The sequence below is a fragment of the Nuphar pumila genome, chromosome 12, assembly GCF_984573655.1.
Source record: "Nuphar pumila chromosome 12, dmNupPumi1.hap1.1, whole genome shotgun sequence".
Lineage (NCBI taxonomy): Eukaryota > Viridiplantae > Streptophyta > Magnoliopsida > Nymphaeales > Nymphaeaceae > Nuphar > Nuphar pumila.
Genome location: NC_143260.1, coordinates 95,704,564 through 95,848,742, shown reverse-complemented (window position 1 = coordinate 95,848,742; position 144,179 = coordinate 95,704,564). Strand labels below are relative to the sequence as shown.

The following is a 144,179-nucleotide window of genomic DNA, read 5'->3' as shown; positions in this document are numbered from 1 at the left end:
TTTTTCCTCAGTTTGGGATCTAAACTCGATCTTTACTCAAAATCTCTAATCCAGATCCATCTTTAAATTCGATTTTTAAAATCAATTCTTCTATTTTAAAAGCTCTCCTTTGCAAAATCCTCAAATTTCAAAATCAGTATTTTGCAAAATCTTTCAATACTTCATCTTAACATAAGCATATGCATTTCAGTTTTAACATAAGCATATGCATTTCAGTTTAGCATATGCATATGCATTTCATTTTAACATAAAAATATGCATTTCAATTTTACTATATGCATCTCATTTCCAGTATTTCATTTTAGCATATGCTTATATATTTCATTCCCTTTCAACTTCATAATACAACTTTCATTACCATTTAGTTGATGTCCATTTAAATTTCATATTTATTTTCTTTTCTTTGCATCTTTTACTTTGCAATTTCTTTTGTATTTCGTATCTTTGTTGCTTTGTGCTATTTTGTGTTTTGCAGGGAAGCATGGAAGACCTTGGCTTTGCTTCTATATTAGAAAATTTTTATGTTCAATTTAAACTTGAAGATTATAATACTTTCATTTAATGATAATTTCTATTTTTTGTCTAGCTTAGAGTGGTTGAGCATGTAGTTGCATTTTAAATTCTCGTAATTGATTGCGGCACTTTATTTATATTTTCTTTCAAAAAGGATATGATGGAAAAACACGAATGGCACGTGCACCCTTTAATAGAGGATAAAAAAAACTAAGTAAAGTTTGTATTTATGGCCATAGTCAGAATATGAATAATACTTAGGATTATTATTCTTTATTAAAATATAATTCATTTTCAAAATCATCATATTTTCAAAACTTATTTTCCTCCTTTAAAAGAATTCAAAGTAAAGATTAAATCAAGATATATTTGTGGCCATAGTCATGAATATATAAAAATTTAATCTTTCTTTAATTCTATAAAGGTACAAAAATTAATTTTATTCTTTATTGGAATTTAAAAAAAGATTAAATTAAAATATGTTTACAACCATAGTCATGAATATATCAAAATTTAATATTATTTCAATTCTATTAAAGAATGAAATTTGATTTTGAGTCCAACTTCAAATAAACTCTTTTTAAATGCCTTCAACATTTAAGATAGAATTGCATTATGTTTTTAATTATTGCAAGTTATTTTTAAATTTTCAAGTGATTTTTGAAATGATTTAAAAATAATAATTTCCATTTAAAATTTCAAAGTCATCTTTTATTTCCAATTTCACAAATTCAAAGCTATTTTTCAATTCTTATTTTTTATTCAATTTCAAAATTTATTTCAAATATTCATCTTCAATTTCCAATTTTCGGTTTTTATTTCTAATATTCTATTTTTCAAATCCCAAATTTCAAATTTCAATTTCGATTTCAAATTTTGATTTCAATTTCAATTTCAATTTTCTATTTTCCTTTAAATTTCCAATTGTAAATTTCAAATTTCATTTTCAATTTCAATTTCAAATCTTCTATTTCATTCAAATTTTAAATTCTAAATTTCGAATTTCATTTTCAAATTCAAAAGTCAATTTCAGAATTTCCTATTTTTCAAAATTTCAATTCTTAATTTCATTTCAATTCTCGAATTTTATTTCAAACTAAAATTCAAATTTTATTTTTGAATTTTCGATTCTAAATTCCAATTTTTCAATTTCAATTTCTGATTCCCAACTTAATTTTCAAATTCAATTACATTTTCAATTTCAGATTTCAACTCTTTAATTTTAAATTCAAAGTTCAATTTTGGACTTCAAATTTGATTTTGATCTTTAATTTCAATTCTAAAAAGCAATTTCAAAATTCCAAGTTTGATTCTGAATTTAATTCTAAATTCAAAAATCAACTCCAAATTCGATTTTTCATCAATTCAAATTTCAAATTTCTTAACTTTGAATTTAATTTCAAAACCTTCAATTTCAAACTTTTAAATGCATTTCAAATTTCAATTTCTCAAGGCAAAATCAATTTCTGAACTTCGAAGTCATTTCCAAAAGGATATTTTCAAATCCATTTCAAAATCACTTGGAAAAATCTAAATTTCTGAAACATTTCTAAAAAGCATACACATTTTTCAAGTTCAAAATCATAGAACAAGCCTGATTCAATATACATTTAGGACTTAGAATAATCACTTAGATAAATTTTAGTCAAAGTAAAGGCATAAAATCGATTATTGGTTTGATTACCCCTGGTAAAGGCGCCAAGAATGGTTGAACCTCGTACCGACGAGCGAATCCCGTTTTTTTATTTTCTCGCAAAATCTAAGAATGAAGGTGAGTAAAATTTCAAAATCTTTTTTAAAAGGTCAAGTGGACCTTGCAAAGAGTTTTCTTCTCTTTTTCCCTCAAAAGGAAAAGAAAGGGATTTTTTTTTTAACGATCACAGGTTTGGCGACTGTGATGGGACTCATCTTTTATTCGATTGAATTAATGTCAGCTTCATTTTAGGGATTGAATGCTTTATCTAAATTTAACTGAGTTATTACTCTTCAAATGTCAGCTTTATTTTTATACAGCCTTAGAAACCAAGAATTAAACTCAGCTGACATTGATGCATATAAGCTTAAGTATGGTTTGGTAGGACCATATTGAGGAGATTTATTCATGTTCACTTAGACTTAAGTCTGAAATACAACCCTCCTCATTCTAGAGATTGAATGCAAACAATGTAGGCAAGTGTATGCTTCTTTATGATTTTTAAAATTCTATCTCTTTATGACTTTGCATTAGAGTCATCTGATTTTTCTAGCATGTTTGATCATATTTTCAAAACATCCTCACCTATATGGTTTCGGTCTTCACGTTGTTGGGCTTTTTCACTAAACCATAGTTCGGCAAAGAGCCTCACAACTGGGCCACTTATTTGGGCTACCCCCCCCCTGCCACTTACTAAGGACTATAGTCCAAAATATATCGGCAGGCGCTCAAGGATGTTGGAAAACCATTACCTTAGAACCGGAGATATTTTTATGCCATGTACTTTGAGCTTCGGCTTGAGTATATTGACGTATCTTGATTGGATTCAGATGATCTAGGCCTTAAAGTTAGGATCAGGATCCTACATCCATTTCAAAATTTATGCATTTAGAGTCAGCTTTTAGGGAGTGTTGTTTGCGCATCCTTGTTTGTACAACTTTGACTCTATAATACTTGTGCATTTTCTTACCTTTTTCAGAATATTTTTTTCTCAAACCTTGGGTAATTCTTTCAAAATTTCCTCTTTATTTTCAAAACCCAAGTGTATATTTCATCTTTCCTCATTTCTTTAGATCAATTTTCTAAAAACTCTGAAAATTCTTTTCTAAATTATCCTCTATTTTCCAAAACTCCCGGTGAATTTTCTTTTCTTCCTTTCTTCTGGATCTCGAATTTCCAACCTTATTTTGATCTTGCCTGATATTTCCCTCAAAATTGTGTATTCTCCTCTTTTCTTTTTCTTCTGAATTTTGATCCCTATATTTCAATCCTACTATCTAATTTTCAAATCTCTTCACCTTATTTTCCTCAAGTCTCCAATAAATCCCTTGATCATTTCAGTGGGAACTTGTCAGCCCAAAACTTCTATTGTCTTACTCACTCTTTCATCTAGGTAAAAAGGCAAGCAATAATGACACATGACAAAAACCTAAATCATTAAAAAAACAAAAACAAAATTCAAACATTGTGCCCAACATACCATGTTTATTATACAAGATCCATAATATATAAACAACAAAACTAGAGGATGTAATAGAAGCATATGAATCGTCAAAACAAATGGAAAAAAATTATGTTTCATCAAATAAAACCAGTTCAACCATTAAATAAGTGCTTACAAAAAAAAAATCACCGTTGATAATTCCAAAATACTCAAGGCTGAAGTCCCGCCAAAATAGTTGCTGGAAAAGTCATTGTCGAGAAGCAGGTTGGGGACCACAAAGAACCCTAAAAATTTATGTGAAAAGAGACTGCGGTGCGGTGTTTCAATTTTTATACTAAATTATTTCACACATAATTTTATGCAAACTTCATGGCATATATGCAAACTTCGTCAAGTATGTGTGATGTTTCAAAATTTGAGAGTAACACAAGGTTTGTGCATAATTTTATGTGAACTTTATGACATATGTGCAAACTTTGTCAAGTATGTGTGATATTTCAAAGTTCGAGATTAACATGAAGTTCACAAATAATTTTATATGACCTTCAAGATGTCTAAAAAAATGTGCAAAACTCCTTTTAAACTGGGAGTTTGCATTACCCGAGGAATGGATCGATATATCACATGAACTTCACCAATTATGCACATGTGAGGGTTAAAAAGGTCATAATGAAGTTGGGTATTTGCGATTTTGGACATGGGGAGAATAGCAAAAATTTTGAGGCATTTTAGGAAATGCATCATATTTATCATACAATACAGTCATTTTTTGTTTTTTTATTTGGCTTCGAAATGGGCCCATAGAAACAATGTTTGAGAAATGTGCTTGCATTTAAAAATTGATTGATTTTAAATTGTTACACAGAGAGGATATGTGAGTATGGTCAGAAGTCAATTTCTCAAAAACTTTATCGTTTGCCATCCATATTACTTCTTCAGTATATATAGTGCATATATTTTAAATTTATCGATGATAACAAATTTATAAGGAAAAGAGCAAGTGTAGGCCAATAAATTCTCCTAGCTAGCAGCATAGTGCTTCAAGGGCCCTAACAGAATATGGCACAAACAAAAACACAAATTTAACATAGTTTGATTCCTGAAGGAATCTACGCCCACCACCAAAACTCTCTCACTCCACACCTATAGACTGTGCAACTCTTTTTTTTTATAATCCAAGGAAAAATCATCCTGATGAAAAAAAATCACCAACAAGAAAATTTTGATTTTAGAAGATTTTTGAAAAGATTTTTTTTATAAAGATTTTTGTTAAAACTCACCTCTATTTCAAAGTGATGGGGTACACTGGCTTGGTATGAGATCGAAATGTTCCTTTTTTAATAGTAGGTTGTAATCAGATCATGGTTGAGATCTTTACTCAAAAAAATCCTTTTTTAAACATTCTTGAATGCCTTGATGTATTTGTGAGTTAAGCTTGGATGGTGGACACACTCAAGGAAGACCCAAGAAACAAGAATATATGTATGGGTTAGAAAGATAGTATGCACAAGATCAAGATTCTCAAGAAAATAAAAGAAATAAACCAAGAAAGATGAGAAAAAAGTACTTACTCAGCTTTCTTGAGAAACCCTAGCCCCTTTGGTGAAGATCCAACAATGTAACTGCATCCCAGACTCGATCAAGTGAAGATTCGATAGAGTTTCTAGACTCGTATTGAGTAGATTCTTATAAGAAAATGAACTTTTACACAAGAAAGATGGATCTTCAAATAAAGATTCCAAGAAAAGAGGTTTCTTGGAATAAAGATTATAAGAAAACCAAAATATTAAAAACTGAACCAAAAAAAAGCAAAATCTTGGAAAAAAGATATCCAAGAAAACAAGAAATTTAATAAAAAGGTAAATAAAAATTCACAATAATTTAGTGTTTACAACGAGTCCCCCTCCTCTAATGTGAAGGATGCATAAGTTGGTTTTTAATCTGAGCTTAGGTGGCACTTTGGTATATAAAATAAAAAAAAGAATGAGTGGAAGAATGAGAGATAGGCGAGAAGATGCGGTTTGAGAATCCAAGAGATAAAAATCCTCCCAAAGCCTCTAAAACTTACTAGATAAGTTTGCAAGAAGAAATAACTTGAGATGGAGTAGATGGGGAGGTATAAAAGGGAAATTATAAACTTATGTGCCCCCCCCCCCCCCTCAACTCTTTAAAATGTGAAAGAGGTATACACAGGGCACTTGCCGCCAACCCCAAAGGGAGGGTTGGCGGTGATAATGCATTCATATTTATTAGTAAATTCATGCATCTATGTATCTTTTATTTTTTTGATGCCCATGTTTCTAATTTTTCAGGTGTCAAGGAGCCACGGTTCGAATTTCATTCAAATCAGAGCTAAAATGATAAAATTATAGTCATTTTATGGTTTTGGATAGAATGTCAAGGAGAACCGGTTCCAGATCCTGCCCAAAATGCCTTCTTATGGATCTTGGTGCTGATCTACACGTGTTTAGTAGTCCACTCAACCCAAATCCATTGTGAAAATTTCTAAAATGTCCCTCCTCCTAGACGCCACCCTTGTTTGTGCAAATTAAAATAGATTTAGGTATTAGTTTGAATTAACTTTTAATTTAAGTTGTTTTTTATAATTTTTGTTTTAACCTAGAAAGCTATTATAAATAATAGCAAGAGAGGGGCGTGAGAGCAGCTTGGCCCTCTCAATAGACCGCCTCCCTCTTCTTTTTCAACTCTTTCTTCCTCATGTGAATCCCATTCTCTTCTTTCTCTTCTTTCTCTTCTTTCTCTTCTTATTCTTCCCAACGTCATATTCTTCTTCTTTTTTCTTCTTTTCTTTTCTTTTTCTCCTTCTTCTTCTCTATTTTCTTCTCCATTTTCTGCAAGATTACCATGAGAAACACCTCCATAGGGTGGCTGCATGCTTTACGAGGCCAAAGCACACTCTCTCCTCAACCCAAATCGTCGAGAGACGTCAGATCGGACGGTTCAGTATCTTCTTCCTCTTCCTCTCTATGGTTGGATCTAGGATTTTAATTTTTTTAATTTTTCTGATTTTTCTTTATTGATTAGACTAGGTTTATTTAATTTTATTCTTCCAGCATATATTCTGAATTTTTTGTTCTTCGTGATTCTTTTTAGAAAAAAAAAAGAGAAGAGTTTGATGGCTAGAGTTGGCCATCGTCCAACCCAAACTGCCGGTTAGATTGTAGTGTCTCTCTTTTTATTTTCTGTATTTTATTTTTTTTGTTTTTATTTTTATTTTTATTTTTATTTTCTCTATTATTTAGGAAATTAATTCATTTATTTTTCTTTTAATTTTATTAGTTAGAGTTTATTTCATAAAAATAAATAATTAGAATAGTTGTCGAATTGTTGCAAGATCGTTACTTTTGAATTTATGGTTATATTTTTTTATATTGTTTTGCATATATCTGAAGATTTCGGAAGTGTTTTTCAATTCCGTCAATTGGGTTAGGTTTTTGGATGAATCTAGTATATTTTTGCAAATTTTTGTTATAATTTGAACCCATTTGGCTGTATGTCGCGCTATTTTTCCAAAATCTGTCCAAAAATATTTTGTTTATTGGTTGTGTTTTTCACTTTGTCATCGTCATTTTATTTAACTTTTTATGGAGTTTTTTTATTCCATAAATTGTGTTATATTTCTGAGCGTGTCATGAACATTTTTGCAAAATTTTATTAGAATTCGATGACGTTTATTTGTCTGACTTTCTATTTTATGGGTATCTATTCAGAATAGGTGATTCTCTAATTACGTAGAGCAAAATTGTAATTTTTGCAGTTTCTAAGTGACATTTTGTGAAATTTTCAGTTGGTGTCGTGTCTTGGAATAGAGGACACTCTATTTTAGATGAGAAACCAACAAGGTCACGTTCGGATTTGTGTCTAGATTCTTTTAGTTCTTTTATTTTATGTTTAATGCTCTCATTTCTTCATTTTTCACTAACATAGTCGTGTGTAGTATGTTATTTTGTTTATATGTCTTAGTTTATGAAGGTGGATGCCGTGAGCTAGAAGTGAGGTTAGGTGGTTAGCATTGAGGTGGACACACCAAGATTCCTGACACCTGCATATAAGGAGTGTGGTTCCCAAGCAGAGGCATTTTCCTTTACGTTTTTCTTTTTTTTAGTTAAGTAGGGCCTTTGACCAATTGTTAATTGGGTTGTATTAAAATTTTTTTTTGCTCGAACATCTTGTAATAGGTTTTCACATTTTTTTGCTATATTTTATTTTTATTTTTAAGGCAATAAAGGTATGATTTTGTGTGGAATACTTAGATTTTGTTCCTATCCCATGAGTTCAACCCAGACTTCACCATTAGTGTGAACCGATTTTTATTATTTGGTGTTCGATTTGCATAAAAATTTTATTGAAAATATCCTTTTAAAAATAATCTTTTATAAAACTTACACCAAAATTTTTGCGCTGTTGTCGGGGAACGGTGCTCGAGAACTAAGTATTCACTTTATTGCCTAGTGTTTATTCACGTGTTTTTAGGATTGCTAGTTTGATTTTTTGTACTTATTTAGAATTGTTTAGTTTATTTCCTTGCTATTTTTATCTAGGACTATTTAGTTTGCTTTTGCAAGTTATTTAGGATTGTTAGGACCGCTTTGTTTAACATCCTAAGAGCTATCTTACTTTTCTTGCACGACCCACCTAATAGGGTACCCATTTCATAGGTGACTGTGCATCTAGCTTGAATTCTATAAGATAATTGTTTGGGTGCAAGTGAGTGCTTGTTTGTTTATTTATTTGCTTTCACTTGCTTGTGTGGTGTGATTTGCATGCTTGTACGTTAGGATAGTTAGGCAAATCACCCCTTAGGACGATTGCTACACTGGTCTCTACATAAGGTGTATGCAAGGGTGACACTCATAAGACCCAAAACTCATCGAACCTTTAGAGGACCCAGAGTTCATCCTTAGGTGAGCCCGTAGAATTGGCCACATGGCTGACGATCAACAAATTACTCGTCCTCTTAGGGAGTATTTCATCCCTACCGAATATACTCTCACCTCCTGTATCGCAAGACCTGATGTAGGAGCAAATCAGTATGAAATAAAGGCCAATGTGATCCAAATGCTCCCATCATTTTATGGCCTTAGCAATGAGGATCCTTACTGTCATCTCGATGAATTCTTAGAGATCTACTCCACTGTGCGGATCAACAACTTTGAAGATGATGCACTTAGGTTGACCCTCTTTTTATTCTCACTTAAGGACAAAGCAAAGCATTGGTTAAAGTCCTTAGATACAGTAAGGATTTCTATATGGGAATAATTACAAAAATAATTTTTTAAAAAGTACTTTCCCATTGGTAAGACAAACCAGTATCGAAAGGCCATTACCAACTTTAGTTAGATAGAGGAAGAACAATTTCACGAGATCTGGGATAGGCTCAAAGGCCTACTCAAAAAGTGTCTCCACCACCATGTGCCCAAATGGCAGTTGATGCAGTATTTCTACGATGGCCTAACTAAGAAAGATAAGCAAATGGTTGATTCCTCGTGTGGGGGCACATTCATGCGCAAGAGCGAGGACGAGGCATGAGCCTGTTTGAGACATTGAGTGAAAATTCAATGCACCATGTCGCGGCCTCAAGGGCAGATAGGGCAATATCTGCAACTAGGGGACCCAAAAAAGGAGGGAAGAATGAGGTAGGGGCATGCCTAGAGCTTCATCACAAGGTTGATATGGTAACCCAAAAATTAGATCAGCTTCTTTCTCGCTCTTTCCCAGCTCAGCAGGTATGTGCATTGTGTGTTAGACTAGCACACCAAATCATACACTATCCCGCAATGCCCCAGAACCTTGAATTTTTTCTGAAACAAGTTTAGGTGATGCAAGGTTTCGTTGAGCCTGCTAATAATCCCTTCTCATAGACCTATAATCCAGGATGGCGAAACCATCTCAACTTTTCATAGAGAAATCCACAAGGCCTACCCCCTGTTCCTGCCCAGACACAGGCTAGACCGATTAACTACCAACAAAGTTACTTAAGACCCACATTCCCACAGGCTCCACCCCAGTTTAGCCATCCTTCTCCCCAAGAACCTACATCGAGCCAGTCTTTTTAGGAGAAACTCCTTGAGGCTGCAGGCGCAGTGAGGGGAGCTTTGCTAGTCAGCCTATTGTCAACCTGAGGGGCAAGGAGCCCATGCACTCTGGCCTGCACATGACAGAGTCACATCAAAAGTAGGTCAGGTCAGTTATGACCCTTTAGAGTGGGAAGAAAATTCACCCAGTTTAGGAGATGAGTGAAGAATACATGGATAGGGCTATAGACCAGTCAAGTTCTTTTGTTAGGCCCAAGCAAAGCAGTCAGGGCCCATAACTTGAGCCATCTACTTCCTATATACCTAGATCCCCCTTTTTTCAGGCCTTAGAGAAGCCTAAACCCTTTGGCAAGCAAAGAGTTAAGAAGAACGAGATGCTTGAGTTATTCAAGTAGGTCCATATAAACCTCCCATTTCTAGTTGTCATACAGTAGGTTCCTACCTATGCGAAGTTTCTCAAGGAGCTTTGCACTCATAAGCGAAAGTCGATGTCCAGTGTACCCAAGCGAGTATACATACTGAGTAGGTGAGTTCAGTGCTTTTGCATCAGACCCCATCAAAGCTCAAGGACCCAGGGCACCGATTATTTCATGTGTCATAGAAAACATTACCATTGAGTGTACTTTGCTCGATCTTGAGGCAAGTGTCAATATCTTGCCGGATTTCTTTTATGATACATCTGAGCTTAAAGATATAAAGCCTACACCGATGACCCTGCAGTTAGCAGATAGATCCATCAAGGTCTGGTGAGATATCCTTAAGGACATCTTGGTCAAGGTGGAGGACTTCTTCTTCCCCGTAGACTTCATTATTCTGGACATGGAAGGTGTGGATCATGTCCAGCAAACGCCCATTATTTTGGGACGGCCTTTCTTGGCAACAACGAATGCTTGCATAAACTGTTACACTGGAGCTATGGATGTATCATTCGGCAACACGAAGATGAGACTGAACATCTTTAATGCTGTCATGGAGCCTGCAGGTGAGGATGCTTGTTTTCAAGTAGACATTGTCTAGGACCTGGTTGAAGCAGAGCCGTTATGAATGTCGAGTGACCACTCTCAGGATAAGGATGATGTGTTGCTCCAAGCGGATGAGTTTGAGTTGAGTGATATGATGGTGGTCTCACCATGTGAGAGACGATTGGCTTGGACTTTTGAGCCCCTCCCAAACTTGGCAGAGTTACCTGTCAAACCCTCAGTGGAGTGTCCGCCAGTCCTTGAGCTGAAGGCCTTACCGGCCTCGCTCAAGTATGCCTTTTTAGGTGACCAGCAAACACTCTCAGTCATCATTGCATCAGACCTGGCAAGCGATCAAGAATATCAATTGATTTAGGTCCTTCTAGAGCATAAGAAGGCTATAGGGTGGTCTGTAGCTGATTTGAAGGGGATAGACCCCTTCTTTTGCATGCATAGGATCATAGTGGATGAGGGTGCTAAACCCTTCAGAGAGATTCAAAGGAGGATAAACCCGAATATGAAGAAGGTGGTGAAGTGACTGGATGCAGGGATTATTTATCCCATCTCTGATAGTTAGTGGGTAAGTCCTATGCAGGTTGTTCTCAAGAAATCGGGGTTCACCGTGATGATGAATGAGAAAGGAGAGAGCATCCCCATGAGAACCACCATAGGGTGGCGATTCTGCATAGATTACAGGCGGTTGAGCAACGCGACGAGGAAGAACCACTTCTCGTTGTCATTTATAGACCAGAGCCTTGAGCGACTCGTAGGCCAGAGTTACTTTTGTTTCCTTGATGGATATTCAGGATATAATCAAGTGGTTGTTCACCCAGAGGATCAGGAGAAGACCACTTTCACCTATCCTTATGACACCTTCAAATTTAGCCGTATGTTGTTTGTGCTATGCAATGCCCCAACTACTTTTCAAAGGTGCATGATGGCTATCTTTTCGGACATGATGGACGATGTCATAAATATTTTCATAGACGACTTCTCTGTCTATGGCTCATATTTTGAGGATTGTCTCCAAAAGTTGACTCGAGTGTTATAATGATGTATGGAGATAAATCTGGTGCTTAGTTGGGAGAAGAGTCATTTTATGGTGAAACAAAGGATAGTTTTGGGCCATATCGTGTCCTAGAGGGGCATTGAGGTAGATAAGGCTAAGGTGGAGACCATTGCCAAACTCACTCCACCTACCACGGTGCGCCAGGTTCGTTCATTCTTAGGGCATGCTGGATTCTATAGAAGATTCATTAAGGATTTCAGCAAAATCTCTCAGCTTTAATGTGCATTACTTTCAAAGGAGATGCCCTTTCACTTTGATGTGGATTGCATGAAGGCTTTTCTTATGCTTAAGTAAGCCTTAAGTTCGGTCAAATTTTGTGATCTCTAGATTGGGCATTACTCTTTGAGATAATGTGTGACACATCCAATTACGGAGTAGGAGTCATTCTTGGCTAGAGGATTGACCGAAAACCACATGTGATCTATTATGCCAGTGGACCCTTTTTGACGCACAACTAAATTATACCACTATAGAGAAGGAATTGCTGGTAGTAGTGTTCGCATTGGAGAAGTTCCGATCATATTTGTTGGGCTCTAAGGTGGTCGTCTACTTGGATCATGCCGCTTTGCGGTACTTGATGAGTAAGAAAGACATCAAGCCGCAACTCATCCGATGGGTCTTGCTACTACAGGAGTTCGATCTTGAGATTCGAGATAAAAGTGGTAGTGAGAACGTAGTAGCAGATCACCTGTTGAGACTGACAGTGGAGTCATCCCCTCAGCTGGGGCCAATCAATGACTCATTTTTGGATGAGTAGATCTTGAATGTTCAACGTCTTCCCTGGTTTGCAGATATTGTCAATTATCTGGTGATTGAAAAGCTCCTTGCGCATTGGAGCAAGACTGATAGAGATCGGTTTATGGTGCAGGTAAAGCATTTTTTTTGGGAGGATCCAGAACTTTTTAGATTGGGTGCATATCAGGTGATTCAGAGGTGTGTGCTTGTAGAGGAGGTTCACTCTATTCTGACCTTTTGCCATTCTCTGGCCTATGGATGTCATTTTTCCAACAAAAAGACCGCAGCTAAGGTCTTACAGTCTGAATTTTGGTGGCCTACACTGCATAAAGACTCGCACAAGTTTTGTTACAGATGTTTGTGTTGCCAGCAGATAGAGAACATGTACAAGAGGGACATTGTGATCATCGCAAAAATTTTCCTCTCAGAATATTCTCTCTCTTCCTTCTCTTTTCCTTTCCAACCTCTATTTTCTCCTTTTTAAAGGGAGAAAAATAAAAGGCAGAAAGAAAAAAGAGAAGAGAAAAGAAAGAAAAGAAGAGAAGAGAAGAGAAACTCTTTTGCGGGGTCTCACTTGACCTTAATTTTGAAAATATTCGAAATAACTCGCCTCCGTTTTTAAAATATTTACGGGAAAACTGAGAGACGGGATCCGCTCGTCGGTACGAGCGTTCCTCGCGCCTTTACTAGGGGTAATCGAACCAAGGGTCGAATTTATGCCTTTTGCTTTGCTAAGAAATTATCTAGAAAATTATCCTAAGTCTAAATGCACAAAGAATCATGCTTGTGCAAATGCAAAGATGTATGCTCTTTTTGAAAATGTTTTGAAGAATTCCAAGTGTTTCTGAGATGAATCTGATAAAGTGAAGAAATGATTTCTAACTTAGAACTTAAGATTAAAGTTCTAAGTTTTTAGAATAATCAAGAGCTTTGGGAAAATAAATCTGGGTTTGAAAAATGATCTTGAAACTGAGATGAGAGAAGAAAGGAAATTCCAAAGTCATAAATGGACTTTGAATTGGAAAACTTGGATGAATATTTGGAATGGAATTGAATTCTGACTTTGAAGTTTTGAATTTAGAAGGAAATATGGGAAATCTAAAGGAATTGAGAAATGGGATTGATTTGGAATTCAAGATAGAATTTGAACCCAAAGTTTTGAATCCTAAATAAAGTTCAAAATTGAATTCTAGATTTAGAACCTAAAAATAGAAGTTGGTTTTGAAATCTGAAATGAAAAATGGAATTGGATTTTAAGAATTGGAATCAAGATGAAATTTGGATCTGAAATTTTGAATGGAATTGGATTCAAAATTTGGAATCAAGATGAAATTTGGATCTGAAGTCTAAGATCCAAAGTAAAGTTGGATTCTGGATCCTAAATGGATTTCGGATCTTCAATTTGAGATCCAAGATGAAGTTGGATTTTTGGATCCTAAAATGGAATTGGATCTGAAGTCTGGGATCCAAAATAGAATGGGGATCTAGATCCTAAGTGGGATTTGGATCTGTAATCTGACATCCAAAGTGGAATTGGTTCTGGATCCTAGAATGAATTTGGATCTGAAGTCTGAGATCCAAAGTAGAGTTGATTCTGGATCCTAAATAGAATTTGGGATCTGTAATCTGAGATCCAAAGTGGAATGAGGATCTGGATCCTAAATGGAATTTGGATCTGTAATTGGAGATCCAAAGTGGAATGAGGATCTGGATCCTAAATGGGATTTGGATCTGTAATTTGAGATCCAAAGTAGAATAAGGATCTGGATCCTAAATGGAATTTGGATCTGTAATTTGAGATCCAAAGTAGAATGAGGATCTGGATCCTCAATGGAATTTGGATCTATAATTTGAGATCCAAAGTGGAATGAGGATTTGGATCCTAGAAGGGATTGGGTTTAAAGTCTGAAATTCATGATGCAATTTGGGTCTGAAGTCTAAGATCCAAAAAAAATAGAATTGTATTTAGAAGACTGGATCCAAGTTGGTCTAACTTTGGATTTGGGTCTTGAAAGTCCAAGTGGGACTTTTGAAGCTGGATCTGGGTTTTGAAAGCCCAGATTGAATTTAAAATTTAAGAAGAGTCAAGATTCAAAATCAATCTCAAACTTGTGATTTTGATTTTGAAGATAAGAAGATAAACTTGATTTTTGAATTTGAAGATAAATCAGAAACTTCAAAGTCAAATTGAACTTTGAAATTGAATTTTGAATTGAGTTGGAAATTTGAAGTTTGAATATAAAATGATTTTGGAATTTCAAAGTCAAATTGGACTTTGAAATTGAATTTTTGAATCTTGAAATGAGATAGAATTGGATTTGATGAAGAAGAAGAAAAATCACTTAGAATTTTGAAAAGGGAAATTTTGAAAATATGATGCAATTCTATCCTATATGATGAATGAATTTGAATAAGTTTAAAATTGGATTTGAAAATCATATTTCATTCTTCAAATGAATTTAAATAAGATTAATAATATAATACACTCCTGACTATGGTCATTGAATGTATTTTATAATAGTCATATCTAAATTCAAATGAGGAATAAAATACCTTTTTGGTGTTTTTATAGAATTTAAAACGAAATTAACCCTCAATATACCCTGACTATGGCCATTGGTATATATTTTGAGTTAATTTTAAGTTAAATTCTAATAAAAGGAGAAAATATTTAAGGAAAATATGATGAATTTTGAAAATGGATCCAGTTTTATTTTGTAAAAGATAAAAATGCTAAGTTTTGTCCACACCCTGACTATGGCCATTGATGTGGATCATCAACTTAGTATCAATTACCTCTTACGAAATAGTGCACGTGCCATTCGTGTTTCACCATTGTGAGAATTTGAGGAATGAAGGGGAAAATGCATGAAAACAAGCAATTTATGATGTTTATAATGCTCATCCATTCTACCTAAAGCAGGAAATGTAAATTCTCATTCCAATCTAACTATTAAAATAGATGAAATCAGATGTACAACCCCAAGTAATGATATCTTTTCCATATTTCCTGCAAAACAACTGGGTTAATATGAGAAAGGAAGAAAATTTTACACATATTATGTGGATATCTACAAAATGTTCATATGAATAATGACAAGACAGAGAGAATCATACATATACTCATACATATATATATATATATACATGTATATGTTATATAGGTATATATATGCATCTATATATATGGATACATATGGCTTGAGAAATGAGATGAGTTAACGGTTTGCAAATGGTGGAGCTGGATGATAGTAGTAGTGGAACATCACAGCAATGCTAAGCACTGCTATGAACCAGTGAAAATTCTTACTACAGTGACCACTATTGTAAGTATGTGGAAATTACAGCAATGTTTAAGCACTGCTGTGGGTGAGTGGGCTGAGGTAATGAGTTGGGTAAAAATTACCACAGCAGGAGGGTACACCGATGACAAGCTGGAACAGGGAGCACCACTGCAAGTATTGCAATAATGGTATGAAGGTGAAGACAGTACTAAGATAGCAGTACAGGGGTGGCTGAACAAGATATGCAGTGCCATAAACATTGAGGTATGCAGCTGGTAGGCAAGATGGAATTTAAGCTGGAAGGTAAGGTGCTTGTGTATACAAAGGGATGATGGTCATGGGTTACTATTGGTAACAGCAAAGTGCTATTTGGGATGCTTACAGCAGACAACGTAAAGGGGGGGTGAGATGGAAGATGACAAGACAAGGACATGCTAATGATGAGGCCGATGCCTAATAGATGATATATGACACATCATTCAGCAATGTTGTTGAACCTAATACATTATGTGGACTGATGTAATGACATTCACAGACATAGGTTGATACAAAGATACATATCAGTCCTGAATCAAAACGCTGAAATATTCATAATCACAAACAGAAATATGACATTCTAAAAGGAAAAGAAAAGAAAAAAAAAGAAACGTTTGCAGCTAAGAAATGAAAAGAATTTATACTGAGACACCTCTAATCTTCCCTTCCCTTTTCAGCTTTTGTCATAAGGGCTTTTTCCTGCAATATCTTTACAACTGGATTATTTTGGAGGACCTATGATAAAGAGTGAACAGAATATTTTCCAAAAAAAAAATCTATATATATTGTATTCACAAAGAATTAATCCTAAAGTGCAGACACCAAGTTATAGTTCCATCAATCCTCTTGTGACCTCTCTAACCTTCATTCATATTCTTTGCTTCAGCTGGTTGAGAGAAGGGAAAAGACCCTCATTATACTTGAGCAGAGGTTAGTATAGGCCTGAGTGGACGAACACATGGAAGAGCATTATTGTTCCAATTTTAATCAGCATGCTAACCTTGTCATTCTCCTTTTGGAGGGATATTCATACTGATGATCAATCGACAAATCTGATGCTTGGAGAGATTTTTTTTATCAGGGCTAATGGGAATTGAGTCCCAAAACCATTTTTTAATTATATTGACATAACCATTCTAAGAAACTTTATTGAAAGAAGTGGATCATGGCTGAATTTCATTCATGATCTGAACCAGGGGAAATGGCCCTTCCCTTCTGATTCTGGACTGAACCAGGGAAATTTTTTTTTTAAATTTCTTCCCCTCAACATGTGGAAATCACAACGTGATACTTGGATCTGAAAGAGTACTAAATTATTGTGAAATCAGAGTTTGATTGAGCTGCAACAACAGCTTCATTCCATTATATGAATGACCTAATATGGTTGAGGTTTGATTGGAGTATAATTACAATGTGATACAAAATTAGAGTGAAGGCGTAGTGGTATAAAAGATTAACAGGGTGCCTATTGTCTTAAGCATTTTATCTCAAACTGAATCAACACCTAAGTCCTTCACTGAAAACATAGATCGAGCAATACAAATTAACTGAAACCCATGGTCTGGGACATATGTGCTGGAAGAAGGGCATATATACATTATGACAAGATTCAAGGAAGATATACGTGCATGCAGAGAGTAATCCTGGGACTTATGGAATGGGAATGTACAGTTATGCTATACCAAAGCATAACCACGTATTGTAATAAGCTTTCAAAGGCTGAGCATATATTCACTTTATAACTAAGTATAAACATACATTTGTAATGAGATTTCAGGGGAGCAGGTGATGATTTAGCATTATGTAGATGTTACGGACGAATAGAAGAAGCAAATCTGATGCATGGGGTGGTGGGAAACATGAGATTGAATGTAATTTTTGAAAACCAACATTGACATGGGAGATTGATAACGAGAATGAAAATTTACTTATATCGGCCAATCAAACTGAAAGGAAGAAGAAAAAAAAAACGATGCAGGAAAGCAAACAAAAGGAATAAGATAATCGACTCTCTCTCTCTCTCTCTGAGCAACATAAACCGATAAAAGGAATTGGACACAATATCTTATTTTCTAAAAACCCCCTAAAACCCATACTCAGAAAGACTTTTCCCATCCGTTAACCATTGCTAACGATCCATCTACCATTCAACCAACACTTGAGGAAAAAAAATCCACAAAGTCAAAATAGATAAAAGCAGATGGGATGCTGAATTGCAATGACTGTAATTGATTTATCTGATAAAGAATAAAATGTATGCTGCAGGTAAAATCAAATGTAATATGAAAAAAAAATGCAAACGAATAATGAATCAAACAGAGGCAAGACAGACATATGTACTTACGTAAACTGAAGAATTAACAAGATGGATGAAAGACCAGAATTCGATCAAAGGATTGGTATGTATTATAATGAACACAGGTAATGATATCCGAACAAACTTATAGCAAGAAGAAACCGAAACTAGCATGAACATAAAAAAAAATGAATTACCGAAACTTGAGAGCAAAAACAAAAAAAAAAAATTTGTTGGAATGCACGATTCCTTTGATATTGCTTTATCTATAACTCGATTTGCTATATGCAAATTGAGATTATAGAGAGTGCGTTAATTGGGGTAATGAGAATCAAATCAAAACCCAAAGAAAAAGAGAAGATTCTTACCTGTCTTGCGAGGAGTCGAAGCTTCGTATTTACCCTGGAGGGCTTTTACTGCTGAAAGAAGAGGCAAGTTGATTGAAGAAGGGAGATGCGAGAACTCCAGTCGATCGTCGGATGGTGCTTCGAGATGGTCGATATGGAAAAGGGATATTTGATGAGGAAAACGGATGGATGCCAGTAAAGAGTCGATGGAAAAAGAAATCGATCCCCCCCCTTCCTCTGTGTGTGCCCTCTTTAAAGAGGAAGAGGGGAAAGTTCCAGAGAGAAATCCGTTCAGGATTGAGGGTGGAGATAAGAGGGATCTGTTGAGGATGGAAGGTGGAGAGAGGAGGGGAAAACGCGCGGGAAGGGGTCGTTGGAATTTTTCCCTATTTCAAAAAGGTTGCTTCTCCATCCACGGAGACTGACTGTGAATGTTAATTTTCATGAATGTGAATGTTAACTTTCGTGTGAATGTTAATTTCGTGAATGTGAATTTTTCCCTATTTTAAAGAATGTGAATGTTAATTTTCGTGTGACTGACAATGAGAGAGTAAGTGGTATGTATGGCTTCATGGGGTATTGTAAAGCACGAAAGGTTGCTTCTCCATCCACGGAGATAGGGGATAGCTACCACCAGTGCTGTGTGGTGGTAGTGAATAAGGCTTTAGCTGAAGAAAAAATTGGTATATAAATTTGAGGGTGTTGGGGTTTCTCTCTTGATAAGTTTTGTCCCTCATCCAGGGCTGAAAAGGATGTACATAACCAAGGTAATAAGACACCAAATTGCTTGAACGTACCCCTTGGTTGTGGCTCCAATTCAGATTTTATCTGTGTTGTACCCACAAAGACTATTAACAAGAGGAATAAGAGTGTATTGTGTATTATGATAAAAGCATTGCATGAATCATTTAAGAAAGAACACCTAAATGAAAGAACGTTAAAGCACTCATGTTGTATATGTATACTTTGTTGCACTGTTAAGTCATGCATAACATCCTCGATCATGCATACCTATCAAAATATTTTTAGTGGTTTATGATTTTCACTATGCCTGTTTGAATACGATGTTTTCTACATGCTTATTGTTGTATACATATGCTTTGTCATTGTATTCCTACTGGAATATTGTTCTAACCCCTGACACAAATACAAGAATTGAATGAATTACCGCAGCGATGACGGGGACCTGTGGTGGAGTTTGGGAGCCATTCCATTTTTCTTCTCTAAAAATAGGTTTTTTGAATTATGGTCATTTTGTTATCTTGTTTTATAAACTTTTATATTTGGATCCCATATTTTGAGAAATGTTTTTGCTGACGAAAAAAAAATTACTGAATTTTTTGGGTTCAAAATCTTGGGGTATTACAATTGGTGTAACTAATACATGCCTAATATGACATCATATTTCATCATATCAAGTAGGATTGCATCAGCAGGTAGGTTTCATTCTTCTATTTCAACACTCAGGTTTGGTACATATGTTACACGAAGAGAAGTGTATCCTACAAGATTGTATACTTCTAATATGTTGTGCAGAGGTTCAACAGGTATATTCAATCTTTTAGCAAAATCTACCAAACTAAATGAATGTGATGCACCACAGTCAAATAAAACAAATGCATCTTAACCTAAGATCAGTATGGTACCTTGCACTAGGTCTCCCTCAGTGAGCTGCTCAACAGTAGCAGTATAAACGTGACTTGTTGTTGTTGTCTTCTATGGTTGCTGCTGAGGTTGAGGTTGCAGGGATGATTGTCCTCCTGAGGCTCGCCTCTTATCATTTGTCACCATCTTATGGCAATTTTTGATGTAGTTGTCCATCTTGCTAAAATATAAGCAACCTCATGTGTCCTTGGGGCAAGGTTGTCCCAGATGTTGTCTATTACACATAGGGCAAGAGGTGTTGGATTATTGTTGGGGAGTGGATTTTTCTTGCTGTAATGGTTTATGGGTTAGTATAGTAGAGTTTTTTCCTCTGAAATTCTTCTTTCTGAATGGTAGTCACGGTGTTTGGCCACCAAGATACATCCTCTTGCCATTTCCTCCTTGTTTTGTTGTCTTTTTCTTGTTTAAACTTTCCTTCAACCGCTCATATTCAACATTTAGCAAGGTGACCACAGCCACTACTCAAGAAACATTTCTGGCATACTTATCAAGATTTTGAAGTGAAACCCTTCCTTAAGTCCCCTGACATATTTGTTTGCCTTCTCACGATCATCGATGAATAGGTTGGGACAATACCTTTCTAAATTTTGAAACCTAGTGGCCTAATCAACTAAGTTCATGTTTTCTTGGCTTAACTCAAAAAAGTTTACCTTCTTATACCTTGCATGTAGAGAAAATTAGTTCTCTAAACAGATCCATCAAAAATCTTCTCAGGCAATCATGTCGTATCCAGAGAAATGAATTCTCTTGATGGTGTCCCACCATTTTCGAGTATTATTTTTCAACCTATATTTGTCAAAGTCTGTCTTCTTGTTTTCTGGCATGGACAATACTGAGAAAACTCGTTCAATTTCCTCAACCTAGCTTTCTGCCATTTTTGGTTCAGCCTTTCCAGTGAATGTCAGAGGTTCTAACTTTAGAAAATTTTTGTATGTAATCCCTCGTAGGTTACAATTCATGGTAACGGACTCCTGGCATTGTCTATCACGGGCCTGATCTCGGATAACTATGGCAAGAGTATTAAGGGTTTTGATACCATGACTGCGATGCTTCGAAACCCTAGACCCAAGATTTTTGTATAAAATTTTTAAAAAAATTGTTTCAAACTTTCAAACAGCGGAAAACGGGGTTTTATGACTTGAAGTTCAGGTCGAACGATTTTGGCGAGTCACAAGTCAAGGAAAAATATTTCTCAAAGATTGAAGTACAATTAAAGTTTTATAACAAAATTTGCACATTCATATATATATATATATATATATATATATATATATATATATATATATATATATATATATATATCAGGGTTTCAAAAATTATTTTACAACTTCAAGAAGACTTAGGATTCAAAATAATAATATAAAAAGTATCCTAAGCTGGTCTTAGGATCCTGAAAGTTGTTGGTTCATAATGTTGCCCTTGCCTCGCACCATCTCTTGTTCATTACTCACTTGAAATTTTATAATAATAATGTCATACTTGTGACAATCTGGTAGGTATCTTATCAATTCCATGTAAAAAGCATAACATTTAATATTTATAATTCAGTGATCATAAATCTAGAGAGTTTGACTTGTTTTACATTAGGTATGTCATAGTATGTTTATGTTAAACTTATGTTTTGTTATTTAACTCTCTATGTGGTTACTCATAGGAAAAACTTTGAGTCAGTTGAGACCATACAGTGGTTTATTATGATATGTATTATAATACTATGTATGACTAACTGGCTATGTGACTCCATAGGGGGCGGTTCAATAATCGAAAGAGAAGTCCACCTTGATCCATAAATAAAGATGCACCATAACCTTCTGTAGAAGTATGAAAACTACCCACCTAAGATTCATCTGCGGTAGATCCTGTCTTGTATCTCTGATGGCCAAGGACGTTGAGTCATTACCACTTGAGGGCATAATAACAATAGTATCCATCAGAGTTTGTACCTTCTACCTTCTCCAAGCTAAGCTTAGATCTGAATGGAAAACATGGAGTTTTTCTTTCTTAGTAAGTGTTTTATTATTGTGTCTACTTCTGATGAGCATTTTAGGGCTCTGATGGCCTGCATACCCAAATTGAGTAACCAATGTTTTATGATACAATTATATATTTTCTCCCCTTCAGTGAAAGCTTTGTATATACGAGCATGCGCCTGTGAAGGCGAATGCTACTTTAGATATATGTGTATGAATTATCTTATTTTTCAAGTGTTGCTCTAGCACTCTTGGCCTCTATGAGCACTCTGCCAATCTAGACAGATCCATACGAGTCTGTGCCTGTGAAGGCGGATGACACTTTAGGTGTGTGATTATTTGATCTTTCACGGTTGCTCTGGCACTCTTGGCACTTTGAGCACTATGCCTATTTAGGCGAATCCTGACTATCACATTTTTCATATACTTCAAGTATTTTAGGTTGAATCTCTGAGGTTTCTTGAACCTTGTCTCTATTCTTGGAGCTGACTGTATATTTATAAATATAGATCACTACGACCATTAGGGTTTCATAAATCTTTAGAACTATTGGTTATCCAGAAAGTCTTTTTGCAAATCAAGGTTAGTTCTAAGGGATATTCGCCAAATATCCGCTTCCTTGATACCTCTATAAGATATTTATGAAATATTTTCTTCTGAAGAAGTCATTTATTCTTCTTAAGGTGAATGCATTAAAAAGTATTTATCTTTTGAAAGTGCTTCACTTTTCTTTGAGAATATTTATTTTCTTGAGAAGCATACTTCATATGTGTGTGTATGTGTTTGAAACATGAACTATTATTTTCTTGTTGATTCATGTACGTGTGAAACATGTTGTTAGGATAACTAGTTTGATTCTTGTAGTTTAATTTATAATATATATATATATATATGTGTGTGTGTGTGTGTGTGTGTGTGTGTGTGTGTGTGAAGCATGAACTATTATTTTCTCATTGATTCATGTATGTGTAAAACATGTTGTTAGGATAACTAGTTTGATTCATGTTGTTTAATGTGTAAAATGTCATATGTGTGAGTATGTGTGAATCATGAACTATTATTTTCTCGTTGATTCATGTTTGTGTAAAACATGTTGAAATATCCTACATGCACTAGTTTGATTCTTGCAGTTCAATGTAATTGATTGATTCATTTGATTGATTCCAATAAAATTAATTGTGATGGTAGGATCCGCAACCAAAGGATTCAAAAGATCCAACATCCTACATGCACTGATTCTACCGGTTCCAAGCACACTAGTGATTTGTAAGAGTAATGGAGGAAGCAAAGGAGTTACTGTATGGGATGCATTTTTTATAATTCTTCAAGATCGCAACATAGAACATTAGTCGCCCCCTATTAGAGGTCATTGTGTAGTTTTGAAATTTGGCAACCAACACATTCCATTTCAAAGATTTTGAGATGACCATCATATTGGAGGACGTTGCATGAATCATCAAATTGAAGTGCTATTGGAAGCCAGTGAGTAAATATTGGTGGAAAGATTTAAGCAGTTGTGTGACTTTTATTTTGGAATGAAGGAGAATGCATTCGACGGAGAAGGAATTAAGTTGTCATGGTTGAAGGACCTGTTTTACTCGAAGGGGGGGGGGGGGGGGGACTAATGAGGGGAGCTACCGTGTGTTATAGGGAAAGCCAATAGTAGGTGAAGAAAGACGTGAGAGCATTCATGCTCTACTTTTTTGGAGATATGCCTATTTATCGACGCTAGTAGAAAGTTGATTCACGCATTGTATATTCAATTTTTGCAAGACCTGGATTGTATCGATCAATATACATGGAGCGCATCCTCACTTGCACACTGTATGCAAGTTTGAGTTGCATGAGGAATGAAAGAAAAAACATGGTTGGTATGTTGGTATTTTTAGAGGTATTTAATTCTTCATTGTACAATAGGACTTATGATTTATTCTTTAGCATTATTTAACATTACTGATATACTATACTATGTATTAATCCTTGTTAATTCTTTGAACTTTTATAGGTTTGAATATGAGAGTACATATCTACTACAAGACATTGAATATGTGACTGTCTACATGAATTTTCACGTGTTGCAATATTTTGTCGGTCACACAACAAAGAGATGATAGGTGAAAGATTGACGGGTAGTCACATGGGATGCGCCTAATTTACAAAATTGTTGTGTAAGCCGAGCATGGCAAATATAAGTTTTGTTGATGATTTTTCTTATATTTTGAAACATAATTTGATATATGACTAGCCATGAATTATTTGAGCTTCTATAAGTAAAGTGGTGCCCCTATAAAGACACGACGACAGAGAAGTTGAATGCCAATATTGTTGAGGGGGCGAAGGACATCACAATGATAGATATTTAGTTGCACAACATGAATGAAGTTGAGCGCCAAATAACCAGTTGGGTCATGCAACACTTTGGGTTTGTTCAACAACCCCATCTTCTTTGCACCGTATCCAAATCCATCTCGTTGCAAACAAAGGATTAGATGAAAGATTACCCCACTTTATTTCTCTTCAAAGTTGAAGAGTAATGTAACAACAATGAAGCCATCAACTTGTCATCTATGGTACGTGCCACTGATGATGATAATGTAGTTGTCCCTTCTTAAAGAGGGTCATTGAGGAGGTGCAAGAAGTTGGGGCGAAGCTGAGAAATATTGATTTCATTGCGGATACTAAGTTAGTTATTGTCTAAACGAAATTTGTATGGTGAAGGATATGTTACAGACTCAAGATGACTTTTTTGAAAACACAAATAAGGTCAACGAGGAGTTACAAGCGCATATAAGGCATCTACAACATCAGTAAATTTGTTTAATGTTCTATAATTCTAAATCTATTATATTTTAGGAGTGTAACTAAAATTCATTGTATATTTGTAAATGATTTTGTAATTTTCAATTGATCCGGTTTTGATTTTGTAAATGATGTGTACTTCATGAACTGAGCAGATTTTGATTCTAAATTAATGAAGTTTGCAATAAATATATGTGAAAACACAGTATGCAACAAATATATGTGAAAAAAAAAGTTCACACAACAAATATATATAAAAAATGAAGTCACAATAAATATATATAGAAAAAAGAAGTCTACAATAAATATATGTAAAAAAAGGAAGTCCACAACAAATATATGCAAAAAAGAAAGTATATGCAATAAATATATGCAAAAAAACGTATGCAACAAATATATGTGAAAAGAAAAGTTATCATCATTATTATTCGTTTCAGATTTCTTTTTGTCACATATATTTGTTATGGACTTTCTTTTTTTGCATATATTTATTACAGATTTTCTTTTTTTAGCATATATTTATTGTAGAATCATATCAAACTGTGAATTTACAAAATTCATACAGAATTCATACAAAATCAGAGGAACGAAGTGATATATCGACTTCACTACTTCTGCACATGTGAGGGTTAAAAATGTCATAATGAAGTTGGGTATTTACGATTTTAGACATGGAAAGAATAACAAAATTTTTGAGAAACAGGTTATACTTGTCATACATTAAGATAATTTTTAGATAAACTTTTGTTATTTTGTAATAACTAAGTAGTGTTTCCAAGGTGCTAATTTGAAAATAGAATTTCCTTGTGCCTCATAAAGATGCAGGTAGGAGGATTACAACCTGGATTATGCAGTCAACTCTCTCTCTTGAATATTGTTTTATTTATATTATCAAAAAAATGTGTAATTTTTAATTTTAAAGGCAAACTGGGGTTAAGCGTCTCCCTTCCAGTTATACAACTATACCATTGGGTTTTGAACATGCAACGTTCCAACACAAGGTGATGTGCACTAGCTGCTCCTGCCAGACAAGCGGAGCCATGCCGGACATATGGGCGGGCACTGTAACTATTCTAATTTCGTATAATGATGGCAAGGGCAAAACAAATATAAATGTTCTTAAAAAGGCTTTTCAAATGCCACGTAACTTAAAAAGATATTTTAAAAAAAGAATATATTTTTTTTTGTCATAGACGACCCTTCTTCTACTCTTATAACTTCTACCCGTCCTAATCTCATTGCCTTGCCCTACTCTAGTAATCTTATGGACCTTCGATATTCTTAATGTTAAAAAATTAAGTTTGTTACGGTAAAAAAACCAGGATATGTCAAAAATATTTTTTATAAGGGTAGTATGATAATTTTAGCCTTGTAGTCAGCGTTAATAGAAGATTAAACTGTTGATGCCAGAGTAGGGGTGGCAATTTCTGACACGACCCGCCAACCCGCCTCTTAGGCGGGTTCGGGTTGGGCTTAAGCCAACCCGTTTAATAAACGGGTCGACCCGCGTAACCCGTTTATTAAACAGGTCGGGTTCGGGTTGGGGGTATGCCAACCCGCCAACCCGGCTGACCCGTTTAATAAACGGGTTAGGCGGGTGGGTCAATCCACCAACCCGACCCGCCAACCCGTCTGCCCGACCCGTCAACCAGTCAACCCGACCCGCCAACCCGATCTGTCAACCCACCAACCCGACCCGCCAACCTGACCCGTGAACCTGAAAACCCGTTTACCCGACCCAACCCATTTATTAAATGGGTTGGCGGGTCGTGTCGGGTTACCCGTTTATTAAACGGGTTGGGTTCGTGTTTGCCACAGCCGACCCGTTTAATAAACGGGTCGGGTTCGGGTTGAGGTATGCTGACCCGCCAACCCGACCCGCCAACCCGACCCGATTGCCACCCCTATGCCAGAGACATGGGGGGGTTATTTGCTAAAGATGAATTGACAAGTGTGAAAAACTACGGTGGATGTATTAATTTTGCCAAGTATATGCAGATATTTAGATAATGTTTTTATGAATATATATATATATATATATATATATATATATATATATATATATATAAACATTTTAGAACATTGATTTTCAAACTTTATCAAAACCTTTTTTTAAACCTTTTTATTTTTTTAAAAGAGAAACCATATCAAAACTTACTCATGTATTGAGATGGGACTATGCAAGAGTTGATTTTTTATCAACGCAGGTCGATTCGGACTGACGAATCAGATAATTCCTTTTGCATGCATTGTCGACATTGCGTTTTTCATATACATGTTGCCGATGAATTTTTGTCAGCTGGCGAGGGTTTCTGGTGATAATCTGATCCTTTTTGTCCAAGCTTTGTCATATGATCCTAAATTTTGGGTTTCTAAATGTGCTTAACTATTCTAAACTAGTTTTTGAGTGATTTGTGCCTAAAAATCTGTCTTTGTGTGGATTTAACCCAAAATGAATTTGAGATTTTTTTTAGAAAACTGAAGGGTCACTTTTTGATTCCCAGCAATTTTTAGTGTTTCAAACTATCAGCATTGTCTGAATACAACACATCTTTTCCCAAGAATTGCATTAGTAGGCGCAGAATTGTCCTTAACTGTTCTTCATTTGCCGTTAGTGTCTTTTCATTTCTAAGGTCTCTGGACCACTTTCAAGGCCCCAAGAACGTGAATTTTCATGCATTTCATGTCTTTCCAATGTTTTTTCATGCATTTAGGCATTGTCTAAATGTATCGGCTCATGCATTATTTCATGCATTTTGCATATTCTAACTTGCTTTCTTGAAGGAACTTAGTCAAAACCCTTAGAAAAGCCTACCCACATCCTAATTTTAGGACCATCCTATAGATAGATGGGCATTATGTCCTTAGAATATCCTGCGGATTGATGGAGCAATATGAAGCCCTCGATGAGTGGATAAGCCTTCCTAAACCTAATCCTTGTATTGAAGGCGCAATTTTGAAACAGAATCATACCATGTTTTTAAAAAAAAAATCCAAAATTTCTCAAGGCCTTTTTTCGATATTTTTGCCCTAAAAGTTTGTCTTTGTCTTTTAAAAAATAAGTCTTTGTCTTTGTCAAAATCAACAGTCGTCTTTCATAAGGTTTCAAGTGAAAAGACACTTGTTTCATTTTTGTCTAATCTTGTTCAAAAAAGACTTCTCGCTTAAAATCATTGAGTTCAAAGGAAAGCCCTAATGTAAAATAAGGTACTAGCTTAGCCTGCAGACCAACCTCGTTTGTCTAGACCTCTTTGCTTATAAGGCAAACATTATAGGGTGACCCTCGTGTTAAGCTACATAAGCACCTTTAGCTGTCATCTTGCACCATCAAGCCATCTTTGTCTTTGACAAGATTTTTTTTTAAATACTTTGACAAAACCAACATTTCCCTCTTTTTAAGCCAGTGTATCTACTTCTTTGTTATTGATCGAATTTCACACACTCAACAACAAAAAGGGGCATTCTATAGACCCCCATTTTGGATCAAGATTTTTTATGTCAAAATCTTCAAATTCTATCCTCAATGCTTACTTTGATATAATTTTGGAGCATCAAAATGACCTCTTTAAGGTTATGAATCAAAAGAAAAGTTAAAGATGAGGTTTTCTTTGCAACACACCAAAAAACTGACTCCAAGATTAAAAGTTATGACCAAAATGAGTTTCTTGTTGATAATGAGACATTTAATTGTTGTTATCATACCTTTAATTGTCATCACCCCTTTTGAATTGTCGTTTGAAGTAGTCTTTTTTTGGGTCGTGATGTCAACCCCCATTGATGATATATTCTATTATTGTCAAGAGCTAACCATCCCTATGATTTGTCGTTATTCAATCTAATAACAACATTTTAATTTGTTGTTATAATAAAAAATTGACGTTAACATGAACTGTCGTCACTAAATTCCAAATATTTTCAAAAAAGTGTGTCTTATCGCCATCCATGCATTAGTCAATTATTCATGTGACTCCCCAAGACCTCCTTATATAGATGAAACTTAGGTTGAGTTCTACTTGCATAAAGAAACCAACTAGACTAGGACTCTTTCTTAGCAAAAGACTCCTCAAAAGAGCAAACCAACTAAAAAACTATTCCATAATCAATTAAATAACTTAATTAACTCTAGTTAAACTTTTAGAACTTGGAGGCATCCCCTAGGACTCTCCAGCATCACACGCCCCCTAGGTGGACCCCACTCTTAATTGTCATGTCTTCGGGTCTTGACACGTGTATGATTTGTCCTACTCTTAATTGAGACTCTGGATCTTTGACTTACTAACCACTAGGAAAGTCTGAGACCTACACAATGTTGGTCGGCCCTCATAAGGCTCTAGAAGTGGCATATGGATCCTGGAGCTTAGGCCTGCACTATCTTCTTAAATTTGAGTTGTAATAGTATGCGACCACCATCAGTCGCTTTGGGTGCCTCCTCACTTACAAGTTCGATCTCCTCATTCACCTAGAATACCATGAATTGATTGCCCCGAAGGCTGTGGGTTCGCTTCTTTGGTCCTCTGATTTCGGTGAGAGATTCTCACCTAAGATCACCCTTGCTATGAATCTTCCTCCTTGTTAGACATTAGAGAAAGTTCTGAGCCATAACGGTCTGCTAACTGCATGATTGCCCCACATCTTGAGCAGAACTTGATGCTATGCTCATATACAACTTTCTGCCTCTAAGTGCCTCCTCCTTTAACTTTGCTTTCCACCGTTGGTTGCGGCATGAAATTGAGTGGGACCTCCATTTTAACCTTGACATAGTGCATTCTCTTTCATTCGGGTATAGATGTCAAACCCCACATATTCACTCCAATCATTATCACGATGCTCTCAAAGATATCCTCTTACCATAACTTTGGTGATAGGTCAGTAAGCTGGATCCATAATGGCAATGTAGTGTTTACCTCTAGGCAAATCAGTGCTCCCGACCTCCACCTCTAGCTGGATCCATACACCATGCTCCTTTCCAAGAAACAATTCTGTAAGGTTCTTCAGACTTCACAAGTATAAGGAAAAGACCATCTTTTAGTGTTGACAAGGCCAACCCTGACATTGAAGGTCATTGCACTTGCAAAGTTTTGAACATGTACCGATAAGAGATTTCTTTGTCTCCCAGTCCTCCAGGGAACCTAACAATGGTAGTCCACCTGAGTGGCTGAAGAAGTTGTTCACAATAGCCATTCAAGACCGAGATTTGAGGTTTCTCATTGTTAAACCTGCTTCAGAAAGCCAAAACAAGGTTGGAGTTATCTCCTTTCCACTTCTACATTGTTCGCTCAAGACTTGACATGCAGGGTGTGGGGTGTAGGTGGGGTTGTATTAATGCCACCATTACTGATCTTTGTGTTCATAGGCCTCAGTTCATTGAGTGCAGTGGGGGCTCCTAGCAGAGGCTATTCACAGATGTTTGTCCCTGAACCTCCATCACCTTCTATTTCGCCCTCTTCCATCACTTTACTTCTTCTAGAGCTAAGGATAAACAGATGCACTTTGTGCAATCAAGGGAAAGGTAGACTTGTAGTTGCATTCTAATGGGCCTAGGTTCAAGGTTTAGGGCTTAGGTGGGCTGGGTTAGGTTAGAATTTGGTTCAAAGTCAAAATCTGATAATAGGTTAGGTTGGGTTTGGTAAAAAATAGGGTACACCCAAATGGTATGACATAAAAATCCTTAAAATTAGAATATTAATATAGACACTTTAATGAATGTAAGGACCAAATTTCAAAGTCAAAGTCTTTGTAGATTGAGAGAAATAATTCATACAAGTTTTAGGTTGGGATATGATTTTTTGAAGGATGGAATTATAAGTTTAGGGAAAATAAACCCGGTTTGCAAAATTTATATCTCTGTATAGAGATATGATAAAATTGAGATTTTTGAAGGGTCTGAACTAGGGATCTTAAGGAAGCTTGGGTCAAAATTTGAGACCAGGGTAATTTACGGTTTGGGTTGGGCGATTTCTGCAAGTCTGACAACATTTCAGCTCTGTTAGAAAGTAGATTCTGGATAAACTTGGGTTGAAGGGTTCTATGAAATTCCACTAGAGGGGGGGGGGGGAGGGGTGAATAGTGGATTTAAATGAGAATCGAAAATTAAAAATAATTGCAGTCAACACACAGAGAACACAAGATTTATACTAGTTCGGTCAAGCCCCTGACCTACGTTCAGTCTTCAAGTCTTACCACTTGAGTATTTCACTATTTCCTTGTCAAACCCAACAAGGATAAATATTACAACACACTCATACAGACAACCCTGTAGAGGTCTTCTTCTCATAACCGAGAAGAATCAATACTAAAAAGCTGAAAGATTACACACTTTCCCTATAGAACCTTCAAAACAATATGTAACAGATGAATGCACTTTTAGAATATCTCAATTTTGAAGATTCACTTAGAATGTTCTTTTTTCAAAAGTAGAAAGAATAACTACTCAAGAGAATGAACTTTTCTTTTTTATTTTTCTTAATACAAATTCATGTTTTTGTCAATAAGCTCTCTTGCTTTTTTGACATCTTTTTGTTTGTATATATAGGTTTACAGAAAGACGTGTCTTTTTTAAACACTATTTCAAATGAGTGTACTTTTTGATATAAGACACCTTGTCTCTTCAAGACATCATTTCTTTTATGAAAAAGTTGTGTACTTTAGAATATAAAAATTTTTGTACCATTTTACTTTTTCATAAGTTGTCATTTCTTGAATAAATGCTTTGTTTAAACAATAAATGTTTGTGTAATATAAAAACAAGGCTTTTACTATAAATCGTCATTTCTCAATTAAATGATTTAAAGTATAATAAATGCTTCAACATTTAAAATAATGATTATTTTATAAATCGTCATTTCTTGAATAAATGCTTTGTTTAAACAATAAAATAAAAATAATGCTTTTACTACAAATCTTCATTTCTCAAATAAATGATTTGAAGTACAATAAATGCTTGAGTAATACTTAAATTATAAATCACCATTTGAGTAAATGTTCTTATATCATGAGCTATTATATCTTTTTAATAGTTGTCTTTTACATAAATGCTTTTGAAATCATGAGTTATTATATCTTGTCAATAGTTGTCTTTTTCATAAATGCTTGTAGGAAGTACAATGATTGTTCTAAAAGGTTTGATTTAACCTTTTTAAAATAATTCAAAAACATACTTAATGGGTATATTTAAAAATTGTCTTTTTGAATTTATGACTCATACGTTAATGTATAGTTTTTTAAACATATATAAAAATATGAATTATGCATGCTTTTTGAAGGTTCTGTTACATATGACTCTAAGAAGGAAAAATGACATTCTTGAAGTGTCCGATCATCTCCATCTTGAAGAGAGACTTTTGAAGCTTGAGCCAATCAAGCTTTCGTTCAGATATCCGAGTATGATTGCTTCAAATGTTGCACATGATCAAATAATGTTCACTATTCTTTAGTGAAAGAACCTTGCATCAAATACACGTTAGATACACAACAAATTATATCATATCAAATCATAATATAACATTTCACATATCATCATGTTAAGCATAAGCATATCATATTATCTCATATTACATATTCATCATCAAAATATTGTTTCTCAACATTCTAGGCTTGTGAAATGCTTAAGGATGGGGTTCTAATAACTTACAAGACTTGGTTCAGGTATGCTAAGGCTTGCTGAAGGTCTTGGTCAATCGGGGTTGGCTAGAGTTTCACCTTTAGGCTTGGAAGGGTCAAACCCTCTAAGTTGTTGGTGCATTCCATATAAACCGATTGGTGTTGGATGCTTGAACTTAGTCCTTAGGCAAATCAGACCCAATGAATATCTTATCACTTTTAATGGGCATAAAGCCGATTTTGAGAGAGAAGATTTTATTTCATTTTTTCATTCGTGATTTTAAATACACCAAATTGAGCCTCTTTTATAGACTAAGAAAGCTCTTATAAAAGCTTTACAATAAACAAAACAAATTAAATTAGAAAATACCTAATTCTAGATAAACCTACTCCTTAGCTGAAACCTCCCTTAACTCATTATTTTAGAGCCCAATGCACAAGGATCACTTGGGCATCCCAAGATCCATTAATGAGAGACCCCAAGAGGCTGCAAGAGTCCCCTAGAAGACTTAAATACCTTAGAGCGCCAAGGGGAGTGGAGGCCACACATCCTTCCATGAAGTCTTTTGGAGGGGACGCTCCATGTGGGTTTCACTTGCATTCAATATTTGCATTAATTGAGAAGGTGTTCAAGGGTGGTTCCCACACTACTGTGCGGCTGCTGGCTGAGATAGTTTGCAAGGCTGATGTGGCTGAGATACTTGACATGGGTCTCATTTGGCTGAGGTAGCTTGCAACAATTGAAGCTTGGATAACAGATCTGTCATATTTGGACCCTTGAAGCTGGGTCGGGCTCTTTCACCACTTGGTTCGTACCAAGGACTTGGGCAATGGATCTGGAATAGGGTCTTTAAAATTTGGATTCACATTATCTGTGTGGGTGAACAATAAGATAATTGTCTGGTTGCTCAATTTTGATCAAGTGCATTGTCAACTGATAACTTAATTGCTCGTGGCCTTGAGAGCATGGCAGTTCTTTCAAAGGGAGCAAAATTTTGGTTAGGATAGTAGATAGGTTGGTTGGGTATGGCCTGAATTTTAGGACATTTCACAATTTATGGCTAGACTTATAAAGGCCTTGCATAGCCATACCTGGCTGTCTTGCACATATAACTCCTAAATTATCTTGATCTTCAAGGGTAACTTAAAAACTAAGCAACCAAGAGAAAAAGGAGAAGATAACGGTTTTATAAAACGCAAAGTTTTTTATACTTATTAATTAATTAGGGTGTATATGTTTTCAAACAAAAAGTGTGGGTTCCTTGGAAAGTGAAAAAAAAAGAAATAAAAAGGAGGGCTTGTTAACAAGTCCAACCTCCAATAGGTTGAAAACGGGCTGTGCTTGGGACCCAACTTCATTTTAAACTGAAACTGACCCATTCTAAAATGTAGATCGGATCAAAAGATTGGCCCATGAATATTTGACATCCCCTCTATGCGGTAATCTCCTTTCTTATTGGGTAAGATGAGGCAAAAAGGGTAGCGATAAAAAAAAAGACGAGATCTGCCTACTGCTCACACACGAGGGGAGCCAAAAATTTGGAAGTTGCAAAAATTTATAAAGTATGGAAAAGAAAAGCCCAACACTGAATCGTGTGCCACGTTCTAAGAGAAGAGATCCCTGTACAAATGGCACTATCCGATGCTCGCTTAACTTATAGACATAACGGGGAGTCACCCGGACTCTGACCCAAAGTAGGAAATTTAAAAGCCCGAAAAAGCCTCGCAATAAACATTCGGTGGAGGGAGGGAGGGAGGGAGGGAGAGATCATTTTATGATTTCCTTCGCCACGCCCATCGCACCCTCAGCCTGCCGATCCCTTCCACCCTCTCTCTCTCTCTTTTTGATTTTCAAACGACGGAACGGAAGCACGAGACGACGAGGAGCAAAAAACGAAGAAAAGAGAGAGAGAGAGAGAGGTTTTCTCTTGACGAACCCCATCGCACCCTCCGATCCGTCCTCTCCCACTTCCCCTTTTCGGGCGCCTCCTTTCTCCCTCTCCCGCTCAATTCCCGCTCCGATCCGTCCCTCCTTTGCCCTAATTCACTCTTCTCTCCTCCGATCGTCCTTCCCTCCAATCTTAGTAATTTCCGGTGGCTTTCCTGGTAGGGTCGTCACCGGAACCCAAGGGATCCCGATCCGGATCTCCTCTTCCCGGTAGTCATTCAGTCAGGGGCTTGCGATCGACGGCCGCTGTAGTTTCTAGGGATTGAATTGTTTCTCCAACGGCGAGATCTCGTTGCTGATCGGCAGATCTTGTCATGGAGGCCATGGAGGAGTTGGTCCAGCTCTCGGACTCGATGTTACAGGCGGCCGCGGTGCTCGATGACGAGGACGCCCCTGATGAGGCGTCGAGGAGGAGGACGTCCACTTTCACGAACATCGTCGCTCTCGGCAATGTTGTGAGTGGTCCTTGTGCCCTATTTCCTTTTCCATCATTCTCGGTGAAGAACTGGATTCCGTGCATTCGACCTTTGGTTTCGTGTTCAGAAACCTGTTGTTGCGTATCGATCTGGTTCCCGAGCCCTTAGGTGCTCGGCTTGGCAGCCGTTTCTTTCCTTCATAATTTTTCATATTTTGATTGCATTTTTCTTGTTTATATTCATAGGATTCTTGATTAGTCGGTTGCGTTCTATTGGTTAATTATGAAGAATCGTTTCATCGATTTCCGATTCATGATGTTTTAAAGAGAAATGATGCGTGCGTGAAACATCACACCACTCTTGGCATGCAAAACCTGGTCGGATCGTTGATTTTGGCGCCATTATCATCCCATATCCCATTCAGGATAGGTGCCGCTTACCCAGGTGAGGTTGGATAATGAAGCATCCAATACGCCTCACGATTACCAGAGCAATGTGGAGCTTCATGTTAGAGCGTTGCCTCTTACGGCATATGTTGCGGTGTGCTTGCCCCGTTTGGTCTCGGTTAGGATGATGATTATGTAAACATTTGTTTAGAATAAACTGATAAAACGTATGGTGCTAAATGCATCGTTGGATCAGTCAATAAAATGATATACCGAACCTAAGTGGGTCTCTATTTAAGCTTTCCTTTTGAATATGTGATGCATACCAAAAATCGTGTACTGGGTATTACACGGAGTTTATGCCAAATTTTGTAGCATTGGAATCAAATTTAGGATTTTTATTTTTTTTGTTAAACACATACAGTAAAATGGATTCCGAAGTTCTGATATTCTTGTTCCCCTTGACAGGGAGCTGGAAAATCAGCTGTATTGAACAGTCTGATTGGGCATCCTGTTCTGGTAAGTGACTTACTTTGTAATCTAACTTGTTTTGACAATAGTTAATATTGAATTGATGGAGCCATATTCAATCCCCCCTTCTGCTCATAGTTCTTACTTGGTCTTAAGTAGTCTCACAGCTGTTTCTTGATCTGCAGCCGACTGGGGAAAACGGTGCTACGCGTGCACCTATCTGTATTGATTTGCAGAGGGATGGTTCTTTGAGCAGCAAAGTTCTTGTTTTGCAGATTGACAGTAGATCGCAGCAGGTTTCTGCAAGTGAGTCCTCTCTTTTGTTGCTCAGTTTTCTTGAGTAACTTGCTTTATTATCTTCTTACTATATTGGTTTTCTTGATTGCGATTCTAGTTTGGATGTTGCTTGTTGCTGCACATATTAGCACATGCTTTTGTTTTTCTTTACTTGAATTCAATGTCACATACTAATTGGTAGGCTTCCATTTCATAAATTATACTTGACATATTAACTGATCGGTCTGGGACATCTATTAGATGTGTGCTAATCTTGCACAATTGAAGATAAAATGATGGTTCTGGGCCTCTTCCAGCAAGGAGTAGCACATTTTATTTTATTTTATTTTATTTGTTTTTTTGTTTTGTCCTGTGTGTATATGGTCCCTTTTAGTCTGGTGGATTTCACATGCTAAGCATGAATGTGGCAGGTGCTCTTCGTCATTCCCTTCAGGATAGACTAAGCAAAGGAGCTGCATCTCAGAGCTCTGGAAAGAACCGTCCAGAGGAAATATATATGAAACTACGCACAAGCACAGGTTGGTTGCATATCTTATTCACCATGCTTTTCAATGTTTATGTTCATCCTCCATCTGGAGGCTTATATGTTGTCTGTTGATATTTAGAAGTTGTGAATAACTTGTATAGTTCACACACTTATCGATTATGTGTTTCCATTCCAATATGACTCTGAAATGTATGTTCTTATTTCAAATCCCTTTGTCTTTTACTATCTTCCGTAGTTCATACAGGTACTCTTCATATGCTGTACTATTATTATGAATCAACATGTTGACTTGAATTGTTATATGTCTGTGTGTGATGTTTGTTGATTGATTCTTCTCAGCAAAGACCCATCTTGACATATGGTTTAGTTCCACACACTTTTAGAACTTTGACAATTTTTTGTTCTAAGTTGTGGCAAGGAATTCCAGGTGGAACTTATGCCATATGGACTCCTCTTTCTTCTTTCTGCACCTGCACTATGTGTGTATGATGCTAAACATGGTGCAGAGCACTTGATGAATACTTAGCATACATTATGGTATCAGCCATAAAAACTTGTGTTGTTCTAGTGGTAATATTTAGAACTATAATCAAGAAAACTCAGCTCTTTCACTTAATGGGCGAACAACCCATCCATTGAATGTACTACTTCCCAGCTGCCATGGTTTTAAGACGGAAAGTTCTAGGCCTGTTTTTTGAATTTCAGATTATGACTTGGTGTTTCTGCAGTATTATTTTTGATGTATATGATTCACTATTATAAAACTTATAATATATATGTTTACGCAAATAATGTAACCATATAACATAACTATATTCTTAAAAAAAGACCTTTTTTTGATGACGAGGAACCAGAGTTACCGGAAGTGCCTAGGTAAGTGGGGAAGCGTGGAACGTAATGCTTCCGAAACACGCGGGTAAGCGCCATTTTTTAATGGGAAGCGTGCTTCCCCTTTATGGGAAGCGTGCTTCCCTTTTATGGGAAGCACGCTTCCCTTTAATGGGAAGCACACTTCCCTTTTATGGGAAGCATGCTTCCCATCACACTTCCCCTGCGCTTCCCCTATTTTTTCAATTTTTTTTGTATTTTTTTTGTATTTTTATTTATTTTTTCGCTTCCCCCTCGCTTCCTAGGTCGCTTCCGGTTCGCTTCCTAGGTCGCTTCCGAGACGATTCCCGATTCGCTCCTAAGTGGTCCCACGCTTCCCGCTTCCTAAAAGTTTGAAAGTGCCTCGCTTCCCTCTCCCCGTATCGCTTCCCGCTCCCGCTTCCCGCTCCCGCTTCCTCAACTGACAACCATGCGAGGAACCCTCACTGATTTATTTGGATGATGGTTAGATGGGCATGTGTTAAAGCTTTAGCCTCAAGTATTGAATCATATGGTATTTTTCTACGTTGGGAAGGGGACACAATGCGGATATGCTTGATATATATTATAACAATTCTCAAAAATTAGGACACGTGGCATGGTGCACACACATAAATGTATGTGTGCATGTGTATAACAACAATTCTAAAACACTATAATTAAGAACATCAAATAATGAAACTAAGTTGACATTAAAATACAATGTAATTGATGACAAATTTTAATTGAAAAAGAATGCAAGTGAACACAAAATCCGTAAATAAGATCATAAAAGTAAATAAGATCACAGAATCAGTGAACACAAGTGAATGCAACTAAGTTAATGAAACATTGCTGACTGTATGGGATGCTGGTTTGACTGTGTCCATGAAGTGTCCTAGAGTGGCATGTTGTGTTCATATGGGGTATGCGTTTTATGTGAAGTGTCCATGTGACACAGGTGTTGTTGGAAATTTTAATTGACATTCAAATACATTTGTTGTTATAGATTGCTCAATAGTGCAAATGTCTAGTTTAATATGAGTATCTAGGTCAGGCAACCATTCTCTCACTTGACATTCTGTTCGTAGAAAATACTTTGCCGTAGACAATTGCTTTATGAGTTGATTTGGATGATCCACATCTCTATGTGATTATTAAACCACTTCATTATTATCCTTGACTTGGTTTATTCATTTTTTGCAGCTCCTCCCCTGAAGTTGATTGATCTGCCTGGATTGGATCAGCGGGTTATGGATGATTCCGTGGTTAGTGTCTGTAATCTATTTTCCTTGTCTCTTTATTTGTAGTTTTCATTGTTGCCATCGTAGTTACCTTTTAATTTTTCTAAAGTCATGTCAAATTTTGTATTTTTTCCCTCTGTAACTTTCAGCTTGGGGTTTAGGTGTTGTTTTATCATTTGACATATGATATTCTTTTTGCCAGATCAGTGAGTTTGTGGGACATAATGATGCCATCATGTTGGTCATTGTACCTGCTTCCCAGGCACCAGAAATTTCTTCCTCTAGAGCCCTTAAAATGGCAAAGGAGTATGATGCTGATGGTGGGTGTTAATTTCATGTTTGTTGGCACATATTGTTAATGCAATCCATTTTTATCGTCTGGATATAACCTTTGCTGGGCAGAGTTTGATATGTAAACATGTCCTTTCTCTGCTTCTTGTCCATCATTGAGTTATTTCATGGTAATGTGAAATTTCTGTTGTTTTAATCGTAGGTATGAGAACCATTGGCGTTATTAGTAAAATTGATCACGCAGCTACAGATCAAAAATCTCTTGCTGCTGTTCAGGCTCTTCTTCTAGGTCAGGGCCCACGTAATGCAAGTGATATTGAATGGGTTGCTTTAATTGGTCAATCTGTTTCTATTGCATCAGCACAATCAGGATCTGTAGGCTCTGAGAGCTCACTGGAAACTGCTTGGAGAGCTGAAAGTGAAAGTCTGAGATCCATACTTACTGGTGCTCCACAGAATAAGCTTGGTAGAATAGCTCTGGTTGATACTCTTGCTCATCAGATTCGTAGTCGGATGAAAGTGAAGCTTCCAAGCCTTATGACAAGGTTTCTTCTTTAGATTGCTTATAGATCTATGTGTTTCTTAGGCTTAAAAATGGTCAATGCTTCACTGCATTTACAAAGTTTACATGGTTGTTTATGTAATGAAATAGTGGAAAATACAAAAACAATGCCACTAAGGGCTTTACAAGACAAGCACAAGTCCGCTATAGGACAAACTTATAGCCAACAAGGGGCAGCAACACAAGCACTAAGTGCAAATAAAACATTAAGGAATTAAATAGAAAAACAAAAAATATAAAAAATATTCATCTTTATTGAGCATAAATGCTTAAGAGAAACATTAACAATTGAGGGGGAACAAAGTCCCTTTATATACATACTACAAGGGAGAGAGACCAAATGGAAGCTCCCAACGGTCATATTTATGACTGTTGGAGAGCCTCCAACGACCATAGAGCCCTTGCTTAAAAGGGCAAATTACAAAAAAGGAAAAATTAATAAAAAAGGAAAAAACTGTTCCTAATGAACTGTCCCTATTACATGAGTAAAATGATGAAAATACCCCTAGAGGATATTTAGCTATTACATTATATATATATACATCTTAACAGTTTATATATTATCTTTGAAATGTGTTTGTATTTACTTCACCAAGGAAGGGAAATGAAGAAGTAATGCCGGACACACAAGCGAGATGAAGGATTTTTTACATCCAAGTGAAGCAGGAAACAAGAAGTGTTTAAGAAGTGAACTATGAAATCTTTCAGATTTAAAAGTAACTAATCATATTATAGTATGTAATTTTTCCATTATCAATCCAAGACCTATTGCATTCTTCATCCACAAAAAGTGTAACTATCTAATTGTAAGAGAACTTAATGAAGGTTTCCTGCCTACGCAACAAGAAATTGTAAGAGATGCAACAAGCAAGTTTGCAATTATACAGTCAATTATTCTGTGTATTAGTGGATGCATAACGAAGAAGCAGTTTTTGCATGTTCAGTTGACAAAAAGATGCCAACTAGGTAGCAAGTATGCATGAACTTTAGCGTAACCTTTGGCGACAATTCCAGAATTACATGCATATGTGTGTAATCCTGTAAATATTTTTCTTATGAACAGGGAAAATGCTGAATGCTTTCATCCTGTCTTATATTTTCATGTGAATTATCTAAAAGGATTTTTATCTTTATAAAACTGGAGTTATCCTGTTTTTTATTTTAACTTTTAAGAGATTAGAGAAAATCGATAACTGTTTGCCCTTAAAGTAAAACTGCTCTCCATAGGAATCATGGCTTCTAATCTGCAATATGTTGCCTATTTAATGTAAGGCATCCATGTGTGAAATTATATGCTTCCCATGTCCTAAGAAGCTGGCTCCAAAATGCCTAGATTTCTGCTTCTGAGATGAATTCAAGTGAGAAGGCTTCAGCAGATTCTTTAGTGCTTTTAGAAACAATAAGCGGATTGCATGCATAGCATGGTTCACCTTTCTCAACCTCTGTCAAGGATGGGGAGTTGCGACGGTCTTGTTACCAAACTCCTGGAAGGGGACCTCATACATAACGCACTGTTCCAGCTCTTACAAGCACAGTGGCTTTGAATCCATTCATTTCCTGTTAGTGAACCAGGGCTGGGAACTTTAAGCTACCTGTGTGGGGTCAAACCATTGTTTCCTGCTATTGTATGGTTGCCTACTCGAAATGAACGTTGCTAGGGATTATTGAGGAATAGAAGCATCCTCTGTTGCTATTTCTTGCAAGCCCAAGTTCCTTACAAAATTAGATGATAATGTGATAGACCAATCCAGTTAGGTTGCGTTAAGATACATATATATATGTATGTAGGTACTGGTTCATTGTTTTTTATTAGTTTACTTGGTTTGAAATAGTGTTTGTTCTTTTGGGATTTCTAGGTTGCAAGGGAGGTCCCAAATGGTGGAGGATGAGTTGGTGAGGCTTGGTGAACAGATGGTAACTACTGCTGAAGGAACAAGGGCCATTGCGTTGCAGCTTTGCCGTGAATTTGAGGACAAGTTTCTCCAGCATATTGCCACAGGCGAGGTGGGCATCTTACTGTAATCTATTCATGTCCTCCATATATTTGTTGCTTATTTCTTTTCTTTAAATTGATTTGCCTTAATTTTTGATGGACAATTCTAAAAGCTTCGAACTCTATCCTGGATTTTTTTTTACTTTATTTAGTGTTTGCAGTTATTCACTAAGTTTGACATGGGCTTGAATATTACCAAGGTTGCTGGCCATGAAAACTTATGTTGCCTACACAAGTTAAAGGATGGAGATTGGTGTTGTGGACTTTGTTGGAGGCTTGAAGTTTGTTTGATAGTCTAAAGTTAATGCTAGTTTTAGCTGTTGGAATTCCTTTGGATGGGATTTTATTGGGTTTCTGTTAGCAGAGTCAGCTACAGCAGATTTCTTGAGGCCTTCTTGATATGCACAACCACCACAAAGGGAGAGGTGCACAAAGGCACAAGAACACTTAGAACAATGTACACAAAGGTACAAAGAGATAACCCCAAATGCAAAATATAAAGAGTTTTATTGAGCAAGTTGGAGGACAATGCTCCCAATAATGAATGAAAATACAATAGGGGTTCAACCCCTTTTATAGAAGAGAGGAAGCCTTGTAGGGGCTCCCACTAGTCGTTGGAGCCCCTCCAACGGATAGAAATCTAACCGTTGGAGGGGTCCAACGACTAGTGTTGGACCCCCCTCCAAGGTTGACTAAGTAAACTTTAATATAAAAAAAAAGAGAAAAAGAAAAAAGGAAAAGAAGAAAATAAAAAGAAATAAATTACAAACATATTTACAGGTGTAAATATGCGTAAAATAGAACAAAAGACAGAAATACCCCTGGGGTTACATGAAGGGAATATATATATATAACAATAGACATACATATATGTATATGTATCTTTCATCATGTACATATAAAAATATATGTACATAGGAGATACAATTTAACATACTCCCTCAAACTTAGGGCAAAATGACCGAGATTTTGCCAAGAAGAAAATTAAATCTAGGAGAGCATAGAGCCTTGGTGAAGAAATCTCTCAACTGATATTCTTAAGTCACGTATGAAAGATCTATAATTCTTTGCAAGTATGCTTCTCTAACGTAGTAGCAATCCATCTAAATATGCTTTGTGCGTTCATGAAATGTGTGATTTTTGGCAATGTACATTACACTCTTATTATCACAGCACAACTTAGTGGGTCCTTGAACCTGAATCCCCATATCATGTAACAGTTGATGAATCCACACAATTTCCATAGTTGTAGAAGCCATGGCTTGATATTCTGCTTCTGTGGATGACAGAGACACCTTTTGTTGTTTCTTGCATCTCCATGAGATTAAGGATTCATCTAAAAAATACAAAAGCCTGTAGTGGAGTGACGATTATTTAGGTCACCTCCCCAATCAAAGTCAGTATATGCAATCAAATTTAATTCAGAGGATGGGGAAAGAAAACCTCCCTTGTTGATAGTTCCTTTTATGTATCTGACAACTCGGAGAACAACGCCCATATGAACGGATGTAGGAGCATGCTGGAACTGGCTTGCAGTGTGCACGACGTGTGAGATGTCTGACCTTGTGATGCTAAGATACATTAGAGACCCCACAAGTTGCCGGTAGGGGGTAGGATCCTTCAACAGAATCCCATCATCGATTTTCATCTTTGATCCTACAATTTCAGGAGTTTCACAATTTTTTTCATCAGTAATACAAGATCTGTCAAGAATCTCACATGCAAGTTTGGTTTGAGACAAAAAATAGCCTCTATGAGAATAGGCTATCTTAATACCAAGAAAATAAGTTAGATACCCCAAATCTGACATTTCAAACCTTTCTTTCAAAGTGTTTTTAATATCTTTGATACCCTTTATGTCACTATCTGTTATCAACATAAAGCAGTAAAATCACAATACCTGCATTAGACCTTTTGACAAACAGAGTAGTGTCAGTGTAGCATGAAACAAAACCATTTTGAACCATTACTTCATTAAATCGATTATACCAAGCCTTAAGAGCTTGTTTTAAACCATAAAGAGCTTTTTGCAAACGAAGGACTTTTCCCTTTTGAACATCCAAGCTGGGAGGAGCATCCATATATACTTCTTTATTAAGGTCCCTGTTTAAAAAAGCATTTTTGACATCCATTTGATAAATGTTCCAGTTTTTAATAGAGGCAATGGTGATCAGACATCTAACAGTGACCATTCGTGCAACGTTGCTTTCTTCGTAATCAATGTCGTATTCTTGACTATATCCCTTAGCGACAAGACATGCTTTATATTTCTCAAGAGTGCCATCACTCTTGGTTTTGATTTTATAAACCCATCTACATCCTATTGATTTCTTTCCTTTTGGGAGATCTTGAAAAACCCAAGTTTTAGCTTTGTTGAGGGCTTTAAGCTCGTTATCCATGGCGTCCCTCCACTCTATTCTTTCCTTGGCTTCTCCAAAATTTCTAGGTTCTTGGTAGGAGTGAATAGCACTAAGACATGCCCTATGCTTTGGAGAGAAGGACTCATAGGATATAAATCTAGAAGGATTTTTCCTAGATCTTTTGGTTCTTCGAGATTGGTTAGAAAAGATTCACTAGGGTCACTATATTTTTCTATTGCACTTCTAAAGGTACTTTTATCTTTATGTGTATAGGTGATTGGCTCAACTATCATTTCTTCTTCATGTTGGATGGGTTGTGGAGTACTTTCACTTCTACCCACATCCTCATTTACTTCATCATCACTTAAAAAATCTTCATTTCTAGATAATAGTTCAAACAAAAAAGAGTAATCAACATTATCTTCATGAGCTTTGTGTTCTTCAAAACCACTTATGTTCTCTAAAAAGGTCACGTTTCTTGAAACATATAGTTTGTCATTTTTAATATCATAACATCGAAAACCTTTTTGTGTTTCCGAATAACCCAAAAATGCACAAGGAATAGCTTTAGGAGACGATTTATCATTTTTGTCGGTGAGGACAATACACTTACAACAAAAAATTCTTAGTCTATTGTAGTCGGGTTCCTTTTTATATAAGATTTCAAAAGGGGTTATTTGGTTCAAATTTTTGGATGAAAGTCGATTTATGAGGTAAACTGATGCAAGAGCCGCTTCGGCCCAAAATCTTTTTGGATTTTTTTGAGAAATGAGTAATGTTCTTGTAGTTTCTATTATATGTCTATGTTTTCGTTCGGCTAATCCATTTTGTTGATGAGTTTTGGGACAAGACCTTTGATGAATAATTCTATTATTTTCAATATAACTTTTGAAATCATTTGAAAGATATTCTCCCCCGGAATCGATTCTAAAAATTTGTAATTTACTATTAAATTGGTTTTGTATCATCATATGGAAAACCTTAAAGGTAGAGAACAACTCATGTTTATGCTTGAGGAAGTAGATCCAACTATATCTTGAAAAATCATCAACATAAATAACATAATATGAAAACCCTCCTTTAGACACAACGGGTGTCGGTCCCCATACATCCGAATGCACAATTTCAAAAGGCTTAGTTGAAAACGTAGTTCTTTGTCCAAAAGATAAGCTTCTCATTTTACCAAGAATACAATCATTACAATTGAAGTTGTCTTTACATAAAGTTTTGGTAAAATATAAATAAGAAAGCTTGACAATATTTGGGTGCCCAAGGCGTTTATGCTAAACATTTATATCCTTATGTTGGGCAATATTACAAAAAGAATGTTTTGAAACTTGAAGAAATTCCATAAAGTATAAATCTCCCTTCCTAGAGCCTTCTCCAATCAACTTCTCGAACCGGCGATCCTGTATCCAACATTGATTTGATGAGAATTTGATATCACACCCATGATCCGATAGTTGAGAGACGAAAAACAAATTTAAATTCAATTTTGGGATAAATCTAACTTTAGGAACAAAAAAAACATTGACTTTCAAAATCTCCAATTCCCTTTATTTCAAGAGAAGCCCCATCCGCTGTAGAAACAAAAGAGTGACAAATTTTTTGAGTATTTAGAAAGTGCAAAAACATTTGGAGTCATATGAAAGGATGCACCCGTGTCTAAGAGCCAAAGAATCTTACCGGGAGGAGAGAAGATGGACATGGCGACTCTGAAAACGGATCCCTTGAGGAGAGGTTGAAGAGCTTCCATTATTTGATTTAGAGATAATGTGACATTGTTGGAAGTTGATGATCCTTCCTCCTTGTATTGTTGGAACGTTGTAGACATAGCCACCATCTTTTTGCATTTAGGACATCTAGGTTTAATGTGACCCGGTTCTTTGCAAAAGTGGCATATGATTTTGCTATAATCTCTTCTTCCATATTGTCCACAATTTTCTCTTCCTCTTTGATTTTTGTTGAAGTGAGGGGGTTTATATGTTTTGACATTATTTCCTGGTCTAGAGACGGCATACGCACCCTCATCTTCATCTTTAGAGGGAACGGCCAACACACTTTGATTGGTTTTTTTCATCCCCAATCGAGTTTTTTCTCCACTTAGCTTGGTAAGTAAATCTTCCAACGGAGGAGAAGAGAAAGAAGAGAAGAGAGAGGACCTGGTTTGCTCGAATTCGGGTTGAAGCCCGTTTAAAAAGTTGAAGAAGTGATCCTCTTCAAGTTGTTTGGCCCTTAATTCAATAGCCTCTCCACTCCATTTAGGTTCTTGAAGAGCAAGTTCATCCCAAATGGTGGATAGCTCGGCAAAATATTCTCTAACGGACATTTTCCCTTGTTGAAGGGTCAATGCCTTCTTTTGAAGGTAATATTTATGCGACAAATCTCTTGAAGTATACATTCTTTCGAGATATTTTCATACTTGAAATGCTTTCTTGAACTTCAAAATATTGGCATTTATCTTCGTTTCAACGTAAGAAAAGAACCATGAGAGAATTTTGTAGTTTTTCATCTCCCATTCTTCATGTCTTTTGTTATATTCTTCAAAATCTTTTTCTCTTTCTTCGCCATCAAGAACCTTTATTTCACCTTTATCAATAATGGTGATCTCAGGTTCGTGTTCGGGAATGGTTCCTTTAACATATCCCCAAAGACCTTTCGGGGATTACATGAAGGGAAAATATATTATATATATATATATAACAATAGATACATATACATATATGTATGATACATATATGTGTATGTATCTTTCGTCATATACATATAAAAATATATGTACATAGGAGATACAATTTAACACCATGTTCAACATGGAAGGTCGATGGAGGTTGTGTTTGATCCACAACCTAGCAGAAGATTGAAGAGATACAGAAAACACATAGTATATGACAGATTTGCGTAATGGAAGAAGATCTAAATAATCTTTTGACTGTGCTGTTCATATGTTTGAGGCAGTCATGGGTTTTTCTTCCGTGCAAGCTGTGGTCATGAAAATTGTGATGGCTAGACGAACATTGACCTAATGGATGAGATATTGTTTCTTATGCATGTGCATGACTGCCCATGGAGGTATATGTGCATGTCTAGAAAAGTTTAAGATTATATTCTATACATGTATCCAAAATAAACATGTTACTCTGGAAATCATTTTGAAATTGTAGGATCAACTTGGTTTTAGGGGCACATGCATGGTCATCTTCAGTATGCAATTGAAGTTCACATCCAAAGTGGCATTTCAACCCCAGCAAACAAGACTTTTTAATTAAGCCATATCAAATGATGATTTGGGAATCAAGTTGCATATCAGAGATGTCGATGAGACGTGTAAGTACAATTTGTGTCATCCTTGCTGCAGAACTTAGGCTACACGATGCGATCCATGAAACTTAGATGAAACCAAGTTTGTGTGAGCATCCTGTAAAGAACTGTCAAAATGGATTTTGTTTGTGGATCGGCCTACCAAGTATTCCCTCTTTCACTCATTTATTGTTTGCAGATGACATATTATCTGAAGAGGCATCTCTTCATAATTTTGGGGGGTACTAACTTCTGCTGAGAATCTTTGCTATGATGCTGAGTTTGAAAATTAGCGAGGATAAATATAATTTAATTTTTTACAGTGTGGGGGTGACTTAACAATGATGACAAGTTAAATTTTTGATTGTCAAATTGGTGATCAACCAATAAAACATCTTGGACTTTCAATGCCCACAGGCATGTCCAGATGAGACACTGGCGAATATAGAAGATAAGTGGATAAAAAAAGTAGAGTTTTTGGGCATAGTGTGCGTGTGTGTGTGATTAATTGGGAAGATTACTTTGATTGTACCAAATTCTATCCTGGTGCATTTTTTATTTTTACAGTGCCTGAAAAAACCAAGAAAAAGGTTGGTAAAAAAAACTAGTTTTTTCCTTGTTACAGGGGTTAATCGGATAGGATGCAGTAATGAATTGGAAAAAGGACTCTCAACCCTTAAATCTTGGTGAACTTGGCATTAGAGATCTCAGCCTGATGAATAAAGACTTTTAACAAAATGGATAAGATACATATGCTCCTAGTGGCTAAGATCATGGATAAATAAATCACAGATTGAGCTAGATTATCAAAAGAGTAGTCCTTGATGTGAAGCGGGCACATGCAAGATCTGTGTGTATCTTCCGGATGACTCTAATTGTTGATATCTTGGTATCAAGGCTTCAAGGGAATATACTAGTGTAGTGTAAACAACCAATGGACAGGTATAGAAGGGATGACATGCTGTGCGTATTGTTTAAACTAAACAAGGTATGTGTAGTTGCTGTACATTCGATGACTTTATGTTGCCTCAGATCTCTCGTTCATTACTAATATTTTAGTCATCCTCCCTCTCATTGCTAGATCCATCTCCAAGTTATCTTTCTTCCAGTCATAGAATTTTTTGTTTGTTGGGGGCTTAACCTTTCCCTGATATTTCGGCTATAGTACCTTTCATTGATGTTAAAAGAGGAAAACATGAGAGGAAAGAAGAAAAAATAATGAATAGAAAAAGAACCCACCAATAAATCAACTTACCCATGTGAATCTGGTTTAGCTTGACACTGGACCCAAGTTTTAGGAACCTACACAAAACATTGAAATTAAATTTAAAGAAGATTGTGACCAGAGTAGATCATGTTTACTAAATTCCCTTCTATGGGTCTCTAATTGCCTATATAATTGCGATTCAGTGCCCTACATTTGACGACCGCTAATAACCAAGATAGGCAGACTATGGTGTACATTTTATTCCTAGTTGGATTTTAAGGTTCAGTTCTTTCTTACATCTTGATGATGATGACAGATAGCTCTGGTATATAGATTATTTGTATGTAACTATATCTTGTATGTATGTATATAAAGGCTCGAAAAAACTGGCGGATAAAAATGTGGAATTAGAATTAGTTTGGATCCAACCAATGACTGGTTCACGCATTTTCACATGATTATATCACATAATCTATCTCTTGGTGGTGACTCTTGATATCAATTCCATGGAAATAAAGAAAATTCATTTGTGCGTTATAAGGGTTTGAATATAAGCTATGTCACATGCTTGTGGTTGCAGCAGGTATGACACAAGAATTTCTGAAAATATGGGTGTGGGGTTGCACTATGCATGCTTGACCAAATCAGGTCCGATTGCACTGATCAAACTATGATACGACCCCATTCTGAGCAGATCCTCTGAGAGAGAGAGAGAGAGAGAGAGAGAGAGAGAGAGAGAGAGAGAGAGAGAGAGAGAGAGAGAGAGAGCAAAGCACTTGACCTCTTTTGACTGCACCAGGTGCCATATCCACACTATGTCGATACAGGTGCATTGGGTCTTCAGAACCCATGTTATATAGGATGGAACTTGCTTTGAGTACACCATAAAGTAGGTCAAATAGAAAATTAGGATTTAGTTTGGTTCATATTAGCATTAATTTTATGTATATTAACAAATATCGCTGATATTTTTAATTTTTCACGTTTTCATCGTGTTAATAAATAAAACAAAAAATGCAATATATTCAATACTTCGCCATAATTAAATTTATCGTGTTTTTGAAAAATTGTGATAGAATTGTTTTTTCTCCAAAAGCTCCCACTTAACAATTAAGAGTAGGGCAATTGTGTCATTAAACAACTTATATTAGTATGCAATGCCAAGACAGGTAACGGCTACATGGGCTGCTAGAAAGGCACACAAGCATAAAAGGTGAATTTGAGAAGGCCAAGTGAGGTCATTATATAAAAAAGGGAGAGAGCTCCTCCTCTTCACCCCCCTTGGATATGAGATTAATTGTCCCTTGTTTTAAAAAATGCACGGATAGGACTGCACTTTTCCTTATCAAATAGAACTGTTTTTTATTATCCATTTTTTTAAGAAACATGTATGGTTCATTTGTCCTTTTTTCCTATGTTTTGAATCATTTCACTTAATATTAGAAATAATATACATTTTAAAAGAATAATGTTTGTAATTTTAATATTTTTTAATTTGCTTGAGATTTTCCAGAGATTTTTCTGAGAAAAAAATTAAATATCCTGATATTCTCTCATGCCGAGAAAATTCGGTGAATGAGATTTGTGACTGATTTTATATTCATGAAGTAATTAATCTTCTTTTGTGGAGTTACTACGTTCAACTTATGGTTTGTTTTTTCCACTACGTTCAACTTATGGTTTGTTTTTTCCCCTTTTTCCTTTGTCCTTTTCAATACATGCGAGTGAGCACTGGAAGCCTGTATCATTTACCGCCTCTTGCCTGTTGTGATTTGGAATCAATCATTCACATTTGATTGATCAAAGATGTTTACTGATTCTTTTTTTGACACCATAGGTCTTATTATGTGCATGCTCTTCATATTTGGCAGTTTGAAATGTCAGTTTCAGGATGTTGTGCGAACACTATGTCATGGCTTACATTGATTCACAAGCCCTTTGTGCAACAACTTGTTATTTCTGTTGTAGTTGTGGTTAAGGATGTATTTTCTGTTGCTTATGGAAGCAAGATATGTATTTTTTGGGCTAGTTTGCCTGGTTAGTGGCAGTTCTAATGTGCTTGTTTATATTAATTCTCAATTGTTATTAACCATATTCTGTTTAAGTTGGAAGTTGATCTCCATTCTACAACGATCTATGCTTAGGCTGTCAACTACACTTGCAAGATGGTCATTGTCAATTATCTGGCCATAGTATTTGCTTCTGATAATATCTAATTGTTCGCCTTCTAATGTGACCTCTTTTTTAGGGTGGAGGTTGGAAGGTGGTTGCAAGCTTTGAGGGAAATTTCCCCAATAGGATTAAGCAGCTTCCCTTGGACAGACATTTTGATATCAACAATGTTAAAAGGGTATTAGGAGGTTTACCTTAAGAGTTTTTTGTGCCACTTGGACTTATTTTTGGTTGCTTATCTCCTTCAATATTCACTTTTTAACATTTTCTAGGTTGTATTGGAAGCGGATGGTTATCAACCTTACCTTATATCTCCTGAAAAGGGATTGAGGTCTCTGATAAAAGGGGTCCTTGAGCTGGCCAAAGAATCATCTCGTCTCTGCGTTGATGAGGTGATTTTGTGGATACATTGGTTGTTTAAAACATTTTTATCCTTTGCATTTTTTCCCTTCTAGAAAGGATAACTAAAAATGGTTTATTTTAGTATGATTCCCAATTATATACAAGATTAATAAAAATGTTTCATTAACAAGAAAAATAATTACACCATCATTTCATGAAAGCAATCAACTTGATGTCAGTCGTCATGTTTTAATTGTATATTTTGCCTCAAGCATTGGTTATCTTTTCTTAGATCTTCTTAGGACTGTTTATGTTTCTTCTTAACATGTTCATCTAGTTTTAATTCCTTTGGAAAACATGAGTTTTGGCTGTTTATTGATATATGATCCTCCCTTAACTAGTAAAAAGTCATAAGCTTTTGTTTTATTTATTTATTTATTGGGGTTTTCTCGTTAGCACTTATATAAATGGAATCTTGCATATTTTCTTGTAGCTTGTTGGCTTGCTTGGGATGAGAGTACGGGGTATAGTCGGATAACTATGGAAACACTTAGGATACCTGCAGATTCACAATAGCTCATGGTTAGGAAGTGTATTGTAAGGGATATTGGAATGGTCTACGGTTCAAGTTGTAACGCATGCCGGAATGGTCTAAAGTTTCAAGTTATATGTTTTACAGAAGATACAGGAAAAAAGATTTTTACATCAATTTTTTTTTAAAATTGAATAGAAATAAAAAGGTTTGTACTTTAAGAGAGCTGCTCACAAACAGTTTAAGAAAAGAACCCCTAAACAATAAAACTATCATATCAGATCAGCTTAATTATGAAAAAGAAAGAACATGACATTATGCAAGAATTAGCAATTAGTAAATGACACCAATAATAAAACCAACCATAATTTTGGAATATTATAAGTGCCCTCGTAACATGTATCAAAAAGGTCTAAAATTAATACATTTAAAAAATGAAAAATATTAAAGAGAACAGTATGTCATTGCATTGTCAAAACATCGACCATCAAATGTTAACTTCAAGAGTATATATTATATAAGAGGTCTTGAAAAATATTAAGCACACTACATTAAGTTTTTCAATCTTTCTCATCAATCACTTTCAGACAGTCATTGTGAAACCCAATACCAAAAATAAAAGGTACATTTGACTTGACCTCCATCAGGCAAACTGGCCTGAAGTGATATCGAATTCTTTCTCAATCTAGGTGGTTACATATCATGAATGTTGGGGATGACTTATCATAACTATAAAAATAAATTAATTGATCTCTTCTTGTTCTAGAATAATTTTCTTCCGTCCTGACTTTCTCTTTTATGTTTGGTCTTGCACAATGTTGTGAATAGCATTGAGACGTAGTGAGGCATAAGCCTCGAGGTGTAAAGTGTATGGTTCACAAAAAATATTAACAATTATGCCAAATAAAAAATTAAAACAAACAATGCATCATTTATGAGCCAATAATGAATATTGAATATCAAATAGACAATCTAAAATAAATTACAAAATGAATTTCGAGCAACGACTATAATGCAATAATTTAATTCATCCAACAAAGAAGATGTGATCATTTAACCAAAGAACAAGAGACAACTAATACTAATACAACATAAACAAATAAAAGTGTGAACTGTGAAGTAAAAACTAATAAGATATCAACAACTGAAGTTATTAATCATAATAAGTAATGTACTTTTACAAATCGAAAGTGCGAAAAAAATTCACACGCTTTAAGTTACTGGGGTCATGGGCTCGACATCCTGAAGGAATATAAAAAACAGTTACATATTTCTTTAGAGGACAGCATGCTTTTTGTTATAAAAAAAGTGTTAGATGTAATATATATGAACAAAAAACATGCTATATATATGATATTAAAAACAGTGATATATGAACCAAAAGAAAAACCAAAAAAGCATGCTATATATGATACATGGACAATGTATCATATATCATTTGGGCAGCATATCCTATATGTCGTACATATAAAAATAGAGTTACATATTTCTTTAGAGGACAGCATGCTATAAAAAACAGAGATACAGAAATTACATGCACACACAAACACACACTGCACACAAGACGCAGTACACACGCACACATACCACTACACTCAACTACATTCACATATACACTATATATTACACACTCATTCACATAGAAACACACACAATGCACACACACAGAGCACGCATACAAACACACACATAGCCACCACATGTTCACCTGTACACAAACAATGCATGCACTCATTATGAAAAACCCATACACACATACAACATTTATAGCACACAGCTGCAGAAAAGAAAAAGAGGAACAAAGAGAAACAAAGAAAGAGAAGAAGAAGAAGAAAGAAGGGAGAAAAGACAGAAAAAAGAAGAAAAATAAGAGAAAGGAAAAAAGAAAAGACAAAGTAGAAGAATGGAAGAATAAGATGAAATAAATAAAAGAAGAACAAAGGGCGGAAAGGATAATGAAGAAGAAGAAAGAAAAAAGCAAAAGAACGAAAAAAGAAGAAAAGAAAAAGGAGAGAGAGAGTACTAGTGGGGAAGTTGGTCACCGGGGGTATCATCGCCGGTCATCGCTGCTCGAGCTCCAGGATCACCGGTGGAAGGAAGGAGGAGGAGAAAGGGAAAAGGGGAAGAGACCCTAATCGATCGGCACCCTTCCCTTTTTCTTTATCTTATTTTTTTTAACAAAGCAAAAGAGTGATTAAATGGGGGTTTTGAGCCCATTTGACCATGGCTTAATAAGGCATGCCTCAAAGCCATTGAGGTGCACGTCTTTGGCCCTCCTGCATTTTTTAAGAGCGCCTCAAGGCTTTTACTCAAGCGCTTCGCTTCGAGGCACACATTGTGCCTCAAACTGTGCCTTTAACAACATCGGTCTTGTATATTCTTATGAATGGGGTCAATAGCACATTAATGATTTCTTATTTTATTCGGAAAAATCATGAAAAAATAAAAGGAATTTTCAACAAAATTTGGACAAAAAATGCTAAAGGTTTCTGTATGTTATGAGTCTTATGACACATGTGCCATGTTGTATGCTATTATGTCCTAAGATATGCTCTAATACAATACAATGCACTAATTTTTCCAATACAAAGGGGTGTGTTGTATCGTAGGGACCTCTGCACTACAGTTATTGAATATGACTATTTTTACAGCATTAGTTTCTAGTTTTGGGCACTAGGTGCCTAAAGACCTCCAGCACATTTTTATAAAATCATTTGAACTATCCAAAATAAAGAATCTGGTAATCATGAATTACACTTGAGAAGATTTATCTTATATAGTTATTACTAATTGCAATTCATCTAAAGGTCTTGGTTTGTGCTTAAAAGTTCAAGTCATAGCTATCCCTCAATCTTAGGTTGAAGTCCTCATCTAAAAGTCAATTACATGGTTTTGAAATGGTGTTCATAACAATACAATATTTGGAGCTAACACAAGTCTGCCAGTTCTGTATGATGGTTTCCAAAATTAAAACTGTATAAACTTGAGTTGCACACAAACTATGACCATGAACCCACTGTCTCTTGTCCAAATCACTTATAGAAGAATATGGCAGTTGCATTGGATAGTTATTTTAAAAGATGGCATGGCGATCACAATCGGAAGTACCGTATCAGAGTCCGTGCATCATATTCATGAGAGGGTGTGCACACATTCAACTGATCTTCGTCTTGGTTGACTTGATCAATGTGTTTGACTCTGTGGATCTTTGTTGCTCAGTGAGATGCAACATTAATTGGTGGATTTTATTGGCCTAGTTGCATTCATGACTTGAATTCAACTGAAGAACGGGATATTCTCCAGCTTCACAGTTGGGGAAAAAAAAGGGAGGGTCTTTATCAGTGATGCATACTGTACTTTTACACATCCTTGGACCCTTTGCCTGAAGGCCATCTTTTGGTTACCTTTTTACACAATCTTACTCTGGGTGACATTTCTCCTGATTTCTTCCAATTGTGAATAGTGGGCAATAATATACCACAAGAGAGACTACATGTGCTTGTGCTAGCATTAGGGCTTAGTTGTCCATGGCTTAGTAGCATGAAATTTTATTTTTTTCTGTTTAACTGGCTAATCATGTTATATCATGAAATAAATATTTATGTTTTGGCTATTGAAACAGGTTCACCGTGTGTTAATGGATATAGTGTCTGCTGCTGCATCTGCAACACCAGGTCTTGGTAGATATCCTCCATTTAAGCGTGAGGTAATCAAGCTCATTGTAGGGCATGTGTGAAAATTGTCATTTGACAAATATAGGTGAAACACAATATTTATTGCTGCATTTTTTGATAAAATGAAATAAAAAGCAATATCAATATTGCTAATATGATGTTCAGTTTGCCATCATATTCTTTATAGGGGTAATGTTTGCTATCCTCGTGGGTAAGGGACACCCTAGTGAAAAAATGTAATATTTTATTTTTTACAGTGTTTTTGCACACATACCCTCCATATGTGATCTACACATTAAGTTTAGTAGAAACTGACCTTTGGATCATGTTTTCCTGACATATATATCAGATTTTACAAGGGTTAACAAATCAATGGCCTACGACGATGTACAAAATTTTCAAACCTCAAAAAACATTTTTACATCGAAAAACTATTCCTACCATTTTGACCATGCTGAACCAAGGTTGTAAGTATTGTATCGTAACCCGTATTGGTCTGGCCCAAAATAAGATATGTATCATAAAAAATCATAAATTTTGAAAAAAAAATAAAAAACTCTAAAAAATCAGAAACAATAGCAAAAATTCTAAAAATTCATAACACACGATACAATGATGAAATGCACAAAATGCAAACATAAAATCACATATGAAGCATTTATGTCTCTATGAGATGCATAAGACATTATCAAACATCAACTATCTTATAAGAACAATGCAAAATATTAAATATCTTGCAATTAAGAACATACCACAAGAATCATACTTTCATATTACATAAACAAAAATATTATGACAATAGTTGTACTCGATTTTCAATCAGTTTTCACTCATTACTTGAGTGCTCCATTGCCGTGCCGGATTATCTTATGCCATCTTTGTTGGAGTGTGAAGCATGATTTCTACCTTGATATAAATTTCTAATTTTCGCGGATCCAACTTCGCGGTAAGTTGGCGGGGGTTGCAGGCCTCCCAAGGCAGATTTTTTTGGAGGGTAGCGTTGTAATTTTACTTATAATACTTTTTTTTTTCACCCTAACCCACTTGACTGAAAAAATGGTGAAAATGCACTTTTACTTTAACAAACCACAAAAGCCCTCTCTTTTGCACATGGATCGACTCTCAAATCACTCTCACAAGTCCTAGGGTGTGTGGATACCTCTCTAATGACTTCTACACAAATGATGGAGTCGGCCCTCAAGGGGTCTTTAAAACCCAAAATTGAAAAATTACGATTCAGCCATTTTTTTAGTGCGCCAACCTTGCATTGTACGATACATACGATATACACTCGTATCGCGATACAAGTGCATATCGTATCAGTATTCCTCATAGTAACGATACGTATCGTACCGTAGCGTGCAATACCGTATGATACATACAATATTGTGCTGAACACATGCATGAGGTCAAATTTGGTCAAAAGTTAAAACAATCTCCCACTACGAGTTCCAACTAGGAGGAGGGTAGCAAATGCATCCCTTAATAATCATCATACTATTGGAGCAAGTTATGATTTTTAATTCTTAATTTTATATGAATGCCACAAAATTTCTTTTTTCTTGTCAAAAATTTTTTAACTGTTATTTGGTGACATTTTCTAGGGGAAGCTGCCTTTTTCTTCTCTGAAATGTTGCTATGATGATATGACCATGGCATTGACTTTGATTCTATGGTGTATGTTAATTAGGGGAATTGTGATTTAATGTTGAATAGGTCAAAGTTCTCATGATCCAGTAAACTTGGTTTGGTTCCATCCAGACATGCCACTTGTTGCTATAAATTAATTGTCTTTTTTTGTGGCAAGGTTGTTGCAATTGCTTCTGCTGCTTTGGATGAATTCAGAAATGAAGCCAAAAAAATGGTTGTTGCACTTGTGGACATGGAGCGAGCTTTTGTGCCCCCTCAGCACTTCATTCGCCTGGTGCAAAGGAGGTATGTTTTGCAGGATGATTTGATTTTAAATGATCTACAAATGGTTGCCGTCACACAAATTATGATTCACTTATTACTTTGTTCTTGTTTTTTAGGAAAATTAGTCATTTTCTGTAGTAATACTCGTTATAATTGACATGTGACTTGCGCGACTCCACTTAAAGTCTTGTTTGTATGTCATGCAAGTGGCTCTAGCCTTTGCTGTTTTCTCCTGCAGATGGAATGCATGCTCAAAACAGTTGCATTCTTTTCTTTTCCTCTTTAATTCCCTCAACATCTTATGGTGGTTTCCATGGCAGTGTATTAAGGAATGTGCTTACCACTGTATGTTCTTATATTTAATGTTTGCTTACTTTAGGTGCTCAGAAAGCATTGTTATTTCAGACCTTCACATTTCTGATACCAATAGAATTATAACATATACTACTGTCTCTCAAACCATGTCACATGGATACTCCATTTTGTCACCATATTGTGTCCCCTTACATATTAGTCATATTGAAAACTTCATAAAAATAGTCCCATCTCTTTATCCACAGCTGTATCCATGTGACAGCTCTAAAAAAGGACATGCTAGATGCCGTTGTTACTTCTTTTCTCTCCAGGAAAGAAGGAAAAAGTGATGAATACATCCCAATTTTAAAAATTATGGGGCCAATTTGTACCTTGACATGTCTGATTCCCTAGCATTTGGAGGATCAAGTCTTTGACACAATAATCTTGTGCGAAATTCGCAGTTTTTTATAAAGTACGTAAAGAAATTACGTCACTTTATTTATACGACTATGTCACAGGGATTCGGCTAGCAGGGTGCCGCACCCGCGTCGACGCGGGTGCGGGTGCGGTCAACCCGATCCTGGGTGCGTTGACCGCACCCAGGATCATTTAAGTCCATTTTTTTTGGATTTTTTTTAAAAAAAATTGCCCTATGCTGCGATTTTAAAAAAAAAAAAAGATCTGTTGACAGCAGCTGTCAGCTGGCTGACAGCAGCTGTGACAGCAGCTGTCAGCTGCTCGATTCTTTTTTTTAAAAAGCAGCTCTGTCAGCTGGCTGACAGCAGCTGTCTGTCAGCCGCTGACAGACAGCTGCTGACAGCAGCAGCTGTCAGCTGCTCTATTTTTTTTTAAAAAAAGCAGCAGACAGCTGCTTTTTAAAAAAAAAATCGATTCGTAAGGGAGGGGAACCCCGACCCCCTATATATATTGACATTTTTGCCCCTGCCGCACTCCCGCACCCGGGTTTTTTGGAAGTGCCGAATCCCCGCACCCGCACCCGCACCCATGTGACATAGTTATACGATTGTCTTTTCTTAGATGCACCTTAAATTGTTGCCAAAAGTACCTCCAAGACTTTCTATGGTTGCTTGTCAGTGGGAATGATAATGTGATGATAATTGTGTTTTTGGAGTTTCAATTAATCTGATGCAGATCTTCTTTTTGCAAAATACTGATAGTACATTTGACGTGTGTTGACACTATTCATTGCCTTTGGGAGTGAAATGATTATAGAATCTCTCTTTATTTTTCATTGAAGTAGCAATATAAATAACTATTTTCTTTCTACGTTCTGAATTGTATTATGCTTGGTCAAATCATTTTCATGTCCGTCTTTTTTGCCTGTTGGCACCAAGGTTATAAGTATTGTATCGTAACCCGTATCGGTCGGGCCCAAAATAAGATACATATCGTAAAAAATCATAAATTTTGAAAAAAATTAAAAATTCTAAAAAACCCAGAAAAATAACAAAATTCTAAAAAATCATAACACACAAAACAATGATGAAATGCAGAAAATGCAACCATAAAATCACATATGAAGCATTTTTGTCTCTATGATATGCATAAGCCGTCATCAAACATCAACTATCTTACAAGAACAATGCAAAATATTAAATATCTTGTAATTAAGAACATGCCACAAGACTCATACTTTCATATTAAATAAAAAAATATTATGGCAATGGTTGCACTCTATTTTCAATCAGTTTTCACTTATTACTTAAGTGCCCTATTGCCATGCCGGATTATCTGATGCCATCATTGTTGGATTGTGAAGCCTGATTTTTACCTTGATATAAATCTCTAATTTCAGTGGATCTAACTTCGCGGTAAGTTGGCGGGGGGTTGCAGGGGGCAGCGCCCTTGAGGCAGAATTTATTTGCAGGGTAGCTTTGTAATTTTACTAATAATAAAGATTTTTTATCTTAACCCACTTTCTTGAGTGAAAAAATGGTGAAAATGCACTTTTACTTTAGCAAACCATACCTTCCCATAAGACTACTTACTTACAATAAGTCAATGTGCATAATTCTTGAGAAAATTCCTCGTGGATCTGATGTTAGGACTCTGGAACTTCTTTGCTCACTAAGAAAATAATACACCGAACTTTAAGCGGTTCAGTCTAAAAGTTTTGCGCTTGTAGGCTTAATTCTTTTTCTTTTTATTTTTTCCTAGCTGGATAAATGCAAGATCACATGCTTTCATCATGTGAGAGATCTTTAATCTTTATGGTCCAATTCATAATCGGGCAAGGCTAGCACAGGTGCATGACACATGGCATCCTTTAACCGCTCGAAGGCACCAGAAGCTTTCCCCGTCCACTTAAACCCATCCTTTTTCAAAAGTGTTGTCAATGGCTGAGCAATAATGTCATAAGCTCGAACAAACCTCCAGTAATAGCCGGTCAACCCAAATAATCCACACATGGCTCTTACCATTTGTAACACCCCAATTTTTAAAATCGAAATTTTAGGATTTTTTTAAATCCCTTTACACGATTTTCAAGAACCCAAAAAAAACTCTTTTTAAATTCAGTTCAAGCCTTGGGCGGGTTAAAGATACAACACACACGTGAAATACTAGAAAAATTAAATCAAACCACAGTTTGTTTTAAACAAATCAAATACTAGTCTAAAAAATTATCAGAGTTTACAAGACTTAATAACAAATCAAATAATAACATAAATCAAATCCTCTCAACAACTTAAAGAACTGTGACCCTCTTGGTGCCGCCCTGAGCCTTCTTGTCATCACCTTCCAGCCTACTCATTATCTAAAATATTAAAAGTAGAGGCATAGGTTCGCAGCCTCAGTAGGTAACACCAAAACAGGATTTATTGACTGATATTGCTAATCTCTTGAAGAAGTTGACCTTAAAGCATGTAACGGTGTCTGTGTAATTGGAATTTAGTTTGAAGCCAATGTCAAAAGCCAATTTGGTTTATGGTGAAGAGGCTGCTATTTTACTTTTCTTTTTTTTCTGTAGGGAATGAGGGGAAAGAAGCTAAAAGCATTTTGTTTATTGTTCAAGTTAGAACCTCATCATTCACTTTTACAAAAACATGTCCTTTTTTCAGAATTCAAATTCTTGCACAATCCTATAATTGAATAACACCTCATTTTTTTGTTAGCCAAAATAGTACTTGGGATAAGTTCTGTCAGGTAATACTTTGTGCCTCGATGATTTCTTTCAAGTAATGACTTTCTAAAAAAATAGTTCTGTTAGATAGTGCTTTATCTTTCCCCTAAAGTCTTAGCTTTTACAACCTTGTTATTAAAGTTTAACACATTTGCCTTTTAAATTCTGTTCATTTGACACATCATCTCCCTCCTGCACAACAGGTCCATCTTATATAACTATCTTCTTTGAACAGCCATGGAAGAAAACCTCTCTCTCTTTCTCTCTGTCACACGTACGAACACACACATCCCATCCACTTGTCCTATGGATTGTTCTGTGCTCTTCATTGTTGCATATGGTACCTCACTTGGCCAGGTGAAAATAGGTCTGATACCCAATCTATTGACAACACTTTGTACGGATAGGAGACAAAGATTTAATGGTGGTAAAATGAACAGAGGGGGGGAGATGAGTAGATTTTTAGACCAATTAGTCACCAACCATGACTTCAGGGATGAGAGGTATGGCAGATTAGACAAGCGAAAAAAAATTTGTTTTTTGAATTATAGGTTTTCTTGGGTATGAACCTGAACTATAAAAAGAATGGGCATATTTTTTTGCAAGCTATATAGTCAAAATTGGGACTAGGCACCGGGTTTGTGCCTAGTCCAGGGCACTTAGTAGGCCTGGACTGGGTGTCCCTACTAGGGTGCCTAGTCCAGGGCATTTTATTTATTTATTTATTCTTATGTTTCAATTGTTATGGGGGGAGGGGTCTCTCTCTCTCTCTCTCTCTCTTTCTTTCCCCTCACCCCTTATTCCTCTTCTTCTTCTTTGGCTGAGACCTATATATATATATACAGAGAGAGAGAGAGAGAGAGAGAGAGAGAGAGAGAGAGAGAGAGAGAGAGAGAGAGAGAGAGAGAGAGAGAGAGAGAGAGAGAGAGAGAGAGAGAGAGAGATGGTTCTGTACCATGATACCATACGGTGGTATACACTTGTTTGTATGGATCTAGTCATCAAATGACAGTTCTAACCATGCATGTGTTTAACATGGTTTATTTACTATGTTATAAGGTTTTATCATGTCTAATACATCATCAGATCCTAATTTTGAGACAGTGAAAATCAATGGCTCACAATTCTTGAAAATAAGGGTGGTTTAGAAATGGTATAAAACATCATAGTTTTTTATGTTTTCATTGCATTTCAGTCACAGTTTTATCCCATGATCAAATTGATAAGAATTTGTTTCATACTGTCATTCAACAAGTGCTTAATGCATTTGAAATATTGCTTTGTTTATTTATGTTGATTAACAGAATGGATAGGCAGCGAAGGGAGGAAGAACAAAAAAATCGTTCCTCAAAAAAAGGGCTTGAAGCTGAGCAAGCAATACTGAACAGAGTAAGTGATATATATGCTTTTGAATTTATTGAAGATAGTAGCCTGCATTTGTACAACTTGATGCAGTTGACATTTTTATCTGATGAATCTGCTGTATTACTGTTCTCAAGATTTTCATATTAACATGTTTTTATCCATATGGTTGTGATCGGTGCAACTTTAAAAGTTAAATCTGTTCCTTTTCAGGCCACTAGTCCTCAAACAGGATTTCAGCAAACCAGTGGAAGCTTGAAGTCAATGAAAGAAAAATCAAATCAGCCAGAAAAGGATGCAAAAGATACCTCAGTTTTGCAAACTGCTGGGCCGGGCAAGGAGATTACAGCAGGTGTGTGATTCTTTTGGCTTCTGTGGGTATTTGGTTAGTTATCTTGATCCACATTATATTGTTCTCCAGCCTTACACGAACTCAATAGTCAAGAGGAAAATTAGTTATGTTCTCTTCCTTGGAGAGAAAAGTGTCATTGTTGGCTGAGGTCCTTGGTCCTCTTCTTTTGTGTGAAAAAAGTTTGCACAAAGCACTAGTGTCCATGGTGAATATTCATAGTTTCAAGGCCACCAAGTGAACATCTAAGTTAGTCTTCTGTTAGGTATGTCTTTTGGAACTATCACATGAAGCCTTCCAAGCAAACTTTCGACTTCCAAGGCTTAAATTGGTTTGCCAATAAGCATTTCTATAGTAAAACTGGTTAGAAATGTATATCTAACATATGGTCTGTTTACTTGAACATTTTAAACCATGAAGGCTTTCCTTGATACTTTCAACATCCATTTTTTGCTGACTTTGTTTTCTCATTGTAGGCTTTCTGTTAAAGAAAAGTGCAAAAACTAATGGCTGGAGTAGACGGTGGTTTGTTCTAAATGAGAAAAGTGGCAAGGTGAGTATCACTTGATGAATAGTAATGTGCTTACAACTTCTATTGGCGGTCTTGGTTCATTGAAACTAATGGTGGTTTTTCCTGATTTTGAATCTCCTCTTTTCTAGCTTGGATATACTAAGAAGCAAGAGGAAAGGCATTTCCGTGGTGTCGTCAATTTGGAGGTTTGTATAAGCTATTGGCATGAAGAAGATTTTTTTTATTCTTTATCATTTTATGCCTTTAGCACCTTCAATAGCATCTTCAATTACTTGTTATTCTTCTAGTCTATCTAGCATGGTTGTTTCAAAATGTCCAGCATATCTGTGTCGATGCTGATGCTTCTGGGTGCTGTCACATTACTATATAATATGTTGGATACATTTTAAGTTTCTATAAACATTTACTTTTTCTACCTTTATTTTGTATGGTTTTGTGCAATTCCTCATTATAGTAAATATGTTAGGGTTTATCTAGCATTAAACTACTTGTAGTTAACATTAGCTTGCATTCAATTGATTGAAAAGACCAAAAGGCTAAACGGCCCTTAAAAGTAATGATATTTTTAAGAATACATCAACACTTTTTTGGGATAAAAAAGCTAACTTTTATTTTTTAAATTCACATTTGTATAGTACACTACTTTTTTGAAAATGGTGTTTGACTTTTGGTTTCTCTCCAAAAAGTGGTCATTCATTTTAAAAAATGCCATTGCTTTTAGGGGAATTTTGGTCATTTTAATTAGTTGAATGTAGCTAATATTAACTACAAGTAGTTTAATGTTAGATAAACCCTATTATTTATTGTGTGAGTGCATGCTTGCATGTGCGTGTGCATACATGCTTATGCAACACACACAAGCCAGTTGCACCCTCAAACCATTCTTTTATAAAACATCCATGACATACCAGCCATGTATTAATATCTTTCTGCATACCAGCTACCGTTCCTATATGTCATAGCTTGTTTGTTCATGATGATACTAATTCAGTAATCATGACATTGATGATCATTTCACTTTATTTCTTCACATCCTTCACTCTTTTTATTTTCACAATTTTATAGTCTGAATTTTGTCTCTTGCTATTCTGGCATTTCTATCAAGTTCCCAACTCATGGCCACTTCTTTTGTTTAATTTTTTATTGGTCATGTTCAGTTTGTGCTATTTTTATTGCAAAGGAGGTTAGTTCTCCTTATTGCAGGAACTCAACTACATTTGGTTACTGTCAATGTGATTAGGGACATATGTTGATTGTGATTGTTTTACTTGTAGATTCCATAGCCATGTTAACTTTTAGTATATTGGAGAGCTAAATTTTCTTTGCATGTAGTTGAGTTGCCTAAGTTTCTCGCCATAGAAAGTTCACATTGTGTATTTCCTATTCTATTTTCTATGAGCCATGGCCCGTTCAATAATATTGTTCAATAGAGTACTATTCCAGGTATCTGCATAGGTTTAGAAGCTATATTATAACCAGAGAAACAGATCAGGAAGGGAGACAGCGCAAAGAGAGAGGCAGAACAAAAACTTCATTAGAAAAGAAATTTTGGTTTACATAATTTATTAAGGGTACTTTTGTAAGTATCAGAGAAATAGATCAGGAAAGGGTATAATGCAAGGCTTTTAGTAAAGTGATAATCTATCTGAATATGCTTCATCCGTTAATGAAATTTTGGATTCCTTGCTATGTTAATGACTCCCATATTATCACAGTACAAGGAGGTCCTTTCCGGCATAGATATTCCAAACTTCTTCAATGACCATCTTATCCAAATTATCTCCACTGTGACCTGAGCCATAGCTTTATACTCTACCTCTGCAGTAGATACTGCGACCCTGATCTAGAGATGGTCAAGCATATCAAACTCCCAATTAACTGACTCAAAAATAACTGGATCATCCAACTATTCTCCATCAGGGGATCTTAGCTTCATATTTGGTTCCATAGGGGACTCTACATGCTTAGAGTCATCTGCCAATCTAGCTTTTGCCACAAGAACTATTCCATACCTATGCTGAGATAAGTACAATCTTCTTGTTGAGTATGCAACTTCAAGCCCAACAAAATATTTCAAGTATCCTAAGTTCTTCATCTCAAAGGTACTTGCAAGTTTCTTCTTTGTATCCTCAATTTTCTGCATATTCTCGCTTGTGATGATCATGTCATCTACATGCAAAATAAGTATGCATCTCCCTTTATATGAAGATGTGACAAATAGAGCTGGATCATGATAACTTTGCTCAAACCCTAAAGCTTTTAGGACCGAACTAAAATTTTTAAATCATGCCCATGGAGCTTGTTTGAGACCATACAAAGCTCTTTTTAATCTGCAGACTCTGCCTTCAGGATCTGTATACCCCTGTTGGAGTTCCATACATACATTCTTATCCAAGTCACCATTCAGAAAGATATTCTTTACGTCCAATTGCCACATATTTCATTGTCTTATGGCTGCCACTGCCATTATGATTCTTATGGTAGTCATGTGGGCAACATGAGTAAAGGTCTCAACATAATAAATTTCATACTTGCTTATTATACCCTTTTGCCAACAATCTAGCTTTATATCTCTCAATAGAATCATCTGCCTTGGTTTTTGCTTTATAGACCAACTTGCAACCAAATGCATTCTTCCCTGCAGGAAGTGTCACTAGGTCCCAAGTTTGTACTCTTCAAAGCATTGAGCTCTTCAACATTGCCCCATTCTTCCTTGGAAGCAGCTTTTGCATATGAGTTAGGCTCAACATAGGAATGAATTAAAGCTAAATATGCACGATGTTTTGGAGAAATGGATTCATAAAATACAAACTGAGTAGGTGGAATGGAAATTCTTGTAATATGACACATGATGAAAAAGTGAAGGAAATGGAGGATAAGGTGAGGGATCTTAAAATTGAATTGCTTGCTCAAAATCAGTTGAAACGGTATCAAGGTTGGCCTCCAAGGTTCTTGATTCTCCCTGATCAATTTAATCCAAGCTATCGATGCTACACCCTCCTGCCTCCTAGAATAGGTTTGTCCAAACCTGTTATCTGGCACATGAGACAAATTCTGTGTATCAAGGTCCTTAACATCTTTTTCCTCCACAGGATATGGTACTAAGAAGGAAAAATCCACTTCATTGTCATCTTTGTATTGCATAAAGTATGGTATATGTTCAAGAAACACTACATGCCTAGAAATTCACATCGTCCTTTCAATATGATTATAGCACTTATAGCCTTTTTGTCCATTGGGCAATCATAGATAGCAACATTTAACTGCATGAGGAGAAAATTATCTCTAAATCGCTCAGGTATGAGCACAAAGCATGTGCACCCAAAGACTTATCATTTTGGATCTGTACCATACAACGTTTGATATGGTGAACTACCTTTGAGAACTCCTAAAGGCATAAGATTGATTTGATATATTGCCATACTAACATCACCTCAATACGCTTTAGGGGCATAGCTTGAAAGTAGAAGTGCTCTAGTAGTCTCCAAAATGTGTCTATTTTTTCTTATGTATAGAAGTACAACTCCTTTCCACATGATGTAATTGGAAGATGTCAATTTCATATTGACCTTCAGAAAAGTAAGAGTAGAAGACATAGGAGAAGGTGAAGGATTACTTGAGGAACTAGAAGCCATTGACGGGAATCAAACAAGAGCACAATTGGGATTAAGGCAACAAGAAAGTAACAACCAATAAAGCAAGCAAATCATGTATCCTTCCGTTTTCTTTTCTTTTTTCTTCCTGGGGCGTGACCATGTACTTCAAAACTCCTTTTCTGGAACGAGATGCCAATACCGAATAAAACCAAACTCAGCCAACAAAAAAAAGGATCACAAGAAGAAAAGAAACTTAGGAGATATGAACAAGGGTAGGATAGAATAGAGAGCAGAGAAAGGGAGGAAATAGAGAAGAGAATAGAAAGGGTGATTAAGGAATAGAAGATGAGCAGTACTTGTTTTCGGCACTTGAAAATTTTGCAATCCATAATAGGTGATAAAGTTGCTCTGATACCATGAAAGCATGAGCCCAAACCTGCAATCATATAAGGAATAGAGGGAGGAGAAAGGAAATTCGGTTAGCCCTTAACTGATTTCTCTTGAGGAGAAGCGGCACCTCTAGTTGTATTTATATACTAATAAAGCCATGATAAGCAGTTGCCAAAAGATTACAAAAGAATTATAAGACAAAAGGGAAATTACAATATGTTGCCATTAAGGAGATTCCTTTATGAATTACAATTTATGACTCACACAATACCAAAACTACCTCTGATTAATATGATATTGCTGTTTAACAATTTGGTGGTGCCATAGATAGTCACCTTATATTGTTCAAGGTGTTTTCTCGGTGAGGATATTTCTCGAAGAGATTTTCAAAAGTTGGAAAAATCTTGGAAAAATCTCGGGAGTTCTAAAAATACGAAAAATAATAATAAATATAAGAAAATAATAGTTTTTCTTGAAAAAATATAACAAAATAACTCTAAAATGCCTTTAAAGTAAAAAAAAAAAAATACAAAAATTGGGCTTAAAATAGATGAAATAAGATATTTTTTTCACAATATCGTGATATTATCACTTTGTTCCTGATATTTTCTTATATTATTGGCTGACCTGGATATGCTGATAATATCACAATATTTTCAAAATATCAGCAATATTGGTGACTGCGGGCCATACTGGTGTGTCAAATTCATGACAGAGACTTATTTTGTTGAAGAACATGGAATCTACATGTGCCCATTATGGTGCCAGCAGATTGTAGTGCTTGTGCCTGGTAAAAGGTAATACATGACTTCAAGCATCTGTATATGGATGTGGAGGTTCATAATTATATTTCGTCCACTGTTGTTGGACGCGTGCCCGCCGCTGATTGTGCACACGATCAGCAACAGGCATTTTTTTAGTGAAAACACTTCTAACGCAGTCTCGACCACCACTAAAAGTCATTTTTCTACCTAGCACGACCGCCACTAGTTCCTTTGGATTGACGCTGGATGCGTGTTGGACGCAAGTCCAATGTTTCTCCCATCTATTGTTATGTGTTTTCGTATATATATATATATATATATATAATTATTGCATTTTTTTCATAATGACAAAAATGAAATATTCCTGCATAGTGAGGTTATTCTGGTATTTGACCAAATATCAGTGATGTATATCTCAGTCAAATGACCTAGAGGAGGCAGTCATGAGCTTTTGCCTCATACTTAAGGGTGTCAACGAGCCTGGTTTACCTGGACCCGACCCAAACCAAACCCTAGAGGGTCCGGGTATGGTGATAAATAAGAAGACCCGAATCCCGACCCAAAGGTCCGATTAATACATGGACCCATGTATAGTTTGTGAAAATTTATACCAGACCCGGGCCCTACCCGAGTTCAGATTAAGACCCACAAATTTTCAATGTAAAAATCATAAAAAATATTATTTTATCGGGTTTGGTTCATGTAGTTCTTATCAGGTCTGGGTATGGTTTTTCTTATAGTGGACCTGATTAGACTCGGATCTGGACCTTTGGTTCCACCTGGGTTCGAACCAAACCCGATCCATTGACACCCGTGCTCATACTGCTGCTGGTTCAGATTCCTTGTTCCTCTTCTTTATTTCTTCTTTCTACTAAAATTCACAGCATAGGTCGGAGAGGCTTCTGCCTAGAGGCCAGTGGAAGCCAGTGGATTCTAGTCCTTCTAACCTTTCCCTCCATTTGTGTGGAAGAGCTGTCTTTTAGTGTTAGTGATTATGTGCACAGTAAGGCAAGTAAATCCAGGATTCCAACTAGCAAATTTTGAATGCTGCTCATTTGAGTTAAATTTTCTTGTGCTTGTGTATGGTTAGTGTAAGCTCATCATTTGAAGGCTTCAAGAACCAGAAATTCTGTAGCTATGTTGAACAATAGTAATAATTTTCTTTTGGACTTGGTTTTTCCCTTTCAGAATATATTCTTTCAGTTTTTGATGAAATACTTTCAAAGATATTAGTATATAATCAATCTACTCTTATTTACATTTATTTTTTTGCATTGTCACTTGCATGTGGATTGGTTTATCTTTTACATCAGTGTTGTTAAAAGCACATGCAGATTGGTTTATCTTTTACATCGATGTTGTTAAAAGTGAGAGAGGGAGGAGGAGGTCTTCTTCTTTGCAGGATCATCTTGTGAAGATGACATCAAAAAATAAAATATAACCAATCAACCACCAAATAAAAATATAGGCATATAGATATTCAACAAGTCTACACACACATAACAAACTTAACTAAGTAAAAAAGAAAAAAAATCAAACAAGCAACTTAGATGTCAAAGGTGGCAAATATGTAGCACATTCAAATATATAGACATTTAACACTATAAGTGCATTCAAGTATAAAATAATAAAAAACCCCAATAAGTTTATAATAAGTTTACAATAGCAATTTGAATTTAATCTTTAGTTGATGAATTTGATAGTCCATCGTCATAATCATTATCTGAATCATCTTCATTGATATATTGCTCATCTTCTTCAATTTCTGTAGAGCTAGCTTTTCCTCTTCTTTTTTCACCCTCATCACCTTCTTTCTTTTGTCGGATGTTTTCTTCTTTAGGTCTTGTGTAACACGAGTTTTTGCCCCTACCTTATGCCTTTACGCTCCAGATGCCTTATCAATAACAGCACGTATAAGTGAAGTGTCATCTTTAAAGACCGTCTCATCTTCACTTGGCCACTCATCCTTTTTATCGACTTCTCTTAAGATCGTAGGGTCAAGGATATCTCTTTTGCTCATTCACCCCTCATACCTTCACTTCAATCTTTGATTATATTGCACACAAACCAAATCATTCAACTTCTTTTGCAAAAGTTAGTTTCTTTTCTTTGTATGAATCTAAAAAAATATAGTTAAAAAATATATAAACTGACAAATATTATTTAGTAGTAAATAATAGTTACTACTTCAAAAGTACTCAAGTTATGTTTGCAACCGGATGCACTACATGTGAGGCCTAAGACTCAAACAACAAAGGTCTGAAGCGGGGACAAACAATGCCAAAGGAAATCCACTATAAAAAAAATCAAATTAAATGTAATTAAAGTATATAAGTTATAAAAAGAATGCAAAATGAAAGTTACATGAAATTAGATTAACTTACCTAGCGTCTGCACTTTCCTTTACTTTGCTAACTCCATCTCAAAAGACCCACTAACAGTTTTATATTTTACTAGTTGGTCTACTAGTGCACATTGATCCTCTTCGCTTCGAGCTATGTAGTCAAAAGTCCCGACTAGGCACCAACTAGTCCGCTTAGTCAGTCTAGGCATAAGTAAAACGTCTATGCTTTGCAATTCCTATGTGGGTACCTTAAAAGGTACCAATTTTGCCAACGAGGCACTGACTAAGGCTCCTAGTCGATGACTAAGCTGGCCCCGCCTAGACATGAGGGTAGTTTAGTTATTTATTATTATATATATATATATTATTTTTTTATATATATAATTATATATGTGCATGTGTTTGTGTGATTTGTTTTGTGAAATGATGAAAACATGCTCTTATATATATTTGTTGTGTGTTACTTTGCTTTTAGGATTTTTTCTGTGAAACATTAAAAACATGCAGAATTAATTTTAATTGATTATGTTTTTTTATGTGTGTGACTTTGTTTTTAATGAATTTGTCTATAAAAGGTATTGTTTCTTCTGTTGGTTATCAATTTGATCTACAATAAATGGTAGGTACTTTGACAGGTTCCCTACAACAATGTTCCCCAATGCATAAGATAACAAAAGGTGTTGTTTTGCCTGAAAACAGATAGAAAGATTATAATCCAATATATAAAGACCAGAGGTAATTTGAGAGAGAGAGAGATGGATGAGTTTGTGGCTCTAAATACTCCTATATTGCTTACAAATATGAGCACTTATGAAACCACAAATGGACATAATTAAACTTCATCATATAAATTTTCTAGTCAAAATAAATACTTTGAACTAGTAACCAAGTATTCCATAGAAATTAGTGAACTACCAATAATATATACTTAAGCAATATATATATATATATATATATATATATATATATATAACTGTAAGTGTGCAACGACATATTTTGTTTCGTCTATTTCTTATTGTTGATTGATTTTATATTGTATACATGTTTGTTATTAATTTAGTACTTTGTTTACATATTTATATGTTTTTTTTTATTTGGGGTACCACCTAGACCGCCTAGGCTCCGCCTTGCGCCTATGATCACTAAGTGTGTGTATGATTATATATATGTATATTCTGGTTATGTATATTAATATATTTTGTGAATGCATGTATGATTTTGTACTTGTGTGATGAAAACATCTTATTAGTAAAAGATTAAACATATTTTTATGTATATTTTGTATGCCTTTTTATATTCTAATTGGGGTACCAACTAGTCCCGCCTAGTCCTCGACTAGTCTTTTTAGGGATCTACCCACTAGGCGCCGCTTAGTGCTTTTGACTATATAGGCTTCGAGTAAGAAGCCATTTATCTTCTCATTTGACTCGATATTTTCATATTCATGATATATAGATGGATTCAAATATAAGCGCGCTGCATGCAAAGGTTTGTGCAATTGATTGCTCAATCTTTTATCGATTATCTCTCAAATCAAGCCATATTTTTTCATTATTGCACAAATTTACCTATTAAGTAAAGGAATCAAAAGTAACCATTATAAAAGTTAAGTTAAAATTTAAAAACAAAATTTATAATTAATAAAATACAAAACAAATTAACTTATACCTTTATTTGTTCCTTTGCACGGTCCATTTTTTCATAGATGTAACACATAACAAACTCTTTATCAGTGTCAACCATTTAAAGCACATCAATTAAATAGGCCATTGTTTTAAGAGCATGACTCACTTTCTGCTAAAATTATATCAAAGCTGGAGTGGCCTGGCAGGAGTCCGCCGACAGCTTCGAGGAAGAGCTCAAGCCTTTCCCCTCTATCTCTCTACGCTCATCGCACCCCTCCTACCCTCTCTTGCTTCTCCCTCACCCTCTTCTCTCCTTTTTCGACGAGGAAGAGTCGGGCGACTCTTCCCTTGCCGTGGTCCCCTGCTCTCGTGAGGGGGTCGACCCTCACTCGGCTCCCTTGTCGTGGCAGGAAATAAAAAGAAGAAAGAAAAACAAATGAAAGAAAAGAAAGGAAAAAGAAAGAAAAGGAAAAGAGGCGAGTGACCCGCGAATCGTCATTGTCATGTCAGGTATGCACGCTATTACGTGCATAGGCCCCTGCTTTATGCAATTTATTTAGCTCGATGCGTGGTTTCACACACATAGCCTTGCTTTGTGTTATTTACTTTATCGCCACACTATTATGTGCACAGACTCCTACTTTAATATATATGTATTATATATACGTTTATAATTATTTAGAGTACGCAGTTTTGCGTACTCTTGATCTATTTTCAATTACGCATGCATTTATTTAGAGTATGCTACTTTAAATTATACCAATATTTATTTAAAGACGCAAATTTGCAAATCCCTGCTTCAGCTCAATTTCAAAAGTGTCTGCATTCGAGATTTTAAGTACGCATGCCTTGATGTCTCGTAAAATAAAACAAGTGTTTTATGTTCGCATATTCATGATATTCAACGTACACATGCGCCGCTTATCCTATGACCAAAATAAGGCTCACACACTCGCATGCATCAAGGTTGTTGTGTTCATTCTCATCGGACAATTCCCAAATGTTGGAGTGTTCTTCGAAAACAATGCAAAGATTTTGACTACGTAGATTTCGGTTATAACGACCCCAACTCGTACCCATGAAAAAGTGGCAATTTTTTTTCAAGTGCGAAAACATTCTCAGAAACTCGAGGCCTTTACAATTTAAACACAACCACCACCACATGGGATCTTATACCCATCTTCTAACACAAACCAACTTTATCTAGCTTTCATTTAGGTGTACATACTTGTGCATATGCATACATATACACTTTGCATTCATGCATATGCAAGTTCATATGTATATATAGATTCATGAATATATATATATATATATATATATATATATATATATATATATATATATATATATATATATATATATATATATAATCGGGTATACATATACTCACAAATTCATACCTCAAATATGCATGCACAAGTAAGGTTACATTCATGTATGCTCAGATTTATAAACCAACAAACATGCTTGTACAGTTTTTTATTGAGATACGCATGCATAAATGGTTTTCTCGCAAGCATACATGCAACCAACGATTTTTGCATTAGGTTATCCATGGAAATAAAATTACCATGGAACAAACACTTAATAAACAGTCTCTTAACCTGAATAAAAAATTTGTTTTATCGTGAGAACAAATATGTACAGATTTCTTTTTGTTTTTGTACAGGCAACTGGCCCAGCCCCATCTGACAAGCCCTATCTTGCCCCGGTTCGGCTGGGGTCTCTGACCGACCCTGTATCAGCCCACTGAAAAACAGAGTTTAAATATACTTATCAATTTTTATTTATTTATTTATTTATTTTTTCAGTTTACCTTTGAAATACCATGCAGATTAGGTCTGCCAGGCCTGCACCAGTCCAGCCGGGTGGCTGGACTGGGCCTGACAGAGCAAAGGTCTGCTGGGCTGCCAGGCTGCCCCGCTGCAGCGCACACACACACACAATACAAAAATTATATATATATATATATATTATATATATATAGTGTGTGTACTTATATGTATTTTTATTCCAAAATAGATTTCGAAAAACAAGAAAATACGTTAATTTCAACCATGAATCTTAGATTAAATATTCAGATTTACTCTTTTCTGATGGGTTTTCACTAAAATCTTGCATGGAATTCAAATCCATACTCTTTTTCACTTTCTAAACAAGAGAAAAACTCGTACCTTAATCGTAGATCGAAAAAGAACTCGGAATCGATGGTGGAAACGTCGGATGGCTTGAGAAGAATGGATCTCCTCCTCCTTCCCTATTTTCCTCTCTCTCTCTCTCTCTCTCTTTTTCCTTCTCTTCTCTTACTTTCTTTCCTTCTCTTTTTTTTTTAGTTTAAATAAAGGTATCTAGGGGGTGATGCCTCCTCTTTTCCATCCAACCCTTGCCCTTCTAGAGAGGGCTGGAGGCAAATCCCTAATTGGGACTCTCACTCTCACATGTTTGGTTCCATATATACTTCTCCAGCTAGGCTTCCATTGAGAAAAACATTCTTTACATTCATTTGGTATATATGCCATTTCTTTACAGAGGCAAGAGCAATTAAGATCCTAACTCTGGTCATTCTTGCGACTGGTGCGAAGGTTTCTTCATAATCTATTCTATATTCTTGTGAATGACCTTTGACAACTAATCAAGCTTTAAACCCCTCAAAAGTACCGTCACCCTTGGTCTTAACTTTGTATACCCATCGACATCCTATCGCTTTTTACCTGGCGGAACATCTTGAATAGACCACGTATTTGCCTTTTCTAATGCATTTAACTCTGTTGTCATAGCTTCGACCCATTTAGGGTGTTCTTTTGTTGTATCATAATTAGAAGGTTCTGTGTAGGAGTGTATTAAAGCGATGTAAGCTTGATGTTTTGGTGAGAAAGACTCATAGGATACAATTTTTTTGGGAACCCTTGACACCCTAGATGATCTCCTGGTTACTATTTGATCTTGTGCTTTAGTATATTTTTCTAGAGCACAAGGTTGTTCAGAGTTGCAGAGTTGCCCCGTCTGGAGTATTGAATACAACCTTGATTATCATGAGATAATTAAGTACTTACTATGTCATTTTGATCTTCTAGATCAATATCGCCTTCACTAATCTTTGGAGCTAAGTCCAATAGGAAAGAGTACTCATCTATTTCTCTAGAGTTCTTGATAATTTAGTACTTACTATGTCATTTTGATCTTCTAGATCAATATCGCTTTCACTGATCTTTGGAGCTAAGTCCAATAGGAAAGAGTACTCATCTATTTCTCTAAAGTTCTTGACTTCAAAAAAACTTTCTTTTTCAAGAAAAGATACTTGACACATATAACTTTCTAGTTTTAAGATCGAAACATCTATAACCTTTTTGATGGTTTGCGTAGCCAAGAAACGCACACGGAATAGCACGATGAGTGAGTTTGTCATTTTTGTTAGAGAAAACAAAACATTTACACCCAAATACCCTTAATCTTGAATAATCTGGGATTTGTTTGAAAAGTTTTTCAATATGAGATATATTGTTTAGTGAAGATGATGTCATTCTATTAATGAGATATATTGCAATTAGAGTAGCTTCGGCCCAATTTTTTTTGGTACTTTGTGAGTAATGAGTAGAGTTCTTGATGTTTCTATAACATGTCTATGCTTTCTTTCTGCTAAACCATTTTGTTGTAGAGTATAGGGACATGACCTTTGATGCGTAATTCCATGTAAATTCAAATAGTCTTTAAATTCTTTTGATAAGTAGTCTCCCCCTAATCAGTGCGAAAAATGGAAATATCATCTTTAAACTGATTTTTAACTAAGTTATGAAATATTTGAAAGTGTAAGAAAACCTCAGACTTATGTTTGAGAAAATAAATCCAAGTATGCCTTGTAAATTCATCTACGAAGATGACATAATATGTAAAATCTCCTTCGGATATGACAGGTGCAGGGCCCCATACATCCGAATGAACTAACTCAAGTGGTCGAGAAGAGACAAAATTTCTTTTTTGAAAGAGTAATTTTTTCATTTTTCCAAGAATGCATTCTTCATATTTAAAGGTCTCAAAATTACAAAAATGTTTCATCTTTGGAAAAAAAACTAAATCTTGGATATACTAGGATGGCCAAATCTCTTGTGCCATAGATCCAAGTCCATTTTTTGAACATTACAACATAAATCATTCTTGAGAATTTTCAAAAAATCCATGTAATATAGACCTCCTTCTCTATGGCCTTCCCCAATCAGCTTCCCTGACTGGTGATCCTGCACTCGACAACCACGAGAGGAGAAGGAAACGTTATATCCATGGTCAGATAATTGAGAAACAGATAAGAGATTGAGGTTTAACTTAGGGATATATCTAATTTTTGGAATGTAAAAACCTTTTGGGTCTTTGAAATTATTTTCAAAATTCTCTATTCCTTTGATTTCAAGTGATGTCCCATCAGCGGTAAAAACATTTGACTCATTTGAGTTATGACATTAAGATAATATGTTTATATTTGGTGTCATGTGAAAGGAGGCACCTGAATCAAGAAGCCAAGGAGATTTACCTGGATCAGAAGTGCTAACGGAAGAGACTGTGGCTCCAGCTGATGAAGATGCTCCCTTGAGTAGTGGTTGAAGTGCCTCCACCAATTGAGCTAAAGACATACTTCCAATGAAAGATTCATTTGATTTTTGTGGAGGTCCGACAGAGGCAATCTAAGGTCTCTTCAATTTTGGACAATGAGTTTTCACATGTCCTGGTTCACGGTAATAATAACAAATAATTTTTCTTTTCTCAGATTCATTTTCTTGCCTTTCATCATTAGTCCTTCCGTAGTTTGGGGGTTTGTATGTTCGAACATGATTTCCTGGTCTGGATACGGCAAAACCAAGTCATCATCACACATGGTGATTCTACTCTTGAGTCTATTTTCTTTCATACTTAGCTCTTCTATGGTGTCTTCTATCGAAGACACCTTTCCTCGATGAAGAAGACTGGACTTAGTAGATTCAAACTCCGGTCTTAATTCGTTAATAAATTGAAAAAGTGCTTCACATTTATTTGGTTTTGGCGGAGTTCTATATCTTGTGGGCAATGCCACTTCGGTTCAAGAAGTGCCAACTCTTCTCATAACTTCGATAAGCCATTATAGTATTTTCTAATATTCTTGTCTCTTTGAACCATATTTATAACTTTGATTTGTAAGTTGTACACGTGCAATATATTTAAGAGAATACATTATCTTAAGATAATCCCAAGCATCATTGACATGCTCAAATTTTGCAAGGCTTGAACATTTCTTGATGTCTACGCTAGATATGAGCTAAAACATAATCTTGGCATGTCCCATTCTCCATTCTTTCCATTTTTTTTTTCGTAAGTCGCAATAGCTTTAATTTTTTCCACTTCTGTTAGAGGAATTTCTCTCTCTCTTATCTTTGTGAGGATTAGTGTAGGTTCCAAATCGGTCCCATCCACTAATCCCCACAAGCCCTTTTCCCATATAAGATGCTTCATGATAGAAGCCCATGTAACATAGTTTGAATCGTTTAGTTTGATGGGCTTAATGATGACATTATCGTTGTCATCCATTTTACAAGTATATAGAAAAGAAATGACTAGGAGAAGAGTAAAGAAGAATATGGGAAAAGAGAGGGCCAAAGGCAATGTTACTCCACCACGGATTATGTGCACAAAAATTCCTCCAATCTCCCAAGCTTTCACATGATCACCACTTGTAAAGAACTTCACCTCTTTCTTTCAAAAAAGAAATTGCGAATGACACACTTCTCAATGCACCAAGAAACCTTAGCTTGATCACTTCAATGGCTCTGATACCATGTAAGGAAATGAAGTCCACAATTGGATCTTCAAATGACGCTCACAACCAATCTCACAAAAGAACCGCGAAGGTTCACAAATAGCATACACTCACAAGAACCACTAGGGTTCATACACCAAACTCAAAAAGAGTGCAAAGCAAATGGAAATAAAAAAGACTTTGATTCAAGTGGGAGAAACCCACACTCAAGAATACAAAATAAGAGGGGAGAATCCCCTATTTATAATACAAGAAAATGAGAGGGAAGTGGGAGCTGTTGGGAGTCCAACGGCTCACTCTTCTTTGTGCTTTTTGACTTTGGTCAAAAAGCACAAAGGCTAAAAAAAAGTCTAAAAAGAAACAAAAAAAGTAACTATCCTAATCCTAACTAGACTATGTAACTAAACTAAAAAAAGATTACATATGAGGGATGTATTGCATATGAGATAAGCTATGAGACTACAAATGATAGTTTTCTTTTAACAATAACAAAATAACAAATTAAAACAAACTAATTCTAAGCAAACAAATAACAAACTCTTGAACTAACTAACAACTTAACAAACCGTGAAATATAAAACTAACTACTTTTTAATAATCTAATGACAAAAAAATCATATAGGACTTAGCAGGAAACCGTGCAACATTAACTAAGGAGAATCTAACTAATCGTGCAATGGACTAAAAACAAATTAACAATCTAGTACGAGAAAAACGTGAACTACGAAAACTAACTAATTAAACCAGATTTAAAACATACTAAATGTGAATCTAGACTAGACTTAGTTTAACAATCTGATTGTATCTAACTATTATGAACGAAGCTAAACTAATTTTTACTAAAGAAACTTATGTTGATTCAAAACAAAAAATTAAATCTAAAGACAAACACTAAAGCTAAAACATGCAGCTGCTTGACAAGAAATTAACCAAACTAAATAGAACGTGCACCAACAATGAAATCACGCAGCCCTAATTAACATCTATACTAAAAAAATTATGTGATGCAATGAAACTATAAATCAAACATAACTGCAACTAAATAAAAACTGTCAAAACTCAGTGTCAATCACGCTGCTTGTGTGCTTGATGCTGAGTGCCCGACGTGAACAGCGTTTCACGCTGTTCTAATCGATGCGATCTGTAAAAAAAAACTATTAAGCTCGTTTAACACAATGTTCAACAATCCGTGATAAACTAAGCTTGATCTGGACTCGTTTGATCTGCACCGAACTGCCTGCCCAAAGACGTAGGTTATTGATGTGGTTCACTTGAACTGCGTGATCGGTTAAATCACGCCGTTCGATGTCTTTGGTTGCAAACGTGCTATCACAATCACACTGGATCATGGTAGTGCATTTTTTTGGTTGCCGTTCTGCTGGGATTCCAGCCACAAAATATGCAATACACGATCACAGTAGTTTGCGTGATCAAAGAAGTCACACAAATTGTCTTTGATTACGGGCAACAAAACGGGGCAATAAGACTAATTCAACTATGCAGCTATTCTAAACAAAAAGTAATGGAACAAAAGAATCTAACTTACAATGTAGTATGCAGCTAATCTAATATACAACACTAAAAGAAAGGCAATTAAGATTACTCTATATGCAATAATGATGCTGAAATAAAATATGATTCATGCAATGGATCTAAAATATATAGATAGACGGGGGAGAAGACGCAAACCTCGCGATTCACCTCCGATAGAGGGGTTGAGAAAAGAAGTGATATTTCCTCCGGGCTGCACGTACCTCCGTCGATGAGGACAAGAAGAAGCTGGCGAAAGCAAGGATTAGAAGTAAGATAAAACAAGAAGGAAAAGAAGAACCGAGGGAGGAACCAACCAAGAGTGAAACGGGGGAAGAAGAGAAGAGAGGGAGGGAGATAGAGGTTTGCGTGAAATCTTAGATAGAAGACGTCCCCTATGGCTGAAAAAATACTATTTATAATGCAATTCTAGGTTAAAACTAAAATTTCTAAAAAGTCTAAATAAGTTTTAAAAATTCTAAAAACTACACTCCTCTAAAAACGTGTTTCATAGAAAGACACTCATACAAATACTAGTTAAGCACTTCTAAACTAATTAGGCTAATAATTAGAAAGTCCTAAACTAAACAAAGCACAAAAAAACATAGGGAAGAGTTTGCAATATGCGATTTTACCTTTATTTTCGAATTTAAAGCAGTTTACCAAAAACACTGATAAGAATGAGTTTTTAATGCAATTTTTGATGGATGATGCATAGAATAGTACGAATAAAATGCAAAAAATATGCAAGATCAATTATCATCATTGTAGTACTATTAGACATGCAAGACATGCTCGTACGACGATGAATGAATTTGAGATTTATGAAAAACCTCGTTGTGCGATAATGCACTATATTATGAGAAAATCACGTAAACATACATGATCGCCTTCACAAGCAAGATGCTTGATTTGGTTTAAAAGATCAGAGCATATTGAATGGGTAGTTGGATAAAATAAGACCCGACACACCCATTCATCCTTTGATTCTGTCAAGAGATAGGATAAGAGGTACAAACTTCGATGGACAATGTTGATAACTATGCTCCCAAACGTTGGAGTGTTCTTCGAAAACAACGCAAAGACTTCGACTACATAGATTTCGGTAGTACGTACGTCACGTCCTTCCTTTTTGCTTCCGGAATAACTCGGATATGCCCCCGGCCTAAGGTGCGGGAAATCGTGTTGTTTAGTGTTGTGATTGGTTTTCTTTCTAAGAAACCAATATCATTATCATCATTGTAGTACTATTAGACATGCACGACATGCTCGTATAATGATGAATGAATTTGAGATTTATGACAAACCTCGTTGTGCGATAATACACTATATTATGAGAAAATCACGTAAGCATACATGATCGCCTTCACAGGCAAGATGCTTGATTTGGTTTAAAAGATCAGATCGTATTGAATGGGTAGTTGGGTAAAAGAAGACCCAACACACCCATTCATCATTTGATTTTGTCAATAGAGAGGATAAGAGGTACAAACTCCGTTGGACAATGTTGTTAATAAATGTGCTTCTCGAGTGGTAATGGCTTGGTGGCCACAGTCATCGGAATTAGGGAACTGAGCTACCAATTATTATCCTAGGAGCTATGTCACATGGGTGTGGGTGCGGGTGCGACACGGGTGCGGCGCAATTTCAAAAATTTTGGACATGGGGACTCGGCTATATATATTAAAAATAAAATAATATATATATATATATATATATATATATATATATATATATATATATATATATATATATATATATATATAAGACTCGGTCAAAGTTGTGCCCATTAGGGGACAGGTGATGAGTTGTGAAGGCATTCTGTACACTTTCTTCATACAGGAATAATTCACTTTTGGGCACTTTCTTCACACACTGTAATAATTCACTTTCTTCATACAGGAAAAAACCACAAAAACTTGAGTTGTGCCCATTCTGTACTTAAAACTTGAAAGTGTACAGGTTTTTTAGTTGTGATGGGGTTTTTTCCTTACAGCTGTAGCCCAGAAAATTTAAAAAAAAAATTTCAAAAATAAAAATTTTCCAAAAACTGGACCAAAATGACCCTGGGAGCGTTGACCGCACCCAGGGTCGGGTTGACCGAGTCCGAGCCGCACCCGTGTCGGTGCGTGTCGACGCAGGTGCGGCGACCTTGGAGCCGAGTCCGTGTGACATAGCCTAGGAGGTAGATCCCACAACTTCTGCAGAAGTTCAGATGCATCTCCCATTTACAAGTGGTCTTTGGGGAATTCTCTCTCGGTTATTATATCCTCCTCTTTGGAGTTGATTCAGCTAGTCATTGGGGGTATCAAAATACATAAAACAATAAACTCTCGAGTGATCTCAGTTGTTTTTACGTTTTGTCCTGTGAGTACCCACAAGTCGTTAATTTCCGAAACAAGATTACGATGTTCACTCTGTTTTTCTCGAAACTGAATGTTATGAAATATGATAATACATATGTTAGTCTTGTTCTCTTGTCTGATATCGTTGCACCTACTAGGCTTTCATGAGTTTGACCCGTTTTATGGGATATAAGTAACGAATAGACTGATGTTACAGGTTATTGCGCGATGATGCGATGATATCAAAAATCCACTCTCTTTGTTGTTCGCTCCTGAGCACGTTTTGTAATTTTGTATAATGACTTTTGTATAAACTCTTTCTATCTAAAACCTTGTTTTAAATCTTCATGGTTTTCAATGGATGTATGAAAATGCGGACCCAAATCCAAGACATTTGGGGACCCCATTTGTTGGATGAAAATTTTGCCTGTAATCAACCCAAGGTTCGCCGACTTGTTCTTTTCAAACATTGTTTCCGCTAAACTATTATTTTTAACTTTGAAAAAGGATTGGTGGTTAAAATTTTAATTTTTTTCTAAAATTTACAAGTTTGGTATTTTGGGGTGTTACATAGGCGCTGCCTTTGACAACCAAGATACTTAGTGCATCATAATCATTAATAAAAATGTTTCTTGTAAAAGTTTTTGTGAGTGTTCTCTTTGGAGACTATAGTGGTATTTATTCCTTTTTATTGTCATTATAGATTTTCAAGTTTTTGAGTGTCGTATTGACACTTGTTTTGCCTTCAACTGACAGTTGATTGACCTCTGATTCTATGAGTGAGTTGTATCACTCAATTATTTTTTTTGGCCTTTGTTGTTTATTGGATGCTCGTATCAATCTTTGTCAGTAATGGCTCAATTTTTATTTGCTTGTGATCATATTGGTCCTTATGAATTAAATCTCATAATATTGCAAAATTATTGCTTTTACCTTATTTGAATATTGTTTGCAAATCTTCTTGCTTAATGGCATCAATTTGTCTTCATTACATTATTTTTACCTATCATGTTTCTCTATTATTTCCTTTTATTTACGTGGTTTTTTTTGTTGGATAAAAGATTTTGTTTTATTAGTTTTTACAACTATGGTTGTGGTGGGTTATGTGCACCCATTGTAGCTGATAGTATTGATTGCAATTTTACAGCCATTTGTGAGATGAGGGATGTGCACCTCTTGTGGTTGTAGCTGGTATTTATTTTCAATTTAGATTGCGGGTATTGTTGGTGCATGGTCACTGGTATGGTTATTGCTGACATTTGTGTTTGATCTCTTGTCCTATGCGCTGATACATTTGAATTTTGAGGATGTTGAGTTGAAGGTCAAAAAGGTGATTCTTGTCGTGAGCGAACTATTGTTGGGATTTGCAAATATCATTTCTCTTATGATTTGTTGTATGTGGGATTTTTAAAATCTCTTCATGTATTTCCTAATATTTTTTGCTGCCCATTTGTCCTTGTATGAAAAATTTATATGCATTTTGTGCGTATTCTCTCCTTAATAAAATTTATTATTTTTATGTGTCTTCTTGATCTATAGTGGCTTTTGTGCTTGAACTCATATTTGGGTTGTGTGAGTGACTATTTTGCCTCTTGTACATGAACCGTATTGGGTTATCATGCATTATTATGTGCATTAAATATGCTTTAATTGTATGTTGGATATATATGTTGAGGATATTGAGATTGTTCCATGATGGTTATCTTGCATTTTTTTGTATGAATTTAATTAATTCTTCCTCTTTTTGTGAGCTCCTTTGAGCTCTTACATTTAATATACATGTCATGTTTTGCTTAGTATAATTAATGAGTTTTATCTTTATTTGAAATGTTTACCTAAGCCTTTGGGATATTATTGTAAAATTATTTATATCTTATTGATATTTTATGTCTAAATATGTGCTTGTCTTTTGAACTTTAGTGATCAAAATTCTACTATGTTCAGAATTTGTGTTTCCTTAAGAAAATATGTTGTTTTTATAGTTATGATTGTCTAAACGAGAAATTCTTAAAAAATTGATTTTGAAGTATATTCCTTGTGTCTATCTTAATGACTATTGTATCTTGCTTGAATTGTTGCTAATATTTCTAAATTTTTTAAATTATTGATTAAGGTGCATATCTTACTCGCTTTTAAAATTGTTTAGCTTATAGTGCCTTTACGTTTTGTTATGGAATTTAACCATTCTCTTTCCACATATATATCTTCTTGTTCAAAATATATATTTGTTTTTAAACTATATAATATAACCTATAACTATTTTTTACTGATTGTGTTAAAACATTTTTTAAATCTATTTTGTTAGGATATCTTCCTTTGTGTAGTTGGAACTTATGTTTTGTTCTCTCTGCAGGGTTTTAAAGATGATATGAGTTGAGAAAGAAATTCTGTTTCTGATGCATTATATCATGAAGATGGAGATAGCCGATGAGGCATTTGGTGAAGAGTTATAAAATGCATTGATTCATATATATATATATATATATATATATATATATATATGAGTGTATATGTATACATTATATGATTTTAAAATGTTTTTCTTCCCTAGGGACGTTCTCTGGTGGACAATGATGAAGAAAGGTGTTTCTCTCAAGTACATTAGTATAATTAAAGATATGTATGAAGGAGTAGTAACCAATGTTCGCACTTGTGGAGGGGTGACAACCAACTTTCCTATAACGGTTGGGTTACATCAAGGATTTGCATTAAGCCCATTCCTATTTGCTATAGTGATGGATGAGCTTACGAGATCAATTCAAGAAAATGTGTCGTGGTGTATGTTGTTTGCTGTTGATATTGTTTTGATTGATGAGTCTAGAGCTGGGGTTAATGCTAAGTTAGAATTATGGAGACAGACATTGGAAGCAAGAGGTTTTAAGTTGAGTAAGAGTAAGACAGAATACATGGAATGTTGGTTTAGTAAGCAACGAAGTAGTGATGGGAGTGTAGTGAAGCTTGGTGAGCAAGAAATACCGATTGATGATTGTTTCAAATATTTGGGATCTATCATTCAAAAATATGGAGAAATCGATGGAGATGTAAATCATAGGATAAAGGCTGGGTGGATGAAATGGAAAAGTGCAACTGGAGTGTTGTGCGATCGTAGAATGCCATTGCGGTTGAAGGGAAAGTTTTATAGGACGACTATTAGGCCCGCTTTACTATATGGTACGGAATGTTGGGCTGCCAAGAGACATCATATTCAAAAAATGAGTGTAGCTGAGATGCGTATGCTGAGATGGATGTGTGGAAATACAATAAAAGATAAGATTCAGAACGAGGAGATACGTAAGAAAGTAGGCGTTGCACCATTGAAAATAAGATGAGAGAGAATCGTTTACGGTGGTTTGGACATATTCGATGAAGGCCTAATGATGTGCCAGTTAGAAGGATGGAGAAATGAAAAAATATATTAGTTAAAAGAGGTCGGGGTAGGCCTAGGAAGAAGACATGGATGGAGGTGATAGGAAAGGATATGAATGCTTTGAACCTCACCGAGGACATGACATTGGATAGAAATGATTGGAGGAGAAGGATTCATGTGGAAGGCCCAGAATGATTTTCTTTTTTGGTTCATATCGCCGACCCCAATTGTTTTGGGATGAAGGCGTAGTTGTTGTTTTCTTCCCTTTGTAATAGGTAATACCCTTTAGGGGTATTGTGATAATTTTGTACATGTAATAGGCTCTGCCCATTTGGGGTAGAATGGTAATTCTGTGCATGTAATAGGGTCTATCCTTTAGGGGGCAGAACTGACCTCTTTTTTATCGTCTTTTAAACTTCTGTAAAGGGGCAATTTTGTCTTTTAGTGAATATTGTTAGAAAGTGGCTTTGAATACATTAGGTTCAATAATGAACCCATACATGCACATGAAGTGCGAATAAACCCATTAAAGGGAACAACATAAGCACATAATGTGCTAACACATAAACCCACGCAAGGGGCAAAAATATGACTTAAAGTCATAAGTTGAATATTATTGAAAGAAAGGAAGAAGAGGGGAAAAACCCCTTACAATGGAGCAAGAGCTCCTCCTTATCTCAAAGAAATACAAGGGGGAGACCCCTATTTATAACACAAGAGAGGAGCCACAAAGGGGGCTCCCAAAGGAGTCGTTGGGAGCCCCCAACGACTCTTTGGGGAGCCTCCCTAGGTGGCGCAAACAAAAAAAAAATAGAAAAATAAAAAAGAAAGAATAAAATTAAATTACAAACATATTCCGAATGGAATATGCGTAAAACTGGAAATGTCTAAACTACCCCTATGCCTATAAATAGAAAAATATTATATATATATATATATATAATTAGGATAATACTTGCATATATACAATATATGAATATGTATTATCCTTTATATATATAAAATATATATAGTATTACAAAGGTTGAATGATACATTTTAACACCCCCCTTCAAACTTTGCGTGGGGGAACGAAAAGATTGAAGAAAGTAAGAGGAAGAATCTCAAGGCTTCAAGAGCCTTTAGTCCGAATGCCATTGAAAATGTAAATGTCTTCCTCCAACGTCTTTAACGATGAGCACCTTCCATGATCTATCCAAGGTACTTCCTTTTCCACTTATCTTCAAGATCCTGTGGAACAACAACAAAGAACAAGTAAAAAATATCTTTGCACTTTACTCAAATGGAACTTTCCTAACAAGGTGCAAAATTATATTTATGCAAGATCACATGATAAAATACTTACTTTAGCATGAGGAAAATTTAGAAAAAACAAGATTTCAAAATCATATATCATGTTAAATGGTAAGCGGAAGCAAATTATGCGGAAATGAATTGCAAGAATGCATAATTCATTCATAAGGTCCAACATTAGACAAACATAACCCCATAATGGGGAATAACACAATGGTCCCCTAAGGGACACCATAGCAAGCCTACGAAGAGGCATAAGTTACATAAGCTTTATTGAATGAGATCCTAAAAAACCATAGAGAGCCTATGCATATATTATCATGAAATGAATTAATACTTAAATGAATCATTAATGAACATGCTTCAAACATGTAATGAAGTGCTAAAGAAGAGAAACGACGTCTCCAAGCATACTTTAGACAAAATAAACACAAGAGTTCACAAGGTTTTAAATCCATTTACGAGGCAAAACGAAGAGTGTTATTTGAGTAGAGAATCTTACCCATTTAGGAAAATCTCACTCAATTGACAAAAACACATTTTGCATACAAAAGTGGTCAAAGAACCATAAGCACTTAATATATGCCAAAAAATCAACTTGATTTTTAAAATATGCATATCAAAAATATGATTAACTTGAATATCTTAAAACACAAGTCATGAATGAAATTTTGCAAATTTCAACAATAGTTCATCCATTACAAACCACTACCTCATTAGTCCTCCAAAACCCATAAATCAAGTGTGTAAGCTACTAGATCAAGAATATAAATATAATGCCATTAAAGGCCAAATGACACACACTAAGGTGTGTAAAAATACCTCTTGTCTACATATAATAATACTTGAAATGAGTGTATCAACGACAAGAACAAGAGAATACACGCCAACATGGACAAAAATCATCTCTTGTCTACGTAAAAATACACTCAAGATCAAATATGTTCAGCTACTAGAACAAGAGTATTAAGCCAACCATGGGTTAAAAACACAATACATCTCTTGTCTACATAAAATGACACTTGAATTAAGTGAAAGAAGCCAACCATGGGATATAACTCAGCGACTAGAACAAGGACACAAATGTCAACATAGGTTAAAATTACACACCATGGTGTGAATCAACGTGCCTTGTCTACATAAAATAACACTCAAGACAAGTGTGTTCAGCTACTAGACCAAGAGAGCAAAAGCCAACAAAGGGCAACCAACACACGAAGGTGTAATAAAATTCTTGTCTACATATGATGACACTTAGATAAGGGGCATAAAAGGATAAGACTTTTGAGGCAATAAAACTTGTAATGACAATCATATAAATAAAACCTTGAAACAATATTCTTCAAAAAAGAATACTCATAACAATATCATTTTGAAATAAAATGTGTGAATATACACACACCAAGAATACTTGTGCATAAGAGCACAAAACATAAATGTGCAAATGCACTCATATGATTCATAAACAATAAAAGGTTGGGCAAAAAACCCCAAAATCTTGATTTTAATATACCTTAAAACATTTAAGGTTTTAAACATTATATATCCATCACATTTATATATAAATAAGAGCATCCATAAGATCAATGACCAACATTAAACTAGTGACACACTCATATACCAAATCATTCTAGAGTCCCAAGGTGCCCATAACTCACCTCAACCACCATCTATAATATGGTAAGTGGACAAACTAAAATGACATAACAATGAGTGCCACACTCATAATTAGAGATCATATACCAAATCATTCTAGAGTTCTAAGGTGCCCATAACTCACCTCAATCACCATATATAATATGGCAAGTGGACAATCTAGAATGATATAACACGAGGTGCCCATAACTCACCTCAAAAATCTCTAATATATCAATAGGGCCATAAAAGAATTGATGCATCATATGACAACATGTGATGGATAAAATAAGTGCCATTAAAAGTCAAAAGAATACCTTGGCAACAAACATAATGACATGAAGAATACATCTTGGGATAATCAAGACAATCAAGCTTTTTAATCAAAGGAATCACAAGAACCGTAAGGGTTCACAAAGAGAGTTTTAACTCAAAACTCAAAGAAAGAATATTCAATAGTACTTGAAAATTTATAGATTTGGGATAAAAATCCCATACAACAAGTTTTAAATATCCTTTGATTGTGATGAGATATGCGGAAACGTACAAAGTGCTATAAGTACTTATCATGTTTTATAATGATTTTAAAAAGGGTCAATATCTAAATTCATTGTATTTTTCACAAAAAGAAATGTGCATAAAAGCTTCATAATGTAAGAAATGTCTACGAAGAGACAATACATATGCAAGCACAAAAAGATGTGCACGAGGGCACTCATACAATATTTGAACAAATACACACCAAGGTGTAAACAAACATGCACTAAGGCATGTATTTAATAGAAAAGAGGAAATGCATACAAGCGCAACTATTTGAGAAACAAATGTATATAAAATACAAAAACACACAAAAGGGAGCAAGTATGCACTTTATAAAAAGAGCAATCCTTGAGATTTCTCAAACTTTTAATTATGCAATTATATGCTTGATAAATGTAATTTAGGACAAAGAGGACCATATGATGGTCAACATAGACATCTTTAGAGATATAAACAAGAGGTTTTGAAATCTTATGTGAAAAATACAAACCAACAAGTTTGTAAAGTTGTATCAATAAAATTAACGAAATCTTTTATACCAAAAAGATGTAATAGACACACTATGCATTCTATATAGTGTGAGAAATTCTTTTTAAAAAAACTTTTACAATGGTTCGAACAACCTATTTATCACAAAAAATCCTTTAAATAAACCAAAATCATTGAAACATCTTTAGGAGTTCTTATCATCAACAAGAACTACTTAGGATTCATAAAGAGGTAAGCTACAAAGATTTAGATGAGAAAATCAAAGAATATAGCAAAGAACATTAACTTATACAAGAATTATATAAGTTACAAAAAGTTTTGCCAAAAAAACCAAACACAAGAGTTTTTAAGCAAAGATCATTAATTTAGCAAGAAATCGTATTTAAAAAGTTAACTTATATGTTAATCACGAAATTCTTATGAAAAATCATAAATCTCACATAATTAAAAAATAATTTTGCAAAACATAAATTACTATTATATGTGATGAGAAATCAATAACTATATAACCAAGAATTATATTTTTGAACAATAAACAAGTTTACCAAATTTAAAAGTAGATATACTAACACGCGAAAAAGTGAAAGGAAATGATTCAACTAAAAACACTAAATGTGCAAGAAAGATAGTTTCATAATGCATAATATGTTAAGAAAAGAGATACATATCGAAAAACTTCTAATAAAAAAAGAACAATGAATACTTCACCATTTCTTGAGCACCACGCTTTCCGTTGCGCCAAGAGACAATCCCATCGTAACCGGGCTCTGATACCATGTTAGAAAGTGACTTTGAATACATTAGGTTCTATAATGAACCCATACATGCACATGAAGTGCGAATAAACCCATTAAAGGGAACAACATAAACACATAATGTGCTAACACATAAACCCACACAAGGGGCAAAAATATGACTTAAAGTCATGAGTTGAATATTATTGAAAGAAAGGAAGAAGAGGGAAAAAACCCCTTACAATGGAGCAAGAGCTCCTCCTTATCTCAAAGAAATACAAGGGGGAGACCCCTATTTATAACACAAGAGAGGAGCCACAAAGGGGGCTCCCAAAGGAGTCGTTGGGAGCCCCCAACGGTCACATTTGTGACCGTTGGGGGCTCCCCAACGACTCTTTGGGGAGCCTCCCTAGGTGGCGCAAACCCAAAAAAAATAGAAAAATAGAAAAGAAAGAATAAAATTAAATTACAAACATATTCCGAATGGAATATGCGTAAAACTGGAAATGTCTAAACTACCCCTATGCCTATAAATAGAAAAATATATTATATATATAATTAGGATAATACATATGCATATATACAATATATGAATATGCATTATCCTTTATATATATAAAATATATATAGTATTACAAAGGTTGAATGATACATTTTAACAAATATAGCTGTTGGGAATCTCCAACAACTATATTTCTAGATGTTGGAGCCTTTCCCAACAGCTATATGGTTCACATCTTGGCCCTCTTGTTTATATTATAAATAGGGACCTCTTGTCCCATTAGATGTAATGCTTTCCTAACCATTCTATCTCAATAAACATTATTATTTTTTATGTTTTTTGTGTTCTTTTTGTGTATGCTCTTTGGTGCCTCTTACTATCTCATGTATTTGTCATTGATTGGCTTGTGTATTGTCCCTTTGTGGACTTCTGCTTGTGCACATTTAGGCTCTTTGTAGCCATTGTATGCGCTTAGGTGCTTTTGTATTGCTTTCTGCATTTGTATTGCCCCGTGTAGGTCTTGTTCTTGTGCTTATGCACATTATGGTTTGCTTTCAGTTTGATTTCATTACACTTTGGTACTATATTCTCACTTACACTCAATGAGGAAAGGGAAACAGAAGTTGATCCTGCTTCTGCTGTTCATTACTTGTCCTTGAACCTTAACAGACTTGAATTATTGTGGTAGTTTTTTCTCATTGCTTAAGAGTTCCTTTGTCCATTGGAGTTCTCATTGCTTAAGGTTACTTGGATTAAAATGAACCAGTTATTTTTTATTCCTTACTGGTTATCCTGATAATGGGTGTTGCTGCTAATGTACTCCAGGGGGTTTATGCAAAATTCTTCTTTCAAGTTCATCCTAAAGTACTGGTTTATTGTGTAGGAATGTAACATAGAAGAGATGACAGATGATTCGGCTGACGAACCTCCAATAAAATCTTCCAAGGACAAGAAAAAGGAAAATGTGCCTGATTCTGGAAAGGCTCCAAGTCTTGTGTTTAAGATTACTAGCAAAGTTCCATATAAAACTGTTCTAAAAGGTGCATCCTGTTTACCTTCAAAAACTAATAAAAATATTTTCTGAGTTTGATTATTATTTACTGATTTGCATTTCAATACTTCTTGGTGCAGCACATAGTGCGGTAGTATTGAAGGCTGAGAATTTGGCAGACAAGGTTGAGTGGGTAAACAAGATTAGCAATGTCATCCAACCTTCCAAGGGAACTCCTGCAAAGGGAACTTCCTCTTCTGAGACTGGTCCACCTATTCGACAGAGTCTTTCCGACGGTTCACTTGTAAGTAATGAAACATCAAAATGTTCTTTACACATTTCTGTAACATTTCAAATTATATTGTTATCTGATTTTTCATCTGGAGTTTGGTATTTTTCACGCTTAATATTCGGTTCAGATTGGGTTGATAACATGTTAGTTGATATACCACTTTTTGATAAAGTTTGAATTGTTAATATACTATGTATTCAAAAGTCGCTAGTCGGACAACACTTCAAAAGTTCTAAAAGGTTAATGCACCCGTGTCCCACCCACACTGATGTGGGTGTGACACTTAGACATGGCTTCCTTTGTGTCAGGTGATGTCAAACTGCACTGAGGTCCGTTGCTGTTCGAAAGTGGATTCAGTTAACCCTAAGCAAGTTCAGTTTTATCTATATTATATAGATGAATACGTGTTTGTCTCTCTCTCTCTCTCTCTCTATATATATATATATATATATATATATATATAGAGAGAGAGAGAGAGAGAGAGAGAGACCTACAAAATGACCACCGTGCTAAATGAAACATGATATTGGATTTTTGGTGTTTTTTTTTTAATTACAACCCTGTAGATGTGTTCAGCATAATTGATTTACTAAAAATCGACACTTGGATCATGCATTTTAGATGGAAAAAATGGTATTTGGAGCCTTGAGAATTTATGAAAAGTGTAGGGTGTTGATTTTTGAAATCTTATAAAAACCTATACATGCATCAGAATCAAATGCTGCAAGAAGTTATTCCTATATAAACAAGCATATAGATCACATCTGGAAGGTCAGAATTTCGAAAAAATCTGGAAATCCAATAGCATGTTTCATTTAGCACTGTACCCATTTTGTAGGTTTCCATTTTTCATATATATATATATATATATATATACACACACACGCACACGCACACACACACACACACACACACACACACACACACCTGCACCCAAGTTTTTGGACATTGCCATGTCACACCTGTATCTGCATCCGCACTTGCACCCATGTGACATAGGTTGGCATCTAGTCGGTAGATCCCTAAAAGGAAAAGTAAGAAAAATCACAAAAATTAAATTAAATGCTGAAAAACAATAGAAATCAGTTTATCAATGAACATTTATCACAGAAAATATCATATATCACAGAATATATATATATATATATATATATATATATATATATATATATATATATATATATATATATATATATATAGCTACAGTGCTCTGGGAACACCTACACCCACCTTGTGGAAACCATAGGTGTAGGTTGCATCTTTTCGTCAGACTTCATAGATTTCATCATGGTTTATTTGATAAGAATCATGCCTTGGATCATGTTTTTTGGATACAAAAATAGATTTTTTAAGTCATCAATTTTGGTACATTGTGAGCCATCAAATTTTGCAGATCTTAAAAAACCTTCATGTATGTCACAATCACATTATCCAAAACTTCTTTTTTACTAAAAAATGTGGGAGATCACATCTATAGGGTCTGATGAACAAAAAAAATCTCAAGAAATTTGAAAAATTAGACCTTTTATTTGGTTGGAGTAGGTGCCCCAGAGCACCCTATCATTACTATATATACTCTCTCTCTCTATCAGCCAACATAGAAAGAAGAAGGTATTAGGGGCGAGAGGAGAGTGGGGAGAAGAGGGGAGATGAGACAAAAGGGAAGAGAGAGGAGCAAGAAGAAGAAGAAGAAGAAGAAGAAGAAGCAGGAAGAAGAAGAAGAAGAAGAAGAAAGAAGAAGAAGAAGAAGAAGAAGAAGGAAGAAGAAGAAGAAGAAAGAAGAAGAAGAAGAAGAAGAAGAAGAAGAAGAAGAAGAAGAAGAAGACTGTATGTTAACTATTTTAGCATACAAACTTGCATTTTTTTAATGCTTTGCTGACTTGTATTTGCTATCTAACATCTGCAAAGTTAAAATGGAGATCCTCAAACTTTACTCTTTAAGCCAGGTTACTGGGTTTTCTATTTTGGTCATCTGGCAGCCTGCTTGCTGGTTGCTGGATGTTGGAACTCTAGAATAATTGTTCTGTAAATAGCAAAACCTGTGACCAGTTGCATCTTTTAATGCCTTTTATTTTTCTTTTATTTTTTTGTGAATACAAAATTTTAACAGAACAATATTGTAGTAAAATTTAGTGCTCTCTCTCTCTCTCTTTCTCCCTCTCTCTCACACACACACACATACTCACTCACTCACACTCACTCACTCACTCACTCACACACACACACCAGCTATGAGCTAACCGAAATCTTTGAGCAGCTGGTCTTAGAACCCTCATCCCATGACCCTACCAACCATGGTCTTAAACACTTGGGTTACATGATTGTGTGAATATCTTGCAATAGGCATATAACAAACTTATTTGACATATTTAAAGACACAGATGTCCATTTAAGGAGACATTGTGTTTCAAAGTAGCTGGGACATTAACCTGTGTCTACTGACAAGTTCGGTTGTAATGTTTTTTGTGTTTTGTTGTGAACATTTTAGGATACAATGGCTAGGAGGCCAGTAGATCCAGAAGAAGAGCTTAGATGGATGTCTCAAGAAGTACGAGGCTATGTTGAAGCTGTTTTGAACAGTCTTGCTGCTAATGTTCCAAAGGTAAGCAGGTACCTTTAACTTTGGTTTTTATAGTAGCTGTTTGCAAATTGAGGTATTCTTTGAATCTTCTCTTCTGTAGGCTGTTGTGCTCTGCCAAGTTGAGAAAGCAAAAGAAGAGATGCTTAATCAGCTTTACAGTTCTATCAGGTAAAAGAGATTCATGTTTGTGTAATGTGTAAAACCTGGGGGGACCTGGAGAGTGGTAGCTAAAGTTGGAGTCCATGAGGTTCCTAAAACTTAAGACTGACTTGGAAGAGACTGGTTAACCAGTTGATTGGCTCTGTAGTCAAGACATGCTTTGAGACATGTGTACTAAATTTCTCTAGTCTCAAAGGGGATATTCTTTCAGCCAGGGATCCTTGCGAAGACGAAAGCTTGGAGTTCAACTATACTAAGACTTGGTTGGCTTGGATGAATCTAGTTTCAGGTCAAACTTAGATGGTTTAACAAAGTATACAATATTTTAACTGAGATTTTAGAGCTGCAAGTCCACCATAGCTTTTGTTTTTGGCTTAAACAAGCATTAATGATACCTAACGAATCCCGTCTTGTAATCTATCTTCAAACTATGGTTCAAGGTACAATTTATCTGATATATTTAATTTTCTTTTTACTTGAATTTTCAATAATTGTTCTGCTTCTACACAGTGCACAAAGCACAGCCAGGATCGAAGAACTACTTCAAGAGGACCAAAATGTGAAGCGTAGAAGAGATCGCTTCCAGAAGCAGTCATCTCTTTTATCTAAACTCACCCGCATGCTAAGTGTCCATGATAATCGGGCTGGTGCATCCGGTTGGTCCAATGGAGGCACTGGAACAGCTGGTAATTTGTTCTATTATTGTAATTTGGTATTTTTGCAGAACTTCTGATTAACTATTTCCTGGCTGTTTGTTCTGTTGAAAATTTTCATCCCACTCCTTACAAGTGGAATAGAATATCTAGGCCTGGTTAGGTGAAGGTGAATGTTGTTGGTAGGGTAAGAATGGGGTAGCCTGTGTTGAGTTCAGTAACCCGAGCTGCAGACAGTTCTGCATTTCTTGGGCTAGATTACACATAATCACATGCAATATATATGGAGAGAGAGAGGATGGTGACCTAACAAAAAAGGGGTAGGAGTAGGACCATCCCCCCCCCTCTCTCTCTCTCTCTCTCTATATATATATATATATATATACAACATCTGTGCTAAATGAGTACAGTGCTAAATGAAACATGCTATTGGTATTTCTAGCATTTTTTCGCAATTCCAACCCCATAGATGTATTCAGCGTGATCGATTAACTAGAAATCGACACTTGGAAATGGAATTTGGAGCCTCAAAAATTTATGAAAATTGTGGAATAAGATAGCGGGTGACATGAGAAAGGTGGCTAAGGAGGTATTGGGTGAGTCTAAAGGCGGTGCACCGCTGGGTAAGGATACATCATGGTGGAACGAGGATGTCAAATTAGCTATTAAGGTTAAAAGAGAGTGTTATAGAAATCTAAGAGTCGTGATAATGAGAATTTGGAGAAGTATATGATAGCAAAGAAGGAAGCTAAAAAAGTAGTTCGAAATGCGAGGGATAAGGTATATAAGGAGGTTTATGACAAGTTGGATACCAAAGAGGGCGAGAAGGATATTTATAGGCTTGCAAAGATGAGAGATAAGAAATTGAGGGATCTGGGTATGGTTAGATGTATCAAAGATGAAACACAAAGGGTTTTAGTCAAACATGAGGAAATTAAGGAGAGATGGAAAGATTATTTTGATAAGCTATTTAATGGAAGTCATGCTCAGGATCTTGGAGACTTCTCCATTCATTTTCATGAGATGAATCGTGACTTCATGCGCAAGATTCAAAAGAAAGAAATTGCAGAGGCTTTGAAGAAAATGAAATCAAAAGGGGTAGTTGACCTAGATGGTATACCTATCGAAGCTTGGAAATGCTTGGGAGAGAAGGGTTTAGAATGGTTGATAAAATTTTTTAACAAGATTTGGCGGACAAATAAGATGTCTAATGAGTGGAGGAAGAGTACTTTGATGCCTCTATATAAGAATAAGGGTGATATACAAGATTGCACAAACTATCGTGGTATAAAACTCATGAGTCATACTATGAAACTTTGGGAGAGGGTGATTGAGTCTAGGTTGAGGAAGGTTGTCATGATATCGGAGAATCAATTTGGTTTTATGCCTGGAAGATCAACTATGGAAGCTATACATCTTCTTAAACAACTTATTGAGAGAAATAGAGAGAGGAACAAAGATTTGCATATGGTTTTTATTGATTTGGAGAAGGCATACAATAAAGTACCTAGGGACGTTCTCTAGTGCACAATGATGAAGAAAGATGTTTCTCTCAAGTACATTAGTATAATTAAAGATATATATGAAGGGGTAGTAACCAATGTCCGCACTTGTGGAGGGGTGACAACCAATTTTCCTATAACGGTTGGGTTACATCAAGGATCTGCTTTAAGCCCTTTCCTATTTGCTATAGTGATGGATGAGCTTACGGGATCAATTCAAGAAAATGTGTCGTGGTGTATGTTGTTTGTTGATGATATTGTTTTGATTGATGAGTCTAGAGCTGGGGTTAATGCTAAGTTAGAATTATGAAGCCAGACATTGAAAGCAAGAGGTTTTAAGTTGAGTAAGAGTAAGACAAAATATATGGAATGTCGGTTTAGTAAGCAACGAAGTAGTGATGGGAGTGTAGTGAAGCTTGGTGAGCAAGAAATACCGGTGGATGACTGTTTCAAATATTTGGGATCTATCATTCAAAAGTATGGAGAAATTGATGGAGATGTAAATCATAGGATAAAGGTTGGGTGGATGAAATAAAAAAGTGCAACTGGAGTGTTGTGCGATTGTAAAATGCAATTGCGGTTGAAGGGAAAGTTTTATAGGACGACTATTAGGCCCGCTTTACTATATGGTATGGAATGCTGGGCTGTCAAGAGACATCATATTCAAAAAATGAGTGTAGTTGAGATGCATATGCTTAGATGGACGTATGCAACTGGAGTGTTGTGCGATTGTAAAATGCAATTGCGGTTGAAGGAAAAGTTTTATAGGACGACTATTAGGCCCGCTTTACTATATGGTACGGAATGTTGGGCTGCCAAGAGACATCATATTCAAAAAATGAGTGTAGTTGAGATGCGTATGCTTAGATGGATGTGTGGAAATACAATAAAAGATAAGATTCGGAACAAGGAGATACGTAAGAAGGTAGGCGTTGCACCCATTGAAAATAAGATGAGAGAGAATCATTTACGGTGGTTTGGACATATTCGGCGAAGGCTTAATGATGCTCCAGTTAGAAGGATGGAGAAATGAGAAAATATATTAGTTAAAAGAGGTCGGGGTAGGCCTAGGAAGACATGGATGGAGGTGATAGGAAAGAATATGAATGCTTTGAACCTCACCGAAGACATGGCGCATTGGATAAAAATGATTGGAGGAGAAGGATTCATGTAGAAGACCCAAAATGATTTTCTTTGTTGGTTCATATCGCCGACCCCAATTATTTTGTGATGAAGGCGTAGTTGTTGTTGTTGTTCTAGGATGCTGATTTTTGAAACCTTATAAAAACCTGTTCATGCATTGGAATCAAATGCTTCAAGAGCTCGTTCCTATAAAAACATATAGGTCACATTTGTACAGTCAGAATTTAGAAAAAACCCCAGAAATCTAATAACATGTTTCATTTAGCACCGTGCCCATTTAACACGGATGCTGTTGTGTGTGTGTGTGTGTTTGTGTGTGTGTGTGTGTGTGTGTGTGTGTGTGTATATATATATATATATATATATATATATATATATATATATATATATATATATATATATATATATATATATATATATATATATCACACGGACTCTTCTAACATGGCACCGCACCTGCGTCGCATCCTCACCCAGGCGGGTGCGACACTTGGACACAACTTCCTTTGTATTCGGTGAAGTCAACCCCACAGGTCTATTTCTATCCAAAAGTAGATTCAGATAACCCTAATCAAGTCTATTTTTATCTATATTATATATATAAATACATAAATGCATACAAATACAGTGTTAACCTAAAACTCTTAAAAATTATATATATCCTCCCCGCACCCAAGTTTTTTTAAAGTGCCGCATCGCCGAATCCACACCCACGCCTATATGACACACACACACACACACACACACACATGGGGGTTTCAGTTTTTTTTTTTGACTGTACAGATGTAATCTATGTACTTGATTTTATAGGGATCAGCTCTTGAAGCGTTTTATACCGACACTTGTGAGTTTTTATAAGGTTCGAAAAATCAACGGTCAAAAATCTTTGTAAATTTTTGAGGCTTCAAATATCATTTTTTTCATCCAAAACACATGATCCAGGTGTGGATTTCTAGCAAATCAATCATGCCCAACACATTTATGGGATTGGAACCACGAAAAAAAACTAGGGTCTGCCATGTAGCATGTGCCCACACTTCACATCTACGCCAATGTAAGAGTCTGCCACCATTTAAAATCAACCTTCTGTTGATGATGGTCGTGGTTGTGCATCTGTTCTGTGTAAACTTTGAACTCTCTAAGCAACTCGTTTTTTTAATACTATTTGATTGTTGTTTTGTTCCCTAAAATTTAGAGATTAGCCCCCGAGCCAGCAGTCAAGGTGATGACTGGAGATCTGCATTTGATGCTGCTGCAAATGGTGCCATAGAGCACTCCAACTCATTTGGAGACTTGTCTCGCTCATCATCTGCTGGCATGAATGGTCACAGCCGAAGGTACAATGATACTGCTCAGAACGGCGATGTCAGTTCCAATTTGAATTCCAGCAGCCGGCGCACACCAAATCGATTGCCACCTCCCCTACCTTCATCAGGCTCTTCCATGTACAAATACTAAGAATCAAACATGTACGCTGATAGTTGCTATATCCCATTCTTCTTGTGGGTGCTTAATGGCCACCTTTGCTTGAGCATCATGCTGATGTTAATGAATGTTAGGGTAGGCGTTTTTTGTAGTTTTAGGATAAAAATGCAGCCCTTCTTCCAGACGGATTTCTAGTTCTCATGAAATTTCATATAGGAGTTTTTTCTCTCCCAATCTTTAGGTATTTTTCCCATTCTTTTCACCTATTTTTTTCCTTTGAGATTTGCAGTCTTTTTTGTGTTTTGTGGTTTTCACCTTTGGATACTGCATATGTATTTGGTGTATCTATATTATAGTGTAGTTGGCAAACCAGTCTGATCTATGCTTCAAATGTATATATGCTAAAAACGTGTGGGGTTCAGTCAATGATATTTTCAGAAGCTGTCATTATCCAAGTATTGAGGGTCTTGCTGGGAAATGCAAACCTGCTGGCTGCAAATTGCATGGAGGTGGCAACCTACATTATATCTCGTGCTCTCTTTAGAATGTCATGTTGTTCCATTTTTTTTCCCATATCAAAATTTATTGGAATCGATTTTGAACGAAAATGCTGGGATAAATTGATTGGACTTCAAATTGGCTGGTTTTCAACGGTCAATTAAGGGCATGATTGATTGCTTGTTCAAGTTGGGACAGTTTGAACAATGCTGATCAAGTACGGACATGTTCTTGTCTAGGACAACACACACGTGCTTGTCCAATGTTTGCTTTGACCAGACAAGGACACAATTGTTCTTGTGTCCCACATTTGATTTGCTCAGAGTGGATAATTTGGACAAGCAATCAAGAATCAACACATTCAGGTTAAGTCATTGAGGCCTTGTGCCATCATTAAAGAACTTGGCCTATTTTAAAGTTGTGCTTGCTTCAATTTCATTTTTTGCCTCTAAGTGATGTTTTCAAAGTTTTTGTTCAAAAGAGAAATTAAACTAGAGTATCTCAGCTTTTCAACGATCTAAAAATTTGGTCATGAAGTACAAAGTTATAACCAAAATTAAGTGACTTGTTTAGTATGAAAACTTATTTTTTGGCTCACTTAGCATATTTTTTTATTGAATTTAGTTTTTTACTTAAAAAATTAATTAAATTTTAAGAAGTTATCTTTTTAATGCATCAAGAATCACCTCAAACTGACATCTTATGGCTTAAACAAGTTAGTATGTCAGGCTTGTTTGATAACGACAGTTTCAAAAATGATGAATTATCGTTAGCGACTGCACCAAAAAACACTGACAACAATTAACATGTCATCAAAGGTCAAAAAAATGAATAGTTGTTGTCAAAGGCTGAGAATTGTCATCAAAGGTTTCTAATGATGATACCTCAACTTTTTGTTAGGGCTAATTGTTGTTAGAGGTCATGAATTGTTGCTAGAGACTACTTCTAATGATATCTAATTTGTCATTATGGTTAAAGTTGTCATCATCACAATTTATCATCAAAGCAACTTGTCGTTAGCATCTGCCGATACTAGCTTGTTGTTGGCTGCCTTTGAGACGAGATTTGCCTTCTGAGCCTTAAAATCTCATTTTGTAACTTTTATATTCTTAAAAGCCCTTTACTTAAAGGCAACCCATTTAGAAGCTATCGATCTAGATGAATCTTAGATACATAGAAAATGTATCGGAATCTTCTTAGAAAACTATAAATAGGGAGTCACCCCCTATTTCAGCATCCGGTGAGTATCTAATGTCTATTTGGTGTTCATTTGGTCTTTGTTCCTTCTAGTATTATCACTTTGTAAAAATCCTGGCGGACCTTAGCCTAGGACCAAGATCTCTTATCTCACCCTCTTTTTTAGAGTTTGCACCTAGGCGAAGTGCCACCCATGCTTTCCCACACTCATCAACCATAGAAAGGGCTACCAAAGCCCAAGGTGAGACTTTATTTTCATTTTTGTTCATACTTTGTTTATTTTGGGTGTTTTTCTAAGTTTTGATATCCCTAATGTTCTTATATTGTTTGTGTTGTTTTTTTTCAAGTTTTGGTGGCTCTTGCCAGTGAACTCATTTTCTCCTAGGTCTCGTATACGAGGTATGAATCTTTGCAATGCCATAACTTAAAAAACAATAATTGAGGGTTTCTAGATTGGTTGATCCTTACACATCTGAGGAGGAAAGACACTTTACCTTGAAGAACGGTTTTCACACTCTCTCAAAGTTCAGATCCGGTTTCGAGTCTATTTTAAAGAAAAAAAAACTTTTAGTGAAAACCCCCTTGTTTTCATTTTAAAAATCAATGAGGGATCCACAAAAAGACAACAAAATCTAGAAACCTAAGAATCAAGGGTAGAATCAAGTGGTTTAAAAAGCTCCTGATCAAAGGAAGTGATGTGGAGTTGGTGATGAAGTCGATCCACAATCTGAGATCCAATTGGATCTCCACGCGCGAAAGCTAAGAGTTGTAGCAGGAGAGTCCAAACAGGACTCAAACGTGTTGTGGTTTAAGATAGAGAAAAATTGTTTCAACAGTTGGTGTAAACACGGAAAATATGCGTGACAGGCACATGTTTCCAACAGATCCAAGAACACAGATTTTGGATCTGTGATTGCTGACTTATGAATAGTTCTCTGGACCAGGCAGACTGGTCGCTGGTTGTCCAGTCGAAATACAGTCAGTCAGCTTCGTGAAGGTTTTTGGACCCTTTGACGATGTAGTCAAATCTTCAAAACATGAAAGATATTAATCTAGATGTTATCTTTCCAGAACATTAATCAGATTAATAAGAAAAGAAGTATTAAGCAATCCATGACCCAAATACTAAACTCTGTCAGGAATTAATTTTTTTTATCAGCAACAAAACTAGTTCACAAATACATGATGAATTTGCCAGAATTTTTAGACATTTCTCAACAAAAATTTAGACAAAATGCTAAACATGAAAGTTGACGGGTTGGATGTCAGCTTTTCAACATGCCAAAGTTCACAAATTTTTGTTTAGTCATTTGGGAGAACCAAACAAATTTTCAAACTCTACCAGGGATTTTAGTCACAGTTTTCCGACTAAAACATAATTCTGGTTCATAAAATGAAATCTCAAATTTGAAGAAAGTTTCAACTTTAACAAGAGGATTAACAAGTTAAGCAATTCTATTTCAACATAAACATCAAAGCAAAAGTTTGTTTAACAAGTCCAATACAGTTTAGAACAATGAATTTTCAAGAAAGATCGACAAACAATCTTAAGATTGCAGGGAATGAGAGAAACAAGTTGCAGAAATTGGTATTTGTTTAGAAGCCAACAAATCCCCAAACTTAAGCAGCCACAAGGGTTGTTCATGAACTGCTTGAGTAGTAGAACACGATATCTCCAATATCCAGGACAAACTCAAGAACAACAGCTAAGGCTTCACGCATAGCCACACCCAAGAAACACCACAAGGCCTTCCCTTGTTGAACCAGCAACCTCCACCACGTCTAGCACCTTCCTCTTCTCTAGAATTTTTCCTCTTTCTCAAAACAAAAGCAAGCTGCCGACCTTCCCATCTTGGGCTCTTAAACTTCAAAAATTGAACTTCATAATGGAGGCGAGACCTCCCCAGTGCTGCCACCCAGAAATAGCCACTCACAAGGCTCAAATTGAAATGAACATTAAACATCCTTCAACAACCCTTTTGACTTCTGAGTCAAAACCTAAAATTCAAATGAGGGTAAAATCGTCCTCCAAAAGTGGCACCACATAGGGTCCTATATGGGTTTGGATCTTGGGCAAGATCCAAATACTTTATGAACTGGACCCAAAATAAAAAGCCTAATATTTTCAATAAGGCAAGAAAAAGAAAAACTAACATGCAACCGCGTACACCCTCTAGTGCCACAAAAAAATCCTATAGGGCACTAGAACTATTCAGATCCGTAGAATCTGGCACCTATAAAAAAATAAAATAATAAAAAAATATCTAATATGATTCCAAGCTAGACAAAATGGAATCAAAACATCAAATAGAAATATCGATGGACAATGGCTACTCCGAGGATCCACTTGGACCGGAAAAGTCCTTAAAGAGATTGGATTGTCTTGGGTAACGTTGCTTTGATCTCGTCTGGAGAGTTAGATTAGGATCCAACTCATCTTCAATGCTTGGATCTTTTGGATGCTCTGCATCAGGAAGCCAGATCAAAGCGGTATGATTCTCGATGGCCCAAAAATAGAAAGTTTTCTGAAATTGCTCAGTCCTATGAAGAGGTCATGAACACTATGATTCATACTAAGATATTAAAGTTGTCAACTATGCTTGATCCACTAATTGTGAAGGGGAGAGACCCAAGCAAGTACTGCAAGTATCATAGACCCTCAGGTCATGATACAGAACAATGCTTTGTTCTGAAAAATATTTCAAGATAACCTATAAAAGGGTGAGTTAGTCTTGAAATGTTTAGATCAATCTTCAACCTCAAACCAAGATATAGGAATCTACCAAAATCCTTTTCCCAACCATCAAAATACCCAAGGTGAAAATAGTGCATGTGAAGAAATCCATAGCTGGCCTATATTTCTTGAAAGACCTCAAAACCCTCCCAACTTCATCATCATCTAGTCTTTCATAGTAAGTTTTCTTGCATGACCAATTGACTTTTCTCTCGAGAAAATCCCTAAAATGATTCAACCAAAAAAGTTCTCAGGATTTTCCTACGATTCTTATTTTTTTCCAAAAGCATCAATGCTTTCTCCCAAGAAATTACAACCCCAATCCCAAAAGAATTTGACTTTGACATAGAAGAGTCATTCTCTCTAGAAAACTATCAGAATGATCATTGTCTTGAGGATTACCCTTTAACAACAATATTGTTATCTCCAAGAAAAACTGAAAGTTGGTGTAACCTAAGGGAGGTTTCTTCGTTAGGATAGTCCAAAGTTACCAACAACAATTTTTATCAAAGGAAAAATGTCAAAAGAGAGAAAGAAGAGTTTTTCTTAATCCTATGGTAGATGGAAAAGGGAGAGGACGTTCACAACAAAAGTCAGTGCAAGAAAGAGCAGTTACCCCTATTCAGCAATCCCTTCTGCAAAAAGAGGAACTAGGGATCCTTTAGGATTCAGACAAAGGGCCCTTTAGTCCAGAGGTCCGAGCACCCAAAAAATGGCAAGGAAATTTGTCCCTCCTCTATACACATAGGATGGGAAACCTAGTGTTGTCAAACTGCATGTTGTGTGATGAACTCTAGTCTTCCTTTTGATCCAAGACCATGGTCGAAAACAACATCATTCCCCTTTGGCATCAGATGTGGAGATCTGACTCAAAAAATGTATATATATCTTTATTCTAAAAATCCTAAAAATTGTAAAACTTTAAAATTCTAAAAATTTAAAATTCTCAAAAACCACAAAATTTAAAAAATTCTGAAAATTCTCTAAAAATGGGAATTTTAAAATTCAATAAAAATTGAAAATACAAAAAAGAAATCTAAAAATAAAAAATTTTGAAATTCAATTAAAATTCAAAATTTTCAAAAACATTAAAAAAGGATAAAATTTTCTAAAAAGTTGGAAATTCTAAAAAATAAAAAAAATTCAAAAATAAAGAAACTGATTAATCAGGAACTCCAAAAGAGTCTAATCCAATTCTTGAAATTCCTTTTTGTTTCAAAAGGCTTTTGCTCAAACTCTCTCAAGAATTTTCAAAAAGAATTCAAAATAATCATTTACATCAATATTTAAAGAAAAGGCTGCCAATTGCATGAGAAACTTGTTGAGTTCATGATTAAATTGATTATTCAAAATTCATGATTTAGGCCTTATCTCGATTGGAAGGACCCATTTGCCATCAAACAAGTCTTCAACTCCCTGACCTTAATCAATTTCTGAAATTTCATTCCTCAATTAGGGACATGGTGCTTACAAAAAATTATTCTAAGTCTCATAGAGAGATGCTTAATGCATTTCTGGTAGGCCTGGGTTAGGTTTTGGGACTTAGGTGGGCTTGGTTAGGTCTGAGGCTATGGTCAAAGTCAAAACCATGTTAAACAGGGTCAGTAAACTGACAAGTTTCGATAGAAAAATTGGTACGCACAAACGGTGTAGAGGAAAAATCTCAAATTTTAAGGGATTGTTCCAGATACACCTTAAAGAAGGTACAAACCAAGTTTCAAGGCAAGAGACACCAGTATGTCTGTATGAAATTAGGAACGGGACAAACAGGCAGGATAGGGCAGAGTCTGGTTCAGTTTGGTTCTAACAGAGTTTGGGAGAAAATTCAGTTATTGCAAACTACTACACAAAAAAATACTAAACTTTAGGCCATGGCTCTGGACATGTGGGAGAAGGTCCTGTTAAAATATTAGGTCCTAGCTCCACTGAGTTTGAGACTTATGAGCTTGAGAACCAGTGATAGGGATTTGGATTTTTGGATTGGGTTAGGACTAAGTTTTAACTCAGCCAGGTTCGGGTATAAAATATGGATCTCATGACTAGTTGGGGTAAAATGCTAATTTTTGGAAGGTAGGCTGAAAACACATAGGATTACTTATGGTTAAAGTTTCATCCCTAGATCAGCTTAGGTTTTGGAGATATGACTCGGACAAGTTGGGTCAGATTTTGTAGTTTGCAACAAACAGATTCTATGCCTAGGACTAGGTTCAATGGTTTGGGAGAGGTCAAGGAGAGGGTGGACTTTAGCTAAGGGTATGGTCAACTTATTAGGGTTGTCAGACTAGTTGGGGATATTTTAGTTCATTTGGGTTGTCCAAAGTATCACATTTTGGTGTTGGGTTGGGTCGAGTCCTCGTGTTGTTGATGTAGTCCATGCTAACACCAAGTAGATGAAACTCTACTCAGTACTTAGGCAATTATAGACCTAGGTAAGTTTGGTACCACCTTAGTTGAACATAGATGATCTCTTAGAGAAGGGTGAATAAGTCATGAGGTAGGGACTCACAAGGGTAAGGAAAGAAGAGAGAAACATCCCAGAGGGAGAGATGTCCAAAGAGAAAGAAGAGACGAGTTCTAGAGAGAGAGATCAATTCTTTATTTTCCATTCATTTTATTTCATGATCCTGAAACAAAGCTAACATGGCCTATATATAGACTAATGATGGATATTTACAGTCCTCACAAGTTACAAGACTGAATATAAATGCAATCCTAATTTCAAATACAACCTACTAAGCTTTAAATCCATTTTTAGTTAACACTTACTTGAGACAACCTAGATTATTAACCACCTATATAACCCCTAGAAAACACCTCACTTGGCCTAGGCTAAATTTGAATATCACCCAAGAATCATCATAAGCAGCCATGCACGTCCTTCTAGACTTCTCAAATGGGTTGGTCAACCTCCCTAGGTGGCCCCACAAGGGCGAGCCAATCATTAGGTGGATCCAGGTCCGGATGAGACTGCTTTCTTGGATCTGGATCCAATTTGTTGGGCGCTTCATTGGATCTGGGTCAAGATTTATGCTTTGTTGATACTTTGGATACATGTCAAGAATAATCTGTATCATCCCCTCCTTGAAATTTTACCTAGTTCGCTAGGCAAGAAATATTCTTCTTGGTTCCAACCTACTGCGACACCCAACATGCTTTTGTTGTGCCACTCTGATAACTCATCACTTGCAATGCTTCCTCCCCAAAACCAAAATTAAGCTATTATTGCTGAATTTGCAGATTTATCTACTGAAGAATCCTACTGTTCATTGGGCTTAAAAAAATATTTTCAATATCATGCCCATCTCTCTGAGCCACCTACTAAGCTAGCAAGGATTTTATTGGTGTGCACTCCCAACAGGTTCCCGACCTCAACGCACCATTTAAGTTACTTTAATTGATTGGACACTGACTCAGGTATGTGACATCGGCTCAAGGGAATCGGTTAAGTAGGTTCAGGTTTGGGTAGGGTCAGAGTTAGGGTCTCAGAAAAAAATCATTTCTCCCAAATGGTGTACAGAAAAAATCTGAAATTCTGGGAGATGGTTCTCGACACCATAGGGGAGGGTTCATAAAAAATTTAGGGTCAAAGGTCATGGGATTAGTGAGCTATCATTTTTTGAAGTCACAAAAAAAGTTAGGACTGGTGTAGGACAGACTGGGTTTGGGTCTCACAGGGTTTGGGAGAAATTTTTTTTCTTCCAAACAGTGCGACAAAAAAATATGAGATTTTGGAAACTGGTATTAGACACTATAGGGAGGGTTATGTCAAAGTTTGAAGGTCAAAGGACATGGGAGAATGGAGTTACAATTTTTTTTGAAGTTCAGGGAAATTCTGGATTACACAAGAACATGCTAGCAGTGGGTACCAAAAGGCTAGATTCTAAAATCTAGTTATTGTAATTGGAAACTCAATAAATCCTAAAATTTTGAGACTAGGTTAAGGACACACTAAAGAATCTAGGATCCAAATTTCATACCTAGATTCATCATTGTTTGGGCTTGGTGATTTTTCAAAGTTAGATTGGTTTTGGGGTTCTACAGAACTGGTTGTACTCACTAAAGTTTTAGGTAGGTTCTTACTTTGTTGGGCTAAGAGAAATGGTTTAGGTATGATGGTGAGGTGCTTTAAAGGACTGCGATGAGCTTGGTTTTAGTTGGCAAAGTCCTAAACAGACGAGGAAAAGAGAGAAAATCCATCCCCTTTCTTAGCAGACTTTCTTCTAGTCTACTACACCACATGGCACTTGTGTGTGTCATTTTTGCACACAAGCGGTCCGCATAGGTGAGCCCCAACCTAAGGAGCTCCCTTCACTAGTGGTGCACCCATGGTCGGCATCCTCCAGGATTAAACATGGAGTTTTGATCAACCATCTACGTTGCTGAGGTTATTTCTTTACGTTAAAAACATTGGAACCGAACTCGATATGGTTTCTCCAACATGAAGGCATAGGAGAATGAGACAGCCATCATTGATACCTTTAATGGTGCAGCCCACAATGCAGAGCATCTTCTCTAGGGTGCCTTGTGGGAAGAGCCATGCACACGAGGAGTAGGCGCTTTCGCCTCCCTCGTTCTGACCGTCACTTGGCCCCTCATCCATTTTGGCCACGAGCCTCGGTGGTTGCCCATCTCGAGCAAGGAAAGGCTCACCCTTGATGACTTATGTAGCATGAAGTGATGGCAACAACATAGGTGGTGGCATCACGGTTCAGGTCACCATGTGCAACTCAGTCTCCTTTGTCTCCTTTTTAAGCTTGGGTGATAGCGGAGCCGAGAAAGGAGTCACGCAAGATTTATGAAAATTTTCAAAATCTCCCAAGTTTTTGAGTGTCGATATTTTGCCATTTTTGGCAAAAACTCAGCAATAAAAAATAAATTACAAAAATATAAAAAAATTATAAGAAAATATAAATAAAACATATTTAAAAATAAAAATCTCAAAAGCTTTCACGATAAATATATTTTAAAAACGTAAATATCATGATATTTGCCATGGTTTGAAAATCTAGTGAGAAATTGCCAATTTAAACTTTGAGGCAATTTTTCGTGATATTATCACGAGATTTTTATAAATCTCGCGATATTTATCATAAAGCTGCCAAGTAGGGGTTGGGGCCTACAAAGTCTACTACCATAGGTGGCCTGTGGGTTTGCCATGTAAGTTGGGGACTCGTATGCACCACGAGATTGTTCCTTAGTTTCTTTCGAGCACCTTTCACCGGTCTTGTCATTGGATTGCAACATCAAGGTCGATTTGCATGTCGAAAGTCAAACATGCGCTTTAAGAAATTTTCCACCTTGGGAAGCAGGTTAAAGAAGCTTCCACATAGCCCGGATTTCCTTTTGCATCTGTTGTAGCAAGCTCATGATGTCATGTACGACATTAGTTATGTGTTTTCCAACCACATCGCTATTGGTGTTGCTCTTTTTGGTGAACAGGTTGGTGGTTTTGATAACAAAGACAAAACTCATTTATAGAGATTTAGAGGAACAAGGATCATTCACTCTAATACCAACTTGATGTGCTCTTGGTGGGCCAAGGTTAGGTTTTGAGACTTAGGTCGGCTTGGTTAGGTCTAAGGTTAAAGTCAAAGTCAAAACTGAGTTAAATAGAGCTAGTAAACTGATAGGTTTTGGTAGAAAAATTGGTATGCCCAAATAGTGTGGAGAAAAAATCACAAATTTGAAGGGATTGTTTCAAACACCTTAATAAAGGTATGAGCCATGCTTCAGGGTTAAGAGACACCAAAATGGATCTGTATGAAATTAGGAACATGATGGACAAGCAGGACATTACAGGGTTTGGTTCAGTTTGGTTCTCACAAAGTTCATGAGAAAATTCAGTACTCCCAAACTACTACACATAAAATTATCAAACTTTATAGCAAGGCTCTAGACGTATGGGAGAAGGTCCTGTTAAAATATCAGGTCTTAATTCCACTGGTTTGAGACTTATGGGCTCAGGAACAAGCGACATGGATTAGGGTTTTGGATAGGGTCAAGACTGGGTTTTAACTCAGACAGGTTCGAGTATAAAATATGGATCAGTTTAAGGTAAAATTCTAATCTTTGGAAGGTAGGCTGAGGACATGTAGGAGTACCTAGGGTTAAAGTTTTAACCCTTAATCAGCTCGGGCTTGAGAGATATGACTCAGACTAGTTCGGTCTAATTCTGTATTTTACAACAAACAAATTCTAGGCCTAAAGGCTAGGCTTTAGCTAAGGCTATGGTCGACTTACTAGGGCCATGTAGGTTGGCTGGGGAAGGTTTGGTCCCTTCGGGTTGGCCAAGGTACCACATTTTGGTATTGGGTTGGGTCAAGCCCTCCACGTTATTGATGCAGTCCATGTTGCCACCAAGTAAAAGCGACTCTACTCAGTGCTTAGGCAATTCCAGATCTAGGCATGGTCAGTACCACCTTAGTTGAACATAAATGAGCCTTTAGATAAGGGTGAATGAGTCAGTGTAACACCTGTGATTTTGATTTAGTTAACTTTTAAATTCAAGTTAAATTTAAGTTAAAATCATGTTAAATACATGCAAAATTCAAGAGTTTAAGTTGAATTATGACTCCAGTTAGATCCGTTATGAGCCGTAGATCTCGTAGGAGATCCGTTTCAGTGATTTTGGATTTTGGTTGGTTTAAAAAATGTAATTTTTTGGTTTTCTTGATTTTAAATTATTATGAAATTAAGTCTCAAGTTATGAAGAACGTGGCAAGACTAATTGTAAAATTTAAAATATGTAGACTAAACAAGGAAGTAAATGATTTGTATATGTTTAGATTATGAATATTGGATTTGGATCTAAATCTTAGCATTTGGGTCTAATATGGATTTGGACCTTAAATTAGGTAATGGATTTAACTAATGGTATTTGGATCTAACCCAATTAGGTTGAATATAATTCATGATATTTGGATCTAATTAGGGATATATTAGATTGGATATAACTTGGGATATTTAGATCCAATCTCATTAGATTTTACCAATAGGGTTGAACACTCTAAACAATGTCATTATTGTTTCTATATAAATTTTGCCCGATCGGTGGCTCACCTATTAGATCAGAGTTGACCTTGATGTTTCTTATTTCAAGGGCATCAAAATTGACTATCTAAATGCCCAAATTGGTGTTGATTTTAGCACTTTATTATTGATCGAAGTTTATGGCTAATTGTAGGTCAAAAATCAACATTTTTTATCTTCGACTAAATTTTCTTGCTAATCCATGTGCGTACAATTAAATCTAAGACTACTACAACGATCTACGTTTCAAGGACTATCAAATTGACTATTTAAATGTCGAATTTTGTTGATTCTTTGGGTCTGTAGGCTTCTCGAAAGGTTACCATATCACTAGAGCCCAAGTCAGGGTAAGAAGTTTTTATTTTTCTTCTCTAGCTTAATTAATTTTGGAATTTAATGAATTAAGACCCATAATTTATTTTTTTTATTTTATTAATAAAAAATTAATAGATATTATCATCTTATATTAAAGAAGAGACTCTTATTTAAGCCCATCTATAAATAAAGACCCTCATAAGGAGGATTAACAAAGTTAATTCTCCCTCCCTCTCCCATTCTCATTAGAGTTCTCTAATTTCTCTCTTTCCTCCATCTTCTTCTTTTTTCCTTCTTTCATGGAGCTTTTTCAGTAGCCATTGAAACTCCTTAAATGTTTGAAGACGGGAGACGAAGACCGATCTACGTTTGAGAAGCCAATTTTAATTCTTTAGAATATATATAGTGAAAGTATTCATTTTTTGTTCTTGTGAGAATTTTAGGTAGGTTAGAGGAACTCTAACTCAACATAGAACTGGATCTATTTTCTGTAACAGACTTGGGTCTAGGTGATCATGTATAATGTTACAGGTTTATATGCATGATTACATGCGATAAATGCTTAAAATGCTTGTTTGCTAAGGGTTTTATTGATTTTTACCAAATCATAATTTGAGCAAATTTGAGTTCTCTTTTAGCTTTTTTGTAGAATTGAATAGGTTGTTAGAAAATATTTTTAAAAAATAAAGTCTTTTGAAATATTTGCAAAATCCTTAGACTTTTTCTAAAAATTTTCTGACAAAACCTAATTAACCCTAACTTCTAACTATAAATAGTTGTTTTTGAGAAGAGAGTAATGTTTTTCCCTCTATCCTTCTGTGCCCCCCTCTCTCTCTCTCTCATCTCTACCTCTTCTTCCCCTTGTCTCTTCTCAACCAGTTGCCTACCTTATTCTTCCTTCTTCTTTTTCTTCTTATTCACTCTTTCTTTTAAACCTTGTCGTTGTCGGGTGTGCAAACTATATAATCTAATATGAATGCTTTAAGGGTGAAAACTCATAAAAAATAGGCTTTTAAGGAATGAGTTTGATCTTATATGAATGTTTTACATGATCTAATGTTTTTAGAGAATTTTTAAGCCCCACAAAAAAAATTCTGATACTAATCTAGAAAAATATGGCCACTTATATAGATTTCAAAGAAATGACAATAGATGCATGTTATAGTTTATTTTGAATCACAAGTATGAATATGCACAGTTTATTTTTTGAAAACTAAACAAATGAACAACATTGAAAAGAATAGCTTAAAAGTGAAAAAGAGCATATGTTTAGTTGTTTGATCTCTTTATATTCCCTAGTAGTTGGGCTCAGACATAAGTTGAAGTGTTTGATTTTCATGTCGAAAAGGATAATGAAGGAAGTCACTTCTTTGCCTAAGTTAATATATGTGGCCTATTTTGTTCAAGCAAGTAGAGCCTGAGGGGTATTTACACCTGGTGCCCTAAAGCCATCTGGCTTGGGAACCACCGACCCAAAAGCTTGTTACATAGACTTTATAGAGAGCCTAATAGATGTTGACATTACACATGACAAGAAACAAACCATACATAAAACTATGAAAATGAAAGGTATAGTGACTCGAATAATTAAGTCCAAGGATACTTTGTATCTGGTGCCCTAAGGTCGTCTGGCCTGGGAGTGACTGACCCAAAGCTCATTACATGGGTCATGAAAACTAAAAATTTGATATAGTGCTCAACAAAAACAAAGAAAAAGTGTGAAAAATTTGAAAATCTAGAAAAAAAAAGAAAAAAAATGAAGAGCAAGAAAGAAAAAGTTCACTGCTTAGGAATAAGTATTGAGAAAACCTGTGCAGAAAACATATAAGTGAGGAGAAATAAATAATGACATGTATATATTTAATTTTCTAAGAATAAAACATAAATAATTATGATATTTAGAAAAGTAGAATAAAAAGTTTTAGTCTGTGGTGGCATGTAAAAGGCTTTAATTATGTTTTAAAAGTGTAATGACATGAAATATTTGCGAAAACAAACTCTTTAGTTGCCTAATGCTTCTTGAATTGAAATCTTTATGCATACATAACAAAGATGTTTGTGAGTAGCATCACTGCAAACCCTCACGAGACCTTACTCGTGCACTAGGGTAACCCAGGGTTTTAAAGGGCTTGTTGAATACACTAAATACAACCGTGATTCCTATGAAAGTGAGTTAGGTTTTTATTTTTTTAGTCTGTTTTTGTTTTTGTTAGGCCAGTTTGCTCGAGGACTAGCAAACGATAAGCATGAAAGAATTTGATCATGCATAATGTTACAGGTTTATATGCATGATTACATGCGATAAATGCTTAAAATGCTTAAAATGCTTGTTTTCTAAGGGTTTTATTGATTTTTACCAAATCATAATTTGAGCAAATTTGAGTCCTCTTTTAGCTTTTTTGTAGAATTGAATAGGTTGTTAGAAAATATTTTTAGAAAATGAAGTCTTTTAAAATATTTGCAAAATCCTTGGACTTTTTCTGACAAAACCTAATTTACCCTAACTTCTAATTATAAATAGTTTTTTTTTAGAAGAGAGAGACATTTTTTCCTCTAGCCTTCTGCACCCTCTCTCTCTCTCTCTCTCTCCTCTCTACCTCTTCTTTCCCTTGTTCTCTTCTCAACCAGTTGCCTACCCTATTCTTCCTTCTTCTTCTTCTTATTAACTCTTTCTTTTAAACCTCGTTGTTGTCGGTTCTTCTTGCCCTTATCGTCGGAGAGATTGGAGGTTTGTTCGATTGTAATAGAAAAGCCACTTCTTCTCAACCCCTCCATCGAAAGCAGATCGTGAGGTTTGCTTCTTCTCCCTCCTCTCCTTATGTATATATATGCATAGATTAGATTTTTATTCATTCGTTGAATGCATAGATTATATTTTTGTTACACTTCACATATCATAGTTTATTCTCTGCATATGCATAGCATCTAAGATAGTTCTTTTTGTTTCTGCATTCAGGTTGTCCTAGATTGGTGTTTCTGCATATAGGTTAAATATATTTTGAGATCATTGCGTAGCTTATTGGTTCTTTGAAGTTCGATCCCAGCTTAATTAATTTTAGAGCACGTTGATCCATCTTAGTCTATTGGATTGACAGATCCAACATGATCATGCAACGTCATATTTTTTTTAGCCCACACAAATATGATAGGAACTCGTTTCCCTATCAGATTTGTGTTTGTTGTGGATTGCACGGACGTTGGCATGGTATACAGAACTTGATCCAAACAAATCAGTGTTGCAACCGATCGGTTATGTAGCTGATTGCGACCATATCAGAGAGTGATCTGGTCGGCTAAGGCCGACCCTCTTCACATGTTGGCTGTAGCAGTTAGACCAGTGTTCGACTGGCAACGTGACACCATTGAGTGCATTGATCCAGATTTGCAGGGCATGATCGAGTACTCTGCGGGTTAGACGCTGTCACAATCAATCCAATATGCTCAACAATGAAATCTTGTTGCAAACCGTAGCTAGGATCGTTTAGTTTTAGTTTTAAGGTCGTAGTTAATTAATTAGTTTCTAGTTATATTGTTGATGGCGTTGTGTGATAATTACTTTCAAGTATTAGGATCGGTTCTAATCTCATTTGTTAGTTAATTAGTTAGGTAATATTGGGTTATTACGATTCAAAGTCAAACTGTTAACCCATTGATATTTTCTTTTCTTTCTTGTTGCAATTAAATTGCAGTTTAGTTTAGAATCGTTTTCTTAGAGTTAACATGTTAGGTATTTCGTTGTATTACAATTAATTCGAGTATAGACTCATTCACGGTTCTCTTTCTAGACTGTGCTTTCTTCTCTTTCTCTAGCATTAGTTTACTTGTTAACAATAGTTTAATTGATTGATCAATAGTTTCTTGCTTGTTTTAACAGAGTTACCTTAAGTTCATGTTTTTATTTAGTTAGTTGTTTAGTTGGTTTCAAGTGATTAGTTGTTCATGTTCTCATTACTTCACAAGTAATCCGTTAATTGATTAATTCATGTCATTAGATAGAAAAACAATTTTCATAATTCACGTTTTTGTTGAATTAAAAGGTTAGTTCGTTTTAGTTAATGGCATGCTTAGTTAGATTTTATTTAGTTAACTTAGATGCATACTATTTTTTCATTATTGCATAGTTAGTTTCTTTATCATTTGAAGTAGTTTAGTTGTTACATAGTGTTGCCTAGTTTGTTAGTTAGTTTTGCTATTTTGTCATTTAGTGATTTAGTGTTACATGTTAGTTAGTTATTATAGGTTGTTAGATTAGTTAATTAGATTCATGTTTTGTGATTTTTTTATCAAACTAACCTTTAACTTTTGTCTAGTTTTTTGTTGTTTTGTATTTTTATTTTTGCATAAAAACGTTTAGACGTGCAGTGAACCCTCAAAAGTACCTCCGAAGAACCCTCTAAGGTCCCCTCAAAAGGCCCTTCAGAGAGCCCCTCAAAAGGACCCTTCACATAAGCATTTGAAGAAATAAGAACTATCAAGAAAGGGACTAAAAGCTTAAAGCACTGAAGACCTTTCTTTTATTTTTAGATTAAGATTTATTTTATTTTATTTAATTCATTGGGTCTGTAATAAAACCGTTAATTATTCTTTGTAAGTCCTCCGTAGAGGGCGGCACTCGTTCTTTTATTTAATTAATTAATTTTTATTTTTAAGGCAACAAAAGTAGTTCTATGTGGGGTACAAAAGTACTTATATTGTTCCCTGAGTTTGACCCAGACTCCACCACTCGTGCGAGTCAGTTTTTATGATTTTATGCACGGTTTGCACAAATGTTTTTATTAAAAATATATCTAAAAAATACTCTATTAAAAAAGATGCATCACCAGGTCCCAAACGTGAATCAGGTCCAATCAAGAATTCAAAATCCAAGATGGAAACAAGACATTACAATTCATGAATAAATTTTAAACAATCATTAAACAAATTTACTATTTCCGTTGCATTCTAAGGTCCGCAACATTGTCAAAACAAAATAACAAGCTTTAATAATCATAAACTATTTTTTTAAACAAATTTTGGGACTAAAATAGTTGGTTCTCGGTACTGCCTACACCATCCCACCATCGCTCGAGCTCATTTACTCCTTACCTATACGTTCATGATATAGGGGTCAAACTCAATGAATCTCAGTCAAAACACTATACCATTATATACATGTGCAAAATCAAGTATACAAGTAATCATACATCATTTTGGAACATATACAATGCAACATAACAACCATAATGCATTCAGATAGACAACTATTGCAAATAAATTCATACAACATATTACAAAACATGAAGCTACCAATGATTACATGTTTGAATCATTAAGGGCAAGTTTTCAACACAAGTTCATCAGAAAATGAATCTACTCAGTTGTAATGCATTGTTTTCTTGCTTACCATTCCTGTGGGTACTCACAAGACAAATCTCAAACCAGAGAAAACCACTCAAAAGTTTATTATGTCATTTATTTTAATGACCCAAGTGACTTACTGAAATGGATTCGCTAAGGCCGGTTCATGGTCAAGATAAACCCTACCAGTGGCAACACAAACATAATATATCCTAACAAACTTCTACAGAAGACTTGGACATACCACCTAGGACAATATTGGTAGTTCGGTCCCCTAATTTCTAAGGACTAGGGACCAAATGAATTTTCTCGCTAAAAAAAAATTATAACCTGATCCATCAGAGTGTGTATCAACTACCCTCTGTAAGGTAGACCCAAACTAAATAAGTTATCGAGTTCTCTTTATTAAGGGCAAGTGTTAATGCATTTTAATACATATGCCATTTACCATTTGGCCCTTTCTGGCCAAATAGCTTAAGTACCCCTCTAAGGTAACTTTATAAAATTGTCTTTCTCAGCAAAAATATCATACCACCCACTCTTGGCAGTTACACAATTTATTGGCACATTCATGTAGATAACCTATTTAGTATGCCCTTAGTACCTTCAAACCATTGGCTCATTCATGTTGTTATGTGTGCATGTATAACTTCATGCATTATGGCACCACATCGGTTCTTTTAAACCAATTGCTCATTCATGTACTTATGAGTTGATGTGTACATGCATGTTTTTAATGACTTCTTGAACTATGACACCACATGTCATACTTTTATTGGCATACCTTGCACATTGTAATTAAGGGTGATAATGGATCGAGTTTACCCTCACACGACCCTAACCAAACCCTATAGGGTCCAATTATGGTGATAAATAAAAAGACTCAATAAAGACCTAGGTCCGGACTCGAAGGTTCGATTAATACATAGATCCAGGTATATTTTGTGAAATTTTATACCAAACCCAGATTTGACTCGAGTTTCGATAAAGACCTGCAATTTTTAAATGTAAAAATGATAAAAATATGGTTTTACTGGGTATGGCCCGAGTCTAGTTCATGTAGTTTTTATCAGGTTTGGTTATGGTTTCTCTTATGGTAGGTATAATTAGACCTATGTTCAGAATCGATACCATACCCAAAAATTTGGGCCAAGTTTGGCTCCACCTGAGTTCCAACCAAACCCGACCAATTGACACCCCTAATTATAATCAGATGCTATAATATCATTATTATTCATACATCATGACAAAATTAAAAGCTCTGCATTGAAAAGATGACACAAACACACTGCCTCAATAGGCCCATATATTCTTTATCAGTATGTCACATATCCATCTGACTCACTTTTGGAACCATCACATATCCATCTAGTTCACTTATGTAACCATTTTATGCATTCAACAAAACAATCCACTTAACTCGGGACTTATAATGCAAAAATTTACCTAATGTTAGAAATTCTGTCATAAATCATACAAAATAATTTAAGCTCTATACTTTTAACTAAAGGCACTTATGTATGTTACATGCATACAAGAAATATCTCATACCTTAACTTGTTACAAAACATGGAATAAATTTTTTGAAATACAAACAATTTTCTGATTACAAAACAAACTTGATCAATTTTGCCTCTTTTAAGAAAAAATAAGTTATAAAACTATAAAACCTATAATTTTTAAGGATTATTAATAAATAAAGAATCCAACTTTATCGTTGAGTTAGAAATGTATTTCTACTGTTTATTTTCAAGCATTGGTATTTTACATGGCCAATTACTCATTTCGGGTCAATAGTGGTAAAATTGACATTTTTGGAATTTCTTGAGAGAAAATACTATTAAAATAATTTATTTAACATAAAAGCTATTTGTTTAAGTGTCGTAACTCACCTAGGCGTTTTCAAAGTGTTTTGAAAACTAACTAGATATATTTTGATGGTTTTCGAAAGAAATTCTAATAAAGGGTATTTCGGCCATAAAATAATATATGAGAAATATTTAATCGAATGAATTAGTATTTTAGAATACCAAAACCATGAACTATTCAATATTTAGTATAGTTATTTGGTGTTAATAAGATAAGAAAAAAATATAATTTTTAGAAAAGATTATGGATCATAGAATGGATATGAACTTCGTGCGGGTTGGGCCCAAATGGATCGACCCAAGCATAAAGTTTAAGAGTTTAAAGCAATTAAATGAATATTGCATCTTATTCTAACTAGGATTTTTTTTAAAAACAAATATTGTTCAGATGTAACTTTTATTAGTTAATTTAAGTTTTGGGTTTTAATTAATTAATTATTTTTTTTTGTCATTTTAGTTGGAAAGACCTGATTTGGGACCCGGTTTGGATTTGCACGCATGAAAGGGAAAGGAGGGGGCGGGGCCCACTAGGGCACCCAACCCCCCTCTCTTCCGTTTCTTTCTCACTTCTCATTTGCCCCAGCCGACCCCCATCTTCTTCTCTCATTTCTCTCTCTCTCTCTCACCTTTGCAACCCTCCCCACCACAGTCGTCGCCTGACCGGTGGTCGGACGACCACCCAACCGTCACACTCTCTCATTTTTCACCGCTGAAGGCCAGCCACCATTGACGTCATCCTCCATCGAGCGGAAAGCCGACCCTTACGGTGGGATCCCAACCACCCTTGGAAAAAAAATAGTAAGGTCTTTCATCTCCGTCTTCTTCATTTCCCTCTTTTCCCCCCTTTTTCTCTTGTTGATTGGCATAAATCCTAGCCAATTTACCCTAATTGGGTTTCTCTTTGATTATACGCCAAATCTAGTTTTGGGGAAACCGTGTCCCAGCCGGTTTGAGCCTTTATTCAGTCTGCACTTTGTACGGAGGTATGTATTTTACCTCTTCTTTCCCTTCTCCTTCAAAGTCTATTTTGATTTTAGTGTTTTAGCCCTGGCCGATAGACCGTAACTAGGATTTCTTTGATTTTTTTACATTTTCCCTACATTGGGATGCATGTCCAACTGATTAGGCTTGTTTCCATCCCACCAGCGTGTAGAGGTAGTTTTTCATTTTTAGTTATTGATTCTTCATTGTTTATGTAATTTTCTAATTGATTCTCATTATCTTGAGTTCCTTGATTTGCATGCTTGATTCCCAGCATTGGGAATCATGCCCTGTAGCTGACGCCACCCCTATCATCAGCAACAACTTGGTTTTCATCGGCATTACTTTCTCTTTCCACGATTTCCTCATTTTTGGGTCGATTTTCCAAGGAATTTTGATATTCCTTTGAAATCGCATGCCTCAATATTCATGCAGCTACCATGGTTATGCATTAACAATGTGCAGATCAGGGCAGATGCCCATCAAAACCATCTAGTTTTGCTCCAGAATTTAGGTATATGTATTTTTGTTGTTTTCCATAATCGGATTACCGAATCGTGTTGTATTTTGTTGTTTTTGTGTGGAAGCATATTCCGACAAATTTATTATATTTTTGTGTAGTGATGTAGCGCTTTCCTACTGTGAAGGATGCCTAGCTGACCTTATTGTCCTGCTTTGCTTGGTGTTGCACATCACAAGCCAAGTGTTTGGTGATTTGCCAACACTTTTATAAACTTTATGAATATGCTCTTGATTACCTAGTTTTGCATCATAAACATGCATTTGAATGCGTGCGAATATGAATAGTTAACCATGTTAACACACATATTGCTAGTGCGGTCTTCGCACAGGCACATGCATAATTTGTTTTCGCAATTGAAATGTGCTTAGAAGCACTTATCAATTTAGTTGTAATAAAATAAATGCTTTAAATTATATATATTGCAATGTGCTAATTGATTCACAAGTACAAAAAGGAAATAAAATGATACTAAATTACTAAGCATCGCATGCGGAAAATCGAGTAAACACCAATAGTAAGTATATGTGATGCAAATGCATCACACAATGATTTATTTTATTGTATGCAATACTTGCATGCACCCACACACCACTTAGTTTTGGATATGTAGGACTATTGTGATTGTAGTTCAGAGATCATGTTGAATATGATTTGAATATATGGGAATAGAAGTGCTTTTCTTATCGTGGTTCAAGAGATCATGTTTGTCATGATTTTAGGTAGTGGAATATGAAGTGTGTTTGCTGCATGTATATGGTTGAGCATGCATTTGTGTAAAATATGATGAGATTAACATGACTATTATGAATGCTTGTATGAAATGATAATTTTCTAAAGCATGCCATGTATGTATCATGAATGTATGTTTTTAAAAATGAATGAATCATGTATGTGAATATGAATGGACTCTAACATGTATCATGTTTGTGAGTTGACTTATGATGTGACATGTATCATGCATGAGAAATTGAATTATATGTGACATGTTTCATGCATAAAAGCATGCATGGTTGAATCATGCATGAGAGCATGAGTGGATGGATCATGGCATGATAAGATCATGCATGAAAGCTTAAATGAATATATTATGTCGTATGCATGAGGGCATAGTTACAAGATAATATATAGCATGCAAGATAAAAGGGTCCGAACGATATAATTTTAAGTAGGTGTTGGACATAGCCGACAGGTGATACAATTTTATCACAAAGGGCCTAAATTCACAGTTGTGAAGGGCAAAAGGGTCCTAACGATGTCGGATATTTGCAATTTTTGACATCGAGAGAATATAAAAAATTATAGGATTTTTAAGAAATTGGGTCAAATTATTCGCACAATATAATCATTTTCCATTATCCTAAATAGACCTTGAATGGGACATGGATCTTAAAATAAAGATCCAATCCAATTACAACCCAGACCTCCAAATGGTGTATGTATAATCCACCCTCCTTGGAATTACTTTGTCCTCACGGCAAAACTTAGAATCCAACTCCACAGACAAGATCTATATCTACTATACTAGTATACTAGCTACAATCCACCTCAAAATCGGTAATATAACATTCCCTCCATCTTCTCCACATTTGGTGTATAGCCATACTTATCTTTAATTGTTTCATGGTGATATGGGGTTGTTTATGTCCCTCTTCAAGGTCTCAATGGGAGAAATTTGGGAGCATGCTTAGTCGGTTTTTATTGACACAATTTTTCTAAATAAGTGTTATTTTTTAAAATATCATATTATTCTTGACATTAATGCGATAAGGACAAAGTCTTAATATTTTATATTTTTCTTTGGTGATTTTACTAGTATATTAACCATATGACCGGTCTCATTGGAACCATACGGAGCTTTGGATAAACAGACATGAAAGATGCATTTTTTGAGGCTTGAAGGGTAATGCAAGTATAACCATAAGTATCACATGGAAAGATATGGCAAAACACATTTATAGTATCTACTATCGTTCTTTCTTGAATGAATTCTTAGATGTTTTATATGACTTTGCATAACTTTTGATAAAATCTATGGATATTCAAATATGACCTAGATTATGTCCATGAACTGTTGTTTTGGTATTGTATGTAAGTATGACTTATGCAAGATCTTGTCTTGGCTTTTACCAGTAGGGTCTTCTGAAGATGAAACCAACGGGAGATGGACCTAGTTACAATGCCAATATAAGTAAATAACCTAGAAAAGTAGTATAAAACTGTGAAGCATGTGGCACACATGCTTGTAGTAAGCCCGATATTGTCTCAATACCAATTAGTTAAATTGATATGTATAGGGCAAGTAGCGTTATTAAGAGGTAATGGTTAATAATCACACTCATTAGTAGAATTTGAGATATGATTGGCTATGCCAATGTTAATCTTAGACAATCATTGCGTCCTGTATTGATACCATATGTCTATGTACTGGGTGAGCAAAGCATTTTTTTATGCTCCGTGAATGCATTATATTAAGGTTAGATCTCTAGTACGTCTTTCAATATGGTCTCAGTTAGTTTACTCGTAAATATGTGTAGGACCATAATCCTACCTTTTGAAAATAGATTTTAGAAAAATATTTATTTTGAAAATTGACTTAATTTCAAAGAGATGTGGGGTCTTTGTACGAGGTCAAGTTGTTCCTTTGTACAAGTCTTAAATTATTAAAAAGTGCATTTCAGAATCTATTTGGTTTATTAAATGTACGGAGTTCCAAATCTGCTTGCGAAAGAAAGTTTGCACTGTAATGCGCCCATGATCCATTGACTTGCTATTTCAAATACCATTTTTCGTTGAACTACTTTTAAAACTCTGAAGAATGACTAATTTTGAAGCTTTCGAAATTTTTGTAAAAAGTCAAAAGTCCTAGATTTTTGGGGCGTTACTGTTGAGTGCTTGCATGAATGACTTGAATGATTCCTTGATGAATTGCTATACCTTATAGTTTATTTGTGGCAACGAGTCAAGAATTTAAAATATCCATCAAACATATGCATGATTAAGACCTGGACATTTTTTTTTGGGATTTTGAGGTACGTCCAGGCGCTACAGGTTTTTAGTACAACACTAGAAAACAAAATCGATTATCTGGTTTTGCATCCATCCAATCCCTTATTATTGGATCTTAAAAATGATTGTCAGTGTGCCAACTTGACCTCTTAGTTGTAATTGAAGTTCCTCTTCTGCATGCTTGATGGGTACTGTTCCATTTGCAGGTGAAATGTTCTGTTGTGAACAATCACTTTAAGACTTGCCAGTAACTTGCACAATGTTCCTACCAGTCTACTAGTTTGTAAACGAAGAAATGATGTCATCTGCGCAAGATCCTTTCTATCTTGTTAGACAGGAAATTCAAGATTCTGTAAGTCTTGTTGGTTGGTCCTTTTTATTCTCTTCATGTATTTATTCTATATTCTTTGGTATACAGTTTCTTTACTTGTATAATTGTTGCAACTAATCCAGTTTCCTGTTTAATTGCTGCAAATAATCTTCTATTTTGTAAAATAAATTTGATTTATTGTAATAAATCCTGGTGATTAAATATTTACTAGAAATTCTACACCAAATATGAGGGAGAGAGACATGTTCCTAAAGCCTTGTTAGAACATATCAACAAAATTCAAAAGCCTAATTGGTGCTAAAAATTGACAATTTTCATTCTGTAATTGATATTTAAAAAAAAACAGTGGTTTACAAAAGCTTCAGACAGTTCTTTAGTTTTTAAGAATGTGTCCATACACCATATATAGGAATTCCGAACGATTGAGCAAAACATGGTATAATCAGCACTGCAAATCCACAAAAGATGTTGGAGAGAGAGAGAGAGAGAGAGAGAGAGAGATGTAAATTGAATGCCATCTTAACTAGGCAGTTGTTACATCTTCGAAGCAAGAACGTTAGGGCCTGAAAATTGTGTTTTCCTACCTTAGGTCAAACACACCGCAAAGATATCAACCACCTGAAATGTCATAATGGATTTAGGATATGTCTAATTCAGATCTACATATTACTGAATGTGACCTAATGAAACCTAGAAATAACATACATGGACTCCAACTAGCATTGGGAGATTCCGTTAGGGCCACCATATCCTTGTCTGAACTAAATTTTACACACAGAAGCACCTAGACAGATTCAAAATTTTCCATAACCATTTTGGTTCAGCTTGAAAACTCTCAACCATATCCAACCAGCTCTTTAATCTGCTAAATACCTTCCAAATCCAACAGAAGGAACTATGGTAGGTTTGACATGTGAGATAAATACAACATAATTCAAGGGAAAACACACCAGACTGGCACTCCTATCCAGAACAAAATCGATAGCTTCCAATTCAAAAGAATAGGATCATCCTCCGAATAAACACCACTTTAGTGCGGGCAAGTGTGTGAACATGCATGTGAACTATTTATATGAACTACGTGTCTCCAGGTATCATCCTCCATACGTTTGTGCGTGTATATAAGCAAAAAACAAACAGTAAAACAAGTTGGGCAGCATCATGACTCACACTCATTTTTTTCAATCACTCAGGCAAGATGCTGCTTGATGAAAGTGCTCTTCCTCGAATAGACCACAAAAAAGGAAAGAAATGGCAGACGATAAGAACATGCCAATCATAAGAAAAGAAACAAAGAAGACTCTTAAGACAACCATAAACCTCTGGCTAATAAAAACAACCCTCCACAAAACCATAACAAGAATGAGAGGGGATGGGGGAAGCAGAAGCAGACCTCTTCCACCATCACCAACAATGACCAGCTTGAGGTTCGGGTAACCAACCTATTCTTCATTAAAAAAAAATCAACTTGTTGGTTGGGCAATGCTTGAAACCAAACATTCAACAAAGAAAGGAGCCACAAACCAATAAAGAACAAGAATGCTAGTAAAACCCAAAAAATATCATAAACATACTCATCATGAATAACAAGGAAAACAAGAGCACAACATCATCAACAGTGAGAAGGAATGAAACAGAGAACATGAAAAAAACAACAAAAGAAGAGACTTGACAACCATCAATATTGAGAAGCGAAAAGAGAGACTAATATGAATAAAATCAAAAGGAAGCAAGGCCAATCATGGAAAATGGGAGGAAACAAGGGTTTGAGAAGCAAAAAGAGAAACTAATGTGAATAAAATCAAAAGTAAGCAAGGCCCATCATGGAAAACGGGAGGAAATAAGAGCAGGAATGAGAGGAAAATCTATGTTTTCTCGCAGTCCACCAATATAAGACCCCAACAAGGTCTTGTCATCCACTAGTGGCAGAAGAGGACAAAGGTTCTTGAACTCGGCCTGAAACTCCTCCAAGTTACCTCTCTGTTTCAAGTTCTTGAGCTCCACATGGTGATTCTCCAAGACTGTGGGCCTGAACTGCTCCATAGGAGTCCTCCCAAGATGGCTTGTTGTGTAGAGTGTCTAACCACTTGTACCAGCGCAGTGCACTACCCTCTAGATGAGCGACTGCCTCAAAGACTTGTCCTTCATCCGACACATTGTGACAAATAAAGAAGTGATTGAGTTTAAAGATCCACTTGCGCTTCTCTCTCGCAAATACAAAGACCTCAAAACGTGGTTTCCTACCTCGATGCTGATCATGTGGTGTTTCTCCCATAAGCGATTCATTCTGGCATCCAAAACGGCTATCCTAAAAATCGACTCCCTGGTCTGAGTCGTGCCCGAGAGTGCGGAGGTTTTCTATTCGATCGACTAGGGTTGAGACAACCCTCTCGATGCGCTCAAGCCTGAAGTTCATCTCTGCAGACACTGTTGAAAAAGTTCGGCCTGCATCTCATCAAAAAGAGTCTGAGCTTGTTCTACATGCTTGCGAGCTTCCTTGCTTTTCTCAACCCACAGGGGTTATGGTAAATTCATATGTGGGAAACATCTCTGTGATACTAATTTGTTGCACACTCCTCAAGACCCGGTTGAATTGGTTCAGAGCTTGGACTTGAAGGAAGCCTTGGGCTAGCAACAAACGTGTACTCTATTATGAGCCTGACGGATGATCGTGCCTGTGCTTCTTAGACCTTCGAGGCTGAAACAGGCGTGTTGGGGGTGCTGACCCTTGCTGGACACGATGAGATAAATACCTAAGGGTAACCGTGATGTAGGGTTTAGATGGTTCTGGGAAAAGACCTAAGGAAACAGGAAAATCGGGTAGGCTAAAAACAACTCGGAAGGCTAATCAGGAGATGGTTTCAATTTAAATCTGGTATGGACTGAACCAAGGGATTGCTGGACACTTAGGGACGTGTGTCAGAGTTAGGATATGCTTCTGGAGGTCAGAGAACAATAAAATAGGTCGTTGGGTGACTGAGATGCTCAAATTGTAAAAACAGAGTTTTCAGGTTAATCGGTTAGATACGGTTTTGGTCCTAAGGCTATGAAAAACAAGAAAATGCAATCTAAAGTTTGGTTGCATGCCTAAGATATTAATATCAGAGGTTTAGAGGACTGGTTACCTTAGTTAAGCTTCGAAGAGGGCAATACAGTAGAACCACGTCTGTAGAGGGTTTTGAACGGCTTCCACGAGCAGTGTGGCCTTTTGGAATCTCTGAAAGGATTGCGTTAAAGGCTTGGGCCATATGCTCAAGCAGGATCCACCATCACACACATTGTGCCAGGTGAGATCATAGAGATAGAAGGGAAAGGAGACAGAAAAGAGAGAGAGTGAGAGGAGAGAGAGAGGGTGACAACTAGGCCTTGCAGAAAAACTTCAATTCAATATTCAATGCTTAGTATGGTTCCCCAAGACCTCCTTATATAAGTAGAGTTTGGGTTGAGTCTTAATTACATAAAGGAACCCACTAGACTAGGACTTTTACTTAGCTATGGATTTCTCACAAAAACAAACCAACTAAAAAACTCATCCACAATAATTAACCAAACTTAATTAACATTAATAAATTTTTAGAACTAGGGGATGTCCCATAGGGCTCTCTAGTATTACACGTCCCCTAGGTGGACCCCAATCTCTAATTGTCATGCCTTCTGGGCTTGACACGTGTCTTGTTTCTTTTTCTCTTGACTTGAACTATGAATCTTTAACTTGTCCACCATTAGAGAAGCTATGTCAGCTGTCATGTCATCATCTTGGAACCCACAATGTGATAGTCGACCCCCAAAGGATTCTGAATGTGGCATCTGGATCCTTTACACTGGATCTGTATCTACTGCTATACTGTGGACACACTGGAGTAGGATTTTTTAGCTATAGAGACTACTATGACTGGTATTCTAACTTGTGAGTAAAAATATGTGACTTATTTTTTTCTTGCCATCAGATTTTTAGAACTTATCTACTGATCATTTATGTTTATCAGATTGACACGCTTCTATCAACATTCCGGAGATGGGAACAAATTGGGCCAAACACAGGGGAATATGTACATCTTTCAAAAGAGCTTGTTGCTGGGTGTGAGAGCATTGAGTGGCAGGTAACACAGCATTGTCAGTTTGTTGTAGGTCCTCACAAAACGCATTTTCATGTTTCTCTTGTAACTCCAGTTTCAAAAATGTATGAACGGGTGCTGATCTGAAAAACCTTGGAATATATTTCCGTTGTTGATAGTAGTTATGCTTTTTCATCTAACTAAAAATATGAGGGTTGGTCCAGTTGTTTCAGTTCCACGTTTCACCCTTGCAGTTTAACAGAGTCTTGCCAACATTTTTATTAAGATAAACTTTATCAAGGCTATATGAGTTTGATTGCTTTTACAGTTGACCATGATTATGCAGTCTTTAATGTTGAAATTTCTTATAAATCAGTTGGCCCAAGTTGTTAATGGTCTTGTGTCAATTGGACCAACTCCTTTACCCTCTTGAGACTAACATGGCTGACTGAATCAGCTCTGGATGTGTTTCACTTGAACAAGGCACAGAAGGAACCACTAACCCTTGATTTGGGGTTGGTGGGCCTTGTCCATTCTCCCATGCCTCTGGTTGATTTAGAGAGTACCATTCCAGCAGTAAAGTTGGAAGCCTATGTAACCAGGACATGTCAGCGTACCCGTGTAGACGCACGTGACACGGGTGCGGGTATCAGACGCAGCACGGGCACATGCTGGTCCGGATCGGGTTGGGTCCAAGACACAACCCATTTTTTTTCTCTGGCAAAAGGCAGGGAGGAAGAAGAAAAATGAGTAAGAAGAAAAAGGAAGAGGATGAGGAAGAAGAAAAAGAAAGAGAGAGAGAGAAGGGGGTTTCATGCCCACCCACCTTTTTATTAAAAAAGGTGGGTCTGGATCAAGTGTGGACCCTAATATATCCACACTTGATCTAGACCCAAACAGAGAGAGAGGGGGGGGGGGGAGGGGAGAAAGGGGGCTTTCATGCTCCCTCAGCCGAAACACACTCACCTTTTTATTAAAAAAGTGGGTTTGGACTAATTGTGGACCCAAATATAAATCCACACTTGATCTAAATCCAAAGTCTCTCTCTCTCTCTCTCTCTCTCTCTATATATATATATATATATATATATATATATATATATATATAGAGAGAGAGAGAGAGAGAGAGAGAGAGAGAGAGAGAGAGTAACCCATGTGTTTGATGATACTCCGGATGTGCCCGTTTGACGTTACGGGTAATCATGTATGTATATATATATATATATATAGTTGTGTCCCTATACCCACATTTTTTGGAATTGCTGTATGGTACCCTTGGTGTCCTTACCCAGGTGACATAGTTGGAAGCATGTATTTCGAGAATATGATTTGTTTCAAGTCTAGGTAGTGAAAGGATGGTTTCTTGATAGGAAGGTGGATGAATTGGACAAGGCAGTTGCAGTTGCAGAAAGTAATCCAACTCGGTTTGGCATTGATGAAGTTGAGCTTGAGAAGCGTAAGAGATGGACCACCACTGCTCGTACTCAGGTGCAATCTCGGTCTATAGCATTCAAGATTTTATAGCAAAGTTTGCTGATATCAGCACATGTCTCGTCCAATCTATGTCGAGTTGGTCTGAATCCAGTTTCTTTGATGTATACTGGAGCTATATTTGGTGTCATGGCAGGTTGCATCTATGAGGAGATCTGTTGATGCAGCAACAAAGGTCAGCACTTCAGTTGCTGCTGGTCAGAATGGAATTCGTCGGGAGCTAGCAAGATTGACTAATGAAGCTGGACGATCAGATCAGTACAATACCCAAGAAAATGATGACTATATCTCATCAGAAACGGACCAACAGATGCTTCTTATCAGGTATATATATGTGTGTGTGTGTGTGTGTGTGTGAGAGAGAGAGAGAGAGAGAGAGAGAGAGAGTTTGGTACAATCATTTGTATGTAGAAACAACATAGCAAACTGTGTTTTTTATTTTTTGTTTTTCTAGTCAATCTGATTCCATGGATGTAATCTACATGCACTGTTTAGTGGGGATCAGAATTTGGATTACACGACACCAGGGCAGGTTTTTTCAGTGATTGAAAAATCAATGACCGTAAATTCCTCAAAATTTTCTGGCTCAAGAAAACATGTTTTTATTAAGAAAAACATCCAAGGAACAATTCCTACTAAATCATGCATGGCTGAACGCATGTAAGACGTGAGATTGAGTCACAACCAAAGTTACCGGAAGCTTCTTAGATAGGTGGGAAGCTCACTTCTAGGAAACTCACTTTGGAAGCCCAATACTCCTCGCTTGTGAAACTTGATGAGAATCTCGATTCTCCACGCTTCTCCTATGCTTTCCACACACTTCATCTATTCTTCATATATGTTCCCTCACTCTAGTTTTCATGTTTTTATGTGTTTTCACTCACGCTTCTCACTCATTTTCATGTATTTGCTCTAATTTGCCAGTCATCAGTTTTTGATTTTGTTAAAAATTTAATTTTTATACTAAAAATCATGAAATTTAAGAAGTCACTTTTATTTTAGTTTTTATTTGTGTTCCATTTTAATTTCCATTCAGTTCTTATATTGCTTTTTCTTATTCATCGCTTCCCACTTTCCATACATTTTAAAATGCATCGCTTCTTGCTTTCGCTTCCCGCTTCCTAGTGTGGCAACCTTGGTCACAACAACCAGCATCATCAGATTCCAACTGGATTTTACACACAAATGATTGTATTTGTACCATATATACGAATGGGTCATGCACACACACACACACACAGATCAAACATGAGTAAAAACATAGACGCGCACACAGTGATCAAACATGATCTCTCTCTCTCTCTCTCTATTAAAATACATTTATACCACAACCAGTTTAGCAAATGACAGTAAAAATCACAACACAGACCTTGTCATTTTACACCCTGCATGACATGGATACTCCTATAAAAAACAATTTAGTAAATTGCATTCAACCCAAACCACATCCATTTGCTGAGAGGAGCTAGTTAGCAGTTTGTCCATAGCATCAAAAAATTTAGATGATGCTCAATTTGAAAAGTGGTATTCTCCAGTCAGGATTGGTCCCTAAATTTCTAATCTACCCCTGTTAAAGTGCCATTACATTTAACTACTTCAATATGGGGGCACACAATCCTTTTACATCAACAAGCATGCCACATGTTTGGATTGTATATTCCATAGTTTTCCATGTTATTTGCATTCCAGAATATCCTCATGTTCATTCCATTTACATTTTCTATGGTTTTTCATATCTATATAATGCTTGTGAATTGTATATGAATTCAGGCAACAAGATCAAGAGCTGGATGAGCTAAGTGCAAGTGTAGAGAGAATTGGAGGTGTGGGGCTCACAATACATGAAGAGCTAATGGGACAGGTAATATACTGTTTATTTATTCTATATGTTCTCAGGTAGCAAAACATACCTCCCAATTTTTCCATTGCCATTGTGAAAACCTTAGGTGAGTTTGTCATGTCATGTCTTACTGGTGATATGTTATGAGCATTGGCAGGAGAAGATCTTAGATGATCTGAATCAAGAGATGGATAGTACTTCAAACCGTCTTGATTTTGTCCAGGTTTGATTCTCTCTGCTCTCTTCATTCTCCTGTAATTCTTTCTGCATTATATAACTTCTTGTATCTACTTGCAGAAGAAAGTAGCTATGGTCATGAAGAAGGCAGGTGCGAAAGGTCAGATCATGATGATTGTCTTTCTACTGATCCTGTTCATTGTTCTGTTTGTGCTGGTTTTCTTTACATAGAACTTGTGCCCATAATTCTGTTCAAGATTGAGTGCCTGATTATTCAGGGAAACGTAATGTCTTAGTTGCTGGATGTCCATATGAAATTTAAAGGTAGCATTGGTGCTGAATTGTGCTACGAGTGGTTAGCTGGAGAAGTCTCACTGGTTTTTGGTATATTGTTTTTTTGGTTGCTCATTTGTTTATCATAAAGTGGTAATTCAACGTTAATTTTAAGTTTGGTATGATTTCCAAGTGCTTATTTTCATGAAAGTGCTGGAAGCTCCTCTTTAACCTGATCAATCTGATAGTTGCACTAAGATTAAATTTTATAATTTGTTAGAGCTTTTATCAGAAACTAATGATGCATTAGCCATGTGTTTGAGTATAAAGATCAAGCCATCACAGAAAATCCTGAAGTATATTCTTAGGTTGTGACTATTTGGCACAAGCAAAGGCTATGTATAGCTGAGGCTTTGTGGGTTTTTGCCTTTAACGCCTCATTGGTCTACTTGCCTCAAAGGCCTAAGCCTTTTTGGTCGGTAAAGGGGCCTACTCATTTTGCCTAGAGTGGCTTAAGCCTCTATTAAAATGTTTTAAGGCTATGGTACAATTTGATTACTTCCAAAGTTTTCTTTTCATTTAAAAGTCCAGTCCTTTAAAACTATTTTTTTTATTTTAAACACAAATTAAGAGGATAAAAAGGAACTTCAAATTATTGAACTTAAAATAAAGAAAAAATTTGCATTCTATTTGAGTAGATAACTATTACATCCATTGGTAGCTCCTATTTTGAATAAAATTGGCTACAGAACTGCAAATCCATTAAAGTGGATTCGGAAATAAAAAAAATAAAGGATAACCTTAATAATTATGAATTTAAATAAAGTACTATCAAATTGGCGGACACATTTATTAGCATTTCCGACATGCTTACATAAAATTTTATAGCCATTTAGCTTTATAAAGTGGATCTGTGACGTCAGGACTGTTCCACGCTGGGAGTAGGTACGCAGGGGTACATCCCTGTGTCGCGGCACCGTACCTGCGATTGGGTCGGACACGTGGGTCCGATCGTTTGTCACGTATGGTGGATCGGGCGTTCGTACCATGCCTGGGTCACGTGGTATGGATCCAATCGGGTCTTGCTTTGCATCTCTCTCTCTCTCTCTCTCTCTGAAGCGAGGCCTTTCTTTATCGTGTTTGTGTGTGTGCATTGTGGGATTGAGTGTGGACAACAACACCCCCCCCCCCCCCCCCCCCAAATTTAGGGTTTTTTTGTCTTTTTTTATTAAGCATGCATTGTACCACTATACTGCATGGCTGCACCACAACATAGTTTCTGGCTTCAGAATATGTAGTCTTGCACAATCAGGGATGTTTGCATATAATTTTTTTGTTTTTTGTCTGTGTGCATACTGCATGCTTTTATTTCATGTGCTGTATTTTTTTGAACTTTTTGTCTTTTTCTAATTTAAATTGACATAGTAGAAATTAAAATATGGTATAACTTTTTATAGTTTTTGTTCTTCTCAAATGGAATAATAATATATATTAGTATCTAATCATTGTGTTGGATAAATGCAAATATTTCAGTTTTTCTTTAGCATTTGATTTTCCAGAACATGAAGGAATGGGAGTCTAATGTTTTTTACTGCTGCGTGCATTCATAAATGTTTTATGGATAAAAAGATTTTTAATGTTTGTAGTTTAAAAATTTTAAAATTGTATGCTTTAAAAGATGTTGATATTTACACTTTGTCACGGTTCAAGCTTATGCCTTGTTCATGTTTAAAAAATGTCTCACTATTCGTCACATCTTTAAAAACCTTTACAAGTTGACACAATGCATCTTGATCTTGGTTAAATGCCCTAATTTTGTTGTCCGCACCAACTAAGAATCAAATCTGTCTGATCCGACCCTATTCCTGTTTTGGCCTGCCATTTATAGGTGGCCAGATTCACCTATAGCCCTGGTTTTCATGACCTCTATACAGTAATACCTCCTGTTCAATTTTCAGGCGCAGCACTTGGAATTGTCCTGATGTATAATTTCAGAATTTGAGTTGGATCTGCTTATAAAACCTACCCACTAGTTTTTTTCTTTTGAAAAATGACCTTATTGTACGATAAAAATGATGTGTTTCCTTAAAAACCTAATGATTTGCTAAAATCTGTTCGATGACCAAAACTGCAAATAGCCAACTTTGTTAAGACTTTTTTTATCCTTTGCACGTGTGAAACTCACCGAAGTTCCTATGATATATTGGTATGCTCATGGGGTCTTCACTTAAAATGAGGTTTGTATGCTTTTTTAGTGAAGCGTGCAAAAAATTGTTATTTACATGGTCTTTTTTGTTTAATTATAAAATTACAAATATTTTAGTGAAATTGTATATTTTATATCAAAATCATGGGAAACCGTGTGAACCTTTTTTCTCCTTTCTTGAACGCTCACTTAAACATATATCCACACATATTTTTTTGTTTTCTTCATGAAGCGCACAAAAACAAGTTTTGTAAACCTCTTTTTAATCGTAACTTTGCAAATACCTTAATAAAATCACATATATTTGATGCCTATAAAATATAATTTTTATAAAGAAAAATGCTTATTTTGTGTTGCGAACATAGGGAGTTTTGAGACATGAAATTTGTGTCTATATGCACAATTAGATATGCAATCTTCTTATAAAATTTGTAGATTTTTGCATGACCATAGTATAAGAGAAAAGGTAGTAACTAATGAGAAATTATGATCATTTTTTTTAACGTCAAGCATCGGTAGTATGAAGATAGGCGGCACTTTATTGGTGAAAAATCATTGATAATGAGTTTTTTTTCAATAAGTGCATCTTATGGTATGGGTGGGATAGGAAACGAAAGTTCACAAATTGTTCGTGAGCGTTGTAGTTGATCATCTGAAGACTCGTTCTCATAGAGAATATGAACGATGATGATATAAAATCGATAGGGCTATGTGGCTTTAATGAATTGTGATAGGCAGATAGATATATTGGACGATAATGATATACTATCGATGGTATAGTGTCTTTTTTTTCATCAATACAAAGTCTACGTATTTCACAGTCAGCATTCGATCACATGGTATGGGTGAGATAGAAAAAAGCAGGAGAACAACATAGAGTATAAAATCAACAATGGTATATTGTGTTTTCTCCATCAAAGATGCAGTGATATGCAACATTCTTGAAGCCCAAGAGATGAAGGTACTTTTGCACATACTTTGTTTTCTCTCTATCAAAGAGGAGTGAGAAATGACATTCTTGTGAAATAATAAAAAATATTCAATGTATGAGTGACTTTATTTTGTGAAAGAATAGAATGAATGTAACGTATTACCATTCATTTATTTTATGAAAAAATGACATGAATGCAATGTATAAGCAACTTTATTTTGTGAAAGAATGGAATGAATGCATGAACAACTTTATTTTGTGAAAGAATAAAATGTTTGTAGTGTAGGGGCAACTTTATTTTGTAAAAGAATAGAATAAATGCAATGCATGGGCGACTTTATTTTGTGAAAAAATAAAATAAATGCAATGTATGAGTGCCTTCAATTTGTGAAGGAATAGAATGAATGCAAACAAGTCTGCATATATTTTATGAGAGGATGAGAAAGTTCGCATATATTTTATTAGGAAGACTTAATGAAGTCTGCATAAAATATTAGCGAAAAATGATTAATATTTACAAGTATGAGAAAGTTTGCATAAAATATATATAGACTTCCTCATCCTCGTATGCAGACTTTCTTATCCTTGCATATATTTAATGTGAACTTCCTCGTCCTCGCAAATATTAGTCATTTTTTACATATATTTTATGCGAACTTCGTGAAGTCCACAAAAAAATCATGTGAATCTACCTTTTAGTCAGAGGGTATGATATAACTTCATTCAAGCTAAACATGGTCCTACATATATTCATTAAAAAACAAACTTGTTCATGCATATATATTCATTCAAATAATTCAAAAATGAACCTGCTTATACATATATTCATTTCATTCATTAAAAACTGAATATGTTATAAACATTCATATTACATAGCTCAACATTAGAGGGTTCGGGAGACTACGTCGCAGAGGGTCATTAATTGATAAAATGGAGAAAGGTTCAACATCAGGGGCTTCATTCTTTGGCTTCTTAATGCCAATTGGGTTACTGTTTTTGTTCGTCGACTCTCTCTTCTCTCGAGCAAATGATTGAGGCAAAATTGCCTCCTTTGCAATCTTACTCTTGAGCTTGTGAATTTTACAGTCTAACCCGGAGCATGCACTTGTTCCTCAAGGACTCATTTTCAATTAGACAACTCCACATCAGAGGTGATCTTTAACTTCTTAATGTTAGTCAACTTACTATTTTTGTCTACAAACTCTCTCTTCTCTCGAGCAAATGATTGAGGCAAAATTGTCTCTTCTGCGCACTCTCCACAATCAAGGCCTACTCCTTTTGCTGAGGACCATCAACATCACTCACCACCTCAGCATCTCCACTTCATATTTTCTCTAAAATCTTGTCTACCTTAGGCATGTCATCCTCCCTTGCTATTCCAAAATATTCTCCACCGTCACTTTTTAAAGGCTAAAATAAACCCTAAAATCTGAACTATCATTTTTTTACTAGCGAAGCGTCATTGTAAAAATTGAAGCATCAGAATTAATGTTGGTAAGGACTCACAAAAAATACGAGGAGGTTCACATTTAAGTCTTCAATAAATTTGTGAATCTCCTTTGCATTATTTATGAAGTTTCAACATGTTTCAGTTCCAGGAAGTTCACATATACATGTGTGTGAAATTCATTCTACATATGCGAATTTTGTGAAAATATATGCGCAGTTAAATTAAACCACGTAACTTGGCAAATAGTGGATGAAGTTCGCATATATTTTATGGAAATATTGTATCAACTTTTCATATACCTTAGAGACTTTCTCATCCTTGCAAATATTGACTATTATTCGCATATACCTAATAGACTTCCTCATCCTCTCAAATATTGGTCATTAATAGGCTATATTTTATACGTACTTCCTCATCCTTACAAATATTTGTTATTGTTCGGCTATATTTTATGCAAACTTCCTCATTCTCACAAATCTTTGTCATTGTTTGCCTATATTTTATGCGAATTTTCTAATTCTCACAAATTTACAGTTTAACTGTTTAAAAAACATCCTTCACTTACAAAACATAATTTATAGATAATATAATTTTTAAAGAACATTCAAAATTTAAATTCAATTTATATCCTTAAAGTTTGACAATTCATACAAATTTACATTGACTATTCTAACTAAACTCTCTATAATTGAATCTGCTCACACATCACATTCATTTGAAACTAAATATGCTCATACATTATATTCATTCAAAATAATAAACATGTTCATACATTGTATTCATTTAAAAAAATGAACAAGATTATTACATTGCAATCATTCATTCAAAAGTGAATATGTCCATACATTGCATTCATTCATTCAAAATTGAATCTACTCATACATTGCGTTCATTCATTAAAAATTGAATTTATTTATACATTATATTTATTTCATTCATTCAAAAAAGTAAATATACTCATACATTTTACTCATTCATTTAAAATTAAATCCGCCTATATATATTTCATTAATTTTATTCATCAAAAAATTGAACGTGCTCATACATTGTTAGTTGTCCTTGCATGAATCCATAAATCAGGATCCACATCATTAGCCTTCCTTATGAGCAACTGCAACTACTAACTGATCAATTGCAATTGTTATTAGTTCATTGCTTTCCTATTCCACTCATACCATATGATCGAACTCCAACTTTTCAAATGTATCTGTGTGAAGTTCAATTCTTATTTTCTGCCCAAGTATTGTATGTATAGTAGGACAAATATACCACAATTATAGTGGTAACAATCATATACGAAGTCAAAACATACCTAACATATGCATAGAAGACATAAGAGTTATTAAAGCAATTCATTAAACAACTCTTAACAAATTACATATTTTGCAAAGCATAAATACTCTAGCATACTGTTACTCGTGCTTTTTCCTATTGTGGCCAACCTCACCGCATACATTATTATACTTGTATGACACAATATTCTTATGTTCCATTCTCCATCTATTCACCTTAGGTTGCCTTGCTTAACCACTTTTGCTGGATAGACATGCATAAGAGGTGATTGAGCGATGAGTGAGACATTATCTGCCTGCCTTTTCTTAGTCATAGACAACACTCAGAAGGCATGCTCGATTTCCTTGATCCAGCTTTTTGCAATTTCAGGGTCGACTTTCTCGAAAAACGTCGATGGGTCAAGTTTTAGAAACTTCTCATAGGTCACTACAATCGGATTGTGGTTCGCACCTCCAGGCAAGTGTTGATCATTATGGTTCTGAACACGGGTGTTCATGGCTTGAGTCAGGTTATTCAGGGAATCCATTACGAAGCACCTCTGTTGTTCTTACTTGTTCACACGGTGAGTCATTTATAGATCAACTCGACAAAGATTCTATTATGATATATACTTAAGTCAAACCTACCTCCTTAAGCTTGATCTCATTGTCGAAAAGTAATCACATAATTTCAATTGTTATAAATTCGATTATAGGTAACTCATAGTGCCCATAGCATATCAACAAACACATAATTGCAAGCATGGTAAAGCAATCCTAATCATAAAATATCTCTTATTGGTAATGTGGAGACAATTTCTATAGCGTCAATTTATGAATCATGGTGTTGTTTTTAAACCTGCTTTGATATCAACTCTGTAACGACCCCAAATTCACCCATAAAAAAATATGATTTTTTTAGAAAGTGAATGACACCATGACTGATCTATGATCCTGCTTAAACCGGACTAAGCACTAGGGGACCCACCTGAGCGCAATCGTATATTAGCCCATTCAAACTAAGTTTGGGAAAGAGATACCAAAGACAAAAACCCTTTGTCAAAAACTGAAATACAATTTTTTAAATAAATGCAAAACATATCCCACAGATTTGGGGTCCATCACAAATTTATATCTACTATACCAATCATTCATTTCAAAACACAATTTAAAATGAAACAATTCAAAGTATAATTAAACTTAATAAACTTTAACTTTAAGTTTACAAGTTTAAATCAATCTCAATGTTTAGAACCTAGCAAACAATCATAAATATCGCTACTCCCAGCAAGCCAGTTCTACTGTCATGCTGCTCGACTATGCTTGGACTATATCATTTGAAAATTATTAAATGTAACGGATAAGAACCAACCATTCTCGTACGAAATCTTACACTAATCAACAGTAAATGATAGGGCATAAATCAACCAAATATCAAATTGAGGAAACATTTATGGATACATAATAATTCAGATAAAAGCGCAACATAACTCAATTTAAATATACTTGCAACATCACATGATACATGAATCAGTGTATGTATCAATGCATATACCATTGCATATACGATGCATGAACCGATACAAATTGCATGAATAACTTTTATCTCATTTTCGACACTTGCAGTTAATTTAAGTTTTCTCTTGACCCTTTAATGGGTACTGTCACCGACAAAAACCCGAAGACCAAGGTAGTTTTCAAGGTATCTTAACCACACACAATTGTATTTTATTAACTGGGTTTCACAAATGTACTTCGATCGACGTCAAACATACCATAACCGAAACATCGGGGCATCCACACCTGGTTGTCGAGACGACAAGGTCATTCATACCCTTCGATGCCACTTTTCTTGATATACTAGTACACTAACAGTTGAAGTCAACCCTCATCGTCCCCGAGCCGACACAGTGAAAATGCCTCTACTAACGTGGTTGGGGACATGAACCTCAATATCGCCACTCCCAGCAAGCCAGTTCTACCATCATGCTGCTCGACTAAGCCTAGACTTCATCATCTGAAAAATATTAAATATAACGGGTGAGAACCAACCGTTCTTGTACGAAATCTTACACTAACCAACAGTAAAGGATAAAGCATAAATTAATCAAATATCAAGTTGAGGAAACATTTATGGATACATAATAATTCAGATAAACTTGCAATATAACTCAATTTAAATATATTTGCAACATCACATGATACATGAATCAATATATATACCAATGCATATACCATTGCATATATGATGCATGAATCAATAAAAATTACTTGAATAACTTTTATCTCATTTTTTATACTTTCTTTTGAATGCATGTGCATCTCACTTGCAATTAATTTAAGTTTTCTCTTGACCCCTTAGTGGATACTGTCACTGGCAAAAGCCCAAAGACCAAGGTAGTTTTTAAGGGTATCTTAATTACACACAATTGTATTTTATTAACTGGATTTCATAAATATAATTCAATCAACGCCAAACATACTCACCCTAGCTAGAACATCGGGGCATCCACACCTGGATGTGAAGACGACAAGGGCATCCATGCCCTTTGATGCAACTTTTCTTGATATACCAGTACGCTAATAGTTGAAGCCAATCCTCACCATCCTCGAGCCAAAATAGTGAAAATTCTCCTATTATCGTGGTTAGAAATACGAACCTCAATATTGGGTTCTTGAAAAAAATAATACCATGAACTTTAGTATCACATTGTCCCCCATGATAGCACCCTTCGAAGGATCTCACGACACACGTTGGGCAATCAAGAAAAGATTAAGTATATTGTCTAGGCATCATTTACCTCTTAAATATTCATTGTTTTCATCACCTAGAACACATTTAGATCCACAATATTCATAGCACATCACCACTCTACATAAGCTCCATATCGGCTCAAACATGCATATCATCATGTATCATCCGATTGGGTAATCCCTGCTTAATCAAAATAGTGTACCATCATGTAGTAACAAGTACAATTAATCATATGCATCATAACACAACATAAACAATGCATTTTACATGATTAATACATTTATACTACACTAGCACACATCCATGAATAGGCCTATATAGCTTACTCATAAGCTACAATACAATCTGATTTACTCTCGAACCATATCATGCATTCAAATAAACATTTCACATTATGTAACATATCATCCTCACAAGCCAAATACCATGGCAATATGTTGTACATGATTATCATGAACATATAAATCATCACATCATGTTATACACTATTAATATATTGCACATAATACACATTATTCAAATCTGGAACCATTACATGCATGTAATTCAATACATCATATGCAATTAGGCCAAAAGAGTTTACACATAAATCTATAAAAATAAAATTTCTATTTGTCAGCGTAAATTTCGTCATGTAACACACCGAATGAAATAAAATCTAAATTTTTTACTGTAGATACATATACATGTTAGCTATCTAAAGGAAGAAACTCTGACCTAAACCCATTTCAGATCAATAAATAAAAATTTTGGAACCATAAACTATTTTTTGTTCACAAAACAGTCTTGCTTGGTTCAAATTTTTTAAAGAAACATCAGCTAATAATTTTATAGAATAAAATAAATTCTATAATTAGGTTGGTGTATCTGACATAAACTTCAAAATAAATTAGGTATAAACTCTATCCTAGTAGAGAATTAAAATTTATGCATTACATTCTTTTCGTTTTTGGAGAGACAATGGTGTAGAAATTTCAGGTTCTAGAACCAACTTCTATGATTTTTAATCCCCAAATCGTAATGAATCAGTATACAATATTTTTATCGTGTATTCTTCAATATATAAACTAACAAACATAAAAATATTGGCCATAAATCATAAATAGTTTGGGATTAATAAAATTAACAAAAATATGCAACATACACAAAATTTCTATTAAGACAAAAAATCTATGTTGACTTGCAGATGTTGTATCTCCCAACTCGAAACTCAAACAAGCTCAATATTTTTTTTTATTGCTTTTACATGTACGAAACATCCCTCTAAATTTTGAGAATTTTTGGGTTCACTGTTTTGGATAACCATGATTTTATTTAAGATTGGTCAACATAACTATAACATGCCAAAATCAAGAAAATCACGAATCCACCAAGAAATCCAAGAAAATCATGTAACAAATTTTTAATGCACAAAAACTAATTCAAATCTATGTATAAAGACATCATTTTTTCTCATTAAATGGGTTAAATCAATCCTACTATTAAAAACGATTAGGTCAAAAGCGAAATAGGCTTTTTAAATTCAGTATAACATAAATCAAACTGTAGTAGTATGATCTCATGTTTGATCAACCTAAACTAAACCCTAAATATGCTAAACAATGAGAAGCCTCATACCTTGTATTAGTTTAAACCATATAAAAAGAATAGAAAAACACTGAACACGTGAATGGAAATCGAAATACAATGAATAACTCCCAAAACACTGAAAGAATGTGAAAGATGTCCAAAATCTTTTCTCTAAAGCAAAGATGTTGTCCAAGGTCAATATACAAACCTTGTGTTAGTTTAAACCATATAAAAAGAATAGAAAAAACAAGTATGATCAACTCTTGCATTCGATCACTAAAAAAATAACAGAAAAACTTACCTAGGTTTGGCCGATTTTCTTCTTCCAAGCAATCTTTCTCTCTTATCTCTTTTTCTATAAAAATGTTGGTAGGGTTCTCTCTCTTTTCTTGAAAAATGTAAATAGGGAATTAAGAGGACTCAACCCTATTAAAATAGTAGAGGGTTACATTTCCTACTATCCCAATACCTCTCTCTAGAAGATTCCCTAGGGATGCCCACCTAGGAGTTTCATAAATAAACAACCTCCTAAAAATATAATCACTATATATTTTTTTCTACTAGGACTCCTAATTTTTGTCTAAAATGTGGACTCCTCAATGGGTCTCCTACATGGACTATGAATCCTATTCAAAGGGTCCATGATCCAACATAGGATCCACTCCTTTTATTTATTAAATAAATAATATTAAATAATCAATTATAAAAGAATTCACATAAAATTATATTAAATTAAATTTTTGGATTTTAAAAAATGCTATGTATTAAATTCCTAATCCCTTGAAAAATTTCATCCTTGAAATTAGAACATAACAAATAGAGTGTGAATATCGTTCTAATGGTGATGCCCCAACGAAAACTTTATCACCTACAAAAAAAAGAAATCGAGTTCTCTACGCCTCAAATATCACCATCGCAAGGTTCACTTTGGTTGTCCAGCACCACGATCGTGGTAGCATACACGCACCCATTATTTCTCTTATGAGTATGTTGATGTTGTTGTTGCGACTGTTGGTTGCCTCGAGCTCCCTGGTTGGTTAGACAATATCGAACAATATGACCCTACTGCCCACATTTAAAAAAATTGCCAATAAAAAGAGGGAAAGGTCCTGGGATGACTCTAGTTACACCATGGACAAATCCGCAGGGTGTTCGGCTACTGCGATTGTGAATGATAGCCTTCTTGCTTAAATTTTTTTCTTTTGAATGGTGGTTGATGTGCCTTACCAAATGAATTTTGTTGCTTGTGACCTCTACCATTGTCAGTCGACTTCTTGGATTTATCCACCCTAGATTTCTCCCAATCTTCGTTCAGAACGGATGCCAACTCGATCGTGCCACTGAAGGTCATTGGGTGACTAGTCATCACACGAACTTGCAACCCATCCTTCAGTCCCTGGACATACTTAGACACCCTCTCCTTGTCATTATCGAATAAGTTCGAACAATAGCACTTGAGGCTCCAAAACTTGGTGGTATAGTTTACCAGACTCATGTTTTCTTTAACCAACTCTAGAAACTCTTGTTGCTTTCTCTCTCAGGTATACAGAGGAAAGTAAGTCTCAAGGAATACTTCTCAGAAGGCTTCTCACAATATGTGGTCTACCCCAGAAAATCTCACCTTCCGGATCATGTCGCACCACTTTTTGGCATCACCTTTCAGGCGATAGGAGCCAAAATTCGTCTAACTCTCCTCAGGCATGGGCAACACTGGAAAGGCATGTTTGATCTCCTCGATCCAGATTTTTATGACTTCAAGGTCGGCCTTCCCAAAAAATGTCAACAGGTCAAGTTTCAGAAACTTTTTATAGGTCACTACAGCCGGATTATAGTTTGCACCTGCAGGCAAGTATTGACTATTATGGTTATGATTTTGAACATGAGTGTTCATGGCTTGAGCTAGATTATTTAGGGCATCCATTACGAAGTCCCTCTGTTGTTCCCACTCATTCACATGGCGAGTCATCTACAGATTAACCCGATAAAAGTTCTATTATGATATACCCTTAGGTCAAGCCTATCCCCTTAGGCTTGATCCCATCATCGAAAAGTAATTACATAATTTCAATCGCTATAAATTCTATTATTTTTAGATAGCTCATACTACTCATAGCATATCAACAAACACATAATTGCAAGCATAGTAAAACAATCCTAATCACAAAATAGCACTTACTAGTGATGCAAAGACAATTTCTGGAGCGCAAATTTACCAATCATGGTACTGTCTCTAAATTAGCTCTAATACCAACTGTGTAACGACCCCAAATTCACTCTCGAAAATACACAAATTTTTTTTAGGAAGTGAATGACACCTGGACTGATCTATGGTTCTGCTTAAACCTGACTAATCACTAGGGGGGGGGGGGGGGGGGTAAGTGTAAGCACGAGTATATATTATCTCACTAGAACTAAGTTCGTGAAAGAGATACCAAAGACAAGAACCCTTTGTCAAAAAATGAAATACAACTTTTTAAAGAAATGTGAAAAACATCCCACGGATCTAGGGTCCATCACAAATTTATATCTACCATACCTATCATCAATTTCAAAACACAATTTAAAATAAAACAATTCAAACCATAATTAAACTTAATAAACTTTAACTTTAAGTTTACAAGTTTAAATATGTTCCAACATTTAGAACCCAATAACCAATCATAAATATTGTCATTCCCAGCAAGCTAGTTTCACCATCACGTTGCTTGGCTAAGCTTAAGCCTCATCATTTGAAAAATATTAATTATAACAGGTGAAAACTAACCGTTCTCGTACAAAATCTCACACTAACCAATAATAAAGGGTAAATCACAAATCAACCAAACATGAAGTTTAGGAAACATTTATGCATACATAACAATTTAGATAAACTTGTAACATAACTCAATTTAAACATATTTGCAACATCAAAAGATATATGAATCAATGTATGTACCAATGCAAATTGCATGAGTAGCTTTTATTTCATTGTTAACACTTGCTTTTGAATGCACATGCATCTCACTTACAATTAATTTAAGTTTTCTTTTGACCCCTCGGTGAGTACTGTCATTGGCAAAAGCCCAAACTCTAAGGCAGTTCCTAGGGTATCTTAACTACACATAATTGTATTTTATTAAATGGGTCCCACACATGTACCTCGACCGACATTAGACATCCTCACCTTAGCCAAAACATTAAGGCATATACACCCAAATGTTGGGACGATAAGGGCATCTACACTCTCTTATGTCACTTTTTTTAGTATACCAATACGCTAACAGTTGAAGCTAACCCTCATAGTCTCTAGACCAAAATGGTGGAAACATCTCATACTATTGTGGTTGGCAACATGAATCTCAATATTGAGTTCTTGGAAAAAATAATACCATAAAGTTTAATACCACATTGTCCCCCACGATAACACCCTTCAAAGGATCACACAATACACGTAGGGCAACCAAGGAGAAATTAAGTATATTGTTTAAGCATCTTTTTTCTCTTAAATTTTCATTGTTCTCATCAACCAGAATACATCTGAATCTACAATATTCATAGCACATCACTATGCTACATGAGCTCTATATTGGCTCCAACATGCACATCATCATGCATCATCTGATAAAGTAATCTCCACTCGGTTACAATATCGTATGCCAACAAGTTCAATTAATCATATGCATCATAAAACAATATAAACAATGTATCTACATGATTAATACATCCATACTGCATTGGCACACAACCATCAATAAGCCCATATGGAGCTTATTTATAAGCCACAATATTGTAACTCCCTAAAATTTTAATAGAAAAGTTACGAGATTTTTTTTAAATAGTTTGAAAATCATAGCAGAAATCATTTGATAAAAAGATCGATTAAAAAGATTGGGTGAGTTACAGTTCTATCAAACCATACATTGAATTGAATTAAATTTATTAAGGAAAAGGTTTGACTCTTGACCCACTGTAATATTCCGCCATCGCAAGGCATCCTCAATCAATACTCGCATATAATTTTTTGGGGTCAAACTTATCGAGCCCCAATAGAAGGGACTAAACCAATACAAATAAATTAAAACAAATATACATG

At 35.6% G+C, this 144,179-nt stretch overlaps 2 protein-coding genes across 4 annotated transcripts; both read left to right on the top strand.

Moving 5' to 3' along the window:
* Positions 1-34,221: 34,221 nt before the first annotated feature.
* Positions 34,222-98,640, top strand: LOC149821232 (dynamin-2A-like). 2 transcript variants are annotated; one of them, XM_089983628.1, is made up of 22 exons: positions 34,222-34,868; positions 35,684-35,734; positions 35,872-35,992; positions 36,394-36,501; positions 38,523-38,584; positions 38,763-38,880; positions 39,054-39,396; positions 41,270-41,417; positions 50,522-50,623; positions 50,718-50,837; positions 54,942-55,025; positions 56,801-56,928; positions 61,651-61,735; positions 61,922-62,060; positions 62,534-62,610; positions 62,718-62,774; positions 90,409-90,565; positions 90,657-90,820; positions 93,297-93,410; positions 93,490-93,557; positions 94,059-94,234; positions 98,042-98,640. In XM_089983628.1, exons 1-22 carry the CDS (start codon positions 34,728-34,730, stop codon positions 98,302-98,304), a joined length of 2,826 nt encoding a protein of 941 aa, XP_089839754.1. In that variant the 5' UTR covers positions 34,222-34,727; the 3' UTR covers positions 98,305-98,640. The 2 variants fall into 2 exon arrangements, with proteins under 2 accessions (XP_089839754.1, XP_089839755.1); XM_089983629.1 differs by lacking the exon at positions 35,684-35,734 and having other exon boundaries at positions 34,377-34,868.
* Positions 98,641-117,876: 19,236 nt separating this feature from the next.
* On the top strand, positions 117,877-130,220 carry SYP61 (syntaxin of plants 61). 2 transcript variants are annotated; one of them, XM_089983218.1, is made up of 9 exons: positions 117,877-118,047; positions 118,172-118,232; positions 121,966-122,111; positions 126,077-126,190; positions 127,519-127,632; positions 127,772-127,959; positions 129,406-129,496; positions 129,633-129,698; positions 129,773-130,220. In XM_089983218.1, the coding sequence occupies exons 3-9, from the start codon at positions 122,055-122,057 to the stop codon at positions 129,881-129,883; spliced, it is 741 nt and encodes a 246-aa protein (XP_089839344.1). In that variant the 5' UTR covers positions 117,877-118,047; positions 118,172-118,232; positions 121,966-122,054; the 3' UTR covers positions 129,884-130,220. The 2 variants fall into 2 exon arrangements, with proteins under 2 accessions (XP_089839344.1, XP_089839345.1); XM_089983219.1 differs by lacking the exon at positions 118,172-118,232.
* Positions 130,221-144,179: the final 13,959 nt, after the last annotated feature.

Excerpts from the sequence above, each read along its gene's own strand:
- LOC149821232 (XM_089983628.1), top strand. The coding sequence starts at position 34,728 with ATGGAGGCCATGGAGGAGTTGGTCCAGCTCTCGGACTCGATGTTACAG. Across the intron at positions 39,397-41,269 it reads CTTCCAAGCCTTATGACAAG|GTTGCAAGGGAGGTCCCAAA; the intron begins GTTTCTTCTTTA and ends TGGGATTTCTAG. Across the intron at positions 50,838-54,941 it reads CTCGTCTCTGCGTTGATGAG|GTTCACCGTGTGTTAATGGA; the intron begins GTGATTTTGTGG and ends CTATTGAAACAG.
- SYP61 (XM_089983219.1), top strand. The coding sequence starts at position 122,055 with ATGATGTCATCTGCGCAAGATCCTTTCTATCTTGTTAGACAGGAAATT. Across the intron at positions 122,112-126,076 it reads GACAGGAAATTCAAGATTCT|ATTGACACGCTTCTATCAAC; the intron begins GTAAGTCTTGTT and ends TATGTTTATCAG. Across the intron at positions 126,191-127,518 it reads GTGAGAGCATTGAGTGGCAG|GTGGATGAATTGGACAAGGC; the intron begins GTAACACAGCAT and ends CTTGATAGGAAG.